This window comes from Lissotriton helveticus, chromosome 9, assembly GCF_964261635.1.
Source record: "Lissotriton helveticus chromosome 9, aLisHel1.1, whole genome shotgun sequence".
NCBI classification, from domain to species: Eukaryota; Metazoa; Chordata; class Amphibia; order Caudata; family Salamandridae; genus Lissotriton; species Lissotriton helveticus.
In genome coordinates this window covers 889,240,155-889,384,333 of record NC_136070.1, presented here as the reverse complement: position 1 = coordinate 889,384,333, position 144,179 = coordinate 889,240,155, and the positions used below count along the sequence as shown (strand labels likewise).

General features: G+C 45.1%; 1 protein-coding gene across 1 annotated transcript; it reads left to right on the top strand.

Annotated features, from left to right (window-relative positions):
* Positions 1 to 29,774: 29,774 nt before the first annotated feature.
* LOC144783033 (olfactomedin-4-like) lies at positions 29,775 to 104,221 on the top strand. The gene is made up of 5 exons (XM_078662217.1): positions 29,775 to 29,831; positions 66,243 to 66,395; positions 69,585 to 69,797; positions 89,959 to 90,109; positions 103,215 to 104,221. Exons 1-5 carry the CDS (start codon positions 29,787 to 29,789, stop codon positions 104,048 to 104,050), a joined length of 1,398 nt encoding a protein of 465 aa, XP_078518343.1. The 5' UTR covers positions 29,775 to 29,786; the 3' UTR covers positions 104,051 to 104,221.
* Positions 104,222 to 144,179: the final 39,958 nt, after the last annotated feature.

The window sequence follows — 144,179 nt, the reverse complement described above, 5'->3', positions numbered from 1 at the left end:
CTTCCTGAGAAGGGGTGTCAGGGAACCACAGATAAATTCATAAAAGCTGAACATGTCTTCTCTTTCTAACCTCTTCCTCTGAGGGACCACTAACTTCTTGAATTACTGCAGGATCAATTAATGTCCTTTTTACAGGAGGAAAGTTTTCTCTTGAAAGAAAGGCTACCTTTGGTGCCTTATTAATCGTCTTTTACAGTATTTTAGTGGTAGGTTAATCTGCGTGTGGCTCCTCACCAGAATATGCGGTTTCAACATGCACTTCCTGGGTCTCTCCATGGTTTATTCTGTGATTATTATTGTGCATTGATGCTTCCTATGTTGCCTTATATCTAGGCAACAATATATTGGAACCCTGCCGCCATTTTAGAATCAGGCATCCCACAATTGCCCCTAAAGCAATGAGGAATGGGACCTCTGCCATCTTAAACGCAGGTGCTTGGTCTTGACCACAACAACAGGCCACTTCTCTTGGTAAAAAAGGGAAAGCAAGGCATAATCGAGCTGTGAACAGCAAGCATTGTTTGCTTTTTTCATGTTCAATAACCACACTTCACGATGGTATTGAAGTGTAAAAGGCCATTTATTAGGACAAGGTTGCAAACCTACTAATGAACTTTATTAACCTTAAGTAATTCCAATTATAACTCCTGACAAAACTGTACAGTTTCATTCTCCCTGAGCCACTTGCAACTCACCATCTCATTTGCTTCACTCCTCCCCCTTTTACTTGCTGACCTTATTCCATATACCCAATCTCTCCTTCACTTGCCCCAAACATCCTTCCTTGAAGTTCCATCCGTTGCTCATTGTATCCCGTGCATCACCATCAATCACCTGTGCACCCTCCCCCGAGGGGTTAATCTGCCTGTAGCTGACTCTCCAACTCTGCAAAGCACCCCCTGTGCCCTGCAACTTGTCCTAAACCAGCAACACCGTAATCAACCTTTTCCCTAATCATTCCTCCTACAACATGTAGGGTGGGCGGGAGGACTAACTTTTGAAGACGCCTCGCGGTTGTGCTTGGTGTCAGGAAGAGGCTGGATACTCCTCTCCTGACACCTTTCATAGCCCTACCTAATACCCTCCTCTTAACCCTAACTCGCCCTATCCCCACCTTGCCCTTCCGGCCCAGCACAAAGCACCCCGGGGGAAGACTGGTCTGCGACATTCACTAACCCGGGGCCAGCAATCTGCAATAAGAGACCGAACCCAAATGATAGCTACTCTTTGCCCCTCACACCTCGCCATGGAACACTGTGACCGCAAATCACTTAGCTAAGTGGCATAGAAAGGTACATTTGAATGCAGAAGCAGGCTGCCACAGCAGACCTATCTGAATCAAACACAGTATTAAATCATTTAATATAGTTATAAGAGATTAATAAACTATACGTTTCAGTGAAGCTGTGCTCCTAATTCACTCGCCTACAGAAGGGGAAAAAAACAGGAAATGTCATGAGTTGACCCTCACCATTGTGGTTCAGTAAAAGTAAGTGTGGCTATACCGGTGTTATTAATAAAATATTTTTTTAATAACACCCAGGTGAAGTGTGTACCCTTTTCGAAGCAGAGCTCATTTTGTAAATCGGTTATGTTTCCAGCTGTGGTAAAGATTTAGGAGCCCTTGGAGAAATACATTTGGGGAGCTCACAAAGTTTGAAAATAAACAGTGATAATGCTAGTGGGCAGACTTTGCACCTTCGCATACTCCTTGTTTCCAGTTTAACCTTGTCTCAGAAAAACAGTTTAGGTAAGGAGGGCTTTAGGTTTCAGCAACTGGTAAAAATATGCTCTACATGTGTACTCTCCAGTTGTTTAACAACAACGATGAACACATTTTCCTCGGCACCAGCAAGTATTTTCATGTACAGAGCAAATTATAGGGTCTGTAATCCATCCTCACTGTCTTCATACCATGCGCTCTCCTGTAAGTACCGCTATTAACTGAAACCCTCAGGCACATTTCTCGAAGATTTCTCTGCACTATTAAAAGGCGCCCAAACAGGCACAGACAGGTAGTTTCTTTATTTCACTTTCCGCAGCTTTATAAATATATGTTGGCGGCAAATAAGTCCACAGGCCAGGCGCCGCGTCAGTTTCACAGCAGAAAATGCACTGACGTCATACCACACTTAAATTGTTGTAAATCAGTTACCCCTTTGCATCATATGGCAACTTTAAAAGTAAAAAGAAAAACATAAAACAATAAATATCTGTCTCGGATAGAGAGACAATATATAGAGAGGAAGGGAGAGAAAGAGAGACTGACATACCTCCTTTCACTCAGTGTATTGGGAATAGGCCACAACACGCATTGCTAGAGTTGCGTTGTGCTTGAGACGCAACTCCAGCAATGCGTGACTTTTCCGCCAAAAGATGTGTCAGAATTTCTGATGCATCTGTCAATCTTTGCGCCATAGTGTGCCATATTGTGAATACTGCAAAAACAACAATTGATGGAAATAATGCAGAACAAGTTCATACAACAATAAATATCTGTCTCAGATAGAGAGACAATATATAGAGAGGAAGGGAGAGAAAGAGAGACTGACATACCTCCTTTCACCCACATGCAGGATGACTTGCATATAAGTGAAATTCCATGCAAATGAGAAATGTGTGCAGGGATGTTTCAAGGCAACATGATGTTCCTCAATCCATCCTCAAAACGGCTTCGGCACTTTGGGCCAAATATATCAACAATTTGAACCGGTACAAAGTCACCAAAACTGCTGCAAATCAGCGCAAAGTATTGATTTGGGATTTACTTTGTAGCTCCAAACTTGTTTGGGGTTGGAAAGTGGCCCTAAATTGGTTTGCCCTACTTTGCATCATGGGGTCCTCTCGTTAGTGGTACTTGTGTGATCCCATGCAACCACATATGGTTTTTGATGCAAAACCATATCTAATAACATTTGTACACAAGACTTTACAGTAAACATTTACGCCTCCTTGAGAAAGACATAACGCTGGAGAAAAGTTTTCTTTTCTCCAGACCTTTCTAACTTTGTGTGCGGTAGTTTTAAGCACACATACAAACACGGTGGGAAACATTTTAACTTATGTCTTAGTGTGATATTTTGTACTAGAAGGCTTGCCTTCCAGTACAAAAACCTATTCTAGACATCATACACTACCCTTTACACTATGATGGAGGGTGTGTGGGTGGCACTAGGGAGCAAGATAGTGCACCAACACAGAGGATGGTAGCAGCAATGGCATATTTTAGTAGATATGGGGCATATTTTCAATGAAATGGCCCAGTGTATTGTTGCAAGCAATTTAGGAGTGCCGGATGTATCACTTAAAAAATGCAGTGATGCTCCGAATTAAGAAGAATATGGCGTACCCCTTTGCTCTCCCCTGCACCAGTGCTAAAAAAGCTGCCTAGTGCCTGTGTTGCAGGGATGATTGTGTTTGTGCAGGAAGGGGGTCTTTCCTGCACAAGCACAATCATTCATATTTGTTCCTTCTTCTGTAGGACCTGCTTGTGCCCCCTCTGAAAGCAATCCAAGCACTGGGGCTGGAAATAGGGCACCCAGGGCATCTGCTCACCATCACCCATCTTCCTACTCTGGAAAAGCATTTGGGACCCTTCGCCCTCCCCCTACTACACTGGGACCTGTCTGAGTCACTGCAACCCTCTCCCTCACTCTGATGAGGAAAACCTGACCCACTCCCCTTAGGATCACTCCCCAATACCTCTTTGGACCTACCAGCATTGGCCAAGAGGTCTGCTTCTAGAGCAAGCACCCTGGGATCAGATAACTCAAATTCCACTTAGTGTTGACATAGCTCTGGAAAATAGTGACTGAACATATGCTCTGCAACTATCAAATTAACCAGCCCTTCACATGTACATGTGTTCACCACTACCCTGCACCCAACCTTCCAGTGCCTTGAAAAAGTACCCTACATCGTCCTCCCAAGACTGGTGAGACAGTATCTGACTGTCCCTGAAAACTCAACCTACACTCTTCTGGGGTGTCTCCATTCTGCCTTACTAGGGCTTCTATCATGGGGTTCACCTCTCCTATCAATCCCTTATAGGGCTAGCTGAGTGTCCCTCCCACCACTAGGAATATAACCCCTCATGCCAGTTCCCCAATCCTCTTCAGTGACACTGCGCACCTCTGGAACGACCTCAAATGCCTGAACCCCCTGGTGTATGTTTTCCCCCTCCTTAAAGTCCGCCACCAAGTCTCTGGGTATGTGGACCTTTTCTTCAGTCCTGGACATGGTATACTTGCTGCCACCATCTGTGCTGAACTCAGGCCTCTTGGCTTCCAAGTCCAGCTCTCTTAACTTCAACTCGTGAGCTACAAAGATTTCCTTTTTCTTAGGTAAGGCTCCCTCTGTCTCGGCCCTCTTCTCCTCCGCTAGGGCTTAGCAAGCCTTAGTGCTTCTCTCCTACACAGTTGGTTGAGCTGCAGATCCAGGTTCCTCTCATCTTATCTGTCCATGAATAGCTCTGGGGACAGGATGTGGGAGGCAATACTGCTCCCAGCAGTAGAGCGCCTCTCTGTGGGCTCCCCTCTCACCTCTGGAGCCTCTGCAAATTCATTGTTTCTCTTCCTCTGATTCCTTCTTAGAGATTCTGGTTTGGGATCCTCTAGTAGGTTCCCAGATAGCACATCCTTTACACTTCCATATGGGTCCTCCTCCTCAGAGTCTTCCCCAGTGTCATCATCAAGTGTTGCCACCCAGTGAGTTTCCTCATAACAATATAGGGCTTTCTCAATATCCCTCCTTGTGGATCTCCTCTTCACTGCCAGCCCCCTCTCTTTGCAGACACCCTTCAGCTCCTTCATAGTATAGATATTTAGGTGCCAGAAGTTATTTTCCATTCTGTCAAGGCCTCACAAGTGCAACAACCACACAGAGTTCCAAGTAGATCAAGATGAAGTAGGAGCATATTTAGAGAAATTACCAATTGAGAGAAAAAGGAGAAAACAGTATGCTGGTACGTAATGATCTGCAATATAGACGTAGTGTACACCAATCACTGTATGCAGATTACAAACACACGTCCTATCCCATCGCTGCCACCAATGTTATAAATTTGGGGGCATATTTACAAGCCCCTTGCAACACGTTTGCACTGCTGTTGCCTCTCTTTTGTGAGGCAAAAGCGGTGTAAAAATTTGGTAAATTTACAAAGTGTCGCATCTAGGAAGATGCGTTATGTTGTAAAGCCCTGCGTGACATTATACCTGCATCAGGTATAATGTATGCAGGGTAGGCGTTCCCATACAGGAAAGCCTCGTAAAAGTGACGCACTGAAATCCACAAGATTTCACTGCCTGACATTCAGGACACACTGCACCAAAAACGTACGCAACCTTGAAGTAGACGTAAGGAGTGATGCAGTGTATTGGGAATAGGCCACAAAACGCATTGCTAGAGTTGCGTTGTGCTTCAGACCCAACTCCAGCAATGCGTGACTTTTCCGCCAAAAGATGTGTCCGAATTTCTGATGCATCTGTCAATCTTTGCGCCATAGTGCTACGTATTGTGAATACTGCAAAAACAACAATTGATTGAAAGAATGCAGAACAATGTCATACATTCACCCCAGTACAGAGCTCTGGAGCTAAATCCATCATTTTTTTGCTCACCATGTCATTCCAGTTTGAACCTAGCAATATGCAAATCAGTCTTGACCCTGTGCCCAATGCAAACAGTCCATCCCGAACTGCCAAGCCAGGTCCTCCCTAGACTGGAAACAAGCATCCTAGGACAAGTTTCGGGGTTTTACCCCTCTTCAGCCAGGATAACTTGACTCCAGTGGCATGGAGAGCACGGGACCCACATCAGGGAATACCCATCTCACTCGGGGTGACAAATGTAAAAACAACAATTGATGGACAGAATGCATAACATTGTCATACATTCACCCCAGTACAGAGATCTGGGCCTAAATCCATCGTTGTTTCTCTCACCATGCCATTCCAGTTTGAGCCAACCCATAAGCAAATCAGTCTTGACCCTGTGCTCAGTGGGAACAGTCCAGCCCAAACTGCCAAGCCAGGTCCTCCCTGGACTGGAAACAAGCATCCTAAGATCGGTTTTGGGGTTTCACCCCTCTTCAGCCAGGAAAGCTTGACTCCAGTGGCATGGAGAGCAGGGGACCCACGTCTCGGCATACCCGTCCCACTCGGGGTGACAAATGCAAAAACAACAATTGTTGGATAGAATGCAGAACAATGTCATACATTCATCCTAGTACAGAGATCTGGGTCTAAATCCATTGTTTGTTTGCTCACCATGCCATTCCAGTTTGAACCTAGCCATATGCAAATCAGTCTTGACCCTGCACCCCAGTGGGAACAGTACAGCCCAAACTGCCAAGCCAGGTCCTCCCTGGACCGGAAACAAGCATCCTAGCACCGGTTTCGGGGTTTCACCCCTTTTCATCCAGGATAGCTTGACTCCAGTGGCATGGAGAGCATGGGACCCACGTCTGGGCATACCCGTCCCACTCTGGGAGACAAACGCAAAAAACAATTGATGGACGGAATGAAGAACAATGTCATATATTCACCCCAGTACAGAGATCTGGGTCTAAATCCATTGTTTGTTTGCTCACCATGCCATTCCAGTTTGAACCCACCCATATGCAAATCAGTCGTGTCCCTGTGCCCAATGGGAACAGTCCAGCCCAAACTGCCAAGCCAGGTCCTCCCTGGACTGGAAACAAGGATCCTAGGACCGGTTTCGGGGTTTCACCCCCCTCAGCCAGGATAGCTTGGCTCCATTGGCATGGAGAGCAGAAGACCCACGTCTCGGCATACCCGTCCCACTCAGGGTGACCAATGCAAAAACAACAATTGATGGACAGAATGCAGAACAATGGCATACATTCACCCCAGTACAGAGATCTGGGCCTAAATCCATTGTTTTTTTACTCGACATGCCATTCCAGTTTGAACCCAGCCATATGCAAATCAGTCTTGACCCTTTGCCCAATAGGAACAGTCCAGCCCGAACTGCCAAGCCAGGTCCTCCCTGGACTGGAAACAAGCATCCTAGGACCGGTTTCAGGGTTTCACCTCTCTTCAGCCAGGATAGCTTGGCTCTAGTGTCATGGAGAGTACGGGACCCACCTCTGGGCATACCCGTCCCACTCGGGGTGACAAATTCAAAAACAACAATTGATGGAAAGAATGCAGAACCATGTCATACATTCACCCCAGTACAGAGATCTGGGCCTAAATCTATCGTTTTTTTGCTCACCATACCATTCCCGTTTGAACCCAGCAATATAGAAATCAGTCTTCACCATGTGCTCAACGGGAACAGTCCAGCCCGAACTGCCAAGCAAGGATCTCCCTGGACTGGAAACAAGCATCCTACGACCAGTTTTGGCATTTCACCCCATTCAGCCAGGAGAGCTTGACTCCAGTGGCATGGAGAGCACGGGACCCACTCACACATTCATCCCAATACAGAGATCTGGGCCTAAATCCATTGTTTTTTTGCTCACCATGCCATTCCAGTTGGAACCCAGCCATATGCAAATCAGTCTTGACCCTGCACCCCAGTGGGAACTGTCCAGCCCAAACTGCCAAGCCAGGTCCTCCCTGGACCGGAAACAAGCATCCTAGGACCGGTTTGGGGGTTTCACCCCTTTTAATCCAGGATAGCTTGACTCCAGTGGCATGGAGAGCACGGGACCCACATCTGGGCATACCCATCTCACTTGGGGTGACAAAAGCAAAAACAACAATTGATGGACAGAATGCAGACCATTGTCATACATTCACCCCAGTACAGAGATCTGGGCCTAAATCCATTGTTTTTTTGCTCACCATGCCATTTCAGTTTGAGCCCAGCCATATGCAAATAAGTCTTGACCCTGAGGCCAATGGGCACATTCCAGCCCAAACTGCCAAGCCAGGTCCTCCCTGGACTGGAAACAAGCGTCCTAGGACCAGTTTTGGGGTTTCACCCCTCTTCAGCCATGATAGCTTGACTCCAGTGGTATGGAGAGCACGGGACCCACATCTGGGCACACCCGTCCCACTCGGGGTGACAAATGCAAAAACAACGATTGATGAAAAGAATGCAGAACAATGTCATACATTTACCCCAGTACAGAGATCTGAGCCTAAATCTATTATTTTTTTGCTCACCATGCCATTCCCGTTTGAACCCAGCCAAATGCAAATCAGTCTCGAGCCTTTGCCCAACGGGAACAGTTCAGCCCGAACTGCCAAGCCCAAATCTCCCTGGACTGGAAACAAGCATCCTACGACCGGTTTCGGGGTTTCACCCCACTTCAGCCAGGATAGCATGACTCCAGTGGCATGGAGAGCAGGAGACCCATGTCTGGGCATACCCGTGCCACTCGGGGTGACACATGCTATATAAAGAGTAGAAAGGTACCCCTATATATATTTCAGGGATGGGGTATGTATGTAAACCAGAAATACATAAACCCTCTTATGAAATGTAGAGAGGGGAGAATGCTTCCTATTGGACACAAGAACTATATATGGGCACAACAAGTGTCTATTAGTACAACCTAATTCACACTAAAACAATATTATTAACAACCTTATTAAAAAAGGTTTCACAGTACTACGCAACACAAAGGAAATATTTCAAAATACAGATATAAAAATATTAAAAGGTTCACTTCATTCATTTAGACCATAAAATTCATATCCTCCTTATTCAACCTCCCTATGGGTTACAATCTAAAGAATACAGGTATTTTAACCATATACAATGAATTTGTTAAAAACAATCAAACAGTCGACGCAGCGTTTTGGTGTAGAGTGGATACTTTCACCTTCTTCAGTACATAAAACTTTCTTACTAAAATCTAAATATGAAAAAAAATGCTTTAGAAACCTAGTGTGTACTGTGAGCCCTAGTGAGTTCTATTAAACATCACATTTGTGGTTATACTTTTTTTTAGCATACTAGAGCTTTCTTTTTATGGTTAAACTCTCTAAAAACCAATGTTGTAGAGAATTAAAGCATCGGTATTGAAAATCTATAAACCACATTTGCAAATGAAGATCATGCTAATAACACATTGCGGTGTAATTTGCATAAAAACACATTCACAGTTCCAAAAAACGTCTTGTTGTTATAAATCATTATAATCTCTTTTGTGGATTTCAATAAAAACAGCAATACTCAAGCATACCTTATTTTATGAGTTGGATTATGTTTCATCAATTGCATAATCATAGGGGTAATCAAAAAAATTCAACCTCTGTCCGAAATACTTAGTTAGGGCCTTTAATAAAGATAAAAAAATTGTGAAGCTTTAACATCTATTCTTAAATGTTATTTGAAAAAATTCCTGCTACACTTACAAATATCTTTTTTGAAAAGATACCTTTTTTAGGCAACAGATATCGTCATTTCGATATATATTAATAATCCACAAATTGTACCCGTTGCAGCCACCGTCTTATTGGGAATAGATCTGGGCAACAATTAAACACTCAACTGTGTAGCACATGCTAGAGAGAAGATATTACCCGTGTTAATATTTGTGGTCAATACTTAACGATTTTGCTTTTTTCTTCATTTCTACATATGTCACATAAAGTTGACTTACCCCTTCATGTGGGCAAATAGGCATATACTTTTTTTGTCGTAGTATGCACAAAAATCACCGTATTACATCTGGTCTCTCTTGTTTCGTGCTTAATCTTTGGCATTATGGATGCAGAAAAGTATAAAGCATATTTAGCGCCTAAAAATTCGTAATCCTAATTTTGGGTTTTTAATTCATTATCTATCCATTTACGAAACATTTCTTATCAAAAGTTTTTTTATATAAAACAGACGGAGGGCCCACATTTTTTTCATGTATTGTTAACCTTATTGCATCAGAATCTCCAGTTGCTTTAAAGGGGCACGTCTTCTCAAGATTCTCGCTTTAAAATCCTGAACATATAGCGCGTTTGCTACCGCTTCATTTTATCTACTGTGGGCAGCTTTGCTAGCCCCGTGTGTATTATTACGACTAGCACGCTGCATTTACAATTTGGAATTAGCCCTTAAACACGTTATGACCACATTCAAAGATTAGGGGCCACCGCACTCATAAATACAAACATCGAAAGGCTCTTATTAGCGTGGAATACTTAGTTTGTCTGTCCCCCCATAGCGTATCCGTTAATGCTAACCTATAAGGATGGCGGGCGTACCTGTAAATTAAAAAGTGGCTTCCCTGCTCCAAACAGGTGCTCCCGGAAGTATACAAAGAAAGTGCTTCCGGAATGGGGGGCCTTTTATATTGTTCCGGTTTGCAAGTACTGGAGGAAATAAAAATAAAAATTGCCGTACTTAGATTTCAAGAGTTATTGTTATCGTAACAAGTAAATAATCAGTAATTTATTAGCAAGGGTAAACCTGACCATAGTTTTCACTCCCTTATTTATTAAACGATAATAGATCGTCGGATCAGAGCTCGCAGCGGCCGTATTGGAATGGTATCATGAGTTTGCTTCCTATCAATGCCTTGTTCTACCACTTATTCTGTCACTTTTGCCCCCATAATATATAAAAATGTATTTCAAATCAAAAGCTGATTGAAAACATTATTTCTTTATACAATACTGAAGAAACGTTCCTCAATGTCACTGGTCATCATTAAACACCATCTTTCTCTATCTTTACCTTAAGTCGATCAAGCTGTACAGTTCATCATATCTACAGAAAATTACATTCATTTGTTAGCAGTGTAGATTAGTAATAGTCATCATAGGAACTATTTCTCATTGTTATAATTTCTCTATATTACAATATGATTTGACTATACCAATAACCATATCTACTGTTTATGGCATACATAATTGACGATATTGGTTGGCATAGTAGTTTTCACAAAGTGATGATGGCAGTTGTCGATGAACTCTAATGGCTACTCATTTTAGTGTCTAATCAGCAGTATCAATGTCAGACAACCAGAATCAAATACATGTTCTAGCAATCCTTTCTCTTTCTACAGTTAAGCATTGTTATTATTATCACTATACAGCATTATCCAATTCAATAACTGGTACAGTAATTTTTAAACTAATCTCTCCCATTCTTCATTATTGTTTAATCCATTCTTATACGTATTGAAATAAGACATATAAAACTGTTCGCGTTTTTTTCTTTTACACTAATCCAGTGTTCCTTAGTGGGACACTGGATTACACATAACCACACAATAGATGATTTAAAATGGTGTGGCATTGAAGTAATCCAACATAGTGTAAGAGGTGGAGACAGTTTCTGCAAAATAAAAAAACGTGAACAGTTTTATATGTCTTATTTCAATACATATAAAAATGGATTAAACAATGAAGAAGAATGGGAGAGATTAGTTTTAAAATTACTGAACCAGTTATTGAATTGGACAATACTGTATAGTGATAATAATAACGATGTTTAACTGTAGAAAGAGAAAGGATTGCTAGAACATTTATTTGCCTCTAGTTGTCTGACATTGATACTGTTGATTAGACACTAAAATGAGTAGCCATTGTAGTTCATCGACAACTGCCATCATCACTTTGTAAAAACTACTATGCCAACCAATATCGCGAATTATGTATGCCATAAACAGTAGATATGGCTATTGGTATAGCCGAATCATATTGTAATATAGAGAAATTATAGCAATGAGAAATAGTTCCTATGATGACTATTGCTAATCTACACTGCTAACAAATAAATGTCATTTGCTGTAGACATAATGAACTGTACAGCTTGATCGACTTAAGGTAAAGATAGAGAGAGATAGTGTTTAATGATGACCAGTAACATTGAGAAACGTTTCTTCAATATTGTATAAAGAAATAATGTTTTCAATCAGCTTTTGAATTGAGATTTTTTTTATATTACGGGGACCAAAATGACGGAATAAGAGGTAGAACAAGACATTGATAGGAAGCGAACTAATGATACCATTCCAATATGACCGCCGCGAGCGCTGATCCGACGATCTATTATCGTTTAATAAATAAGGGAGTAAAAACTATGGTCAGATTTACCCTTGCTAATATATTACTGATTATTTACTTGTTACGATAAAAATAACTCTTGAAATCTAAATACAGCAATTTTTAATTTAATTTCCTCCGGTACTTGCAAACCGGAACAATATAAAAGGCGCCCCATTCGGGAAGCACTTTCTATGTATACTTCCGGAAGCACCCGTTTGGAGCAGGGAGGCCGCTTTTAAATTTACAGGTACGCCCGCTATCTATAGAGGTTAGCATTAATGGATACGCTATGGGGGATAGACAAACTTAGTATTCCACGCTAATAAGAGCCTTTCGATGTTAGTATTTATGAGTGCGGTGGCCCCTAATCTTTGAATGTGGTCATTACGTGTTTTGGGGCTAATTCCAAATCGTAAATGTGGTGTGCTAGTCGTAATAATTCACACAGGGTTAGCAACGCTGCCCACAATAGATAAAATAAAACTGTAACAAACGCGCTATATGTAATGATGTTAAAGCGAGAATCTTGAGAAGACGTGCCCCTTTAAAGCAACTGGAGATTCTGATTCAATAAGGTTAACAATACCTGAAAAAATGTGGGCCCTCCATCTGTTTTATATAAAAAAACTTTTTATAAGAAACTTTTTCATAAATGGATAGATAATGAATTAAAAACCCAACATTTGGATTACGAATTTTTAGGCGCTAAATATGCTTTATACTTTTCTGCATCTATAGTGCCAAAGATTAAGCACGAAACAAGAGAGACCAGATGTAATACGGTGATTTCTGTGCATACTACAAAGAAAAAAGTATATGCCTATTTGCCCACATGAAGGGGTAAGTCAACTTTATGTGACATATGTAGAAATGTAGAAAAAAGCAAAATCATTAAGTATTGACCACAAATATTAACACGGGTAAAATCTTCTCTCCAGCATGTGCTACACAATTGAGTGTTTAATCGTTGCCCAGATCTATTCCCAATAAGACGGTGGCTCAAACGGGTAAAATTTGTGGACTATTAATATATATCGAAATGACGGTAGCTGGTGCCTAAAAAAAGGTATCTTTTAAAAAAAGATATTTGTAAGTGTAGCATGAATTTTTTCAAATAACATTTAAGAATAGATGTTAAAGTTTCACAATTTTTTTATCTTTAATAAAGGCCCTAACGAAGTAATTCGGACGGAGGTTGAATTTTTTGATTACCCCTATGATTATGCAATTGGTGAAACATAATCCAACTCATAAAATAAGGTATGCCTGAGTATTGCTGTTTTCATCGAAATCCACAAAAGAGATTATAATGATTTATGACAACAAGACGTATTTTGGAAATGTGAATGTGTTTTTATGAAAATTACACCGCAATGTGTTATTAGGATGATCTTCATTTGCAAATGTGGTTTTTAGATATTGGAAACCGATGCTTTAATTCTCTACGACATTGGTTTTTAGAGAGTTTAACCATAAAAAGAAAGCTCTAGTATGCTAAAAAAAGTATAACCACAAATGTGATGTTTAATAGAAATCACTAGGGCTCACAGTACACGCTAGGTTTCTAAAGCATTGTTTTTTTATATTTAGATTTTAGTAAGAAAGTTTTATGTCCTGAAGAAGGTGAAAGTATCCACTCTACACTGAAACGCTGCATCAACTGTTTGATTGTTTTTAACAAATTCATTGTATATGGTTGAAATACCTGTATTCTTTAGATTGTAACACATAGGGAGGTTGAATAAGGAGGATATGAATTTTATGGTCTAAATGAATAAGGTGAACCTTTTAATATTTGTATATCTGTATTTTGAAATATTTCCTTTGTGTTGAGTAGTACTGTGAAACCTTTTGTAATAATGTGGTTAAATATATTGTTTTAGTGTGAATTAGGTTGTACTAATACACACTTTTTGTGCCCAGATACAATTCTTGTGTCCAATAGGGAGCTTTCTCCCTTCTCTACACTTCATAACAGGGTGTATGTCTTTCTGGTTTGAATGCAAAAAAAACTATTGAAAGACAGAATGCAGAACAATGTCATACATTCACCCCAATACAGAGATCTGGGCCTAAAAACGTCTGAGCCCAGCAATATGGAAATAAGTCTTAACCCTGTGCCCAATGGGAGGCGTAGCTCAAACCCCTGTAACAGCCGATCCTGCTCTGCTCTGCTTCAGACGCGGCCGTCGGAAGCCTCCTGTAGTCTGGCGCTCTTCGCGAGCGGGACTTCCAAGATGGCACACGCGACTAGACCACCGGAACAAGCCGTAAGCGGTCTAGTCTTTCCTGAGAACGACGTGCCAAATCAGGAAGAGGAAGAACAAGGAGGTGGACCAGAGAGCAGTTCGGCGTTCTACACCGTTCCGGAGGACGACAGATCTGGAGCAGCCGACAGACCCTCAGTCCAGAAGGAAGATGTTAAGGAGACGGAGAATTTAACGACCGAACGACCCAGTGGCAACAAGCATGAGTCCAGCCGACCCCAAGACGAGGAGAAGGGCAGCAAAACTCCGACAGCCACGATCCAGGAGGGCCTTAGCCAGAGGCAAGTACCTCTATTTAATTAGCTCATGGTGGGCTGGTGTAGAGCAGGGTTGTGAATAGCTCCCTGGTCCACTGCTATTTCACCTTTTCTTTTGTTGTCACAAGCCTCACTCATTGCAGAAACCCTCTCTTTTCCCGACCTGTATATATTCCCAGGTGGAGGTATATTCACCAGCCTGTATCTCTGGTTTCAGACCCGGTTGTCCATTCTTGTTCTCTTGAGGGTACCGGCCTCCTACAAACAACCTGACAGCGAGGAGGATTCAGCTGACAACACCATAACTTCGCCCTGCAAGGAAGACCTTCGGAGTATCCCTCCCTGAGATATACAGACTGAACCTGAGTTTAAGGAACTTTTTGTTCCCCGCTTTGGTTCTTCCACTCCTGGACTTCCCCCTTTCCATTCTATGGACTACACCTAGACTACAACTATAAATAAAAGAATCACCACTCCCACTGGTGTCTCTGCATCCTGTATACCTGGGGGGGGATCACACCTCCCTTCGCCCCCAGGGCAGTGGCACCCACTAAGACTCCGGACTTCGATTCGAGTCTTACCTGGGGGTTGCGGTTCACCTTCTTTGTTTGGACGATTCCGGTTGGCAACAGCTGATCAGTGCAGGGGAGCATCGGTTGCTAGGCAACCCTCCGTAACCGCTACAGCTCTGACGTGGCTCCCTTTCTTTGGCAAACCTGGCCTCGGGCAGTGGACTCGAGCAGCGGCGGTGAACAGTGGGCAAGCAGCACTCTTGGAGATCCGGGGCCGGTGGCAGCTCTTCCCTCCGGTCCCGGGCCGGCAGTGATGAATCACACAGCCCTCTCGGTAATTGTGGCAGAAGAGAGACGTGCAGGCAAGGCGTGCTTCAGAGAGGGCACCAGCGGCGTCCTGGGGCACACAACGATCCCCAGAGGCATTATAGAAAGAGGAGCACTATTCAGAAAGTGCGAGCTTCAGGATCTTTAGAAACTTTTATATCCCGAAGTTTCTCTTCTAAGGCCCATGGAGACAGATTCATTTCAGAAGTACAAAGCACACATGACAGTTCCTCTTCAAGTAGGGGGACACAGCACACAGCAGAAAAGGCCCTTAGTCCTCTGTTTAGCAGAAACAGCAAACTGCAGGACAACCCCAGACACAGAGCAAGAGCAGCATTTCTCCTCAGTCGTCTTTCAGCTGTTCTCCTTGGCTGGGATTCCTTCTTGATCATGAAGTTTCCTAGTCTAAAGTTCAGGGGTTTCAGCTCTGATATTTATACCCCATAAGTCTTTGTTTTTCAAGTGTGAGGGGTACTGGACCAGTCCAAACCAGTTCTTGGTGCACTCTGCCAGTGCACATCTTCTTCCTTTGTGAGTGTGGGCCAGGGTCATCAGACACACCGCAGGGGGTGGAGCCAGCATTGTGGAAGGCAGGCACAGCCCTATTCAGGCCCAGGTGCTACTCCTCCCTACCACTCCAAATGCAAATAGGTCTTTTCAGCCTAGTGCTGACTCACCCAGCCTCCTGGAGCCACCCCAGCCCCTGTCACTCACAAACCAGACAGTCAATTTACAAAAAGGCAAAGGCACACAGAGAGGTTGCACAAGAAAATAGAAATTTTCTAAAAGTGCTATTTCCAAACACTGAATTTAAAAACCATCTTCCCTAAAAGATGTGTTATTAAATTCTGAGTTCAGGGATACCAGATTTCAAATTTCTATCTTGCTTCTATGGGAAGATATGCAGGTAAACATGTTACCCAGCATTCCCCATTCTGTCCGATGGGGCAAGATAGCCTTTCAATAATAAAAAACGAAATTGGGAGTATTTCACTATCAGAACATGTTACCCATACTAGTACATGTCCTACCTTTCACATACACTGCACCCTGCCCAGGCGGGGTACCTCGAGACTACCATAGGGGTGTCCTATCTGTAAGAAAAAGGGATGGGTCAGGCCTGGCAAGTGTGGACACTGACACTGACCAGGTCAACATGGCAGTTAACAAACAGTGCACAGGCACTGCAGTGGCAGGCCTGAGACATCATTTTAGGGCTACTCATGTGGGTGGCACAATCAGTGCTGCAAGCCCACTAGTAGCATTTGAATTACCAGCCCTGGCACACTCAGTGCACTTTACCTGGGACCTACTGGTAAAACAAATATGCCAATCATAGATAACCAATCACAATAACAATTTACACAGAGAGCATTTGCACTTTAGCAATGATCAGCAGTGGTAAAGTGTCCAGAGTCCTATAGCCAACAACCATACGCCAGGGAAAAAAAAGTTTGGGGATAACTCTGAAAAAAGGGCCATTTCGAACACAACCCCCTTCCAGCTTAAAGCCAGCGTAGACCAATCAATACCTTGATGGGATTCCCTGGTTGGGGCGATAAAACACGGAAACTGACCCGAACAGCAGGGGCCTATTCCTGTTTTATGCCTTCCTGAACCCAGTTGGATCCCTCTATCTATAATCTCAGGGCCCACCAATCGGGGCCCTTCTCCTCACCTGGGGACCCCATCTGTGTAGCGCCTAAGCTTACTTTGCTTACAGATGTGCCCGCCCTGGTAGACAGTACCCACCTAGCAAGCACAGTAGTGTAACCCAGTCCACTCCCAAGGTGTGACTCCCGCCCCTCTCCCAGGGGCAACTCTGTCCATCAGGACAAGCCACAGTGGCCACTAATAGCTGTCAGTGATGAGAATCAGGCCTTATACATTTCAGGCCTCTCTAACCTCTGTGGTGCCAGAAAGTGAGGGGCAGAAGCCCCAGGTGCCTGACACCTTTTCTCCACTCTCCCTCCTGCCAAGTCAGGTATGGCATCCTGACACTGGCCCACCAGCCCAGGGTCTGTACCCAAAGGACACAACTCTCCCACCAGTTCAGGACCTCTCTCCTGCAACTGGTCTCCCAACCTAGGATCTAAACCCTCAGGTTGGACCGGGGTCAGAGGCGAGGATTCTCTCCTTCTGTAACCCCTTCCAGAGTTCTGCACCCTCCCACCTGGAGTGGTACCCTTAGAAGCCAAAACGGAAGGGACACTGATTACAGTCACCCTTCCCTCCAGGTCAACCAGAAACTGAACCTGGCCTCCCAACCCAGGGACTAAACACTGCGGTTGAACACTTGCCTGGCACACCAGGACTTCTGGGGATTCACACAGCATCCCCCTGAGGGAAACACATGACTCATGTGTCGTGTGACAGTCTGCCTGGTGCAGATCTCCCGACCGACCCGACCCTTGCCCACCTGACAGTGCGCGTCCCCCAGGACAGAAGTGGTGTCATCACGGTCACTCCTAGGAGACTCAGCCCTTCTGGTTGGTCCCTGACCCACTGGGAAACACATCCCCCACTCACCCCTCAATATGGGCTTCTGCACCCTCCCAACTGGAGCTGCGCCGCCAGACACGAAAACCACTGGAGCTCCGTTTACAGACGCTCCAGGTTCTCCTGACACTAGGTGGTCCCCCTCAAATGGCCTACTAGTACAGCCTAGGCCCCCAACCTGGTGTTCTCTTGGGGAACCCTCCAGGCCCTGAGACTGGGTTCCGGGAACCTTGGGACACACAGTCCCACACTCACTCCTTCTCTACTTAGGCAGGACGTGAGCCCCTACACCCCTCCCACTAAACCAGGACCTAGCTGGGCTACTCTGAACCTCTTCCACCACACAGGACTAGTAGATACCTGAGCCACTCCTTTTAGGATCACACCCCAATGCCTCTTCAGACCCTCTGGAATCCACCAAGAGGTCTGCCTCCAATGCAAGCTCCCTGGAATCAGAGAACTCACGCTCCACCAGGTGTTGGCATAGCTCTGGAAAACAGAGACTTAAAAAATGCTCCCCAACAAATGAATTACACAGCACCCCACAGTTGTTAACCAATCTACCCTTTGCCTCATCCTCCAGTGCCTCACACAAGTACCCCACACCACTCTCCTGAGATTGGCAAGACAGTGTCTGACTGTCTCTGTCACTCAACCCACACTCTTCTGGGTGGTCTCCACACTCATACACCAAGGTTTCTACCATGTGGGAACCCCTCTCCCTGCACCTCTCATCTAGAGTCAGTAGAGCGTCCCTCCCACCACTAGGAATATGATTCCCTGTGTCAGTTTCCCAATTTACTCCAGGGACACTGCACACCACTGGAGCTACCTCATAAACCTGAACCACCATGTGTATGTCAACCCCCTCCCTCAAGTCAGGCGCCACATCTCTGGGTGTGTGTACTTCTCCCTCAGCAGTAGATACCATAATCTTGCTGCCACCATCTGAGCTGGACTGCACCTCCAACTCTGCAAAACTCACTTCCTGAGCTCCTCACATCTCTTTCTGCTGGGCTGAGACGCTCATGGCCTGAAGCCTCTCGAGCTCCAAGTCAAGCTCCCTCATTCCTAATTCATGTGCCAAGGTCAATTTAATTTCCTCCAACTTGGCCTCGAGCCTCAGGACTTCCAACTCATGGTCTCTAACCCTTTGGTTTTCCTCCAACTCCTCTGAGGAAAAACTTCCAGTTAAATGGTTGCTGCCAGCCCTAGAGGTTGCTCTTGACACAGGCAGATCCTGTGACCTGAAACCATCCCCTTGTGCATCCACCTCTGCATCACCTGTCTCCCAAGCCTCTTTGGCCTCCCACCAGGCCCTTAAGGCCTACTGTAGCTCTTCCTTCCTGGAGGTCCTCTTCATGGGACATCCAAGCTCCTGCAGAACTGCTTGAGTTGACCTACTTTGTAATCACTTAACATTTCAATATCAAAATCCAGTTCAGCAACCTCATTTGCTGGTTTACCCTTCTGAGACATGATGCGTGGATAATTTCAGGGTTACTCAAAAATAGAACCAAAAACAAAACACAGTATGTGGTTGCGTAGTGGTCTGCACTAATCTAGTGATGTACACCAATCACTGTGGGTCAAGTACAAATGCAAGTTCAAATCACACCGCTGCCACCAATATTAGAAATGTGGTCTCCAGTTGGCAGAGGAAGGTACCTTTGACCAGATAGGGACCCTTGTTTCTAGTCAGGGTAAGGGGGAAACGCACTGTAGATAACCCCTGCTCATCCCTTTAGTAGCTTGGCACGAGCAGACAGGCTTATCCCCAAGGCAATGTGTTAAGTATTTGCACCAACTCACACAGTAACACAGTGAAACAACACAAATGGACACCACACAGGTATTTATAAAAAATAGAATTCTTTATATAAATGTAGGCAACACCACTAATGATAAACATCCACATACACAATAATCTCTTCTTGAAAGATGTCCTCTTGTAGATTCTTTACCTTTGTTAGGCCAATCTTGGGGGATCATCACCTTAGTTTCAGAGTTAAAAAGAAAACATGTGCAGGGGCTGTAACTCTCTTGGTAATAAAAAAAACGCAATATCACCAGTACTGTTCACTTCAGCACGGGCACAGTTCCGTTGTCATCTGCGCAATTCCTCTTTTTAACAATGAACTTTACCCGATTGCCTGCGGGTTCCGTGAGGAGTGATTTGTCACAAACATGCCCCCCAAATGCTTTCAACAAAGGAGGGAGGCATAGCTCAAGCCCCTATGACAGCAGATACCGTTCTGCTTCAGATGCGCCCGTTGGAAGTCTCCCATCGTTCCGCCATCCGCCCCCATGGCAGTAACACGGACTGAGACACCGGACTTTGATCCGAGTCTTACCTGGGGGTTGCGGTTCGTCTTCTTTGTTTGGGCGATCCAGTCGGCAACAGCTGATCAGCGCAGGGGAGCCGTGATTGCTAGGCAACCCTCCGTAACCCCTCTGGCTCTGATGCAGCTCCCTTTCTACGACGAACCCGGCCCCGGGCAGTCGACTTTAGCAGCAGCGGTGAACAGTAGGCACGCAGAAAACTCGGAGATCGGGGCCGGCAGCTGTGAAATATCAGCTCGTCCCTCCAGTCCTGGGCCGGCGGCGGTGAATCGCACAGCTCTCTCTGTGATTTTGGGAGCTGATACATGCAGGCAAGGCGTGCTTCACAGCGGGCACCAGCGGCGTCCTGGGATACACAACGATCCCCAGAGGCTGTATAGAAAAAGGAACACTATTCAGAAAGTGCGAGCTTCAGGATCTTTAGAAACTTTTATATCCTTGAGTTTCTATAACAGGAGGCCAGCTCTTCTCAGGCGCTTGGAGTCAGTTTCACTTCAGATGTAGAAAAGCACACAGCACATTTCCTCTTCAAGTAGGGGGACACAGCACACAGCAGAAAAGTCCCTTAGTCCTCTCCTTAGCAGAAATATCAAACTGCAGGACAACCCCAGACACACAGCAAGGGCAGCACTTCTCCTCAGTCTTCTTTCAGCTGGTTTCCTTGGCAAGGATTCCTTCTTGATCACAAAGTTTCCTAGTCTAAAGTTCAGGGGTTTCAGCTCTGATAGTTATACCCCATAAGCCTTTTTTTTCATGTGTGAGGGGTCCTGGACCTCAGTACAAACCAGTTCTGGGTGCACTCTGTCAGTGCACATCTTCTTCCTTTGAGAGTGTGGGGCAGGGCCATCAGACACACCGCAGGGAGTGGAGCCAGCATTGTGGAAGGTAGGCACAGCCCTATTCAGGCCCACGTGCTATTCCTCTCACCACTCCAATTGCAGATAGGTCTATTCAGCCTAGTGCTGACTCACCCAGCCTCCTGGAGCCACCCCAGCCCCTGTCACTCACAAACCAGACAGTCAATTCACAAACAGGCAGAGGCCCACAGAAAAGTTGAACAAGAAAATAGGCACTTTCTAAAAGGGCTATTTCCAAACTCTGAATTTAAAAACCATCCTCCCTAAAAGGGATTTTTATTAAAATCTGAGTTCAGGGATACCAGATTCCAAATTTCTATCTTGCTTCTATGGGAAGATATGCAGGTAAACATGTTACCCAGCATTCCCCATTCTGTCCTATAGGACAAGATAGCCTTTCAATAGTGAAAAACGAAATTGGCGGTATTTCACTATCAGGACATGTTACCCACACTAGTACATGTCCTACCTTTCACATACAGTGCACCCTGCCCAGGGGTGTGCCTTGGGCCTACCATAGGGGTGTTTGTATGTGTAAGAAAAGGGGAAAGGTCAGGCTTGGCAAGTGTGGACACTGGCCAGGTCAACATGGCAATTAACAAACTGTGCACAGGCACTGCGGTGGCAGGCCTGAGACATCATTTTAAGGCTACTCATGTGGGTGGCACAATCAGTGCTGCAAGCCCACTAGTAGCATTTGAACTACCAGCCCTGGCACACTCAGTGCACTTTACTAGGGACCTATTGGTAAAACAAATATGCCAATCATGGATAACCAATCACAATAACAATTTACACAGATAGCCTATGCATTTAGCATTGATCAGCAGTGGAAAAGTGCCCATAGTCCTATAGCCAACAACCACATGTCAGGAAAAAAAATAGGAGGGAGAAGCCAAAGGTTTGTGGATAACCCTGCAAAAAGGACCATTTCCAACACACTGTGTTGATACTGCAGCAGCGAAGTAGGTGTTGTGTTGATTTCACAGTCGCAAAGTAGGCGATGTGTCATTTCTTTGGCTGCGAAGCAGGTGCTGTGTCAGAGTTGGAGCGAGTGCCTCAGGCATTGTTGAGACAGAGCTCCCGACTCATGCTGCTGTGATTTTTCTGACCCACTGCGATGGTGAGTTGGGGAGTATGGTGAAAGGTTAGGTTGATGCTTCCAGTAGGAACCCTGCTTCGGTGCATGCAGCGGCGATGCATCCAACCTTTGTGGTGGTATGTCCAGAAAACAGGCACTAGGGGTCAATGCGTGAATTTTCACTTTAAGATCACCAGGTTACACTTCGAAGAGCTAAGGAACTGGATTTGGCACCACATGGCAAGTATGGACTCTCAGCAAAGGAGGCAAGGCACTGGTAGGTGAATTCTTTGATGGCCCTGAGACTTTTTAACATGAGGCAAGCATGCTCAAGTCCTGGAGTACCTTGAAAGCACGATGTAGAAAGCAAAGACCAGTTCTTTCTCCCCCAAGGACATAAGCACCAATCATAAGGCCAGCACAACAAAGCTACAGGCAGAATGTCAGTTCCTTCTACAACATTCAGCTCTTCTTCCTGGCATAATGTCCTCGGTCCAGAATTGTTCTGGTTTTGTGGTATCAGAGGTCCAACACTTATAGCCCTTTCTGCCTTTGAATTAGGCAAACTTCAAAGCAAATACTTTGCAGTGCACATGACCCGGCCTTTCCCTGACCTGGCCCCAGATACACTACAGGGGGAGGGGGGTCGGCTGGAGACAGCTTTGTGTGGGGACAGGCACTACCCTATTCGGGTGTCAGCGACAACTCCTGCCAGTCTCCTTACCCATCACCATGTCCAAGACGATGCTCAGCACTGACAGTGAAGAGGGAGCAAAGCGAATGGGCATATAGGAAAAGGCAACAAGCCACTTTGAGGGAAAAGGAGGATTAGACATCGTACAGCCTAATGGGACGAAACAGGAAAACACCAAGGGAAATTAATCTATTTGTTGGATGTAAGTTATCATTTCATAAATACCATTCACCAGGTTCTCAGGCCCCTTGTGAAACAAAAGATGTGGATGAGGTGCTTTTCCCCACTTCGTGTGGCATGCTTTATCACTGGCCTCCTCGTCCAACCCTAGTAAGATAGGACTACCAGTTTGGACTTGATCCAAATCTGTGGGGGAGATCTTGAAATGTATTAGTTCTCTGGATTGTACTGGGATCCAGTTATAGCTAAAAATACCTTAATGTATTATTTTGTGGTCCCTTAGGTGTGATTAAAAGTAAACTTCAAACTAAGAATAATCACCTTCCAAAACAAAAGGGAGGTGGTGCAATATACCAAAGACTAGGGGTGGGCTGGAGCTTGCGGAGTTGCATAAAAACTCTTTGGAATTGTGTGGAGTTCCACAAGCGGGTGGAGTTGCTCTACTTACCCATCCTTAGATAAAACGTTCATAAGAATGTCAACTAAACGCATTGTATTTTGTTTCTTCAGTCAAAAGCACTAAGCAAACTTGGACTTGACTTGTGCAGTCAGATATCTAATGGGTTACAGCAAACCACAAGTCCTAGCATGCACCAGGCGGGTGGCGGAAAACTAGATGAAAGTTATCCAATTCTTCAACACATGAGGCCAGTTGAGTGCTCCCGTTATGGGAACAATATGAACTATAGAGCCAAAATTATGATCTCAGAATTGCGGATAATCTGAGAACTAAAACGTGAAAGAACAAATGCCAAAAGTGAAACTGAGTCATACGATACAACTTGTTTTGCTTTGCTGGTAAACTCAAACAGGTAAAGTTACATTTGTCTTCCCACAGCTTTATCCCACTTTTGTTTGTGCAGAAACAAAGGAAATATTTATACAATGGTAGCTCATGTCTCCCTCCCTTAAATACAGTTTTATATGTTTTTTACAGCCCGTAAGTACCTGTACACAGTGAGAGGATACATTGCTAAGCTCGGTCAGAAAACGAGGAATGACATGGTTTGTGTCTGCAGAGTGAGAGAGGTTTCCTTTCCCTCAATTACTTGTTAACTTTTAAGCAAAAGAAAGGCAAAGTAAACTTGGGATGTGTTAAGAGATGAAAATGTATTCCTGACTAGAACTAAGTTTATAGCAGTGCTTCCTATCCACCTTCAAACAGGTAAGTTCTCTAGGCACTTTACAAAACGGTATCTGCCCATGCCTTGTTCCAGCTGGGGACACCTGGTACATCTGCGTCATAATGGAAGGTGGTTTGTCCTTCTCCAAGATGGCAGCAAAAGCGGAAGCAACAGAATGGGTCCCTTATTCCTCCGATAGCGCAGCTCTATAGCAGTTAGGCGTGTAGCCCATTCCAGCATGGCAGTGTGCGTCACTCAATACTGTCCACTTTCTACACCACAAAGTGAATTGTTGCCTAGTGCTTAAAGAATAGGCGTTATTAATAACCAATTCAATTATAATTATGTTATCAACCTTGCACCGATAAAAAACACTCAGTGACTACGGCTGTAATTGGGATCTGTGACATAACAGTAAATGTAGAAGAAAGCATAGTTTGCTAAATAGACTATAAGAAGCAAATAGAAAACAGAAACTTAAAAGGATATTAATGTTTCGGGAACAGTGTTTCCATGGTAAATGTATAAGTCGAAATACAAAGGTCGTGGCAATACAAGTACACACACTCTGTTTTCAACATTCCCCAAAATCAAAGCTAGCAGTTGCTTCTCGATGGACATCAATGATGAGAAAACAAGGCACTCAATTTGAGTCTTGAAAACATATTGCTGCAGTGATTCTGCAGAGTCACAGAACTCTGCTTGGGATCATAGAACCTTAGTAAGCAGGGAATGAGTCATTCCACCAACCGAGTACCCATGAGTCCAGAATCAACTAGCTATAGTGTCTCACTTGTCCTCCTACTCACTCAGAGAGAAATAAGTGATTAGACACCCCAGAACACAACACTGCCGACCCGGTCAGGAATTGTGGTTGCAAGACATACCCTTTCACGGTCACACTCGTACTAGTCAACAGTAAGTTCTGACAGAGACAAGAAGAAGATTTAAAATATTTATTTTAACTATTGTGCTCTACTATGCAGTATACATGGCACAATAAGTAAGAAAACACCTAACACAAATACGGCAAGCATAGCAAGTAATTCATAAATCATAAATGGAGCTGTCATCATATAAGACAGCGTATACTAACCTTCCTCCACTTCTTTAGAAGCAAAATGATTATATATCAAAAGATCTCTGGGTGTTTTCTGCAGACCCCATACCTTAGTATACACAGATGAAATTTCTACATCTCAGATGCTGTCTCAATTTGTCTCTGGAAAGGTCTCTCTCCAAGTGTGTGTGTTACATACCTGTGCATACCTATAAGACAAAGTATGTGGTACCAAACAACAGCTGCATTTACATGTTTTGTCTTGGTGCAAGGACCTGACCAGAACAAATGACAAGGGGCATTGTTGTTCGACCTTTCTTACTTGTGCAGACTAAATCCCAGGAAAGAACAGAACAAGAAAACAACAGCATGGCCTGTGTGAAAGGACAGTGTTTGTGTAGAGTAATGGGTGCAAAGCAGATGACAGTCTGCAACGTGTTCATACTAACATAGGGAAAACAACAATGGGCCTGCCCAGGACAAGTCCCACCCTCCCCTTGGTCAGGACAGTAGCACGGGAAGAAGACAGTTATCAAAGAATAAGCAGAGTCAAAGCGTATAATTGGCAGTATCCAGAGATCGTCTCAAAATTATAGGATCGCTAAAATAAGGTGTATGTTTGTGTACAAAAATATAGTCAATTACAGCGCATCTTTGGTACCCAGGATGTAGCACGCCAAGTGGAAAGACATCAATTCCAGTAAATTTGGGTCTTCCAAACTGAAAATATTTGCCATCCAGTTGATCATGTCAAAGGAACAGACATGCTCCTCATAGCCAGTTGTCAATAGTACCATCCAAGGAGAACCTGTGCTGACTTTGATGAACTGAGATCCAAAAGACGCTGTACATTTGCACAGGGAGCATTGTTGGCTATGGGCCCCAATGCTGGGTTGTACAAAAGCTGCATACCCAAGGAACAGTCCTGGTTATGGACCACTAATTGGCCCATTAGCCGTTCGAAATACAGGGCAGTGTGTGATGGGGTAGCCATCCAGGGCCCATTGAAAGGGGCACTGGGTACAATGGAATATAGGTTGTACACAGATGAAGTAAGCATATCGGAAGGTCAGACAGAATTAGGCATCCAAAGCATCTAAGGGCACCATTCCAAAAGGTTATAGCATCCGCTCACAGTACAGCTGAAGTGATGCCATAGATGGAGTAGCCATTGCGGAATAGAAGGAACAGAATGATGATGCCACAGATCAAGACTAGCATCAACGGGAACCCGGAAAATACACTCCAAAAATGGAATGTATTAAGGCTGGGATTACTCCAAAAATAGTTTGAAAGGGAGTCACGAGGCCAGAGCCCACAAGTTTAAAAAAGTGTGCCAGGCCTGTGGTATCAGATGCATTAAAAATGTGATGTATCAATTCCCCAAAATGTAGGGTGAGAATTTTGTTTAACAAAGATTGTATTTCACTAGGCGTTCTTTACATTTTCGATTTGAACATCTCACGTGGTGAAGTGAGAGCCACCTCTTGTTGAAACAATAATGGGATTTGAGCCTGTGTAGCTTATTGAAATCTACTTTCAGGGTTATAATGGAAGGCCGCAACAAACTATCAACATTCCATTGTGGAGGGGGAACAGGGAGTTGTTGCAACAAGTAACTAACTGGGAAACAGATACAATATACAGGATTCCCATCGGCAGACCGCAACATCTCTGATTATTAAGGAGAATATAACTGCCATTCGAAAGTAATGTGAGAGTGGTAATTGTAGCAGGAACAGGAGTTTCCTTCACATAACAAGCCAAATTGGGTGCAGAAACATTACAGGCACTGTGGATTCATACTTGTTGACACACAAGGGAATGTATGGCTGTGGAGTCGCATCCCTCCCCTGTTAGAAAAACGTCTCGATCAGCTCGTTGACAATGATATGTAAAGGCTAGGGACCATAATTCATGTATTTAGCTGCTCCCAAGGGGTTCATATCTACCAGTTGAAAAGTGTTTCATGTATGTTTTAAACTAAAACTTCAAAATGGGCAACAAATAACCCCATATATTAACCACATGGCTGAATAAGTTTACGCTACTGAGAATAGAAGCTGGTCAGGTTTCTCTATGTGTAATATTGTGAAACCAGCATCTTTCATAGCTACTGACTGTGGTTTATGGGTCAAATTAAATGGTTAGAACAAGCGCTAAAATTAAGATAATGCCAGGGGACGCGTCCACTCTTAAGTTTGGAAGTTCCAACCAAATTTCGTGATTGATCTAAGTTGATTCAGACCATGATAAAGGGTCGACACTTCAGTTTGCATAATTTTAATTACCAATGACACAATGTTATTCAAGGTATAAATACAAGATGGCATTATAATATTAATGCTGTCAACAACAGCAAGCACTTTATCTAAATTATCCTGATCAATTTGGTGCAAACGTATTGCTGCTTTCAATTGCAACAATTTCCCAAGTTCACTATATGCAGGATAAACTAATCTTTTTGAATGAGGAAATTTTGGACCCAGAAGGAAATCAGATAAATGTATATGTTCAGATAGTAGAGAAAGATGTTTTCACAGCAGACAACAAGGAATGTTCTAGTCATTGTTGACATAATTTAGCAGCAGAATAAGTGGTAACCATATTAGAAGGTGGGTGACGTGGATCAACTCTACTTAATGTAAACCCAGAAGTAGTGTTTATGAAACAGGAATGACAAACATTCGTATCCAAAGGCCATCCAGTTGGAGCTATCATAGAAGAATTAAATGTACCATTTAATATCATTCCATTTACTTGATGTTCCGTATAATTAGCATATGACTGCCAAGGTTCAAAGAGGGGCAAGGATGGACTAGTGGGTGGAATAGTAAACAAGTAGTCTTTTTGACCATGTTATTGAGAAAGATAATTTGCACAGGTATCAGACATGCGCGGAATGAAGATTCTGAACCTTGGACTTGCCAGGATGTAGTACCCCATATTGGTTTCAAATCAATGTTGGCCTTCCAGTAATCATATCCTTTCAGTGCTCAATAATCAATAAACGGGGATGCATATATTAATGTAGTGAGCAAGATTTAGTTTGATTTACTATTGATGTAAACATATGTTTGGTGCATCCTTAATTGGTTATTGAGATATGTGTGGATTACACATAGATTTCATTTGCACAGAAGGGAAATGTTTGCTTTTGGTGATTTAAAGTAAACACATTATTGGATGTCTAGGGGTACCATAATCCCACTATCCTTAGGAAGCACCAACATGTTTCTGCCTGCTCAAAGAGCCAGAAAGTGGGTCAGGGGAATTCCTCAGGGCTATCACAGGAATTCAGGTTTTTACTCTGCATTTTGTGACTGGAACCCCATATTCTATAATGTGAAAAGAAGTCCCTACATGGCACATAAAAACCTGTACGGAATGAGTTGATCAAGTACAGATTTAAGAAAATTGAAAGCTCTGCTGCCCTAGGCACTAAGTTTTTGCAGCAGCGGGTCAATGTGTGTGATAAGAAACGTGAAAAGAAACCAATGTGCAGGTGTTCTTCTTCCCAAGCCCAGGCTAGAAATACTGGTCCATAATTATAATTTTTTCACCCAGCCCAATGCAGCAAGTCATCTTTCTGAGATGTGTGAAAGGGAAAGGCCCGGAATGGGCAGTATTTAACATTATATGGTGTATTCCCGTCCTTTCCTACCGTTGGCACATTTTTGGCTGCCTAGTGCCAACGCAGACATCCTTGCATCATGGTGCAAGTGCATTGTAGGCATGGTTGTTTTTGTGTAGTAAGGGACATCTTTGTGCACAAATACAATCCTGAGAGGCATTTTCCTCTTTCTATGTGTGCTGTAGAATGCATGCAGCACAGGTAAACGAGGAAAAATAAAGATATTTCTACTTGTTACCCCTCATCTGGGGATGCGCAACATTTTGATTCCCAGGTCTACCAATAATTATAAATCTAGAAGTACACAAAAATCTATAGGGGTATGCGTGGTAACACACACGCTTCACCCATAGAAGGCCTCCCTGGGTCAGATTAACGCAAGACAGCGATTTGCACTTGTGTCACACAAGGTGGCCTTGTGTGGCTTGATAAATATCACTTATGTTTTGCATTGCCATTATTCCCCTTGAGTGGCACAAGGGCAACACAAAACCTTAATAAATCTATCCGACGCTTGCTTCCCATGCCTTACCATAAACAGTGCCTATTTGTGCTTCATTTTTCGCAAGGGTTACCAACAGTCACTGTTGGCATTTAAGTTTGCAAATGTGCTCTTGCGTGTTTAGAACATTTGCAATGAATAATGTAACAACACACTTATGTCCTGGGGAAATTCCAGCATCTTGTAACTCAGTCACCAATTTTCGCAGAAGGGTGTAGGTGTGGAAGAAGAGAGAGGCTTTGATTGAGGACATGCATTTCCTCTACAAATGCCACAGGGCTTATCCCCTCAGAGCATAGCTGCTTTATCTCTTTTACAGGAAGGGGGATATCCTAACCTGTGTTTGCACGAGAGTAAAACAATAGAGCTAGTTTTTTCTGTCTCAAGGGGGATATTTTAGCTCATCTCATCCTGGACAGAAAGGGCTATAAAAGGGGCAAGTGATGTATACAGCCAGGCAGAGCGAGTCAGAGGGCAGTTAGCAAGATGCTGCTATACCTTCTCATCGTGTTCCTCCTTCAAAGACTTGCCGTGAGTATCACTTAAACTAGAGGTGTTGTGCACCTTCACTTGCGTTACCCCAATGTATTACACCTTTCTCAGCTCTTTTCATTTTCACACTGGTCCCATATGTTTGATTGGACCGATCATTTGGATGCACTTTCTAGAGCTACCATTTTTCATTTCTCATGCCTACGTATCTCATCCGAGCCAGTTTTATGGTCGACCCTATACAGAGATTGCCCTGTTAGGCGATCTGTTGTATGGGCTTTGTGGAGTCTGACTCCTCCCATATTCTAGATTGGTCTTGTATCAACTAAAAATCCTAACCTACAAATGGGTAATGATTGATGCATGTCCCATCTTTTTTTAAAGTTGACTCCCCTGGAGGATTGACTCTGGAACGTGCAGCAATGCACACGCAATCCCTGCCTTTCCATTGTCAGCTTGCAATGTGTGTCTTTTGCACTTCTTCATAGCGTGCACTTTACAGTGCCCCTGGGGCACAAGCAGGGACCAACTAGAGCGCTCCTGTATCAGTATGCACTCTACGACCCTCCCCTCTGGGGCACAAGCAAGCATCCACACCAGTGAGGGAACAGCCTTTACAACGCGGGTATTACTAAGTGCTACCATTACAACGCTGCTATTACAACGCAAGTCGTTACAACAACTTGCGCTGGAGGGCGATGTTGGATAGGGAATAGTTTAATTTTCTATTCCAACACCTTCCCTACTGTAACGTGGGCTGGAGTTGGAATAGAAAATTAAACTATTCCACTATCCAGCGCTTACAGCGCAAGTCATTGTAACGACTTGCGTTGTAAAAACAGCATTGTAATGGCACGCGTGGTAAAAGCCCACGTTGTAATGCCATACAACCACACCAATGTGCCTTTGCTGTTCGGAAACCAGTGTGCAGAGGGGTTTCCCAGAGTTGCTCCTTTATATCATGCTGGGTATGATTACCACCTCCTGAGTTCTTTTCACACTGCTGACCATGCTTGACTGCCACTTCCTATATCCCAGGCCTAGTCTCAAAGCCTGCAATGTGACTGTTACGTCTTGCATCCTGCTTTTTCTGTCTGACTGCGACCTCATCTACTCTGCTCTCACTGCCTGCAGTGTGTGACTTTGCCCCGAGCCCTGCTGTCCATTCCTGAATGCCACCGCCTGCATCGCTGGCTGGGTGTCTCAGGCAGCAGCGTTTGGCTGTCACCCCTTGTGCCTCTCTCCTTCATTCACAGACAGCCTGTTATGCGTGACTGCTGCCTCCTAAGCCATTGGACTGCTGTCTCTACTTGCAGTGTGACTGCTGGGCCCTGGAGTCTGTGTTTCACTTAAACGTTCAAGCCCTGCCGTCTGTTTGTCACTGTAACTTTCACCCCCTCTCCTCTAGTCTGTTCTTGTTGCCTAGTGCATGTGAATTTTGGGCCTGCAGTCTTTGTGAATGCCAACTCCCACACGCATGACTTCCTGTGACTGCCACTTCCTGCGTACCTGACCTGCAGTATGTGACAGTTAACTCCCGAGCCCATCTGTCGCTTCTGGCTGTGACTGCAATCTAATGCACGCTGCTCTCCAGCAGTCCTGCCGGGCCGTATCCAGCACAGGTGAGCAGGGTCTCTCTGCTGGTGGGGTGAGTGCACCTCAGTGAGCAGTTGCTTAGCACGCCCAGGCTCGACAGCAGCTGCCTGCACACAGTGCACGCCGGAGCAATGCTGTGGCTCGCAGTGTGCCCCTGAGTGATAGCCAGCAGCGGCTCCCCTGTATGCTCTAAGGGGCTATGCCCCCTTTCTTTTTCTACCTCACATAATAAGAAATAAGAAAAAATAAAAATACACATGCACACTTAGAGCACAACTCTCCATCTGTCCAAGTCACCCTCATGCCTCCAATACACATCTATGCACTGCACCGCTCATAGTAATGTGCTGAGGCGCATGTGCAGATAATCTAAACTTGCAACGGTCAACAATTGCCGGGCTGAGTAAATCACAGGCCCAAGGTCCATGACGTCATCTGCTTAGCAAAGTAATAGCCTTCAAGCTCCACCCCTTGATGACCCTGGACCAAAGTAAGCCTTCGGGCACTTCTGGCTCAAGCCCTGCTGCTGCAGAGCTTACATGTCAATGAAGGACTAAGACTATGTCACCAAAACCTTCCCCAGCTCGTCACAGAATGGGGTGGAGACTGTGGATTTCAATTACCTCACCCTGTGACGAGTTAAGAAAGGGTGGGTTTAGGTCAGAGGTCTTCAAACTTTTGTAGGCTGAGCCCCCCCAGCTGAATTTTTTTAGATGTTGGGCCCCCTCACCACCTGACAGAAATTTCTGGAATCCGGTACACTACATGATCGACTGCCACGTGCATATCACGGGCCATAGTCGGCAAATAATGTTTAACACAATAAGAGTGTTTAGTAAACTGCAGATTTGTGAATGGGGGTGGTGAAATGACAGAGGCTTATTACACAGCTCAAACACAATTTACCAAGATAAAATGTTCGCACATTCTTTTTACTAGGATGCTTTGTTTTACACATGACCTAGATTAATAATAACACCACCAACATAAACGTGTGTAGCCGTTTTGATCTAAAATTGCACGAAACAAAAGAATTTCTTTGCATGAAACAAAAACATTTCTCTGCAAATAGTAAGACTCTCTCACATCAATCACATTAAAAAGAAATGAAACAAAACAGTATTTACAAGAATCTGTTTAGGAATTATTCCAGGCCATCAGGGCAAAAACAGAGCTGTCTCTATCAAGGAGACCCCTGAAAAGCTGGATTGCAGTTAAATATGTCCTGTAATTTAGGACAAAAACCTTGATGGGGCAGGACATGCCCATACTTGTGTACAGGGGCGCAACTAGACCCAAACTTCAGGGGGGCTAACACTCCCATCCAGGGCTGGCACCAGCACTGGTCGCACATAGTGCAACGGTCTGTTTTTGGCGCCCCTCCCCCATTTCCTCCTGCTCTATGAATTTCCTCACTACCATTCACCAACAATGCACCCCATCTCTCTATAGCACCTTTCTGGCAAACATTTAATTTTTTCATAGCGCTACTCATAGTTTACCCACACTCAGTTCTTTGATCTGCATGGTACACGCTCTTTGTAGCAGGCACATTAAACCTCTGCGCTGTGTTGGTGTCAGGAGTGCCCATGTGAGTGCACGTTGAGCGATGCAACAGTGTGGGAGTGGGGTAAGAGGAGTGACTGCAGGGTGTGTGAGTTGACCATATGAATTTGGGTGCGGATGTAAGTGCAGAGTGGGACAAATGAATGTATGGTTAGTGATGGTCTTATGTGAGTGAGTATGCACATTGAGCAGTAAGGGGGACATGTGAGTGAAGTGTTTCATGTACAGGGTGAGTAGTGCACTCGTGTGTCTGCAGGGTGAGGTATAGGGTGAACAGCACAAGTGCATTGTGAGTGCAGAGTGATCACTGTGAGTTCAGGGTGAGGGTGTGTTCAGTGTGAGCGCCTGGTGATCAGTGTGAGTGCATTGTGATCAGTGTGAGTGCAGAGTGATTACTGTGAGTGCAGGGTGAGTGGGTGAATGGTGTGAGTGCATGATGATCACAGTGAGTACATGGTGATCATTGTGAGTGCATGGTGATCATTGTGAGTGCATTGTGATCATTGTGAGTGCAGAGTGATCATTGTGGGTGAAGAGTGATCACTGTGTGCAGGGTGAACAGGTGAATGGTGTGAGTGCATGGTGATCAGTGTGAGTGCATTGTGATCGCTGTGAGTGCAGGGTGAATGGTGTGAGTGCATGGTGAATAGTGGGAGTGCATGGTGATCAGTGTGAGTGCATGGTGATCAGTGTGAGTGCATGGTGATCTGTGTGAGTGCCTGGTGATCAGTGTGAGTGCCTGGTGATCAGTGTGAGGGCATTGTGATAGCTGTGAGTGCATTGTGATTGCTGTGAGTGCATTGTGATCGCTGTGAGTGCAGGGTGAATGGTGTGAGTGCAGGGTGAATGGTGTGAGTGCAGGGTGAATGTGTGAGTGCATGGTGATCGCTGTGAGTGCATGGTGATCACTGGGAGTGAATGGTGATCGCTGGGAGTGCATGGTGATCGCTGGGAGTGCATGGTGATCAGTGTGAGTGCATGGTGATCAGTGTGAGTGCATTGTGATCAGTGTGAGTGCATGGTGATCAGTGTGAGTGCATTGTGATCACTGTGAGTGCGGGGTGAATGGTGGGAGTGCATGGTGCATGGTGCATGGTGATCAGTGTGAGTGCATGGTGATCAGTGTGAGTGCATGGTGATCAGTGTGAGTGCATGGTGATCACTGTGAGTGCAGGTGAGCATGAAAGTGAAGGGCGAGAATGAGGAGTGAGTTGTCTGAATGCAGGTTGCATTCCCAGACACTTGAACTAACTCAGCAGGTTATTGGCAGCAGCGTAGGGTTTCAGATATGTTAAACTATTGCTATTATGGCATTAACCAGGGATCAGGGTGGAGGAAATAAATGTGCTGATCTTGCAACAAACTTCCAGTTTTATGGTTAGGGTTGCCAGTTCATTATTTTGATGGCCCAGTTGGTACAAAAATAAACAGTCACCTAAAGCTGTTTTGTCAGCACTTGTCTGTGCATACTTTGAACAGCAAATATAAATAGTAGCACTTTAAATTGTGAAACGTTGTCTCCTTTCTGCTAAGAGCTTCCTCCCAGGACAGGGTTAAACTGGTAGAGCTGAAATGCTTCAGCTGCTTTGGGAGGCAGGATGTCTCCTTTGCTAAAACTGAAAGAAAGGAACAGACAGTCATTTCAGCTTCAGTGGGAGGCAAGGAGTCACCTTTGCTATGATATCAAACACAAAGGAACAGGACTGTCTGTTTGTTTGGTTTCGTTTTTAGCAGAGGAGACCATGCCTCCCACTGCAGCTGAAGCAGCCCTACTCTACCTAATAACCCCCTCCTGGGGAAGTTAATTGTTAGCTCTTTAAATGACAAAAGCTCAAGTCTATTCCCCTCCCTCCCCCTCCCCTACAGCCCTCAGTTACCGGAGCTCGACAATAAACAGATTCCGATTTAAAAGGGGTGAAAACTTGCATGCCTTGGGCAGTAAAAGACTCTGAAAGGGAAGATCTTAGTGTGGATTGCGCGCCCCCCCCTGAGATGGTGTCGCGCACGCCCCACAGATTGAAGAACTATGGCTTAGGTGGTCCAGACAGGAAAGTAAGCACTGGATTCTGTGCAGTGTTTTATTCATTTATTTTAATGCATTTTTATATAGCGCAGATTTTACCCGACGGTGTCAGAGCGCTAGCGCTGTACAATAGAACCAGTTACGTTACATGAGAGAAATGTTACAAAATAGAACGTTACAAAAATAAACAGAAGACTAGAAGAGGTAGGGTAAAACCATAGAAGGCAGGAACACAATATCAAACACAGCAAACAAGGGTGAGGAATATACAATACGAAATATTAAAAATTTACAATGATGAACAAACTTCCTATAGGGGTCTGAGAATGAAGGTATTAGTTCTGAAAGTGTCTTTGGAAGAGAAGAGTTTTGAGGTCAGCTTTGAAGATCCGAGTAGAGGTGGTGGCACAGAGCAGTGGAGGAAGCGAGTTCCAGATTCTCACCGCATTACCTGAGAATGATTGACCCATCGATCTTTCCCTTTTGAAGGAGGGAGGCTGAAGCAGAAACTTTTCCACAATCAGAGAGGGTCTCGAGTCTCCAGACATTTGCAGTTTATTGGCCAGGTAACGAGGGGAGGAAGTGTGCAAGGCTTTGTGGGTGATGCAGGCAGTTTTGTAAATAGATCTTGCCTCGATGGGAAGCCATCAAAGAGAAGGCAGGATAGGAGTGATGTGGTGACTTCATTTGGACCCTGAAATAAAGCGAGCAGCTGAATGGAGGCCGGATTTGAGAGGGGACAGGTGGGATTTGGGTAGGCCATTCAGAAGAGAATTGCAATAATCCAGTTTAGAGAGAACCAGCAACTGGAAAGTATCCATAGCTGGCAATGTTTCAGACTGCTATGTGTGCCATTTCATAATCTCAGTGAAATTATGAGTGACATTTCAACGACAATGAGTGATATGTTCCCGAGTGCAACAAGGGAAACATGCTGGGGTTGAATAAAAAAGATAACACAAAGGGATACAAAACTGTATTATTCAAAAAACGAACTCGACTCAAACCCTGATAAAAATCATTATGCCCGAGAGGTCCGTCCCGGTTCGCATACCTCTATCTTCCCAGCCCCGCAAACAGAGGCACAGATCTCACCATGCCCCCCCTCCCCACTGCTGTCAGAGCTACACTAGGCTCTGTTGACTTCAGTGACTCAGTGTAGCTCAGTGACTCCGATCAGCCCAACATGATTTTAGTGCGGTTGTATGTGGCAGGGCTCGATGAAAACTAGTGACTCACCAGACAAAGGCTGTGAGTGATTGCAAAACTACAGCTGTAACAGAGCAGGCAGCTGAAGTTCATCTGCAGGAAGCGAAGATACTGGATAACTCGCAGAATGGGTTCCGTGCGGGTCACAGTACTGAAACGGCTCTTCTAGCGGTGGTGGAGAACATCAGGACGATGTTGGACCAAGGTCAAACGGCGGCACTGATCCTATTGGATCTCAGTGCCGCATTTGACACGGTGTCCCATCAGATCCTATTACTCCGCCTCGAGGAGGCCGGACTCGGAGAGAGAGCGCTCGAGTGGTTTCGATCTTTTCTTACTGATCGAACATTTAAAGTGTCCACTCCCCCTTTTGTTTCTGCTCCTCGCCCGATCTCGCAGGGTGTCCCGCAGGGGTCGGCCCTAAGCCCTACCTTATTTAATTTATATGTTCAACCGTTGGCTGAGGTTGCCCATAGCTTTGGCCTCTCCATGGTGTCATACGCCGATGACACGCAGCTGGCGGTGGCACTTAATGGGGAGTCCAACATGGATGCGGCCACTTTTCAGTCCGCGTTAAAAGCTGTGGCGGGCTGGATGGCGAATAATCGCCTCCAACTGAATGCCTCTAAAACCGAGGTTATTATTTTTGGTAGGGAAAGCGAGCTCTGGGGCGATCAGTGGTGGCCAGCTGAATTGGGCCCTGTTCCCACTCCAGTGGCTGAAGTCAGGAACCTTGGGGTATGGTTGGATGATAAACTTTCATTCACCACCCATACTAAACGGGTTGCCGGTACTTGTTTCGGTGCCCTGCGGTGTCTGCGACCTATTTTTAAGTTTTTCGATGCTGACACGAGACAGATTATTGTCCAGGCTACGGTCTTGGCTAGACTAGACTATGCCAGTTCCCTGTTCCTGGGCGCTAATCAAGCAGAATTAGTTCGCCTACAGCGGGTGCAAAATGCGGCTGCCAGGATGTTGGTTGGCCTTCCAAAGTTTGTTTCTGCACGCCGCACTATCCAGGACCTTCACTGGCTGCCCGTTGGGCAAAGAATTAAATTCAAAACTCTCTGCCTAACTTTCAAAATCCTGAAGCTAGCTTCTCCCCCTATTCTGTCACAACTAATCTGCCATTATGTGCCTTCCAGAGTCCTTCGATCCTCAGGGACAAACCTTGCTGTAGTGCCACGTTTTAGAAAAGCAAGGATGGGCGGACGCTCTTTCTCTGTGATGGCGGCAGCTCTCTGGAACTCTCTGCCTGCCTCTCTTCGCGCCATTCCTGATCTGCTTCCGTTCAGAAAGGCCTTGAAGACCTTTTTATTTTCAACTGTTTAGTCCTTCTGTCTGGTTTTATTAATTTCCGTGTTGTGTTTTTTACCATTCCTAAGCGCCGGGACGCCTCTTGGCTGCGGCATCTGCGCGCTTTATAAAATAAAATAACATAACATAACATAACATAACAAGTTCATGACTGAGCGCTAGGTGCTAGAGACTACTGTTATAATTTAAAAATACATTTTCTATTTTATGAGAAACTAGCAGAGTGAGAGATACCATTACTGCACTCAGGCACTGATTCGAGGAGGGCAGCAAATCTGTAGGCCCAGCAGCCTCGTGGTCGCAAGACTCATGGGGCAAACCACGCCCTCCTGGCCTGATTTACAGACTGCTAAGCAGCAAAGCTGCACAAGGGTGTGCTCTGGGGTCCACGGCCACCGCTGTCCGTGGGGTTGGGTTGGATAGGTCCAGTAGCCGGGTTCACATATTTTAATAATTCTCATGGTGTGAGCAGCGCTCATTGACACTACAGTCTCCCACAACGTTGTTGTCAGGAAGTGCAGCCACCTGCTCATACCCCAGCTGCGCAGGGAAATAAAGTGGTTGTTACATTGTTGTAGCCTCCAAGCCTGCTGGGAGCAGCGCTACGGGCACTGCTACTACAGCTTTAATTTACCACAACCGGTCCTGTGCACACGCATATGAGTAGATACAGCAATAAAGGTACTACCTTTATGTATTGTATCTACTCATATGCGTTTGCACGGGACGGTTGTTATATTTAGACGTACCTCTGTCCAGAATTGAGGGAATAGGGGTTTTCCCTCACCTGTTGCATCGCATTGATATCTTTCATTTTTCTAAATACATCATAACGGGCAAGCGCCACTTCATACCCTGTGATAACTAACACCCCCTTTTCCTCTCCTAGCTTTAATTTTCCATTTGATTGCTGCATGATTAGCAGTACTATTACACAGCTTGACAGCCAGTTAGGCGCTATGTCTATTATGCGTGACTTCCTATTTCAGTGCAGTGATGAGGACCACGACACTAAAATGTGTTAGTCTAATGCCTGATGGCTGGGACTTGGCAGACCTGTGTGTCAGCTCGAATCTCACTGACCCACTGCACAGAATCCAGTCCCTAGCTTCCCACGATGTACTACTTATTGTGCTCCTGAAGAGCTCTTTTGAATCATAATTTGCCGTCTTGTCTGGTGAACTTCTTTTTCATTACTTTTCCATAAAAAGAGCCAACTCCAGTGGAAAATTGGTGCCTCTAGACACCATAGCCACATATTTGTGATAACCAGGACTTGTTAGTTCTATAGGCAGTCTCAATGTTTGCAGAAAAATAGAAATGGTCCTGGTTGTATGTTCGGTGCTGGAGTAAGGTGACCCTTCACTTTACTTCTTGCTTATCTCAGCACTGCACAGTCAGGGATGTGAGATGGTAGTGTCCATCCTTGTCTGCAGAGGCTGGTGGTGTCATATCTGGCATGAACAAGTAATAAAGAGGGGGTGTTAAGCGCTTTGTAGCCCCTGGGCATTAACTAATACGTCCAAGATCACACGTGGCAATATTACAGTAAGTGCACTATTGCAAGAGATAGCCACAGTGGGAATGGAATGTCCTCTGACCTGGGGAATAGCCCGGCCTAAATTCAAATTCAAATTCAAAAAAGCTTTATTTCGATATTCAGAGTAATATCATAAAAGCAAGCATTATTAAAAACAGATGTATAATCACAAAGTGCCAATTGCGTTACCATCATAAGTATAACATACATTTTGAAAACAGGGGTATGATCTCAAAGTGCCAAGTGCATTAGAAGCAAAGAATAACAATGGAAGTACAAGAAAGAGGAATCATATACATTAAAATCTGATAGGTTAAAAAGGTCTAAAATACATAAATATATATCATATTTTACATCGAGTTCCAAAACGTTACCAATAATTTCAAAAAATTGGCTAGGGTGTGGGCCACTTCCATATTTTCCAGCCATTGTAGTCTAAGAAAAGCGTTTCTACAAGACCGGAGGCCCCACTCCTTAAGGATTGGTTTAAGTAAGATCTTTCTTGGAACCACATAATATTTACAGAATAAAATACAATGCATATTAGTTTGAGGGGAAAGATCATCACAGGGACAGATTGGTAAGTCTCTCGACCAGTCATTACAGGCTGGGAAAGTAATTAAACGATAAAAAGATCCCAGTCTAAACCTTGAGAGTAGCATTCTGGAGTAGCAGTTAAGATCACTTGCAAGATACAATTGGAGCCCCGGTTCAGAGGTGATTTGCTGGTAAGCTAGTACAGAATTTTTAAGTTTTTCTGTAGACCATCTTTTGTTCGCTAGGTAGTCCATTGCCAATTTTCGCAGGGCTTTCCTAGACATCATTTCCATACTAGACGGGTTCTTAAAAAACTCGGGATGGCCAATCTCGATCAGCATTGTTTCCACATAAGACAGCCATTTAATATGCCTTATACCATTAAGGTTTAGGCAGTCAGAGATTATATTGCGATTAAAGGCTGTCTCGGGAGTAACCCACAACTTATGCCATAGCAGAATGGGCTCGATCTTTATAGTATCAGAAATGTAGGGGAGACCCAGTTCTATGTGTGAAAAATAGCTAGCTGAGGATTTAGGAACCCCCAGAAGATATCTGAGAAAATGATTTTCAGATTGCTGTATTGAAGTTATAGTGTCAATCCCCCAAATACCAGAGCCATAAGTGGCCGTAGATACGCATTTAGCCTTGTATATTAAAATCAGCTCCTTGACGGGTCTACCCCCAATTTTTGCCGCAACGTTCTGCAATGCTCCAATCGCCCTAGAAAATGCTAATTTTCTAGTTTTAACTGCAGTATGCCAAGAGCACTTCCTGTCAAACGATATCCCGAGATAGGGGAATTGGTCTGTTGTCTCTACCCTTCTACCCTCAAGGAATATGGGACAGGGTGCTTTCTTGGTGCCACGTCCACAAGACATTGAAAAGGTTTTTGATATATTAACCTTAAGTCCCTTATCCCTCATAAAAAGTGTAAACTTTGAGACAGCCCTCTGTAAGCCCAACCTGGTTTGCGACATGATGGCAGCGTCGTCAGCATACAGGAGAATGGGGACAGGGTGACCCTGGACTAAGGGGTAATCATACTGAAAGCCCTTGAGGTGGTCGCCAATAGAGTTAATGTAGAGGGAGAAGAGTAGGGGCGCTAAAATGCACCCCTGTCTCACCCCCCTCTTGATGGAAAATCTTGACGAGCACTCTCCTCGTTGCCCAAAGCGCACCCTCGCCCCAGCATCCCTGTATAATTCTTTGATGAAGTTAAGAATTGAAAGTTCCATACCCAGGTCCCTGAGTGTGGACCACAATTGATTATGGTCCACACAATCGAAGGCGGAACTCAAATAAAAAAAAAATAATAAAAAGGTTCCCTTTCTTAGCTTGGGTATACTTAGAATTTAAAAAATACAAGTTTAGACTCTGCTCAACCGTTCCCATACCAGGGCGGAAGCCATACTAGAAGCTAGATAGAATGTTACCTTCCTCGGCCCAATGTTGCACACGCTTTAGAATAATGCGGCCAGCTACTTTCATTAAGGTATCGAGAAGGGAGATGGGGCGATAGCAAGTTGGATCATGCCTGTCCCCCTTTTTAGGTTTCGCCTGTCGAAAGCTGCGCAGCAGCCTTTCGCGCAGGGCAAAATCTTATGTCTTACACTGTGTGGCTTTGTTCCACCTCTCTGTTCCATTGGCTAGCTCCATAAATGGAGGCTAGCCATTGGAACAGACATCTGTCCGTCATTTCCCGAGGCGATTGGTGGGCGTTCCGCCGATTTTTTTCCTTTCCGCCCCTTTAAAAACGTCATGCGGCGGTGGGCGTTTTTTTTTTTTTTTCGTATCGGCATGTTGGTTTCATTTCTAACGTGTGCTTTGCAGGGGTGGGCTGCGCGATTTCGAGTTGCTAGCAGGTAAGTGGCATATTTTAATACTTTCATTTATCCCGTTCCTGCCCCCCTCCCGCTGTCCGTGTGCCCGTTAACCCGCCCCCCTCCCGCTGTCCGTGAGCCCGTTAACCCTCCCGCTGTCCGTGTGCCCGCCCCCCCTCCCGCTGTCCGTGTGCCCGTTAACCTGCCCCCCTCCCGCTGTCCGTGAGCCCGTACCCCCTCTCGCTGTCCGTGAGCCCGTTCCCCCTCCCGCTGTCCGTGAGCCCGTCCCCCCTCCCGCTGTCCGTGAGCCCGTCCCCCCTCCCGCTGTCCGTGTGCACGTGCTTCTTGTTTGTAGAGTGAGGAGCTGTGATGGAGTTGCGGCGTGTTGTCCTGAGCAGCAGGGGTGCGGGGGGCCCGCTCCTTGCTACAGGCATGAGATCCCAGATGTGTCCAGACACCCACCTACCGCGGGGCACCGGGCAGAGGCGGACCCGCAGGGAGCGGGCATCGGAGGAGGGAGCGAGGGCATTCCGGAGCCCCCCAGCACCAGCCGGGATAGGAGGTGAGCAGCGCCCTCCGGGGCTACGGGGAGCCCCCACCGAGATGGGGCATGGGCCTCTGTGCCACCCCCTCTCGGTGTGCCTGTGTCTGCCCCCCCTTGGACCAGCCTCACCCCTGATCCTTGCTGCATTCCCTGCATTTGTGACCCGGGCTGGAGGTTGCCCATTGTGTTTAATGCTGCGTTACATTGCATGATGCTTCATGGTCCAGGTTCAGTTCCTGGGGAGTCCACTGAGCCTTTCATCCTTCTGAGGTCGATAAAATGAGGATGATTGCTGTGCTAATTTGGCCCTGACCACACAGGTACAGTGCCTGCTGCATAGACTAAACATGACTAATGGATGCACGTTTGCAGTTGCTTTCTTAACTTGAGACAACTGGTTGTAGTCGTTTCCAGTGTCACCTCAGACGCTTGTGGTATTCATCAGTGTATGTGGAGCTTGACTGTTAGGCCGTTCACATGCGTAAAAATAAATAAAATGACCCTGGCTGGGCAATAAACAAAATATTCCCAGAGTCTAATTCGGAAAGCTTATTTCGGCATTACGAAGCTTAGTGGTTTGCGTGGTGGGGTTTTTGCTCCGAGGTGTATTAACTAATAGTAATGTCTGTCTAAACCATCCTCTGGGAGACAGTGTCAGCTCAGGGATGCAGAAAAGTGTCATTCTGATGGCTGTGACTTCAGGACCGCGTCTGCCATCTCCAGTGACAGTATGGCACTTTCAGGACTGGGAGACTTTGACATTCAGTGCCCACATGATTCCAGCCTGTGCCATCTGGAGTGCCAACTTGGCATTTCCAGCATTGTGAGACTTCGACCTTCATTGAGGTGGTGGTGCAGTGAGACCTTCCAGCCTGGGCCATCTCAGATGACAATGTGGCACTTTCAGGATTGTGAGACTTTGATCTATAGTGAGGCGATGGTGCACTGGGGGCTTCCAGACTGTGTCATCGTCTGTGACAATGTGGCACTTTCAGGCCTGTGAGACTTCGACATTCAGTGAGGAGACAATGCCCTCATGATTGCCTCCACATTTCTACTTGTGGCCCTGCAGTTCTGTTGTTTACCTATTTTAGCTAGGTGACCTATTCACTTTTATGTTTGATCCCATGTTATTTCACTTTTGATCTGGGCTTTGTCAGATTTCATGAAAAATGGCAAGCCTGCACCAAAATACCAGATACAACTTTGTTTTGTTTTTTCTTGCCTTCTGCCTTTTGATTGTGCCTGTGCCCATTCCCGCCCCCCCCCCCTCCCGCTGTCCGTGTGCCCGTTCCCGCCCCCCCTCCCGCTGTCCGTGTCTCCGGCCCCACTAGTAAATGCTTGTTTTATTTTTGCAGTATATTTCTTTGGGAAAGCACATGTCTGTAGTTGCATTTGGGGAATGAATCTCTGAAACTGAGATCTGTTTTGAATATGGGAAGTGCTTCTCTTAGAGACAGCAGCATAGTGTGGGTTGGTCAAGAGAGGCACTTCAATTACTTGATTCATATTGGATATTAAGAACATTTTCCTTGGCTGTGGATCTCTTTCTGATTCGATAAGGGTAAGCATATCTTTTTGGGGTGCAGAGGTGTCTCTGGATGTGTTTAGGAAACCATTCTCTGAGACTGAGACCTGAGAATGGTTTTGTTCAGAAGCCCAGTCTCAAAGTCTGCTTCTTGCTTTCAGAGCTTCGAGATTTCATGAAGAATGGCAAGCCTGCACCAAAATACCAGATACAACTTTGTTTTGTTTTTTCTTGCCTTCTGCCTTTTGATTGTGCCTGTTCCCGCCCCCCCCCGCTGTCCGTGTGCCCGTTCCTGCCCCCCCTCCCGCTGTCCGTGTCTCCGGCCCCACTTGTAAATGCTTGTTTTATTTTTGCAGTATATTTCCTTGGGAAAGCACATGTCTGTAGTTGCATTTGGGGAATGAATCTCTGAAACTGAGATCTGTTTGGAATTTGGGAAGTGCTTCTCTTAGAGACAGCAGCATAGTGTGGGCTGTGAGAGTTGTGTGGGCTGTGAGAGCTGTGTGGGCTGTGAGAGCTGTGAGAGCTGTGTGGGCTGTGAGAGCTGTGAGAGCTGTATGGGCTGTGAGAACTGTGTGGGCTGTGAGAGCTGTGTCGGCTGTGAGAGCTGTGTGGGCTGTGTGGGCTGTGAGAGCTGTGTGGGCTGTGAGAGCTGTGTGGGCTGTGAGAGCTGTGTGGGCTGTGAGAGCTGTGTGGGCTGTGAGGGCTGTGTGGGCTGTGAGGGCTGTGAGAGCTGTGTGGGCTGTGAGAGCTGTATGGGCTGTGAGAGCTGTGTGGGCTGTGAGAGCTGTGTGGGCTGTGAGGGCTGTGTGGGCTGTGTGGGCTGTGAGAGCTGTGTGGGCTGTGAGAGCTGCGTGGGCTGTGAGAGCTGTTGGCAATGTAAATAACAATGCCATTTATTTATAAGTTAAAAAAAAAAAGAAATGTCATGAGCAGTGCCAATAGTTCTAACTTTTCCAAAGGCGAAACCATTGCATTGTAAATGCTTGTTAAATATAGGGACAACTATCGCCTGTGTCCACGTTGCGATAAGTCCGTGATAGTTGGCACAATTCATCACAATGGTTAAAAGAGGGGCCCAGAGGTTAATTTCAGCTTTAAAAACATCAATGGGTATTGCATCCGGGCCCGGTGCCTTGCCTGATGGGCTATCCCTCAAAGCCAGAGTAACCTCCTCACAAGTAAAAAAGATACCCAAGGGGAGGGTTCCCAGGCAGGATCTGCTATTATCGCAACACATGGGGAGAGCTGGGGTAGATGATAAATCAATGTTGGGGGCATTGTCATAAAGATTTTGGAAATGGGCCACCCAGGTATCCCCATTTATGGCTATGTCTATCGGCTCATAATTTTTGTCCGGAAAAAGGGAGCATTTACAGCCTTCCAAAAGGCAGTTGAATCCCTGTTTTCAGAGCAGATATTAGTGCTTGCCAGGCCTCTTGCTTCAGGGATTTCTCCCTATTCTTAATTGCTCGGCGATAGAGGTGTCTGGCCTGTCGGACCTCACATGGGGATCTGGGTGTGGCGTGTAAAACCTTCTTTAGGGATTTTAACGCAGAAGTACAATTCTTATCAAACCACCCTTTAGGGTTGTTTAAACCTGACCTGAACTGACGGAGGAGTAGATGTTTTAAGGATGCTTGTATCCTTGAAAAGGAATCCAGAATTTTGGAGGGATCTTCCAAGGGAGATAAGCAGGTGTTAATCTCTTCCTTTCTTGACATGAATAGTTTAGCAAGAAGCCCAGCAGGATCAACCTTATCCCATTTGAGGGTGTAGCCGTTGGTACACCCAAGGGAAATAGGTTGTTGGTAAATGGGGCAATTGTCCATCGATGCCTGCTTATGTAGAACCTTGTTTATAGTGAATGAGATAGCATAATGGTCGCCATAAATATCATCTAAAGTTTTCCATGATGACAGTAAATGGGCGTGTGTTTTGGCGAAGGGCGTAAAATCTATTACGGTATTGCAACCACTCCCGTGAAACGTTGGCTGAAATGGTAGGGGTGGTGAGCATAAGTCATTAATATATGACAAATTAAAATAAAAAAGAAGATTATTCAAGATGTCCCCCGTTTTAGAGTGAGTGAAATGACTTGGAGTATCGTCCAAACAGGACCCGAGGCCGCAAATGCCCTTCGGGCCATGCTGACAGATATTACAATTGAAATCACCCACCCAAGCAAGGACGCCCTCCCCACCTTCAGATTCTTTTAGAGTGGTAATTATGTGACTCAATTCATCTGTAATTCGTACTAAATTTTCTAAGGCCACATTGTTATAAAAGTTTATTAAAATCAAGTTAACAGAGTTACCCCATCTGATCATTAGAATCTGGTAAAATTCAGTGGGGATATGTTTCAACACAGTAAGTCCACTGGAAATGCCAATATAAACACATAAACCGCCCCTGTTTCTTCCCTGGGAACTTGCTGAGGCTGGTGAGTGAAAGGTCTGAAACCCAAAAAGGTGGACAGGAGTTAGTGTCCATGTTTCCTGGCAGCAAAGGATGGTGTAGTTACTAACTAATTCCAACCATGGTTGGAAACCAGTTTTGGTTGGCAGACCTGCCACGTTCCAATTAAGAACTAAATGGGGCAAGGTTTCAGGTATTTGAGTAGGTTTCATGGAAACAACCCCTTCTTCTTCTCCAATGCTGCTGGGACATGATATGGTAGGTAAGAGAGCATGTTGTTCCCTAGCCTCCTCCGCTAAATTAGTTTGTACTTTTTGAGGAGAGGGGATGGAGGAGTCTCCAAGGCTGGACTCACCAAGTATAGTAGGGATAACAGGTCTGTTGGGTGCTAAGTTACACCCAGAGGCGCCGTGATTTTCCACAGAGTAAGAAAATAAGTTTAAGGACTTGCTCGAGAGATTGGCCTTCATCTCTCAATCTTGGTCATCTAGGCCAGCCAATGAATCAAAAGAATTCCTTAGGGGGATGCTCCAAGATGGACGAAAGTTAGGGTGGAGGTAAGTGGTAGGGTGGGCCGATAAAAGCCTATCTATTTGTGGGGGTGGAAAGGTTGGTAAAGTCCTAGGAAAAAATGGTCTGGAATTTATCATAGAGGATTTGTGACTAAATTGATGTGAGGTATCACTTGCTTCCGAACTTTGAAGGGGGAACGAATTAGTCAGTAGGGCTTTAGGGTAGAAGTATGTCAGATCAGGGGATGATATGCCGCTTTCCCCTCTGGGCGAGAACCAGTCAGTGATGTGAGTGACGGCTCTGGGATCCCTGGAGTTGATTATGATGATATCCCCCTCAAAGTCTTTGGGTCTAGGGCCCACCCAGCCACATATTCTGACTGTAATTATCTCCCTGTTGATGCTTGGTGGGAGGGGTCTATTGCTGCTAAGCCAATATATGGCTTTATTTTTAAGGTTAGCTTGTCCTTCTTTCCTCCCTTCTGCCAACACAGGAACCCCAGTCAAAATAATGACGTAAGGTGCAGCTGCCGGTGGTAGATCTATATAGTGCACTCTATTGGTAGGCGCTGGGTGAGGGGGGGTACCTTCCTTACTACTGGCATATTCCTGTTGGATATTTTTAATAGCCCCTCTAGATTTACACCTCTGGTCGGATTGCATGGTTGCTGTATAGTGACAGCTACTAGAGTTAGTGTGGGTGGCGGGGATGGATAATCTCTTCGAGAGTTTGTAACTACTGGTGGTAGAGCAGGTGGTATATTCAAGTTGTTAAGTGAAGAAAGTTGTTTTAGGACTGCTGCGTTAGCATGCGTTGTTTCCTGTAGAAGGGCCATTTGATCACCTAACCTCTTCACTCTCTCTATCAGTGGAAGCATGAGTCATTTAATGAGTTGTTCCATGCTTTGAACTAGCCCCTCAGTTAGAGAGCCCTCTGAGAGTATTTTTTTTAGACCTGAGTATACACCATTCAGGGGTTGTTTCTTGGTGGAATTTAATCCTACTCTCGGTCTTTTAGCTCGTTTAACTGGTTGGGCCTCCCCTCCCCTCTTTCTCTTATTGGCAACCCCCTGTTTAATCCCTGTTGGGATGGGGGACGTATCGTGCATGATCCCTGGCTTTAACACAGGTAACTGTTGGGGAGGGAGTTCCTTCCTTAATGAGTCTGGTGTTTGATCGAGGTTTATTGTGACGGTGGGTTCCCCCAGAAGAAATTGTGTAGTTGGTGGGGTATCTTGTAGGAGAAGGGGAATTCCCGGGTCAGTCATAGGGTTACTAGCACTAGGAAGCTCTGGGGGCGATAAGGCTAGCTGCAAGGAGCCTAAAGATGATCATTTGTTGGTAAGTAGTTCTATCGACATGCGCTTTTCTGCAACTGCTATTTCTAGTTCTATCTTTTTAGCCGCCATCGTGAGAAACTGATCAATAGTACCTCTGCGACTCCCACCCACCAGCGATTTCCTGTTGGTAATAGCTGTTATACCTACTCTATATTTCCCCTCTGATTAGTTATTCGTTACAGGATTCATATACAATGATACAAGAATAGACACTGCCAAATATGGAGCCTCTAATGAAAAGATCACGTCAATTGTCTGTCCCGATATATAGCATATATATTTGGTACTTATCGTCCTGCTTAGAGTCTGGACCCAGGTGAAATAACTAAAGGGTATGGCCCGGCCTGGCCTCCTCTGGCCTCTGAGGGCCACAGAGGGCCCGCCCTTTGCCCGGGCTTAGCCCGGCACTCCCCGTGCGCTCCCGCGACGCGGGAGGTGACGCTTGTATTTATGCGCCTCCTGGCGCGATATCCCCCGTGCGCGGCTTCCGGCTTCCGGCGCAGTGCTGCTGGGGAGACCCGCTCTCCACTCGGCGGGCGTGGGTAACTGGGGTACATGTGCGGCAGCGGGAGGCGGGCCAGAGGACGGCAGGATGTTAACAAGCTGGTGCGGGCACCGGCGTGGCGTTGGCGGAAGGTGAGTGGTCCGCTGAAGTTCACCAGGGCACAAGTAACACCAGGGCAAAAGGGATGCACAAACAAAGTACTCAGGCTGGCTGGAGCTCCCCGCTCCACCGGAGGTGACGCTTGTATTTATGCGCCTCCTGGCGCGATATACCCCGTGCGTGGCTTCCGGCGCAGTGGCTGCTGGGGATTGTGGTCCCCCCCGACCCGCTCTCCACTCGGCGGCCGAGGGTAACTGGGGTACGTGTGCGGCAGCGGGAGGCGGGCCAGAGGACGGTAGGAAGTTAACAAGCTGGTGCGGGCACCGGCGTGGCGTTGGCGGAAGGTGAGTGGTCCGCTGAAGTTCACCAGGGCACAAGTAACACCAGGGCAAAAGGGATGCACAAAGTACTCAGGCTGGCTGGAGCTCCGGCCTAATTAGCTGGTTAAAGCAAAAAAAAGTCAGATTATGAGGTAAATTTAACCTTCTGCCATATAACAAGATATGACCCAGCAGCATCACCTACCCAACATGCATGCAGTTTTAAAGGTCCTATTTTACTTTTGGAAATTTCTTCAATGAATATCTGAATGTGCAAAAGCTCGAGTCCACCTATTAATACACTTTTATTCAAGCCCAATCACGGAGGGCAGACTATGAGCCAGTTGTTGTATTAACTCTTTCTACGATGCCTCCGACACCTGCCTAAGCACATGCTTTTACCAGCGTTGCTAAAAATTTACATTTGCAGCATTACATCTGATTGTCAAAGCAGATCCTTTCAACATAAATTTTAGATAGCAGGGGCAAAAAAGAATTTGCCACTAAGACACCTTGCCCGGTTATGTGAACAAAGCTACTAAATTAATTGTGTCCGGCACAAGAACTTTGTTTGTGTGTTCACAGCATACCCACCAAAATCACAAATCATGGCCTGCTGTGAAGAATTACCTACCCTTTTACCAGATTTGCAAACCTCAGTGCACTTTTTGCTTTTACTGCCAGTGAGTGGAGCTGTAGAGGGCAGAGTTTACATAACATAGCGTGAGGCTCCTGCATTTTTGCTCTTGACACTCACATACTCCAATATGCAATTTGTTCCTCTGAATGGCCGTTTGTAACTATAATGCAAAATAGTCCACTGTTTATAGACCTCAGAAGATGAAAGTCTAGTCAGGGTTTAGGCAATGAATAAACTGGAGGAAAACAGTGCTCCTGCCTGCTCAATAGTGTTATAAGTGCACAGGAAGTTCCTCTGCTAAAATATTTGTAAGGGGTGCAGTGCAATAAAGCAAATGCTCAGAGAAAGTTGAAAAGTTATGAATGTTGAATACCAAACAAGGAAACAGGCTGTAAAATGTAATCAACACTATACTGGTGAACAGAAGGCCTAATGAAGTGAACTAAAAGGCAGCAGAGCACAGAAAATGGAGGAGGGCTGCCCAGCATGAGAGTAGAAACCCCTTGCTGACGAGCTCCTAGGAAGATCAGGGAGATGAGGGGGCTTTTAGTTTGTATTTTTTTTTCAAAGAGAATCAAACCGAGGTAAGGCAAACCCAGACTGCTTACAATACTGTGATGGAAACACTGGACATATGTATATCTTTAGAATGTAGCAGAATATCTCTTTCAGTTCACTCACTTCAAAACCATTCCTCTCAGCCAGACCATACCCAGCATCATATTAGTGCTAGTCAGAAGGCATTCACTAGATTTGCATGTATGCCCAAACTCTACCACAATACTAAGAAACCTTGACACCGGGGTTTCCAGGAAGCCTTTCTATCCACCACTATATCCCTAGCCTAGAACAAACTCTGCCTTTGAAGATGTAACTCACAGGTGGTACTATATATTCAAGTGCAGTGTTAGTCAAGATTTTTTGATTTTACTCCTTCCAAATCCACAGAAGGATTTCTATCTGCTCCACTTGATCTGGAAAGAACTCCCCCTTTCCCCCCTCCCACCCCCACCCCCCGCCTGAACTCTCCTCATGACAATCATGCACGCTAGGCAAATTCCTTTTTTTTATGCCCTGGCACTTTAAAAGTACACCAGCCATCACTGCTGAGAGCCAGGTGTGCACAGGCCCTGTCGTATCTTGTCTGGAGTTCCCCAGGATTTTGCTCGCCCCGGATCCCGGGATGTTCATTGAGAGGAGAGGCTTTTGAAGGGTCGGGTGAGTGAGTCTCATTGTAGATGGCATCACCACCGCGAGAGGGCAGCATGAAAGCAAGGGGCGTTCAATGAGCGGTAAGGCTGCAGAGGGTCACAAGTGAGATGGCCCTTGGGAAGCCGTCATGTTCAAAAAGATTTGGCTACCACCACTCCCTTCCAGCAGTCTTAATAGACTAGCACATGCATCTCTGCTGGTCCACACAGCCATCGTGACCCTCCTTATCCTACAGTGCCTGTGGTTCTCTGCTGCCCACTCTCTCCTCAAATATTAGGCTTTATATGCATAAACCGCTCTGTGCTGGTCGCTCCTGTCCTGCCAGACTGACAACAATCAACAAAAAGCCATCACACACCTTTGACCTGCCACTTGTGGGCGCACACAATTGAGCTCCTAAGCATCCACCACCCAAACCTCTTTTTGGCTGCTATGGGTCAAGGGGCACCTCAGTGAGTGGAACTACAGAACGTAAACCATGTTTTATGGTTCTTGTTTCTACTGCCGCCTTTATGACCCCTCATACCAGGGGGTAGCAGGGACTGTGCCAGGTGCACCAAAGCGCAAGCCAGAGGGGACCTCCATTTTGTACGTTGGCCTTTAGGCACATATGCTCATGCTGGCCTTCACAATGCCATGTGCTCCACCTACGTGCGCCGCGCCTGTTCTCTGCACCTATCCGTGTTTTTGGCCCTCCCTGTGAGGCTGTGCATTGCCAATTCCTGTCTGTGCCAGTGGCGGCTGGTAAGTTTTGGAGGGAGGAAGGCGGGTGGGACACACACACGCACACATACACATAACACTCAAAGCCAGGCATTCACAAATGCACATACACACACAAACACATCCATTCGCAACACTCTTTCCCAAACATTCAAACATACACGCACACACCAAACATTAATTTAAAGAAAACAAAACACACTTACCTGCAGCCAGCTCCCTCTGCCTCCGAGGTTCCAGGAGGCTTGGGACTGCTACCTTCCCTCATTGGGAAGGCAGCAGCCCCAACCTCATTACAGAGTGGGATGGGGTCAGTGAGACTGCTGACCCCACCCCACTCTGTGATGAAGAGTCACTGATTGACACTTGACCCTGGGCATTTCAGGCCTTAAACCTGAAGCGCCCAGGTACAAGGCAATCAGTGATGCTACCCCTCGTCACTGAGGGGAGGGCCTCAGGGACCTCTGCTAAGCTGAGGAGGTCGCGCCCACAGGAGCTGTGACTTCCTCAGCCCAGCGACGTTTAGCTCAGGCAGCCAGGAGCCTGCACATTTTGTGCATGTGTGGCTCCTGGCTGCCTGTACTGAAAGTGACCAGTGTCTGTCAGGCTGACCTTTGTGCGGCCTGACAGACACTGTTAATGAGGGGCAAAAGGTGGAGGGGAATGGCACCTTTGCCCCAATGGACTGGCTGCGTCTGCACTCCCTGCTGATTATGTTTCCGACCTGGAGGTTCCAGACCTAGGCACTACAGAACCCCCTTTCAGTAAGGCCCTGTCAACACATATTACTCAAAATTCTGAACTTAACATGGGCACCTCGCCCTTCAGAGCACTGGAGTGGAATGCCCACAAGGTACTCATCAGAGGGCAATGCTTTTCCACTACTTGGGGGGTATCTATACGGCCCTGCGCGGGGAGCTTCTGGACATGGAGCTGGAGTTGAGAATACCTGAGACTGAGGTGTAATGATGGGCTGATTGGACAGAAAGACTCGAGCAGCTGAGAAAGAGTCACAGGGATCTAGAGGTGAGGTTCCAGAGACATGACTATAGGCACTGCCTTGCCGTCTGTATATGGAGGGGGATCTCTTGGGCAAGCTATTGGTGTGGCTAGTTAAAGAGGATCAGGCATGCCCGTCGATAGGAGCGATCAAGTTGGGGGGTGGCACAATAGTTAATATGCAAATGACCATTAATGCCCCTTTTGCAGAGTACTATTGCTCCCCTTATGCGGATGTAGATAGCCCCTCGTTAACAGGATCAAGGGTTTTCTTCGAGGGCTACCGTTACCCTGATTGATTCAGCTCCAATGTGCGGAACTAAATGAGCCCCTTAGAAATTATGTGATATGGGTGACTTTCACCCAAATTGCCCAAAATAAAACCCTGGGCAATGGTAGACTCACAATAGAATATGATGCCACCTTCAGTGCACACCTTTTCCAGAATTTCCTGGAGATTTTTAATCCCTTCCCTGCACCGTGAATTCCGCCGCGGCGCGGGGGGATAGGGGGTGGGCGTGGTGTTTCGGTGCTCATGACGTCTCCACGCCGTCATGAGTCACGGGCGGTGTGTGCTCATGATGGCGTGGTGCCGTCATGACCCCACCCGCTCATTAATTCGCCCGCACAGGGGAATTAGTGCTGCGTGGGCGGAGTGGCAGCTGCATGACGGCTCCACGCCGTCATGAGCACACGCCACCCGTGACTCATGAGGAGTGGAGCTGTCATGAGCACCCAAGGGGTAAATCAAGGAAGGTAGAAGCTTTGTGAGGTTCTGTCAAAAATGGGGCAGGATCCCCTTGAAGTCCCCTTTTATTGGTTGCTCTCCCTTTTAAACAAAGACTATACTATATTAGGGAAGCGCATGGCCAATAGGCTGCTCCCTGTTGCTAATACCCTAGTGCACGTAGATCAATGTGGGCTTATTCTAGAATGAAACACCTTTGTCAACATACAATGACTACTTTATCTGATGAAAGCTGCCTCAAGTGAGACAGGGGAATAGTTGGCGGTGAAGCTTGGCATAGAAAAGGCGTTTGACATACTGGGGTGGGATTACATTCTGGCTACGCTGGAGGAAATGGGCATCGGGCTGGGCTACCTTAGTTAGATACGTGCCCTCTATGAGAACCCGACAGCAAGAGTCAGGACAGAATAGGTGATATCTAACAGCTGTGACATACATTGGGGCACCAGTGAGAGTTGTCCCCTGTCCCTGTTGATTTGTACCCTGGCCATGGAGCCCCTGGCCTGCTGCCTGAACTTGCAAGTGCAGCTTTAGAGTCTCCTGGAACATGACGAACACCATATCATCTCCTTATAAGCTGATGGTAGGCCCAAGGCAGCCCCATGGGCAGGTGCAGCGTATTTGAAAGATAGTACATGTACTGGTGTTTTTTACATGTGTTGGTAGGGAAATACTGCTGATTCCATTTTTCACAATTGCAAGGACTGTCTCTCCCATAGGTTATTGGGGCTGCCGTGTAACTTCTAACTTCCACTTGGGAAGAGATAAATATTTGGAGTTTGGGATACCTGAACTAACAATTTAAAAATACATTTTTTAGAGAAGTTGGTTTTCAAATTGCATGCTTTAAATGCCACTTTTAGAAAGTGGGCATTTTCTTGCCTTACCATTCTGTGCCTCTGCCTGCCAGTGGAATCCACATCTGAGGTAGGGTGACAGTTGGGCTGTTTGTGCAGTGGTGGCTCGCAGAGGTAATGCTGTGGGGTGGTGAGGCAGGGCAGGTCTAGGTGGGGGTAGTGGAGTCCAACATATGATGGCAAAGGTGAAAGTAAATAAATAAACAAATAAAACTACTTACCTCGCACTAGCTGCATCGCTCGGCAATGCGGCAAGCGCGAGGTAAGTGGTTTAATAATTCATATGTCAGACTCCACTACCCCCACCCAGCCCCGCCCCGCTTCACCGCTCAACAGCGAGCCACCACTGTTTTTGTGCATTCACTCTAGACAGCCACACAAAGGGAGATGAGGTGTACCCCGCACATCCTAATGGCCCATAACCAGGCTGATGGGTCTTACCAAGCTAAAGTGGTGGGAGGACACTGAACACCTGAATGTGGCCTCACAGAAAACGCTGTCTCCACCCCCGCTTCCCCCCCTCCCAGTCCCCCTGGCTTCCCGTGGTGTGTCTTGGGCCAGGTCAGGGAAGGGCAGTGTCTTGTGCACTAGAAAGACTTTCCTTTGAAGCTTGCCTACTTCAAAGGGAGAAACTGTAATAAGTGCTGGAGCTGTAACACCGTAACTCCAGAACACTTCTGGACTAAGAGGATATTCTGCCACAAAAAAGAGCTGAAGAAACTGTTAGGAGGGACTACCACGTTGCTGTGTGCTTTGCTGTATTGGCCTGCTACTTGCTGCTCCCGTCTTGGTTAATGAAAGGACTGGACTTTGCTTTCTACATCTTGTTTACCAAGGTTCTCCAAAGGTCTGTGTGTACTTGCCCCCACTTAAGAAGTCTCAGGGCCATCAAAGACTTCATCTGCAGCCCCTGAACTTCTCTTCTGGGAGTTCTGACCTGCCAAGTGATGCCAACTCTAGTTCAGGGCTCTTGGAGGTAGTTTTGCTGTAAATAACCAAGAAAATCCATGCATTTACTCTCAGCGCCAGTTTTTCCTGACCAATGCATCGCGGTGTGTGGCTGCAAAATCGACACAGTGCCTGCCAAGCGGCTGAAAAATTGCTGCAACCTGAGTCCCAAGCACCATGTCTCCGATGTCCGTGGTACACCCTCTGACACAGGCTCTGCTGTGCTGCTGAAGAAACCGACGCATCACCTGCTTCGTGGATGGGAAATCGATGCAGCGCCTGTTCCGCCACCACCGCATCGATTTAGCCCATCTGGATTTTCAACGCATTCTCCCTGTGTGCCAAGATCTTCATCAATGTGGCCCAGCAGTAAGGAACTGAGGTCATATGTCCAGAGATCGACACATCATATCATATCCCCTCACAGTAAGGAATCAACAGATCACCTCTCCTGGCAGTAAGGAATCAAAGCATCACCTCCACTGTGATGAAGTAAGGAATCAATGCATCACCTTCCCCTGCAGTAAGAAATCGATGCATCATTGGCATGCCTGTAGCCAGAAGTATTCGTTTTGGGGGCATGGCCCCACATAAAGGCTACAGGTTGTTCCGAGTGGGAAGTACTGGTTTCCATCTACAGAATCAGTTTGAAAGAAGCCTTTAATTTTGGTGATATTTGAAAACAGGCAGTTTTTTTGTTTATTTGGCTAATGCATGATCCTCAAGGGTATTTGGAAGCTAGTCAAAACTGAACATAATGTAATAAAAAATATGGGAGCAATCACAATAATCACGTTAATCATAATAGGAGATAATGTAAATGTAGCCTTACAGTGGATTTGGGGTCTATTAATGTATAAGCAAAAATTATGGCAAATGTCAAACAGCAGATGGTTCAATATTATTTGAATGAAGGACTTTTATGAAAGATAACTTCATAGGTATGGTTGCTGTTGGTCCACTAAGCAATGGTAGGCTAAAATATGTGTAAACTAGTACTTTCTAAAGCACGTCTGGCCAAAAGCACCAGTGTACTGTAATTAGATTTTAATTTTATTATAATAAACAATTGAACTTAATAACAAAATCCTTTTCAACTGATATATTTTGGTGTCAGCTTATCACTGCACACACACACAGAGACACACACACGACACACACACACACACCACACACATGCACACACAGGTGCAAAGTCTGTACTGAAATGGGGACAAATGTAGACCGATTATTTATCTGCCTTCAGGGCACTGTGTTCTTAATTTTAGCCAACCAATGCCGTTGCAGATTTGAAGGACCACAAAAAAGGCCCTAAGTCCTCAAGATTAATATAACAAACATCCATGTAGGATGGCGTGAGATAGAACAGAGGGGGCCAGTGAAAACGGCAAACGTTTAAACCCAGAATGTCAGAGCAGATTAAAAGATGGTGATCTTTTAAAGTGCTGACAATTGCAGTGAGCAAGCAAACAAAGTTTGCAAATCTCAATTCCTTCAGCGTATTTGGAGCGTTGAGGAGTCATGCTAGATAATTTCGCTGAAGAGTGGGAAACACAAATGTCAGGCATCTCACAATCTTATTCATACAAAACATACACAGCAGAGCCCCATGTTTTACAGGTTCACACTCTTTGCTACTACTTTACAGAGCTCTTACAGGTCTGGAGAAAACATTGTCTAAAAAAGAAAGAAAAAGGTCCTGGCACTCACTTCTAAAGAAAGTGAAACTGTTTCTCCTAGAAAGCGATTTCATAACTGCTGTTCAAGCCCTTGTGCTCTTGCACCTGGATGGTTGTAATGCCCTGCTCCCTGGCCTCCCAGTCTCCACACTAGTACTCCTTAATGGCAACTTACATGCTATGGCACGTCTCATCTATGACCTGAAGAAATATGATCATATCACCTCCAACATGAGGGAGCTCCATTGGCTCCATATGTCGGCATACATCATTTTTAAAGCTGGCTGCATCATTTACAAAGTCATCACAACCAACACACCCACTAATCTTGCTGACCATCTCACCATCTCTGGTGGTTCTCACACACCCGCAGCCAGGAAACCATCAAACTGCAGAGTAAGAAGTACGAAAAAGAAAAACAAATCAGTAGGCCATTTCCATCCATGCACCAAGGATCTGGAACAAAATCCATTTATCCATCAGGGCTGCCCCAACACTCCAGTTTAGGAAAGAGTTGAAGTCTCATTTTTTAAGCACACTATACCACATAGCATTATCCTTCCACAACCCATATACCTCTCCTATCACTGGACAACGTGCTGCCTTTCGGCTAGGTCTGCGCTAGAAATATCATGTACCTACATAAAAGTTACATCAATCATTCAGCCTATATTCTCAGACTGCAGCAGTGATTGTCATTTAAATATTAGATTTAAGTGGATAGTAGAAAATGCAAACATTTTGTCCCCAAACCTTAGTTTTATAGTGTATACAAAAATATGCACAGTTGTACTATTGAATACATGCTTTTCATTCTAGGAAATTATACTCAATTCCCTAAAACAAAAGCTTATCAGTGTTACCAAAAAAACAAACTTTTTGTCCCAAGTACTAGTTTTCATTTACAGCAAATGTACGTTTGGTGTCTCAACACTGGTTAGTCATTTTGATCAAGTTGTCACATGTACTAGTGCCACACATGGATATCTTATGACTTGAATGTCCACTAATCATGTCATGGCTGCACATAATATCAAAAATCAACAATTTTCTGCCAGGGTTAAAATTGCACCGGGGTAAACAGATCACAAAATCACCCTTATACATACTTCTGCACACGCATGCTTACCCCAACTCTCAAACACACACAGACCATTCAATATATATACAAATGGGAGGTATTTTACAGTTACCTGTGAAATATGTTTTTGAGCATAACACAAGCTCCCAAACCACTCTGCAGAGTTTTAACATTGTCAGGACTACACGGATTATGTGGCAAACGTTCTGCATGTTGAAGGGCAATACGTTGTTCTCTTCGCGGTGCAGGTAACAATGGGTGCTGATTTGAATTAGAATGTTTAGGTTTTTTTAACAAGCAGATTATTGAATGATCGGAGCAAGGGGAATTATGCTATTCCGTTTGTAGCATATATACTGCATAATAATAGAGTAACCACATTTGCCACAACATTTTTGTAGCTCAAATGGATTACAATGATTCTTGAAATGTGCAGCACAATGCTGCATAATTTGGATTATATTTATATACATAGATGTATGTATGCTTACCATGTTGAGAGTCCTGCTCTGGTTGTCTCTCATTTCTCACATGAAGACATGTTCATGAGAAAATGTTGGATTGTGGAACTGCACCAAATTTGCCAGCACTACGCTGTGAAATTTCAAAATGCAGTGATGCACCGTATTCACAAGAATATGGCTTACCTCTGTGTTTTCCTTAGCGGTGGCTCTAAACTTAGCTGCCTAATGCCAATGTAGGCACCCTTGCACCATAGTGCAAGGTTACCTGCATTGCAGGGAATGATTGTTTATGTGCAGGAAGGTGTTTCTTCCTGCACATTAACAATCACTAATAGCGATTTGATACTTCTATGTGTGCAGCAGACTGCAGTACACATAGAAGTAGCAAATCATCATTATTTAATGATAGTTTATATGCAAGAAGAGACGCCTTCCTGCACATAGACAATCATTAATGGCGTTTTGCTCTTTCTATTTTTGCTGCAAAATGCAGCACCGATAGAAAAAGCAAAAACGAGAATAAATAAAAGTATTTCCCCTCGTTTCACCATTCTAACGCCTGCTATTGGATGGCGTTCGTTTTTGGCATGGCTTCAAATTTACACTTTCTTCTGGGGCAGCATCAAAAACAATGGGTGTTGTAGTGGAATGCCTAAAATAACACCCATTGCCCGCCCCTTTCATGCTTAGTAATGCGTGTAATGGGGCTTTATTTACAAGGCAGCCTTAAGCCATAAAAAGTGGCATAACGCCTCTTTGTAAATATGGAGAAAGGCATATCACCACAAAACCGTTGCTAAAGATGACATTCTGGTGGTCCGATCCCCTTATAAACATGCCCCTGGGTTTCTCTTCCCACCTTGTGGAAGGTCCTGTATCCCTTACAGAGTGATTGATAGTGTCAGGGCGTATAAAACAGTAAACCAACATGAGGCTTGAGCTGCATGGTGATTGGATGTGTAATCACATTGTAAGTGTGATGCAGGGCCTGTAATTTGATTTGAATTGCTGGCATACAGTGAGCTGCAGGCTGTGTTTTCAGACCCTGGTCACTAACAGAGTGAAAGTGTGTCAGCATTCTATATAACACAAATAGTTTGATAAGCTGAGCATAGCCTGCGATCATTCAGAGAGGCAGTTTTTTTCCTGTCACTATGGGGTCCTGGTACAGTGGTGCTAAGGCAGTTCTGCACAAGTTTAGACTATTAGAGTAAAAGTGTAACAAGTCTACTGATCCACTGCATCAGCCCCCATTGAAGTGAGACATTTCTGTTTTAGAGCTTGTGGCTGGAGGATCTCAACAAGGTCAGTTTGGAATTATATGCTTTGTAACATGCACGATGACTCCCAAAGTGATCTCTTGGTACTGGTGGCAAGGTTTACTGTAATTAACTCATGGGTGCTCATTTTATCGACTTGGGTAAAAGCTAGGCAAGGGCAAAATTTAGTTTACAATGGTTCAATCTCGCCACATTTCCTGCATTTCACGTCAGACTTGTTACACAAAATGCCAATAATTACAGTATTAAACCATGTTGCACATTCAGTTTTCATTTTTTTTTTAATTTAATTGTGGGAGCGCGGTAACAATGCAAATGTATAGAACATGGGTGGCCGTTCACGCCACATGCAATTGTTCACTTTTTTAGTAACAAATAGGCCCTCAATTCAATTCATTAAGCGTTATTTGATTTCTCTGAGAAAATCATAAAATGACATACAATAAAATCATTTGTAATCATCATTAATATTTGACAGTCAATAAAAAACATATATTCACATTATTGTTATACAAATTATCTGGACAGGGTACCGATCTTTTATAGCACCTAAAAACAATCATTGTTAAAAGTTTATAACATAATAGTTTTTCTGCATCTGATTACATTCCTTAAAAACATACTATAGAACTGGTAAAATCTTCATTAAGAATTGCAGAAAAAAAATGCAGGACGTCATTGTCTAAAACCAAGTTTCTTTAAGATTGGCAGTATCCACCTCTTTTTTTGTAGTACATAAAATCTGCAGAGCAAGACTGCTTGTATCGCGGACCTTACTGACAATTCATCACACAGACATTTACTTAGCATTTTCGACCAATCATTAATTATTGGGAAGGTTATTAGTCAGTGAAAGATACCAAACCTAAAGCGAATGAGGACAAATCTATCCTGTAAACATTCAATATTTTTAAGATAAGGCTGAATGCCATAGATGGTTAATATCAATTGATTGGACTGTACTGTTGGCTTTACTATCTCTGCAGAAGATCTGGTTATCTCTAAAAAAGGCTTGCACTCTCTTTTGAAATCTTTTCTAGGTATAGTGAGTGTAGAGCTTGGGTCCTCATATTATTCCGGATGGCCCAAATCATTCATTAATTTTTTTTATATAGTTCAGCAATGGGATCTCAAGCGCCCGGTCGAGCTTAGTATAGTCTCCTATGATAATCCTGTTAAAATTGTAATGTACACTGGTGTTGCGCATGGACATGTGTGTGTGCAACATACAACTTAGAAAAATGCACTAAAGTGCATTTTTCTAAGTTTTCGCTATTTACCACGTAGTTTGACTTCGCGGTAAAATAGCGGCCCCAGATTGCGAATTCGCAATTTTAAAATGGTTCATGAATTGCATTTAAGGAATCTCAAATTGAGATTCTTTAAATGCAATTTTTGCAATTTAGCGATTTTTAAAATTGCAATTTTTGCATTTGGGATGATGAATCCCAAATGCAAATATAGCGCTCGCAAAGGGCCAGATTCTCAGAATCTGGCCCTTTGCGAGCCGATTTTGGCTTGATGAATCTGGCTGTAAGAGTGTTATAAGACCACTCCATGTGGTTGAGGAAAACATTGAAAAGAAATAAAATTAGTTTGTAATAGAACAGATATGTCACAGAGATAAGACCACAAAATACCAAGGTAAATGTGTTTAGTTGCAGAATGAAAAAGTTCATGTGGCTGGTTGTCAAGGAATAACATTTTGTGGGTAAAAGGCACATATGATGTCAATCTTTCATGCATGAAGGTATCAAATCATAATGCAGTTTTACCAATAACAAAATGAACATTAGTCAATTACTGCTCAATGTTATAAGTAACATAGGAATTCCATCCTATCATTCAGTCCATTAGGATGCATCGTGTTAAGAAAACGGATCCAAAAGTTCTCTCTCTGTAAGAGTCTATTGTTGATGTTAATTCCTCCTCTTATTTCCACAGTTTCAAGCACTAAGAATTTTAGTTGTGCTATGTTGTGTCCCTTGTCCATAAAGTGAACTGCTATAGTTGATTTTAAGTTTTTCGTTCGAATATTGCTTTTATGTTCCAATATCCGGATTCTAATTTTCCTCGACATAACACAAGCCACATGGGCACTTGATCATATATAAAACGTTCATGGTGTTACTTGTGGCATTCACTCTTAATTTGATATTGGTGCCTTCCATGGGATGACTCATACTTGATCCGCGGATCGCATTGTTACAATTACTACAATTCTGACTTGGTTGTAGGACTTTAAAGGTGATGTTCTTTTGTTATACATCTGGTTGAGTTAATAGTTCTTTTAGATTGGAGCCTTGAGTATAGGCGAATATCGGTGGTTGTACATAAATACCATTGAAATCCGGTTCAGCTGTTAGTACAGGCCAATGTTTTAAAATGATGCTCTTGTATTGCTGACTCATGGTAGAGTATTTTGAAATGATTACCATCCGATTTGGTGGTTGTTTAGGTTGGATTTTCAGGAGATCATTGCGATTTTTACTATCACATCTTTCTTTAGCTTGTTGCAAAATTTGACTGGGGTACCCTCGTTTTTTAAATTGTATGGCGCTTTCTGTGGTGTGTGAGACAATTCTCTTTACCTGCAGTAATTGTGAGTATGGTAGATTATGTTTGAGGCTTGGTCTGTGGAAACTGTTAAAATGTAGAATGCTGTTTCTGTCTGTATCCTTGCGGAAAATATTGGTCTGGAAATGATCTTGTTCACGTGTATTTGAACATCCAAGAAGTGTATGACCTTCTGTTGAATATCAAAAGTAAACTGGATACGTTCGTCGATGTTTTTGAGTTGTTCCAATGATAGTTGTAACGTGTCTCTGGCTCCTGACCAGACAATGAATATATCATCAACATACCGGAGGAAAATCCTCCTATGTGTGATCCAAGGTTCTTTGTTCAAGATATGACTCTCTTCAAAATGGTGCATGAAGATGTTGGCATATACTGGGGCCGCACAATTCCCCATTGATGTACCAGAGAGCTGTTAAATCAATTTATTGTCCCATTTGAAATAGCTTTGATACAATGTGAAATGTAAGAGCTCCATAATGAAAACCTGCAATTATTTATCAATGTCTGATCTTAGTAACGTGCTCAATAGCTTCAATGCTCAAGTCATTGGGGCATATAGCGATTTGACATCTGCTGTGTACATCCATATCTCTTCTTCAGGGGCGAACTTCATGTGGCTAATTTTGTCAATAAAGTCTGTAGTGTCCCTCACATAAGTGCTAATACACATCAGGAAAGGCTGCAGGTGTCTGTCCAGAAATGTTCTTATTGGCTCATGGATACTGCCACTGGTAGAGACTATAGGTCTGAAAGGTGTTTGATGCAAGTTCCTATGTACCTTCGGTAACATATATAATGACGGTGACCTCGGGTTGGTTTGAGTTAAATATTTTTGAACTCTTTCCATGATTACTCCAGTTTCTACTGCTCTCAGTATGATCTTGTTGAGTATGCTCTCAAATTGATTTGTGGGGTTATGTTCTAAGGCCATATAGGTGTTAATGTCATTCACATGGTAATCCACTTGTTCCCTATAGAATTGGCTATCCATTATTACAAGGGCGCCGCCCTTGTCTGCATTTTGACAGACAATTTTAGGATTATTGGCTAAATTGCGTAAGATGGCTTTCTCTTTGACAGACATGTTGCAATGTTTGGACTTATGTTGAAATTTGAGGGTAGATAATTCTTGTTTCACAAGATTCTCAAAGAGATCCAGACTTTTATGACTTACGGGAGCCAAAAAGGTGCTTCGTGGTCTTAATCCTTTCAGTAAGGTGTCCTCATCCGATTGTACATGAGTTACCACGTTTTCAAAATAATTTCTCAGCCGCAAGTTTCTCATGCATTTGAAAAAACTAATTTCAAGCTCTAAAGTGTTGCTGAAGGTCGTGGGTATGAAAGATTGTCCCTTTTGAAGGGTCCTTATTTCACTGGATGACAATTGGTGTGACGAAATATTTATAACCAAGTTATCATACTTCATAATTTCTTGCCCCTAGTATATAATTTGATCAATTGGTAATATCTGTCCCCCCCACTTTGAGTCAATTTTAACTATTGCTACTTTATTTGATAAATATATACAGAGCCCTCCTTTTGCTCTACCCCGTGGTCCTTTCTATGCAGACGTATGAAGTGTTTTGAATCCATTAATATGAATTAGATCTATAGTCCAAGTTTCCTGGAAACAAAGTATATCATAATTTAAAATCAAATCTCTCCAAGTTTGATTATTCATCTTATGGCACAACCCTGCAATATTCCAGGATATAATCTTGCAACAGTCATGGTTGGACAGGGATCCAATTTGATCCATTGTTGTAGGGGTTATGTTTGAATTTCCCAAGGAAGGCTTTACTCGCATTTGGGGCTCGCACAATGCAATTGGGACCAAGCTGCTGACACCATATTTTCTCTTGCATGGTTCCAGCTCTGATATAGCAGGTATTGGTCTAGACACTAGTTCCTCCGAATCTAGGGAGCTGCCTTTGAGGGGAATTACATCATCACAAGATCTATACAGGCCCTCATCCTGTTTTGGGTAGCTACTCTGTTATCCCAGTCAGTCGATATCCTCTAGAGTGTTAAAGATGTCATAACGATTGCTGACTGGAATAGCATACTAAAATTGCTTTAACCCAGTTGATGTATCTTCCTCTGGCCTATACTGCGGGAATCTATATAGTTGATTGAAAAAGCCTAGGGGTAAGATGTTTATCCCCGTTATACTGACTGGCCAATCTCCCCCTTACCTAGTATGGTTTGAACCAGAGCTGGAGCACTAAATGTTAAGACTATACAATCTCCAGCTAAGGTCTTTTCGGGATTACCTATTTAACCAGTCTGCCAAGCCATATTAAACTCTGCAAGTAGCAGGTTTGTAATACTTGTTCTAGCACTTAGTAGATGTAAGGACTTATTCCTAAGTGTCAACCAATGCTCCAACTCGCCCGATGACAGGGGGTGAGAGTTGGCCAGTACGACCGTGTATGGAGCTACTTCGGGAGGAAGATGCAAATTACTACGACCAGCCGAGTTACCCTTAATTAAATTCTGGTGCCTTGAGTCACTTAGAGTCTGAGCTCCCTCTTTATAATTATCCCTGACAGGGAGGATCTCTTTTTGTATATTTAACGACTGCTTGCTACCTCTATTCAGACCCTGTACAAGCTGTGGTTGCTTGTTGGTGGAAAGTGGTTCTCTTGGGTTGGAGGAGTCTTGTTGGTACTGCAGGGGTGCGCCCACATTCCCCGGGTTTCGAGGCTCATCGTGATTTAGACCCACGGAACTACTTGGTAAGGCAGCCTTTGTACTGTATTGACAGGTCGCTTGGGATGCTTGGGGACAACTACCTACCCGGTTTTCCAATTTTGCTACACTCGCCTCTAGAGTGGATAATTTGAGCATTAGTTGTTTCAAGAGGGTTGATACAGCTGCTTCCAACTTTTTCCAGAACTCCACATTATCAATGTCCTGACTTAAATTAGGGGCTGTTTGAGCAGTGTCCTTTAGTGCCATAGTATGTCCTGTACTAACCTCCCTCTCCATAGACTTTTGTTTATGTCCAATAGCCTTTGAGGGGAAAAACATTTTCTTAGTAGGGCCCTGGGCCTTTCTTTTCTTAGATGGCGGTGCTGAGTTTGTCCCTTGACTGATTTTACCTTTCTGGCCCCTGGTGACTACATTTGGTCTTGTTGATCCATCGGATATTTCATTGCAGTCAATGATCCTGGCTCATTTGGCGATGAGTGCTGGTCTTCCGGTAAGGGAGAGTTAGGCGTGGCATTGATGTTTTCAGAAGGGGCATTTGCACTCACATGACAGGGGGGACAGCCAGGTTCTAATGATAGTCTGCGCTCCATTAGAGGGCGATTTCATGGATTGAAGCTGACTCAGCCCTTAATAGAAATGCGTCCAGTGTCCCCACAACGCCATGCCCTATGCGCTTACTCATACTTTCCTCCCCCACCAGACAATCAATACAGTATGATCTAATAAGTCTAATACAGTCTAGAGAATCATACGCACTCTAGTTATAATTGATGGATGATAACTGTCCCAGTTCAGACCCAATACCTTGTTAACTCAGTTTGGATCAGTTCGGCAAGTGTCCATTGGCGGCCACCAGCCCTATGGATGTTAATAGCCTGGCCCAGCCCGACCTCCTTCGGCCTCTGACGGCACGCCCGAGCATGTCCCGCGATGCGGGAGCCCTGGCCTCCTTTAATGCGCCTCCTGGCGCGTCTGATTACAGGTGTGGTGTGCGCGCTGCTTGCGCTACTGGGAGGTGTAGTCCTCCTCCCTTGTCGCACCTGTGCAAAAGAGCTGTAGCAGGCGTGGGTGGCAGTGGAGTCCGGCTGCAAGCACTAACAGGCGTTTTGGCCGGTAAATGTAAATGTAAATGTAGTATACTTGTAAAGCGCACAGCTGCCCCAGCAACGGGGCGTCCCGGCGCTGTATAACTCTGGGGAACCCGTCCTGGCTTTTCCCTGTGGGATAGTCCCTTGCTGGGAGTCCCCAAGGTGGAGCCAGGCATCCCCGGAATTGGTGGGGCCGTTGTGGAGATTAGGCAAGCTAATGCCCAGAGTTGCCGAGTGGAACCCCTGATTAGAGTAAGCACCGAAGCGAGAATTATCGAGTCCGCTGACCAAGGTCCACGACCCTGCCGCGTCGGGAATTGAACCCTGGTCCCGGGCCGACTTCTGCTCTCAGGCCTGCTGCCTCTAACCAGTGAGCCACACTACTCCAGCAGACAGGTAATTGCAAATACAAAACACAAAGCCAGACCGTATGACTTTGTCAAAGCTTGTGTCTGTTATTCCTAAACCCCTGCAGCAGCAACCCGCAGTCTTTGGAATGGTTCCCTGAACTGAGCCAACATATTTGACATCTGTTTATATTTTCTTCTCTCTACTGCAGGCTGGACAAAATGTCAGCGGTTCAGGAGATGACAGCGGCAATTGCCTCTGCAAAGTGATACTCCCAGATAACACCTTCCCCATGCATCGAATGGAGTCCCTGGAGTTCACTGCGTACCATCTGAATGTCAGCGTCCAACAGGAGCTCGCAGAGGTGAAAAAAATGCCTATGTCACCCTGCAGTAATGGAATTTGTGTTGCTTCGTCAGTGGTTGAGATAAAATGGCAGCCTCCATTTGCAATATTTAGTAAACTATCATAAAACTATTTCTCCTTGTTGCACCAATCTAATGCCTGCTTTTGAATGGCATTTGTTTTTGCCTCTGACACAGATTTACAGATCTTTGCAAATCTGGGGCTGCGGCAAAAAGCAAGGGGTGGTGCAGTGGAACGCCCACAGCAACACCCATTGCACGTCTCTTTCACGCAGATATCTGCATGAAAGGGTACCATATTTACAATGAGGTGATAAGTCATGTAAATATGAAGTAGAGCATTGTGCAACCAGAATGTCAGAAAAAGTGATGTTCCGGTAGCGCAATCCGCTTGTAAATATACCCCATAGTGTCTCATTTTGTGTAGTATGATTGAGTTGGCATTCATTTTTTTCTTAAATAATCACTGCAAACCTACATTATATTATTTGCATATAGATGTAAATCGTGTATTTATAAATGGGAAACAGAACTAGTGTTGGTGAGAACAGTGGTTTTCGCTTTTATGCAGTGCATATAAACAGACACAAATCCATACTGACACAAGCACACAGACATATAGGTATAAGGAAAGAGCAATAAAGTTACAGGTTTCCATGCCAAGACCAACACGGATTCAGAAACTTGCACACTTACAACATAAAGAAGTACTCATAAGCATGGACAAGACACATGAAGGCAACAGAAAGGGCAGACTTATACACTACCAGCTAACATGCACATGTGTTAAGCTTCAAAGTGACCTAATACCGTGTATGATACCTACCGCCAGACCGAGACTTTGGCCAAAAGCATTTAGCATGTGGCGACATTTAAAGTCAGTATTTGCAATTGTGTAAGCAAAACTGCAAGTGCCGGAATCTAAACTTAAAGGGGCATATTAACAAGGCGGCGATAAATACATTATTGCCGCTTTAGCTAAGCGATGATAATTTTATCGCTGTATCAACAAGGCCACTAAGCATTGGTTTTCAACGCTTAGCGACCGGACTTTTTATCGACTAGCCTCGCATTGCTAATGAAATGCAAGGTAGGCATGTGGTAGGCGTGTCTGGGAATACTTCAGGGAAATCTATTGCTGACGCGGCTTCGCGATATTAACAACAAGGCCCATCAGCGTTAACGTTGCGATTTATATCGCTAACTGGGGCTTAACTCAGAAATTTAACGTCTGCTAAATTCCTGACTTAGGCATACCTGTAATGCGGGGTGGATTATGTGGCTAAAACCACAGGCCCTATCAACAAGGTTATCGCCATCTTCAATGGAATATCGCTGGAAAACCATTGCTGGGATTTTTATCTCCATGGCGTTAAGCGTTGTTAATACAACGCTAACATGGAGATTATGGCCAGCGATAGCCGGCAATAGATTTCCTCACGGTAACAGCGGTCATCAATAATTATCGCTGCCGCTTGTTAATATGCCCCTAAGTGTCTAAAAATGGTGGATCTGGCTCATGTTACCACACATGCCGGGGCCACTTGGCAGCAGTGCCAATACACAAATAAAAAAGGAAATACATTTGGCCTAAGTCGAAGTCATCTGCACACCTAAGTTCAACATTGGGGTGGAAATGCTTGTCAAATAAGCATAAGTTCATGTTGTTTACTCCCACTACTTGAATTCAAACTCATAAACGGATTTAATCATGCATCACATTAGGAAAGCGAAGAAGTGAAATCCCTTTTTGAAGCATAATGGTTGCTAAGCCTCTTGCGATACCAGGGAAGAGTTGCCTCTTCCACCAATGGCACGCTATTGGTTGCCTTTCTTACTTCTACAACATGATTGGCTGGAGTGAATGCCACACACAGAAGTCACATAGACTAACTGGAAATACTGAAAGGGTTTCAGAGAAGTGTCATTTATATGAACCGGCAAGTTTATTACACTACCCTAGAAGGGCGTAGCAAGTTTATTACACTATGCTAGAAGGGCGTATTATTTACTGCCTTTTGTAGAACCAAGGAAACAAAGAAAAATGCAGAAGTCCCTAGTGTGACTGAGCTTTGCTCTTCTATTAGGAGGTTAGGTTTTGAGGGCGGTGTGAAATATTAGAGCAGACCAGCTAGAAATGAGCAAGAGGTTACTTTGGCCTATTAAAAAGGTTACCCTGCCAATCCTTAAAATTAATTAGTCCTCAAACACCCTTCAAGATATTAAAGTAACAGGCACAGGTTACTTTCTGGTTATCATAAGATATTGCTGACGAAATTAAAGCTATGATCATGATTTAGAGTTTGGCAGACAGGTACTCCCTGCCATCTGCCTTGTTACAAGTGCATTCGGATGTAATCAGGGTCACTAGAATTATATGGCAGGAAAGGACCAAATTACTCTGAAGGGTTTATTACATTATGCAGCAAGAAAAGGCAGATTATGAAACATATTGCGGCATACTTTGCGATAGTTTTACTTCATTATTTTTTCATTTTTACATGTTAACACTGCATGGGTAAAGGTTTCACCTCATTAGTACAGTTGTACATCCAGATACAGCAAGAAGTGCCCAGCCAAACTTTGTGAAGGGCCTTCCCTTACTTAGTAACATTTGCCTCTGTGTTTTTAGCAATTTTTGATCCGTTTGGGCTCAAAACACATTTTTATGTTAAAATCTAAAGATTATGCAGCAGATGATGAATTATGTAGCAAATGTGAATAATCCATAATTATGCGGGAAAACTCCACAGACTTGAAAAAAATCCAATGGTCCTGGACATAATGCACGTGTAATAAGGTGGACAGGCTATCCGTCACATTTGTGAAGGAGTACCTGTTGTCAAACTCTAAATCAGGCCCTATGAACTGATTGCTGATATGTGTCAGTCATGAGCCGAATGAACATCAGCTCATGCGGTTACCATGCTGTATGTGTTGCCGCTTAATAGGCTTGAGGTGATTACATTTTACAATAGATATCACGTTCACCCCATGAGCAGCAAGGCAATTAATAAAACATGGGGGGAGGGTATATAGAATAAATATAGATCTCTGTAGATATTCAAAGAACTATATACTAGTTGTGACCTACTGTCCGAGTTCTTGATTATTTATAGGGTTTCTATGCCCTAGACTGTGTCTTCTTACACTTTTTTGTGACCTGTGCCATATTTTTGCACCTGTAGATACAGAGCTACCGGAGCAGCTTTAACTTGTACCTGCAGCGGCTCCAGAACCTGACCCGCAGGGTGGAGGCGATGGAGTTGGGTGGTGTCTCATACACTGAGTTGGACTTCGAGTTGCTGAAGGCTGAAATGCGGGAGATGGAGTCACTTGTAACACAGCTGAGGGCGTCCATGGATGGCAGCAACGTCATTGTGGAGACACTCTACACCGAGGTACTGTACGCTTTTCAGCTTTTTTTCATTCAAGGCACACTTTCCATGCTCTCCCATACATAGTTGGGAGTCTTCCAACTATGTGTCTTATCATAAATGTTTTAAATGAAAGGGGTAATCCTGTGTCCCTCAGAACCTGGGTAAGTGTGATAAACAACAAAAGTGGTTCTGTTGGGTGGCTACACAAATTGCCTTGAAAGAAGGCTGTATCAGCTCATAACACAAAAGAGTAGACCTCTCTGAAAACAACTGAAATTCACAAAGTCTTTATATAATAAAAAACAAAAAAACATAATCACAATACACAGGAATTGCTTCATTCAGTTTTAGGCTTCAATAGCTCGAGCACAACCCTGCCAGCTCAGACGGCGCTCTGACATTGCATTGATCGCCATCGCAACACTTGGGGTTGACCTACCGGCTCCCCTCCAGATTCATTTCAATTCTACCAGACCCCCATGCCCTCCCCATCCCTTGTCTTGATAAAGACCCACCGCGACCACTAATTGGGGCGCAGTAGGGTCGAAACGTCGACGCTCATAATTGGTCAAGATACCTCCAGGAACTTGCACAGTAACCATCTGTTTCCTTGGAGAACTTATTCTGAACACTGGCTTCTGAAACAAAGAAAAGGCCCCTCCCCCTTCGTGTCTCCATTGTAAAAATTTGTATATACGTGTAACTAAATATAATGCACTAGTCACTTTATTCACTGCAGTCACTCATCACATGTTTTAGCATCGATTGAAGCCTAAAACGGAATGAAGCAATTCCTGTGTATTGTGATTATGTTTTTTGTTTTTTATTATATAAAGACTTTGTGAATTTCAGTTGTTTTCAGAGAGGTCTACTCTTTTGTGTTATGAGCTGATACAGCCTTCTTTCAAAGCAATTTTTGCAGCCACCCAACAGAACCACTTTTATCATAAATGTTGGCAATCTCACTGGAAAACTGGAAATCATCCTTCATGCAGAAGGACTCGTATGACATCCACCAGTACTTAGAGGGCAGAATGAACAGGTGGGCTTTGTGGAGAGGAACTTAGAGGACACTTAGGGCTAAAGCACAAAGACTGAGGAGGAGGAATGTTCTTTCCAACAAGCAAGTATTTGCACAGAGCCAATGGGAGATTTTCTTCCTAGGCCCTGTCATCCTGTGCATCAACTCGGTGGCAACTTCAAAACATGCTGAAAATCTCTTAAAATCATAGATTACAACACACCAACTAAAACTCAAAAACTCAATTCATTATGACGTCCCATAAAAATGACTTAATGTGAGCTGGTTATCAGGCAAATGTAGCACAACTTAGGGGCATATTTACAAGGGGTAATTGCCACCAGAACGTCACTTTTTGTAACGATAACCTCTTCACCTTATGTACAAGGTGGCATTTAGCCACTAAACGTGGCTTAACGCTGCTGTGTAAATAATGCCCCTATTCATGCAGCACTTAGAGTGAAAGGGGTGGGCAATGGGTGTTGCAGGTGGCATTCCACTGCAACACCCATTGCTTTTTGAAGCTGCCCCCTATTTATAAGGCCAGCATAAATATGGGGCAGCCCCGAAAATTAGACTGGTGAAAACCTAGTCTTAAACTGCCACAATGAGGAGAAATTATTAATTTCTCTTCGTTTTTGTGGTTTCCATGTGCTGCATTCTGCAGCACACATAGAAATAGCAATTCACCATTAGTGATTGTTTATGTGCAGGAAGGGTGATAGAGCGCGGGTTCACCTGCTCATTATTCATACTCACCTGGGTCCATAAACATACACACTTTGAACAGGTAGCCCTTGCTAATCAGGATTTTAATGAACCTTTTCAGGATTTATACCTATACCAATTGACTTACCAATCCTTTTCACTGGTACCTAGAGTCCTAAAGGATTAAGGGTGTTAGGATAATAGGTAGAAAACAACAATTGCATGCATAAAATAACCACAGACTCAGGAAAAGTTTCAACACTTTATGTATGTAAATTCTTAAATGTCAGAGTCCATACATTTGCAATTAAAACTCGTTCAATTAGGAAGATAATGATCAAAGCAAAAATATGCAGAGATTTTATGAGACTGTCTTTAAGGATTTGAACATAGGAAGAGAAGAAAAGGGAAAACAGTACGATGACGTACCCACACAGATTATATTTACCTAGAATGGTGTGAAGACCAACCCTGGCCACATGCTGGGATATAGGACAGGATTCCCGAAAGTTCAGGTGCCAACAGGATAAACAGGTGTAGACCAGAACCAAGACAGGTGCAGACCAAAATGGATCAGAACAGGTCAGATGTAGGTTAGGACAGGTACCCTCAGCTAAAGTGCAACACCAGCATCACACCCCTCTCTGCGACTAACAGTCTGACCCTGATTGGGTTATCAATTCTTCTCCCTCAGAACCCCGATTGGGTTATCGATACTTCTCCCTCAGTTAATGCGCAGTCTCTGGACCCAAGATGGCGCTACATTGTACTTGATTGGCCCGAACACGAGCTAGTAGCAAAGCCAAAGAAGAACAGATTTAGAACAAAGAATCAATGAATGCACTGTATACCACTTATCTCTACTCTATTCCCATTACTTTATTTTAACTATAGCGTTAAAAATTAAGCAGAACAAACAATGTTTAATATAAGCAGCAGCATAAGCATTATCATGTGAAACATAGAGTAGCCATCTTTAATACTAGTGCGCAGAAGCAAAGATTTCCCACCAAAGCAGAGACGATGTCATGTCACGTGAGTGTGACAGACGCATGCGCAGTGAAATTCCCGCGTTGCGGCGGCCATTTTGATGTATTCGAGTTACTGTTAGTAAAAGCACATAGGTAAGCTTCCCCTGGATACTAGAAATGTCGTGTGGTGCAATTATTAGTAAACGAAACATGTTGATTAATACATTACTTGTTATTTAGAGAGGGTTGAGTCCGAGCAAGTCTCTTTACATGCGAAACCTTGCTCCATCAATCCCCCCTTTGAAGATTTTTTATATCATCACAAATCACAGAAACAGATGCCAACTTTCAACACTTTCCCAATTCAATCTCCTCAAACGCTCTGTTTGGTCTTTTCTCATTATTCATTTGGAAATGTTTCATCTTCTTATATAAATTCCCATTAAACTCTTCAAGTTCATCAAAATTTCTTTTCTTTCCTTTCTTGTTTACTGTATATGTCTTTTTATGTCTGCAGCACTTGCACCAAATCATGATACCTAAAACCAGTAGGGCTATTCCCGATATTGGCATCAGTATTCTACCTCCAAAACTTTTTCCTATGTTAGAAAACCAACTACCTACAGAAGAGAGACGACTAATTAGTCTCTTCCATGCACTATCAAGCTCCAGTGGTTTCAATTCTTCTTTCAAATATGTAATATTTCTTGCATACTTCCCAATTTCGACACTTTCGTCTGGAATGTAGGTGCAACAATGTTGCATTTTTAGCATTCTACAGAATCCGCCCTCGTTTGCTAATAATATATCAAGAGCAAGTCGATTTTGTAAAACCATTGATCTTACCGCAACTAGTTCGGTATTGATCATTAGAAATCTGCTAGCAGTGTCAGTCGATAAGCGATCCACCACTGTTGACAATTTTCAAATTCTTTGAGTATTCAGAACCACTTCCACTGAAGGTATCAATGCACTAAATATATCACCTACAATTTCAGCAAAACTATCTCTTTTATTACGTGTTAATCCAGTGTTTTCTTCATTGTTTCCAGTGATTCTTTTTACATGATATACTTTTGGGAATACTATTCCAAAATAGCAACTCCCATACCAGTGATCAGGCAATCTAAAATATGCTTTGTTCCCACAAATGTAATAAATTCTAGGAAAAACTGGTTCGTTCCATCTTTGAAACCCCAACCCCTAATTACTTTAAAATTGTGTTCACATTCACTGGAACCAATGAATATATTGTTATAATAATATGTTTTCTCTCTATGGAGGGAGAGTTTCCCTTTCTTTTCGAAATCCAGTAACATAGCAGCTTGAGTCTTGCCATTTGAGGTAAACTCTTTACTTTCAGCCCACTTAGGAATTTTGCGTTTCTGTTCAGTGGCTTTTCTATGGAAGTCCTGTCTCCTTTTCTCAACTAAATTTACAAATATTTTCTCCTTCTCATGTAACTTACATGTTAAATTATCTTTGTGTGCTTCAGCTATATCTATTGATCCTACTGTTAGAAAATACTCTCCCATGAAATGTGTAGAGACTCTAGTACTAAGGACAAGGTTTAGGTTTCTACCTAAAGGAACTTCAGAGAATATCACATCAAAATTAGAATAATAATACTGTAACTTCCAGTTCTATAGAATAAACTAGCTAATACACTCCATGAAATACCATATGTCAGGGGCATATGGTGATTGGTGACCCCTTTAGCTACTGATGTGGGCAACTTCATGCACACATAGCAATCACTAATTTCCATTGCTTCTACATAGTGTACTAACAAATTAGCAAACACATTTAAATCTGTTCCATTCTTAGCTTTACTATAGTGTAGTTCTACCTCACCTGGTGCTTCTAAGTCTACGTTTTGCTGTTTGAGGCTATCTACTTTTCCATGCGTATTTAACTTTTCAGATGAATCTACCTTTTCATGTATACGAGTGTCATTCTGCATGTTTCTACTCATTAGATAAGGAATAGGTAACATCAGTCCTAACCATGCTATGAGTACTATCACTATACTACTTGTGCATATTCTACAGCATGTTTTTACACAATGTCTTTTCGGTATTCCGATAACATTATAATCAGCCATTTCTGACTAAGGAGTCTTAATCCCTCTTTGTAACTTTACACAGTCCCTTAACCTGTGTATTTCCTTCAGGTTGGTCTCACTTCCTCATCAGTCTGATCAGCAATTAATTTGTTATCACTTTCGTCACTTAATTCTTTGTTTTCAAAGTCTTCAAGGATGACGTAGGTCCATTCAGCGTCTCTGAACTAATGTGGACTTCTCCTTCGTGGCTTTTCTGTAGATGGTCTAGCTTGGCTCGATATCTCATTTACTTGCTCTGGTTCTTCATTTATTGTTTTAAGGCAAAATTTCAGTCTTGACAAAACCAGGCCACTTATCTCCCTTTCTGAGTCTTTTAGCTGGCACTGTGCTTTGATTTTCTTCAGAAGTTCTTTTATTTCCATTTAGATGTGGCACAATTTGTTCATTGTCGTCTTTTAAATTCCTCTCTATCTGACTTTGTCCAGAGTTTATTTTCGTTTCTTCTGCCTGGATACTAATCTGACCTTGTTCAGGAGCTGGCTGGATTTGACTTTGACTTTGACTTTGACTTTGTTCGCCTTCTTCTTCCTGAACACGTTTTTCTGCAACTATCTGGTCCTGCCCAGGTCTTTTGATCTCTTGATTGTCTTCTGCCTGAGCTTTCGCCCTAATACCTATCTGTCCCTCCTCATACTCAGGAGTTCTGGTTGGAGTTTCGAATGTCTGAGTACATTGATCTCTCCTTATGTGATTCTCCTCAGAATTACTATTGGCTTTAATTTCTGTAATCGGAGTACGTTCTTCTATTCCTGACTCATCCTCAATATCACTCTGTCTATCTAGATAGGTTTGACTTCTGGTTCTCACAATTTCTGCACTTATGTCAACTACTGGAATCCATTCATCCTGACTGTTGCTCGGTTGTTCTTCATCAGCTACTTCAGGATCGATTTCTTGGGATCCCTCAACTGCACAACCTTCAGCTCCTACATCATCAGGTTCAGGCACCCTCTTAGGGTGATTCACGTGGAACCAGTTTGGAATTCCCTTGCACTTTACAGCTGTGGTGGTAACCAATATCACTTGATGTGGCTCTCCCCACCTTGGTGCTAGGCAAGATTCTCGAGTATGTTCCTTTATCACTACCCAGTCACCTGGATTCAGGTCATGTGCTGGAGTTGATTGACTGGCAACAGCGTCTTCCCCAACCTGGTGAGAGATAGAATGCACTTGATCAGGCAGTTCTTTGCAGTACTCGAGTACTAAATCATCAGTAATATTTATCAGTTTGTGTCCTGGTACCCATGCTTGCCTCATTGTTCTTCCCATGAGTATCTCATGGTGACTCAAGCCGGTTATTCTGTCTGGAATGCTTCTGAGTCCCATCAGAACAAGAGGTAAGGCATCAGGCCACTCCAATCGGGTAGACTCATACATCTTTCCCAATCTTGACTTGATTGTGCCATTCAGTTGTTCTACCACACCAGAAGCCACTGGGCTGTATACACAGTGCATTTTTTGCTCAATTTCGAATGCTACACAGATTAGACAAATTATTTCATTATTAAAGTGAGACCCTTGGTCTGACTCTATCGTTACTGGAAAACCGAAACGTGGTATGAGCTCTCTCAGTAAGAGTTTGGCTACAGTGATGCTATAGTTTCTGCGAGTAGGGTAGGCTTCCACCCATTTTGAAAACAGGCAGACGATGACTAGGACATATTTCAATCCTCGACAGGGAGGTATCCGAATAAAATCAAGTTGCAGTCTTATGAATGGGCCTTCTGCCTTTCCAATTTTCTCGGGGCAAAGTACAGTTCTCCTTCCGGGATTCATTTGTTGGTAAACCAAACACCTCTGGCAAAGACTCTCTGCTATATTCCCGAACCTCGCATTAAACCAGGTTTGTCTGAACAACCTGACCATTGCATCTCTACCTATGTGGGTGTCTTGGTGGTACATCCTAGCTGTAGGAGCAAGCATACAGTCTGGTAACACAGGTCTCCCATCCAAATAAACAATAACACCATCTCCACCCTCCTCAGACATCCTATTTTCTCCTATTCTTCCTTTCCTTTTAGTTCTGCTTCATTTTGTAAATCTCTCACTTCCTCCCACATTTTCACACGTCCAAGCAACATAAGTTGGCATCTGTTTCCATAGGCCTCAATTTTCTTATTTACAGCTATTTTGAACTTTGCACAATGTTGAGTCTTGGTCAGCATATCAATTACCTGCTGTCACTTTGTCATGTCCAGATTGGTGAGCAGCACACTTGACCACAGCCACTGTTTCTGGCAATTGAATTGCTTCTAGCAAATCTTTTACATAATGTCCATTTTTAATGGGAGTACCTGAAAAAGTAATGAACTCCCTTTGCAGCCAGAGCTGGCCAAAGTCATGCACAACCCCGTAACCATACTGACAATCAGTGCATATGGTTACTTACCAATTTTTCCCAATTTTGCAAGCTTTTGTCAATGCAATCAATTCGGCTACTTGTGCAAACTTGACTCTGGGTAAATAGGATGGTTCGACTATACCACCCAATGTGTACACAGCAAAAGCAATTCTCAATCCTCCTTCCTCGTGTCGCATGCATGAACCATCTACAAACAGCTCATCTTCTGAATGTATTAATGGTTCTTCTTGTATGTCTGGACATGGCTTAGTACTGTATTCTGTGAGGCCTATACAATTGTGTTCGACTTCCTCCTTTACTTCTTCAAAATGTGAATTGGATAACAGAGTTGCTGGGTTCAGATCAGTACACCTGGCAATTGTTACATTCTCTACACCTAGAATAACTCGCTCATACCTAGTCAGCCATCTAGAAGTCAGGTACTGAGTACGTGTTCTTGTTAATAGAATCACAACTGCATGTGGGACATACACGGTTACAGTGTGTCCCATAATGATGGATTCACTTTGCTCAAGACTCATGCAAGTTGCAGCTACTGCTTTCAGACATCCAGGCAATGCAGATGCCACTGGATCCAGTTTACCAGAAAAATATGCTACGGACGTCGCATTAGACCATGGATCTGAGTCAGAACAGACAGTGCACAATTGTCATGTACATCACAGAACAGTGCAAATTCTTTTGAATAATCAGGCATCTCTAACGCTGGAGCTGAGCACAGACAGTCTCGCAATTTTAAGAAAGCAGTCATGCTCTTGTCATCCCACTCCACTGGGTCCTTTGCTCTCTTCTTTGTCATTTGAATCAAGGGCTTAGCTAGGACTGCAAATCCCCCAATCCACTGCCTGCAGTAACCTACAACTCCGAGGATTATTCTAATTTCTTTCTGTGTTTTAGGCAGATTCATATTCTAATTATTTTGTTTCTTTCTGAAGTTACTCGTCTTACACCTCTTTCTATCTGGTACCACAGATATTTCACTGAAGTGGTACAGAATTGTAGTTTTTCAGGTGACACTTAATGTCCACCTTCAGCTAAGTGATTCAGTAATGCAATTGTGTTGACAACACAGTCATTTCGAACTTTAGACGCCACCATCAGGTTGTCTATATACTGCACCAGGACAGACTGTCCGGGCAGCACCAAAGACTCAAGACATTTTTTCAGAATTTGATTAAAAATCGAAGGACTTTTAGTATACCCCTGATGAACGCGATTCCAGACATAGACATGCTCGTCAAATTTGAACGAAAATAAAAAATTGCTATCGGGATGTAATGGAATGGAGAAAAAGGCATGGCATGAATCAATTGCAGTGAACCATCCGGCTCCCCATCTGATGCAGAATTACTGCAGGATTTGGCACAACTGGGCAACATGGGAAGACAATCTTATTGATCTTTCAAAGGTCTTGCACGACCCTGTACTTTCCACTCGGTTTCTTTATGCCAATTATAGGTGAATTACAGGGACTGCTCATTACTTCTTGTAAAATACCTTGCTCGACCAAACGCTCTATCTCTGCAGCAACCCCTGCTTTTATTTCTGGTCTCATTTTGTACTGTCGAATATTTGGGTAAACTGCACCTTCCTTCACTGTCACTTTTATCAGATCTACATTTGCCATTAATCCTACATCTTTTCCAGTAAAATCCCACACGTCAGGAATCACAGATTTCTGCAATTCAATTGGTAAATCGTCTAAGGTCATCTTTTTAAATTCAGTTTCTTGCTTAGCTAACAATAATTTGTAAATTCCCTCTTCATCAGGGGTTTGTGTTTCAACACCACTTGGGGTGCAAAAGCTAGTGCAATTCATTTTGCACAGAAAATCCCTACCTAACAGGTTTACTGGACTAGAATCACATACGACAAATGTATGCATTTCTTTAAATTTCCCTATTTGTACCTTTATGGGATTCTGTAACAGGGGTCCTAATTTTTTTATTAGAAACCCCACTACTTGGATCGCTTCTCCCGAGAGGGGTAGGTTTGGAACGTCTGCTGTTCTCACAGTAGAACGGGTAGCACCAGTGTCCAACAGAAAAGTAAAATCCTTTCCCTTAACTTTACCCTCATTGTATGGACCTGATTGATCTACCGGCAAGGATGCGCCAAGTACGCATTCCTCTTCCTCTTCTCTCAGGCAATAATTGTCTTCTTCAAAAAATGTGTCACTCAAAAGGAACTGTAAAGTCACTGGGTTCTTTTCGGTATTTCTCTCCCAATTCATATTATCCACACTGTATTTGGCTTGGCTCCCAAAATCTGGCATAGGCGCAAAGGGTAACTTGTTTTGTGGTACCTCTTGCTGTGGTTTCCTTGACACCTCATTCTGCGTCTGTGGATGTAAATTGTCAGTTTGGACATTATTACTCAGTACAGCTTTACACTCTTTCCTCCAATGCCCCAATTTTCCGCATCCGTGACAGGGAAACTTTTTCTTTGCCTCCTCCTTGTTTATCCTTCCACTTGGTTTGCCCCCATTTCCTTCCACTTGACTCTGATTATTTTTCATTTGACTTAATTGCAGTTCCTGTTGCTCTGCTAATTTTACTTGTGCCCACATGACCTTTTCTTCTAAATTCTTTTGTCTATTGTCAATTTCGGCCCCACAATATTTTGCATATTTGAGTATTTCATCGACAGGCTTGGCCTGCCAACAAATGTTATGGTCTTTAATCATTTGCAAAATTTCTGGCCTTAACCTTGACACAAACCCATAAATAAAACCTGTCATGTCTTTCGTATCAATGTTTTCCAACCCGCTGTACTGCTTGAATACCTGTAAAAGGCGTTCATAATATGCATGTACTGATTCATCTTTATTTTGAGTAGTTCTGTCTATTCTTGTCCAGTCTGTTTCTTTTGGGGGTACTTTCCCTTTCAGGAAGGTTATGACTTATGGTACTTTTTCATTACATCATCGGAAGAGGCTACTGTCTTTGGATCTCTGGGATACTCATCAGTGGGCCAATCTATGGTAATTTTACATTCTATCCACAAATCTGCAGGGACTACAATGTCGAATAAACCATCTAAATCTTTTAACAATACTTTCAAGACCTTTACAAATCTTTCGATTTGCCTGTACCACTCTACAGGTTTCTCTCTGAGTTTCGGGAAATCATTTGTAAATGATAAAATATCCTGTCGGGACCATGGGACATGCACATAGCCTCCTCCTGGCACTTCTCTCATTGGGCACAACCTTTCCACTTTCTCGGGTTCTTTCAGTAAATATTCAGATGTACTACGATTTGCCTGAGCTTCCTCTTTTTTCTTTGCCCATCTAGCTTTCCATCTGTCTAAATCACCCCATTTTTGTAACAACAACAACAATTCATTAATTTGTACTTTTCGCCCTTACACAATCATGTTTTCTAAATCGTTGTCAGAAAATTCAGGTCTGTAAGGTTTCTGTAACACTTTAGATTTGCCAATGTCAATTCTCATGTCAGAAGCCAAATTCATTAATTTCTCATGAAATGTTTTTGTATTTCGAGTGATACTTTTACATATAAATAAGAATTTGTCTTCACTGAAAGTGTTTAACCTTTCCAATCCCACATTTCCAGCAATCATTTCTTCCAGTTCGACTCTCAATGTAAAAATATCTAATATCTTTGGCTGTGATTTTGGCTTTTCTACTTCTCGAGTCCATCTTTCTATTTCCTCTGGAGTTACTACTCTGGCACTTCTCGTTCCTGTAGAGGTTTCCATCTGTACTTCTCTAGAGTTTCCAGAACTGCTTTTCCTGATCGAGCCACCCACAGGTTCCCATATAGGTAAATCCATCAGGGAAATCACTGACTCACACTCACGTGCTCGGTCATCAACTATTAAACGTTCCTTTCTAGGTTGTACTAATGGTGTAGTCAGAACAGGAGTTTTAGGACAGGGTTGTTTATCTCCATACAAGGGAAAAACAGGACCTATGGTTACTGGTATTGGTTTTTTTTATTGGACATTTATTAAGCGCCTGGTTACGCCACTGGCGTGTCCCCGCGCTGTGATAAGTGGAGTAGCTGTCCCCCCTCCTCCCACACAAGGCTATCTGCTGAATAGACGTGTTTTAAGTTTTTTTCTGAACAGGACTTCAGAGGGTTCAAGTCGCAGTTCCAGCGGGAGAGCATTCCAACGTTTGGGAGCGAGGTATCTGAAGGACCTGCCTCCCATACGTGCCTTAGATACTCTGGGGATTTTTAACAGCCCAGTCTGAGAAGACCGTAGACTGCGTGTGGGCTCATAGTGGGTTATTAGGCTCTGGAGCGGTCTAGGTGCTTTGCCGCTCAAAATGCGGTGACATGTGGCAAGGGCCTTAAACTCCACTCTCCTCTCAATGGGAAGCCAATGGAGGGCCCGCAAAGCTGGTTTGGCGGAAGACCTCCTGGGGAGCCTAAGTACCAACCGCGCCGCCGCATTCTGAAGGACCTGCAGGCGGCCCAAGACCCTGCCCGTGGCCCCCAGATAGAGCAGGTTCCCATAATCAAGTCGGGAGGTGACGAGGGCGTGCACCAGCGTCTTTCGAGCAGAAATGGGAAGCAGATCTAACACTTTCCTAAGGGCTCTCAGGACACTGAAGCATACCCCCGCCACCCGACCGACCTGTGGGCCGAAGGCAAGGTCCCCGTCCAGCCACACACCAAGGTTCCTGGCCTCACGGCAGGGGACTGGGACTTCACCCAGGCAGGGCGGCCACCACGCCGACGACCACGCAGACGGGCCACTCCCCACCACGAGCACCTCAGTCTTGCTGCCGTTCAGTTTTAAACAGTTTGCGGACATCCAGGCAGCAAGATCTTGCATGCAGTTCCTGAAGATGTCCGCTGCAAGATCGGGCGCGCGCGAAAGGGAGATGACCAGCTGCGTGTCGTCGGCGTAGGACACCAGACGAAGACCATATCCTTCCACGATGGCCGCCAGGGGGAGACGTAGATATTAAATAGGGTTGGGCTCAGAGACGAGCCCTGAGGCACGCCCTGGCCCAACTCCATCTCCCTAGAGTAGCATTCACCTAGCCTGACTTGAAAACACCTGTCTGACAGGAAGGACGTGATCCAACCAAGCGCAGGTCCTGTCACCCCTCCTCCGTTCAGACACTGCAGCAGGGTGGAATGTGCTACAGTGTCGAACGCTGCGCTTAGGTCAAGAAGGATCAATGCCATAGTTTGGCCCTCGTCCACACCCTGTCTTAGTGCTTCCACCGCCACGAGAAGAGCAGACTCCGTCGAATGGCGGGGGCGGAAGCCAAATTGCGAGTCGTGGAGTAGCGAAGCCATCTCCACGTGCTGCATAAGCTGTATATTGGCAATTTTTTCCGCCACCTTAGCCATATAGGGCAGGAGGGAGATGGGACGGAGGTTGTCCAGTTTTTCAAAACTGACGTTGGCCTTCTTCTGCAGAGGAAGTACCACTGCCTGCTTCCAGGCATTCGGGACCACCTGGGACTCAAAGGAGGTGTCCAGTAGATGACGCACATAAGGCTCAAGTACTGGCAAACTACCCTTTAGCCGACTAGGAGTGGTCGGATCTCTAGGGGAGCCAGATTTTATAGATCCACAAACACGGAGAAGTTCCGCAGTGGGGGGAGTAACAAAAGTGGATAACCGTTGTTCCCCTTTCATTCTAGTGGGTTCCGGGTAAGTAGGGCCGTTGTCTGTCCTCTGGGGAAAGGAATTATAGATGTTGGTAACCTTTGCTGCAAAGAACTCAGCAATCCGGTTACAACCCTCCGTAGTACATAGTTTCTTAGGCACCACGGCTGGTTTCCCTATTGCAATAGACTTGTAGATAGAGAAAAGCTCCTTGGTGGACTGCTCTGCTTCCTCTATCCTATTGCAATAGTACAATGATTTGGCTTTCCTAATCAGAGTATGGTAAATGCGCCTGCAGTCTATATATTCTATTTTGGCCTGAGATAAATAGGCAATCCTCCATTGCCTTTCAGCACGTTTACATGCTGCTTTGGCCGTTCGCAGGTCCGCATTATACCAAGGTGCCGATCTTTGCACTCGGCCTCCTATTTTCGCCATACCCAATGGTGCCACCGAATTCAGGGCTTCCATAATGCGTTGGTCAAAGTTAGTATTAATTTCATCTACCCCATCGCCCCCAGGATGGCCCTTCTCGGTTAGTGCCAGATCGAATTTGGCTTGGGAGAACTCTGCCCATCTCCGCCTAGGGTGTTTGTCGGCGTTTGTTAGGGCTTTGGGACTCCTATTCATCTGGGTAATTTTCTGAATTAATTCACTTCTCTGTTTATTGATTGCCTCTATTTCTCTTTCCTGTAATACTTTTTCTAATGAGGTTTCATGTACCACTTGTGGAATCAAAGGTGGTTTCAAGAACGGGGTACTAGAGTTAACTCTAACTGTCTCTTCATGGTAAGGTGGTGGATTTTTCATTAACAAATCCTCTAAATAATCATCTTCTGAGTCACCACTAGTCATTACATTTCTTGTCTGTTCTGTGCCTTTGCTTCCAGATGGTTCTTCAAGGGTTAGTACAGGATATAATCCTCCCACTAACATGGACTGTCTACATTTTTTCATTTGCTTATCTCTTGTTTCTTTTGGAAATCGAGGATAACATTTACTCCAATTCCTGTCACTTCTGCGTCTGTCTCTCTCAAAAGCCTCAGTTTCCCATTCCTCTAATGCTTCATATTGGGTTAATCTGGGTCTGGGATCTAACTCATTCATGCAAGTTCTTAAATTGTACAAAATTCTACCATTAAAGGTACAATTTTCTGGAAATGCCAAAATACCATCCTCCTTAGTGTACTCTATCCAATTTTCTAACCACACACTGGTGTGGTAGCCCCTTTCTACCATCATGTATAATGCTGCCGTATTTGGTGGTGGAATAATAATTCCTTCTCTGGTTTTAACGAATGTATCCTTCTTGAATAAATTCTTCAATTTCTTGATAAACAACATTTTTCTCTTTTCTCCGCACATGATATAAGGTCTTCCTCTAATCTGTTGTTCTCTAGCAAAACCTAGATATTTTCTGTCAGTTCGATTTCCTATAACTGCTGGATCTAGATGCCACATATAATGTAAATCGATAAATTGAGTTTTTTTAGTTATATCTAACTGTTTACTTAAAAGCTTTACCAATACCAGCGCATTTCTTATTTTCAACAGCTAACCGACAATTAGAATTCAAATAATTCCAACCAATAGTTGCGCTGCTTTTCCCGTGAGTTGAGTTCTCACGCTCCTGCACTCAACCCTCCTTTACACTATTACCTCAGCTACACACTCGCTGTCTCAACCAATACCAGCGCGGCTCTTGGTGACGTCAGCGCAGCATCGCGACTGACTCCCTCCTTTGCAAGGTAATACGAAAACGTATTTCTTTTCACTTTAATGCAATATTCATTAATTAACAACGTAGAAACATTCGCCACTGTGCCCGAGTGACTAAATTCAAAGGAAAGAATAATTTTCTTTTACTGCGAGCAAATCCCTTCCGGTTACCCTTCACTCACTACGAGTAAATCCCTTCTGCTTACTCTTCACACAAGCATCAGAGAATCCTGTTACTCCCTCAGACTTACCCTTTCTAGGTGATATAAGGCCTAAGTTTCACCAGTGAACTCCTCTGCTATCACTTATTCACACATTTATACAGAAATCCCTAATTAGTGCTTCAAGTTCTACCTAACTTTTTACGCACTTACTTCCTCAGACAAGTGACCTCACTGCAGTGTGGCTTCCATTTACCACCCGCTATTCTGCCCCCGGGGATTCCAGACAAATATAAAACAATACGAACGGGTTTTGGTTAACACATAAAATCAATACAAAATCAATAGTCCATACATAACTAACTACCTATCTTAACTAAACCCTAACCACTACTCTGCTACCAAAAGAATACTGATAGAGTGCGGGTTCACCTGCTCATTTATCATACTCACCTGGGCCCATAAACATACACACTTTGCACGGGTAACCCTTCTTAATCAGGATTTTAATTAACCTTTTCAGGACTTATACCTGTACCATTTGACTTACCAATCCTTGTCACCGGTACCTAGAGTCCTAAAGGATCAAGGGTGTTCGCATAATAGGTAGAAAACAACAATTGCATGCATAAAATAACCACAAACTAAGGAAAAGTTTCAACACTTTATCTATGTACATTCTTAAATGTCAGAGTCCATACATTTGCAATTAAAACTCGTTCAATTAGGAAGATAATGATCAAAGCAAAAATATGCAGAGATTGTATGAGACTGTCTTTAAGCATTTGAAAATAGGAAGGGAAGAAAAGGGAAAACAGTACGATGACGTACCCACACAGATTACATTTACCTAGAATGGTGTGAAGACCAACCCTGGCCACGGGCTGGGATAAAGGACAGGATTCCCGAAAGTTCAGGTGCCAACAGGATAAACAGGTGTAGACCAGAACCAAGACATGTGCGGACCAAAATGGATCAGGACAGGTCAAATGTAGGTCAGGAAAGGTATCCTCAGCTAAAGTGCAACGCCAGTGTCACACCCCTCTCTGCGACTAACAGTCGGACCCGATTGGGTTATCGATTCTTCTCCCTCAAAACCCCGATTGGGTTATCGATCCTTCTCCCTTAGAACCCTGATTGGGTTATCGATTCTTCTGACAGAGTGCTTGGCCAGCACCTCTGCTCTCGATCGCCTATTGAGTGTGTTGGGTCAGTGACAGGTCAGCTATTCGGACAAGTTGGACAATCTAACTAGCTAAGCCTACCTTAGATATAATTTTCCAGGGCAATGTACCACCCCCCAGTGTTTCAAATTTGTGTATTCCCTCAATTTGATTGGTCAAAAGGCGAGGAGAGGTCATCTCCCCATACCAGTTATGAGATCATTTCATTCAAATATTTAAATCAACGTTCCCTCCCATAATATTATTTTCCCATGCACTTTTATTCCACCCAACAATGAATGTTCTAATAGTAAATACATTGTTACAACATTTTAACAAGTTGACATCCTCTTGAAAGTTCATGAGGTCGGGTTCCCAGGAGCATCACAGACAAGACTGCCATTGGCACCCGTTCAATGCCATTGCTTGTGGACTCTCTGGATTTTGGTTCATGCGCATTCTCGGGACCCAAGATGGCGCTACATTGTACTTGATTGGCCAAACACGAGCTAGTAGCAAAGTCAAAGAAGAACAGTTTTTGAACAAAGAATAAATGAATGCACTGTATACCACTTATCTCTACTCTATTTCCATTACTTTATTTTAACTATAGCGTTAAAAATTAAGCAGAACAAACAATGTTTAGTATAAGCAGCAGCATAAGCATTAGCATGTGAAACATAGAGTAGCCATCTTTAATACTAGTGCGCAGAAGCAAAGATTTCCCACCAAAATCGGACAAGATGTCATATCACGTGAGTGTGACAGATGCATGCGCAGCAAAATTCCCACGTTGCGGCGGCCATTTTGATGTATTCGAGTTACTGTTAGTAAAAGCACATAGGTAAGCTTCCCCTGGATACTAGAAATGTCTTGTGGTGCAATTTTTAGTAAACGAAACATGTTGATTAATATATTACTTGTTATTTAGAGAGGGTTGAGTCCGAGCAAGTCTCTTTACATGCAAAACCTTGCTCCATCAAGGGACACCTTCCTGCACATGAACAATCATTAAGTAATGCAACCTTTATATGGGCTGCAACATTTTTGCTGTTTTTATGTGCTGCATTCTGCAACACACATAGAAGTTACAAATCACCATTAGTGATTGTTTATGTGCAAGAAGGGGCACCTTCTTGCACATGAATAACCATTCCCTGTAATGCAGGCCCCCTTGCACCATGCTGCAAGGGGGCCTGCATTGCCCCTAGATAGCTAAATTTAGCTCCAGTACTTAGGGAAACTCATGGGTGCACCATATTATTGTAAAAACGGCGCATGCCTGCATTTCCAGAAGGTTGGACTGTGTCAAAATTGGAGAGGTCAGGAGAGAGGTACAAAGTGGAGAAGAACAAGAACCAAACATGATGTCCTAATGAAGGAAGGACTGTTAGGAAGGAACTGGGACAAAGGCAGCGCAAAGCCTAACGGCCACATGCATCAATGTTGCGGTTTGCGAATCCTTAATTGCGAAAATTAAGGAATCGCAATTAAGGATTCGCAAACGGCAATGCATGATTAATTCGCATTTTTTTTAGCGATTCGGTATTTTTCCTTAATTGCGATTCACAATTTGCGAATCGCAATTAAGGAAAACCCTTCCAATTGATTCCTATGGGCCAAGAGGCCCATAGGAATCAATGGGAAAGCATTTACAATTTGCGATTTTCAATTTGTGAATCACAAATTGAAAATGCAATTTCAAGGGTGCAGGGTGTCCAAAGAACCCCTGCCTGCACCCCTGAAATTAAACTTAACTGCAATTTACACACACACATGTCCCAAGGACATGTGTGTATGTAAAATGCAACTTTCAAAAATGCATTTTTGTGCATGTGTGAAGGTTTTCGGTAAATTAGCACGAGGTTCAACCTCATGCTAATTTACCCCTTCCAAATTGAAAATTTGCAATTCAAAAATGATCATGCATTGCATTTCAGAAATCTGAAATTGCGATTTCTGAAATGCAATCGCAATTTTAGAAATCGCAACATGATTGCGATTCCTAAAATTGCGAAATACATGATGCATTGCAATTTTGATAATTGCATTCGCAAACGGTCGAAAATTGCGATTCGCACCGTTTGCTAATGCAATTATCGTTGATGCATGTGCCCGTAAATATCTAAGCAGTCAAGGCGGGAGAGCAGGACCACATATGGACATCATACGCAGGCTCAGCAACTTTAATCTTGTACTGGAAGAGATACTGCGATGCTACCTCTCTGTGGTCGTGCTTTTCCTAGGCCTTTCCCTGGTGGCTATTTGTTGTCATGTGCTCTACTTGTCCCTGTGAGAGATGGTGGGGCACCACCAGAGTGGGTTCAGTAGGTAGGCAGAGTTTACCTGCTAGAAGCTTCTACCTCCTTCTATTGTGTCTGTATGTTGGAGCTCCCTGTTGTATGGATTGCCATCTCCATAATGGCTACAGTTTCCAAGGTACGCATCCACAATGCTGCAGTCTCTTGATCCCAACTCTTCCTTGTGACCAGGCCGTTCAGGGCAGTCGGTAAGCACTGTGTGCAGTCAATTGTTTAAGAGGTTTGGTGGTGGGAAAGGTACAGTGGTGCTCAGTCCTAACAACCATTCATGCCTCACAGACCATTCTATGATATGCACCAATTTGGTCATTATAATAAGGTAACAACAACTTGCTGAAAATCTTAAGACCACTCTGTTTCCAAGATCAGGTTCTTTGACCCACTCAGAACTTTCCTAAGGCATGTGCTCCACAATCAATTCTGTGCAACCTTCTTCAGGCTTGAATGCTCTTCCAATCAAACTCCTCATGGCACCCTAGCTTGCATGTCTATATTTAATCAAGTGTTATTGCTTGATATAAGAATAAACTTTATATATGATATTCTTGTTTAGCTTATTTATCATGAATGTTCCTCCATCTACGGTTCTTGTACACCACCCCACTGACACCCAACTTCTAAACTCATTTGTTTCTATAAGAGCTACAAAACACACACATAAAAGAAATATAATAGCAACCCATTCTTACCTATGTGAACTACCCCCTCCACTACATCCAACAACTGACAATGCTTCAGTATCACACTCTATCCAAATCTATTGTTTTACTTCCACCATGAAAGTATTGTAATCTCTCACCAATACCCTCCTGCTGTATAGTAAAGCCATTAATTACAATCACAGCTTTCGGAATGCTCCTCAAGCCCACATGTCTTCCAGCCTTAACTATGGGCAAATCTACTCTCTGTTCCAGAGGTGTCCATCATAAGTCCACATGTAACAGATTCCTCTCAGATTCTGGTTATACCTACTAACTACGCAATGATTTGCTCCTAGATTAATTGCAAGAGAAATTATATTATGTGGAAATCCAGAAAATATGACATGAAACACTTCTTCCAGGACCTGTATTGGACAAACTTGACTTTCTCTCTCTAATTTTTCTTTGTTGTCGCTCCAAGTCTTATTTTATGCCTCATCTTGTCCCATGACCAGTGCCAGGAGACGCAATCGGATTTTAATCTCACACTGTTGATGTTCACCTTTGTTTACGAGTATTTTCATGGTCTGGTGAGCGGCACCAATCTTATTGTGGCCTCAAAACCGCTGTGTCACCCTCAGGGATCTCTTATCCCTTGTGGTTGCGGAAGTCCCAGGGCGGTCCATCCACCCAAATTGTAATCCGGTGGCCGGACCACCGATGCAGCGGTGGCCGGACCGCCACTGTGGGTTTGGCAGCCCACGGACATTCAAACTCAAAATCCGGCCCTAATTCCGCACCAACAGGCTGAATACTGTACCTGACATGAGAGCTCATCCTGTTTAGACATGGTTGCCACTCAGATATCAGGTAATTCATTTTCCTGGAAATGCCAGTTTCGTACATGCCAGTCTCTGGCACACTCCCCATGGGGAATGCATGCCACCTCTGTTCTCACCCCATAACCTACTGAACCTTGCACTAATTTTGAATACCTATCTTTACCTAACAAACACACCACTCATGTTTACAAGCTACAAGTGGTCACCTTGTGAAATGGCAGTCTGCGATGCCCAATCACAAAGCTGTGTGTACACACCCACTATAGCCACCTATAGCCACCTCTTCCATTTATCACCCAATCATATATAAATTCAATTTCATCATAAAATGAATACAGTTTTACTTGTTCTTTCTCTGAAGCCCATTAAATCCTTTGCGGGCATTGCCAGTCTTGTAGAAAGTGTTATTAATAAATACAAATCCATTTATCAATTAAATGCAAACATTTTATGAGTACATAGAAAAATTTGGTTCCGCCATTGGCCCCCCACAACAAATGGATTGCTTCAGTATCTGTGATGGCATTTACATTTTCTTTTCTTTCTTGCAGATAAAAAACATTTCCTTGATGGTGAATCAGCTGGAATCATACGACAAAAACAACGTGCTAGCAGTGCGGCGAGAAATAGTTGCCCTGCAGAAGCGACTCAAGGACTGCGAGACAAACCAAGGGAAAGCCTCTCCTTCACCTCCTACCTACGGTGAGTAGGGAGACTGCTTTTCAACCTTACTACAGATTTATCTACCCCTTAAGTGTGGTCATCAGCACACTCCCTCACCAATGTGTCTGTCAGCCATTGGCCCACGCAGGGAAGAGTTAGAAAGGCCCCTTTGGTGCTTTGCATCAGAGGGTTTTTTGTTCTGCTGCTAGGACTGCTCAGGAAAACAGGAAGAGCTTCCCAAGCAGCCTGGGAGTTTTCTTTATTTGTAATGACATCATTAATTCTAAAAGTTAAAGTAAAACGAGCAGTTAGGCTTGTTTTACTTTCATTAAATCAGTGCTCAAGGCAATACACCACCCTCCCCCAGTATGAATTATCTTTGTTGGAAGGGTGAGTATCTCCCCTTTCCAGTGGTACCTCTGCCCAGTGGATCTCTTTTTGGGGATCACCACAGAAGAGTGATCCCCAAACAGGTAGCCACCCGTTAGCCACCAGGGATAGGTAGAGCTGCCCCTTGGATGAGGGCTTGCGCTCTCTGTTAGACCTGCCCTTCTTTGGGTGGTTTGCGCCCGTCTTTTTGCCTCTGTCTCTGGTATTTTTGATGTGTGCTTGTTGGAAAGTGGATAATTGGTAGGGGCAACTGTAGGTCTGCCACTGGCAATAAGGCCACTAACACAGTATAGGGCTCAGAATAGGTCTTAGAAAACTATTCCTATGCTCAACCCTTGGTAAAGTGGCTGCAAGCAGGCAGGCTTAACTTCAAAGACAGGTATGTAAAGCATTTAAAAAAAACAATTAAGTAAATAATTAAGACACAACACAAGATAAAAATCCAACACCAATTTATAAAAATAGGAAACATTGTTATTTTTTAAATGACACCAAAATGTAAAACAATCCCCTATAGGGAACCAGAGATATGAATTTCTAAAGATTAGTCTCTTTCTAGTGCTTAGAAACCAACAGTGCCCCTCTTAGTCATCGTGTTGCCTCTGACAGAGACACATTCACCTTTAGCAATTGTTCTGGAGGATCTCTCCCCAGTATTGTGCAGCCCCCTCGAGCAGGCTGGGTCATGTTAGAACTCCTTCCTGAAGTTCATCTTGCGGGTTCCAAAGTATCCAACACACAATCCAAGGTTCTGGAATCTCCAAGACGGTCCTTGAATAGTGTGAGACTTTGATTCCCACAATCCACTTGAACAAAACCATTACACATCCACTGATAGTATTCCAGGCTGGGGATTCTTATGGTGATGTTCCAGGTGAGCTCTGTTAACCTGTCGCTTTCAGGGAGTCCACTCTTTCGTCTTTTTGAAGCAGGTTTGATCCACAGGGCTGTAGTTTCAGATGGTGCTAAAAGGTGCAAGGTTCAGAGTGCAGGCCTTTGGAAATGCACATCAAACTCTTCAGCGCAGACCCTTCTGATTCTCTTAAGTTTCAAGCAGCAGATCTAAGAGGCACCGCCCCTCTGAGATATTTATTCAATGTTTTCTGGGGTCAAGCAGGAGGGAACTACTGTCCAATGAGCTGCAGAGTTTCACCCAAAGGTCGGACCACTTCCTGCAAAGTGTGGCAAAATGCTACACTAGAACCCACTATTTTTCCAAAATAATTTTCATCTGAAAAAAACAGGTTAGTGTTAGATTCCTTACCTTAGAATATCCCCAGGAGTCAGACTTGATCTGGAAAGTTTTTGTTAGCAGTACCAATTACTGGCCCTCGGGGCACGAAGGCACCTCAGCAGGTTCCGATGGAGGGAAACGTGACCTCATGGGCGTGAAAAGCGCTGATCTCCTCCGGTGTCGCCTGCAGCCCAGGGACCGGCGGGTATGGAGCTGGACGCGGCACCTGCGGCTCCAACGGAGCCGCGAGGGCGGTGTTGCCCGAACCCTCGGCCGCATTGAGCGAGCGTCGGGGGAGTCGGAAGAGCTATGACGCCTCTTCGACTTCTTTTTCGAATGCCTCGACTTACCTGAGGACTTGAAGCCCGACGAGTGGTTGTGGCTCATCGACTTCCTCCTCGACTGGGACCTCGAGCGGCGCGGAGCCGACTGCCGGATCTCGAGCAGCTTACGGGACCGCTCCCGTCTAGCCTTCGAGGTCAAGGCCCGGCAGTCGGGGCACAACTTGTCATCATGGTCGGCCCGGAGGCAATAAAGGCACCGATGGTGTGGGTCTGTCACCAACATCAGCGTTGATAGTCCTTGCAAGGTTTAAAACCAGGCATCCCTATCGGCACCGGATGTCGAGGGTCGACTCGAAAGGTGATCAAAAGAGATCAACAATTTAGTCAAAAATTGACTGGAATACTGCTCTTCCCGGATCTGCGCTTGCTGGCATGGAAAAAAGAAGAACTGACGTCAGCGCGTGAGGGTGGCGTCTAAGTACTCTGACGACAGGCTTATCCCAAAGGCAATGTGTAAAGTATGTGTACCAACACTCACAGTAACACACTGAAACACCACAAATGGACACCACACAAGTTATTTATAAAAATATAAATATCTTTATCTGATTAGGCAAAACCAGAACAACAAAAATGCACATAAACGGTTGACCTTCCTCTTCTAAATATCTTTTGATAATGTTTCTTGTTAATGGTTAAAAAGTAAGCTTTGTGTTACGTTATCCCTTAATTTTTACAGTTCACTCGTCAAGATAGTAACTTCTCAGTGCAAGGTTTGTAAATACTACTAAAAAGGACGGGCTCCGATACTGTGACTCTCCTGTGAACCGGTTCGAGAGGTAGAGGTCTTTAGAGAATTATTGGAACAATCCCCCCACACATGCGTTCACTCCCAACCCGCTCCAGGCAATGCAACAGTGATGATTGGAGCATTACCTTGACCAGATTTGACTGGCGCTGCAACTCGCATTCGAGCATGGCTATCCCCCAGCTTGGGCGTATGTCCTGCAGGGTGGGCCGCACCACACGTCATCTTCCCTCGCCATTAAGTCCTCCATTACCAGGCAACGGCCTGCAGCTCCTCACTCTCCTCACGGCTGCAGTCCCGACAATGGACTCAACTCCGTACTGGTTACTCGTTTGCTTGGGCCCGCAGCTCCTCACTCACTTTGCCGCTGCAGTCCCGACAATGGACCCGGGCCAGTGGTTCACTTCTCTGCGGTTCCCAGCTGAGCACAGACACACTCCTAAGCGTCGGGGACGATCGGGGCAGAGTCAGGCTTTACAAAGGCCACACGCTGAGCCCTGGCGCACGCACACAGCGTTGTTGTGGGACGAAGCACTTCTCGAATACAGCAGATTTCACAAAGATTTCTTAGTGGCGTGCAGACACATGCACACAGCCTCAGTAGATGGTCCTGGAAACTTTTATCTCCCTGTTTTTCCGTAACAGGAGGCTAGCTCTCCTCAGGCCCTCAGAGACTTTTTGACACAGCACAAAGCAAAGTCCCTTCATCAAGCAGGTGGGAGGACACAGCTCACCGTCCCTTTGTCCTCTTCCTCAGTGGAAACAGCAAACTGCATGTCAACCATCCATAGAACACACAGCAAGGGCAATTTTCCTTCTCAGTCTCTTCAGCTGATCTTCTTTGGCAGAGATTCCTCTTGATTGTAGAAGTAGTCTTGGAAACTTTGATATCCCTGAGTATATCAAGAGCTCTTCTCTCGCCCCTTGAGACTTTCCTTTCAGGACAAAGCACACAGCACAGTCATTTCTTCAAGCAGGGCGATACAGCACATAGCAAAGTCCTTCTCCTTCCTTTGGCAGAAATAGCAACAACAGGCCAACCCCAGACACACAGCAAGGGCAGGGCTTCTCCTTCAGCTCTTCAGCTTTTCTCCTCAGTAAAGGTTCCTCCTTGATTCCAAAAGTAGTCTAAAATTTAGGGGTTTCAGCTCTGATATTTATACCCCAAAAGTCTTTGTTCTTCATGTGTGAGAGGTCCTGGACCCAGTCCAAACCAGTTCTGGATGCACTCTGCCAATGCACATCTTCTTCCTTTGTGAATGTGGGCCAGGGCCATCAGACGCACCGCAGGAGGTGGAGCCAGCATTGTGGAAGGCAGGCACAGCCCTATTCAGACCCAGGTGCTACTCCTCCCACCACTCCAAATGCAGATAGGTCTATTCAGCCTAGTGCTGACTCACCCAGCCTCCTGGAGCCACCCCAGCCCCTGTCACTCACAAAACAGACAGTCAATTCACAAACAGGCAGAGGTACACAGAAAGGTTGAACAAGAAAATAGCCACTTTCTAAAAGTGCTATTTCCAAACACTGCATTTAAAAAACATCCTCCCTAAAAGATGGGTTATTAAATTCTGAGTTCAGGGATACCAGATTCCAAATTTCTATCTTGTTGCTATGGGACGATATGCAGGTAACATGTTACACAGCATTCCCCATTCTGTCCTCTGGGCAAGATAGCCTTTCAACAGTGAAAAACGAATTTGGCAGTATTTCACTATCAGGACATGTTACCTACACTAGTACATGTCCTACCTTTCACATACACTGCACCCTGCCCAGGAGGGTACCTTGGGCCTACCATAGGGGTGTCCTATGTGTAAGAAAAAGTGAAGGGTAAAACCTGGCAAGTGTGGACACTGGCCAGGTCAACATGTCAGTTAACAAACTGCGCACAGGCACTGCGGTGGCAGACCTGAGACCTCTGTTCAGCGTTACTCATGTGGGTGGCACAATCAGTGCTGCAAGCCCACTAGTAGAATTTGAAGTACCAGCCCTGGCACTTTACTAGGGACCTACATGTTAAACAAATAAGCCAATCACGGATAACCCATCACAATAACGATTTACACAGAGAGCACATGCACTTTAGCACTTATCAGCAGTGGTAAAGTGCCCAGAGTCCTATAGGCAACAACCACAGGTCAGGAAAAACAAAGGAGGACAAAGCAAAAATGTTGGTGATAACTCTGCAAAAAGGGCCATTTCCAGCAGCCAATTTAAAACAAGACCTCAGGCTTCAGCAGTGCACACATGCAAGTGCAGAAAGGGCTGATGGCCTCTAAACTGCCATGCCCTATTATTATACTAGGGACTGGTAGGTAGTTTCAATCCCCCTTCCCTATTATCTGCTAGGGCCCTGTGGGGTAGGTTATACCAATCACAGGGGCACCCCAACCCTTAGTGCACCCTAGTGTATGTATATGTTTTCACTGCATTCTAAGTGTCTCTTTCAGCATAGCACTGGCCCTGGGCCTGGTTAGGCAGAGCCCAGGGTCTGTCAGAGTCAGTTATGACCAGTACCAGTGAGCAAAAAGTTGGGGGGTGCCCAAGGCACATGATGGCTTTGCAACAGTGCTGGATTCTGTTTTAGATGGTCTAGATACTTTGGACACTTTGCCACTCTTAAGCAGTGCCAAAGTGCAAGATCTCCCTATGATTGGAACGATCTCCCTGCCAGCCTACGACAGACCCAGGACCTGCTGGCCTTCAGAAGACTTCTCAAGACCTGGCTCTTCGATCAGTAGCAGCCCCCCCCTCAGTGCCGTGAGACCCTCACGGGTATGTAGCGCGCATTATAATTGCTTGATTGATTGATTGATTGGCTTATTCATTTTACTAGTAAGTCCCTAGTACAGTGCCCAGTGCCTGTAAACGAAACACTGCAAGTGAGCTTGCAGCACTGATTGTGCCACCCGCACGAGCAGCCTGTATATGTAACTCAGACCTGCCACTGCACTGTCTGTCTGCAGTTCGGTTCTGCCGTGTCGACCTGGCAACTGCACCGACTTGCCATGCCACAACCTTCCCTTTTCTTACTTGTAAGACACCACTAAGGTAGGCCCAAGGTAGCCCCATGGGCAGCCTGCAGTGTATATGAAAGGTAGGACATTTCCTAGTAGTAAAAAACAGTGCATTTCATGTTTCACTGCTGAGAGACTATCTGTTCCTTAGGATAGAATGGGGAATACTTTATAACATCGTACAAGTATAACTTCCCATGGGGATGAGATAGGAGCATGAAGTTTGGTATCTATGAACTCAGAATATAAAAAATTGTATTTTGGTAAAGATCATTTTTATATTGTGTGTTTGAAAATACCACTTTTAGAAAGTTTGTGGATTGACTGTCCGGTTTTGGTGTGACAGAAACTGGTGATGTGCAATCTCTTCAGACAGCTACTGGGGGGGTTTGAGGTGTGACCTGCCATTCCTGGATAAGTCAGAGCCGGACTGAATAGACCTGGGCTGCATTTAGAGTAGTGGGAGGAGCTTTCTCTCCACCTGAATGGGCCTTTTTCTGCCTTGGACAATGCTCTCTCCACCTCCTGTCAGGAAGCTGCACCAGTGAGGACAGAGCTGGTTTGGAATGTGCTCAGAGACCCTTGCCACAAGAGAAAAAAGAACAATGCAGTGTAAATATTGGGGCCCAGACCACAGAACTTTAGAGGACTTCTGGACTCAAGAGGAACCTCTGCCAAGGAGCTGGGAAAGCTGAAGGAAAAGTATTTCCCCTTTGCTGTGTGCTTTCTGGGGTTGACCTGCAGTAGCTGTTTCTGCCAAGGAGAGGTACTGTGGGGCATATTATCAAGGGATTTATCTCCGCTTTTTTGGCTTTAAAAGTCAAGAAAGCGGAGATAAAATGATCTCCCTATCAGCAACAGGGTGCTAACACGCAAACTTGTATGTTAGCACCCTTTTTCCCTACGCATCCCCTTGCATCTCTAATGAGATGCAAAGGGGGCGTTCCAGAGAAAAATAATAGGAGAAATGTTGTTAAGCGACATTTCTCCTATTATCAAGGATTTCGCTAACCCTGTTAGTGATAAAAAAAAAAGCAGCGCTAACCGCGGTTAGCACTGCTTTTTTTACACCTGGTATTTTCCTGACTTCGCCATGATATCCTATGGAAGGTGGATATCATGGCTAAGTTTGTGAGCCCCTATCATCAAGCTAACTCCAAACTTCAAGAGATTATCGTTGGTTTTCTAGCGATAATCTCTCATTTGGCAGTTAGCGCCAGGATTTTTATCACTTCTGAGATAAACCTTGCTAATAGCAAGTTATCTCTGCGATAATTTCCAGCGATGCTTAGCGTTAAAAAATGTGTTGCTAAGCCTCGTTAGCGATAAATATCGCTAATCGTTGGTAATATGCCCTTGTGTGTGCATCCTGCTTGAAGAGTATCTGCAAGGACTTGAAGTAGAGTTTGTCCCTTGTTCAAGAAGTCCCAGGAACAGAAAAGGCTTTACCATCCCTCTGGGTATGGCCTCTGGGACTGTGGGTTTCATTTGCCACAGAGGGGGAAGAGCAGCCGACTCTGTCGCTGACACTGCCGCTGGCTTTGTGTCCTGAAGGCACAACAGAAGGTACCACTGCACTTCACACCGCAACCCTGGTCACACCGACGCCGTTGGACGACCATCACCGAGCTGCTGCTTGCACTGCGACCTGTAGGCCCGCACTCTGCACTGGCTTACTGCACTCCACCGACCTGGCCTCACCGACACGTCGCTGCCTGCCTGCACATCGACTGGCTCCGTTGCCTGCACCGTGACCTGTCAGCGCCGCAATGAGCACCTCCTCAACTCATGCCACAGCCCTGATCTCACTGATGCGGTTGGACGACCGTCACCGAGCCGCTGCCTGCAACGTGACTTGAGTGCACCACACACAGCATCTCTACGCTTCACATTGCAACTGTCTGGCCCACACCAACGCGATCAGACCGACACCCAAGGTACTGTTTCATAGACTGCTGACACTACCGCTGACCCACACGGATGCGGTCGGCTGGAACTGTTAGACTCTGTTTTCAGCGAGGAACATCCTTTACAAAGCGGATGTTACCCCGCAGTACTGTTACGACGCGTCTTTTACAACGCAAGTCGTAACCACGACTTGCGCTGGAGGGCGCTCAAGGACAAGGAATAGTAAATTTACTATTCCAACACCTTCCCTACTGTACGTAGGCTGGTGTTGGAATAGTAAATTTAACTATTCTAAGTCCAGCACCCCTACAGCGCAAGTCGTGGTAACGACTTGCGTTGTAAAAAACGCGTTGTAACGGTACGTGTGGTAATACCACGCGTTGTACCATCGTACATCCGTTTTCAGCACCAAAGTAGCACCGGACAGAGATACCGACTTCAAGGAACTGTGTTTTTGGGATATATATCTGCAAAGAATAGTATTTTGATAACTGTATGTTGGATTTTTATCATTTTAGTCTTGGTTTGTTTAGATAAAGATTTGCAATTTTTCTAAACTGGTGTGGTGTCCATTTGTAGTGTTTTCACTGTGTTACTGTATGCATGCACAAATGCTTTGCACATTACCTCTGAGATTAGCCTGTCTGCTTCTGCCAAACTACCAAGGGTGTGAGCAGAGGTTGTCTAAGAGCGTAACTCCCTTAGCATGACTAGAAGCAAGGGTCTCTATTTGGACAAAGTCTGCAAACCATTGCTAACTAGAGACCCCCATATCTGACACTTCCCCAAAACACACCTCAAACAATGTAGCCTTTCTGCTCACTAGACTCCAGGGATTTTTTTTCTTATACAAATATAGGGGTGGAGTCTGCCCATCAGGGCATGGCCATGTTCCCAACCCAAATCGATATGGCAACAGTCTTTATGAGCCGCCAGGGGAGCAGTTTTGAGTAATTCCCCCAGTATGCACCCCTGGGGCAGGCAGAAAGACCACTAGACAGTAGGTTATTTTTTTTAAATACAAATATAGCCGTGGGGGCTGCCCATAATGGTCATGGACATGCCCCCCCAACAAAAGAAGCCAGACAGTCTTTCTGCACTCCTGGGGGGCAGATGGGGGTAATTACCCCCGATTTCTAGGCACCAGGGATTTTTTTTTTAAGATAGGAGTGGAAGATACCCACAAGTGCATGGCCATACGCCAACCCTCCAATAGACGGGGCAGCAGACTTTCTTCCCCCCCCCTCCCCGGGGGAGGTAGATGAGGTGATTTCCCCCAATCAGCACCCCTGGGAGGGCAGAAAGCCCAATAGACACCAAAGTATTAAACAAAAGAGTTATATATATATACTGTGGGGCTACCCACAATGGTCATGGCCATATATTTCAACAGTTAGTTTCATTGGAAAACCTTGAAGGATCTACACATGTGACCCCTTGCTGAGTTTGAATTGTTTCTACTTTTCGGAAATCTATAGCTTTCCTGGATCACCTTTGGGTTTCACATTGCTTTTAACCACAAACTGGAAGTAGGTTGAGAGCACAAAATATTGAAAAAAATCGGCTACCTCTTTCAATAAATTCCAAAACTGTGGTAAAAAAAGAGTTTTTTATACAGCTCTGCATGTTCCTAAAAGCTAGGAAGATTGTGACTTTAGCACAGGAAATCATTAATTGATTATATTGTTAGGGGGGGGGAAACTGACACCTAAATCCAGAGCACATTTTCTTTACTATTTTTCCTCCCGAAACTAAAATGTAGCTATATTTTGCCTATTTTCTCGGTCCCTTCCAAGGGTATCCACAACTCCTTGATACCTTTGGAATCCCCAGGATGTTGGAAAAAGGACACAAGTTCGGTGTGGATACCATCTGTGTAAAATAAAATATTATAGAGCCCTAAGTGCAAACTACCCCAAAAAGCCAAAAAAGGGCTCGCCATGGGTGAGGGAGGGGAGGGGCAGCAGCTAAGGGGTTAGGGCCTTAGTCAGCAGAGTAGGCAACTTCAACCTTGTCTTCTCCATCCCTGCTTTTCAAGAAGTGAGCTATGCCAGTGCACCTCAATCCTGTCCTGTGACTACATTTGGTTATTCACCCAGTGCTGGCTCCCTCTAAACAACTGGGCATGGGCAGTCATCTTCTGCTGCTCCCTAGCTTTCCCAGTATTAGGACTCACACATAAATCTCAGTCAAGCAACAGCAAAACGGTCTAGCAGCACCCCATTGCTATTCCAGTACTTGAGGTGGCACACATAATTCTGAAAATGAACCTACTGCACCCAATACTATCTCTGTACAGTTAACCTACACATAGAGCTGGCACTGTACCTCTTCACTAGCCTGCAGCTGTAAAATCCTCACCTCTCCCATCAATATGGTGTTTTGCCCCTGTAAACATAGCTTGAATGCAAATACAACACACTTTCAGTCACACACTCATAGGGTAAACAGTAAGCACTTCAGCCCCCTAAATATTGGTAGTAAACGCTATTCATATGCTACAATACAATACAAAAACAATTCCGTTTAATTTAGCTCCGCCTGCCGCAATGTAACAGCTCCACCATGGCATCGCTCTCGTGCACGTCCCTCCCCATAAACATTTAAGGCAACATGGTCAATTGAAAAGCTTTGCAAATGGCTGTTTCATCATGACAAGCATATACCTGCAAATCATTCTTGTTCCCCATTCATCAAAGTTTTACCCTAAATAGACAAGGCTATATAAAGCATTCCTCTCATGGGAACGAAGTGGCAGAGAGAAACAAAAGGTCCCTGGGCCATTCAAAATGCTGTATTTTTAAAATTGGGTTTGAGGGACTCTTACGAGAGTCCCTTGAACCCAGCTGTCCTGATATACAAATATTTTTTAACTTTATTGTATATAGAAAAATATAATTTTACATGCAGGGACGAGGCTTATACAAATATTTTTTAACTTTAATGTCTCAAAAACTCATGAACAGATTTACACCAGATCACAAAATGAACCATCTGCAGACAAAGATCTATCTTCCTGCTAAATTTGGTGTAATTCCCTTGAGCAGTTTTTGTGATAGTGCTTCTTAAAGAAGACTATGAAAGATGCATGGGATTTTAAGTTTTGGGTGAGCCCTTTTTCTCACCCCCCACTTGATGGATCAAGTTTAAACTTTCTGGACACCGACGAGGCAAATAAGAGTACTTTGTTGGAAAGTTTTGTGAATGTTCATCAGACAGTGCTAAAGTTATAAGGACAACAAAAAAGGGAGCTTGTGCTACAGACCGTTTACGGCACAAGCTCCTGTAGGGAAATGACAGTATGTAACTGCACCATGTGGGGTCACGTCGTAATTCTGCAATCGGGACCTCCGACCGGAGTTCGGTCGGACCCGTATCTGCGACTGTGCCGGGCGGACACAAGCCGACAAACATCATAATAAGGCCCTCAGTGTTGAATAGCAACTTAGGCTGTAGGAGATAATATTATTTGTGAAATATTAGTGCCTGAAACACTCTTTCCAATCCCCATCATCAGAAAGTTCAACTTTTGCAGTGAGTGGCTAAACGTTAATAGGAGGCTGTGTAATCTTGCTTTTTTATCATAATTTGTAATGTGGAAAAAGAGTACATATATATGCACTATCTGTATAGCACAAACCGAGCCAAAAGGCTTGCTAGGCAAGGTCAAAAACAAAGGTACAGTAAGCGTGTAATTGGAGAGGTAGGCGGTTTTTAAGATCGAAAGAGGTCTCATTGAATCATGATGTAGTATTCTTTAAAGAGGTGTCTTCAGTCCATTTCCTAAATTGGAGAAGAGTTGGAGCAAGTCTGGTGGAAAAGGGGATGTCTTGCCAGATCCTAGGTTCCCCAGTGCCAATGGGGGTATGTTTGAGGTCCTATATGGACTAGGAAATCAGAAAATAAAATAAAACATACTGTGATGTTTGAGGTGAGCACTGCTGTGTTTTGCAGTTACATCAATCCCTGATCTCACATTTCCACTTTGAGGGCATGGAGCTCTTTAACATTACTCACCAGTGACATCAGTCCCCGTATCTACAGTGCAAATTGTGATCTGAAAAGGCTCACTGAAGTGGCTGATCAGAAGGGACTCCCCCTTAGGACAAGGCCTGGTTTTTGAATTTCATTTACATGTGACCTCGTTTTCATAGAGTTCAAAACTCTGGCTTCAATAACACCTGTTTAGCGAGACTGGAGTCTAAACATATCCTAATGTTCAATAACCATACTGTAAAGGTAGCATTGTTATAGTTTTGTCGTCGTATATCGAAGTTTATCTAGCAGCCACTAACAAAACATTACGGGGCATATTACCAAGCAATAGCGATAATTATCGCTATTGCTTGGTTAGAGACAAAAATTTACCGCTGAGCTGCGGCGATTTTTATCGCAAATAAACCTTGGTATTACCAAGGTTTATCGTGAATGCGATAAAAATCGGCCGCAATGCATGAATATCGCTGAAAAGTCAGCGATCTTCATGCATTATCGAGCTAATGCTCTTAGCCATGTTATCCACCTCCCATTGGATAACATGGCCAAGAACTGCTCAGGGCAGGTGTTAGCTTTTGGAGATATTCGCGCTTAGCGCGAATATCTCCAGAAGTTGGTAATAGGAGATAGCGATGTTAGCGACTGTTTCCAGTCGCTAACATCTTGGCACGCCCACTTTGCATGTCATTAGTGATAAATATCACTGACAGGCAAAGTGGGGCCCAAGATGGTCACTATCTCCTACTAGCTGTCGCTAACTGGTGTTAGCGACAGCTAGGTAATAGGGAGATAATTTTATCTCCGCTTTCTTGGCTTTTAAAGCCAAAAAAGCGGAGATAAACCCCCTTGAAAATATGCCCCATAATTTCTATAGTGTTTATTGGAAGAGATTCCCAAATCCCAGTACTCAAAAAAGAAAAGAACAAATGCTTTTAACTCCTTTGCTCAAAGTTACCCTTTTTGATGGCATCTAACTAGTATGGGGATGAATAGAACCATCAGTATTACACACGGTATTTAATTTGTGCTGGTGTTTGCCAGTGCTTAGAACCGGCACCTATCTATAAACAATTTTTTTATTGTGACAGCGCAGCAGATGGTGGCACGCACTGTATTTTTTTAAGTCAAGCAAAGTGTTTAACAGTTTCATATACTTGAAAACCCTAATTAACTAGTGCCTCTAGGGCATCCTTAACACGTAAGGTTGCCTAGAATAGACCAAAATGACATTCTTGTAAAAACTAACCACTGATTACACACGTTTTTTAGAGTAACTAGGAATTAGATGTAGCACGAATTACCTTAACACAATGTTGCATCTCCCCAGTTCACAATAACAAATGACATTAGGCAAAGCTTTCATGTACAAACCATGCAGACAAACATTGATCTAGGGGTAATTTTAAATCTTACTTTACATGCCATGAACTTCGATAGCATACCACAAAAACAGGTCACAGCACACCATGCTGAATTTGTTTCTTTTTTGTCCCTGTTACAACAGGTACCTGCGATCATGGTGGATTAACGAATGTCAGCAAACCCTTTGTGGTGCAGCTCAACTGGAGAGGTTTCAGCTTTAAATATGGTGGATGGGGTAAGGACGCCTACACTGAGGCTCCAAATAAGAACATGTACTGGGTGGCCCCTTTGAATGAAGATGCGCGGATGATGGAATCCTTCCGCCGTTACCAGTCCTATGATGACCTCCTCCTGTACAAAACACCAACAGACAAGTCACTTTCCAGATTCAATTCCTACTCCTATGACTACAGCAGCTGCGGTCAGGGCGGTGGCATGATTGCCTTCAACAATTCCCTTTACTACAACTGCTACAACAGCAGGGACATGTGTAAGTTGAATTTGGAAACCAGTGCACTGGAGCGCAAGACCTTGGCCAATGCAGCGTTCAACAACCGCTTCTCCTATGCTGCAGTCACCTGGCAGGATATTGACTTCGTGGCCGATGAAGAAGGACTCTGGGTCCTTTACTCCACAGAGGCAAGTGCAGGTAATATTATCATCGGAAAGCTGAACTCATCCTTGTTCGTGGAGAACAGCTGGACCACGACTCAGTATAAACCTGGGATGACCAATGCCTTTATGATCTGTGGAGTTCTTTATGCTACCAGGCCAGTAAACACCAGACGGGAGGAGATATTTTACAAGTATGACACCAAGACCAGCAAAGAAGGGAAACTGAGCATAATGCTTGACAAGATGATGGAGACAGTGCAGAGCCTGAGCTACAACCCCAACGACCAAAAGCTCTATATGTACAATGACGGCTACCAGGTTACTTATGACACCAACTTCTCCCCTGACACTTCCCATAGCTAAGGAACCCGTTATGAGCCCCATTTTAATATCATTTAAGGAAAAACAGCAGGTTTTGGCCCCATCAACCTAAGAGATCCACAGTAAACCCGCAAATCAAGTGTGTTTCACCGAGACACTTCAACTGCTGGAAATACAAGGAACCACCAGGCCAGTTCCTGGCAGGAGACACAAACAGCCTGATTCATCATCGGCGGGTTTTGCGAGTCTTTAATAGCGATTCATAAGGAATCGCTATTACAGACTCGCAAAACGGTATTCATGTAGGAATCGCTAAATAAATTGCGATTCCTACACATTCCTTATTTGCGATTAGCAAATTGCTAATCGCAAATAAGGAATAACTCCCCATTCATTCCTATGGGCCTCAAGGCCCATAGGAATGAATGGGGAGTATTCCTTATTTGCGATTAGCAATTTGCTATTCGCAAATAAGATAGCGATTTCAAGGGTGCTAGGGGTGTCCAAAGGACACCCTGTAGCACCCCTGAAACGTAATTTACAGTGGTGTTGCGCACACACATGTCCAAAGGACATGTGTGTGTGCAACATGCAACTTAGAAAAATGCTTTTAAAAGCATTTTTCTAAGTTTTCGCTATTTACCACGAGGTTTGACCTCGCGGTAAATAGCGGCCCGAAATTGCGAATTAGCAATTTAAAAATGGTTGATGAATTGCATTTAAGGAATCTCAAATAGAGATTCCTTAAATGTAATTCCTCGCAATTTAGTGAATTAGCAATTACCGATTTTTGCATTTGGGATGATGAATCCCAAATGCAAAAATTGCGCTCGCAAAGGGCCAGATTCTCAGATTCTGGCCCTTTGCGAGCGCAATTCGGCTTGATGAATCAGGCTGTAAGAGTCCTAAATGAATTGTGTTGCCCTCTAAAGCTTTTGGCACTGTAATATTCCAAATAAAATGTTCAATATCCTGCAGATTAATTCTCATTACTTCAAAGTATGAAATGGTTCAGAGTTACTTAGCCTTTGCTTGATCATAACATATCATCAAGGAAGTTAGAATTTTTATATATGTTTTTTTAGAGTGCTTTCTATGATTTTTAAATGTTGGACTGCGTCTTTAAGAGTTATTTGGAACATGCCCCTGAACAAATTGAAAGAACCTAAATGAAGATGGCCTGTTATGCAGATCCATTTAGGGTTCAGTAGACTGGCTACCAAACTGTTGGTTCATCTGTCACACTGGTGGCAGTTGTCATGCCAAAGTTTGAGTTGTCTGTCATCGAAGTTCATATTTTTCTGCAAAATGTTACCCCATCTGCATGGCAGGAGCAGATTTGGAAGAAAAAAAGATAATTGTGGGTTATCTGCCATGTCATGTGTGTCACATATGTGAGTCATGGCTAAGGATCCCCACTTCCGGAAAAGGACATGTCCAACACTCGCAGAACAAGAGTCTTTAATGTGATAGGGTGTTTTTCTACTGAGCATCCTTATTTCTTTCTGGAAAAGTAACAGTTCCTCTATGTACTTCTATTCAAAATCATTGAAGGATGGCTCTTTTCATAAGAAATTATGGGTTGTCATCCACTGAACGGTTCACCCATTTTTTGTTAGGACAAGCCTAGGCAGCGTGCATGCGCTGTCTCGAGAGACATACTGTAGTCAGTCTATGGGTTTAGAGCCTGCCCCCTGCTTTGGATTATAATCAAGAATTACTGCATATATATTGTAAGGTTTTAATTATTCAAACAATAAACTTTTTTTATCAACTGCTTTAGATTAGCTTTTGTCAGTGTCATAAAAAAAATTGTACCCTCTAAGTGGCTAATGGTTGTCGTATACCCAACCTTTTTCTCAAAAGTAACTCCCAAGGAATATCCCTGCAGGACTTGTATGCTTCCACTTTTGTTTATACATTTTGTGTCTGTGGCACTTTTTTTCTATGTGTGCACATGACGTTTCCCTTGCTCCCCCACCCCACCATGCTCATTGTAGCTCCCTAGCACCATTCGGTATGGCCACTTTTAAAAACCTCAGCTTTATCTCATCTCCAACTTGCCCCTTTGCTGCTTCATCTCACGCCCCCGCCCTCATGTCTGTTTCTCCCAAGCACCAACCAGTCCATGCCGGCCATTTGAAAAGGGCAGCGTGTACTATCTACATAGCCACTTTGCTACCAGTTCAACAACATGTAAAAAAGAAAACTCCGAAAGCTGGTGTACGGAAGACACATACCAGTTCTCTTTAATCCCTCAAGCACCCAAGAAACCCCTTTGTGGCAGAGCAGTGTTTGTATGGATACTATATCAACCCACACCTTCTTCAGTGACTGTCTGTGTTTGTCCCACTTTTGACCTAAAGCAGCGCCTCCTCCAGGACACCATTGTTTACGTTTCCTCTATCCTTGCTTGACACCAACAGACAGAAGCAGCAGCACATTGAACGGAAGATGAGCAATGAGCGACGAGCAAGGCTTTTTAGATCTCGCTAGAGCCTAGAGCATGCGCTGACCAAGCGAGACATTTAGTAAGCGGGTTTTTCAAGTGCTGCCAAAGGCAGCCACCAGCTTATTATTACGCGCACAAGCGCGCGCCTCGCTCCACCTCTCGACGCGATCACTTTCACTTTCAAACGCGTCCCCTTTCACGGCCGCGCGGCCCGTTACTTTTATGGCTGCGCGGCCAATGCTTGTTTTAAATATTGATCTACATTTTAGAAAATACGAATTGGTGGTATGGTATGGATATTTATATATCACTTACTACCCCTGACAAGGTGAGCAAGTGCTTTGCCGTTGGGTTTCACGCTACTCCTTGAACCTTGCGCCAGTGATTTAGTCACACAAAAGGTTTACGCTTTGTCATGGTATAATCCTGCAGTGCCATTGTATGTTGTTGTATATATCCCTTGTAAGTTTATTTTGCAAAATTCCCAGTATGGATGCTGTATTTTTATGTACTCGATTTATATGGGATGCTTTACATCATTAACTACATTGTCATATTTTCCCCCCATTTAATTAAACACACATGGCTGGTGGTTTTCCCTGAGCTGTGGCAAGTCTACAAACAACATAAAAGAAGAGGACCTCTCTCTGGCACGAGAACGCCTCTCCTTCCCACTGGTGGGTGCTGAACACATAGGCTCGGCTCTGCCTGCTTTCAGGTTCCACAGGGGAGCTATTGAATTGAGGGCAACCCCCCCAGATACAAAGCCGCTCGTTCCACCCAGCGAATAAAATGCTGGCACTGCAAAAGTCTCGACCATGGATACTGTGTTGTTTATTTAACCCAAAACTTTGTGGGCGAACATTGTGAGGAAAACACTAAAAAAAAAAGGGGGCCTCATTAGCTCGCTCATGCAAAGACGGCATTTGTGATACATAGACACATTTAGTAAAGGCAGGGTGGGTCTTGATAACACTACTGCCTGCTACAAGCCCCGGGCACCGTCCCTGCCTTAGCCTGTGTGCAGCCTCCTACAGAACAGCATGACTCCCCCTCTCCTCTCCTCTCCCCCCCACTCTTCATGGCTAAAGGGCCTGTCAGTCTGTGAAGAGTTAACCTCTCTCTGGCTGGTGAATGACGCCACCTAGTGGTAGAATGTGGATGACTTTAAATGTAGTAGTTTTCTGATGTTGACAGGCCAGGGAGGGGACAAAGCAGGCCCGGGATTCTCAACCTGGGCGGGTCATGAAAACATCTGGATGGGCCAGGAATATGCATGGGGAAGCAGTCAAAAATCTACAAAGGTTTACCGAATACAGGGAAGGGGGGCATTGCTGCTCCCGCTATATAAAATAGCCTCCCACACAGACCCATCAAACTACTGAGTAATGGCATTACTCAGGACACAATTCCTAAACAAGCATTGGCATAGCCAATAGGCCTCGCCTTTGGGACCTTATAAGTGTTTAGCCATGCGACAGTTGATGTTGTTGCAGGAAGAATATTGTGCTAGATAACTAAATAATTATAAGGCCCCAAAGGCGAGACCTATTGGCTATGCCAATGCTTGTTGTTTGGAGAAACAGAGCTTTAAAAATGCAGATAGCAGTTAACTGATGAGCCGTGAAGCTGCCTAACTAACTGCGCCAATAAGTGCCCACAAATAGCCAGAAATCAGTAAGTAGTTGTGATGTCACTGCTAGTTTTAGGAAGGGAATCCCGGACAAGTACGTATCTGACTAAATACTTGCATGGACATTCTGTGGCTTTGGAAAGAAAGCCTGTGGGTGTTTTTTTTAAAACATTTTGGATACGCACTGTTGTCACTGTCTGCTTCCTACCTCACAGACAGCGCTGGTGCCTATTTCTTAGATTAATCACCTGTTTTCCACTGCACAATTCTAGTTTCGAACATACATATTGTGTACCAGTAATGCTGAGGTACACCTATTGCACTCACCCAACAGGGGTATACTGTGGTGCTGGTACCTGTACTTTACATTCCGGGGACAATAACACTGCATATTAGAAAATGTTGATGGTTGGTCTTAAGTGGCAGAGTTTCATAGAAATAAATAGCCAAGTTTGAAAATCAGACTCCACCGCTGCCAATCCACTGTCTGTGAAGGTTACTGTTACAGTTAACTCAATGAATCAAATTGAAATGCTGCTACAGTATCCCTGTAGGCAGTGTTTCCCAAATTGTGGTCCGAGGACCCCCAGGGGTCCGTGACACATTCCCAGGGGGTCCGCAGGCAACAGTTTTAAAAGCACAGAAAAGTTTCTTGTATAATTAGCAGCTTTCCAGCAGCAATAAAAGTGTCAAGATAAAGCCAGTGATTAATGTACCTACTGGAGCGTGAGGAGAGTTTTGTTTAGTGGCAGCTTTAACTAAACTAATGTAGCACAGAGGGTTAATGTGCCTACTGCAAAGAACGTGTAACATGCATTTTAAAAAGCAGCATTTTATGTGCATAGGTTCCTGGTTACTGCTTTTGTCACAGAGAATCTTTTGTTACTGTGCACTTCAAAAGTGACAATCGTAATGTAGCAGAGGGACCTACAAACTGTCATCAAAGAGCTGCTTGCAAACTGCACGGTACCAGTTAGTAACTTTTGTTTTTCCCAGTTATTCATTATCCTGATGCTGCTAAAAAGATTTATTTGGGTGGAAATACATTTTTAATGTTAAAGTCAGTGCTAGCCACTGTGTTATGTTCTGAATCCTGAGTTTGTGCTTTTCCTGACCAAGCACTCTTTAAACATTTTATATACACACAGTTTTACATGTACAATTCAATGTCTCTATATGTGTGTGATGTAAAGTGCTCTGACATCCCTTGGAAGGGGCATTCCCTTCCAAATAGCGAGTCTTAAAACCATGTACAAATGTTTTGCGGTCGTAAAACACTCGCAATTACCACTTGCTTCAAGTAGATGGTAATGCATTTGCAAAGGGGAAGTGGTCCCCAGGAGACCCCTACCCCTTTGCAAATGCATGCAAACAAAATTTTTAAGGGCAGGCAGTGGTCCCAGGGACCTCTGCCTGCCCTTAGAAAATGAAACAAAAACGTTTCATTTTCTTTTTTTTTTTAAATGCATGGTAAATGGGCTGCATTTTTTTTTTAACTGCTTTATTTAAAAGCAGTCCCAGACATGGTGGCCTGCAGAGCCCAGCAAGCACCATACCTAGGAGGGCTGGCATTCCCAATAGGCTCGCAAATTGCGAGAGGCTCATTAATATTAATGAACCTCGCAATGTGCGACCCTATTGGGAATCCGAAACAGTGTTAAACACACTGTTGTACATTTCATTTAGCGACTCGCAATTTGCCACTCGCAATGTGTCGCCAATTGCGAGGCGCTAAATGAAATGGTTCTACATCTGGCCCCAAAATCCTTAGGGGCAGATTTACAAGCCCCTTGCTCCTCTTTTACGCCACCGTTGCGTCACTTTCGTGATGCAGCGGCGACGCAAAAGATGCGCCATGGTGCAGGGTATTTACAACGTGACGCATCTGAGAGATGCGCCACGTTGTAAAGCCCTGTGCCAGAAAGAGGCTTTCTGGCGCAGGAACGCCTCCTAAAAGTGGCTGAGTGAAATCTACAAGATTTCTCTCAGTCACTTTGGGGCCCATGCTGCGTCAAAACCCTGCGCCTGCTTAAAGCAGGCGTAGGGATTGATGCAGCATTAACAAGATTCGGCCCCCCCAGAGCATTGCTGGAGCTGTGTCGCGCTTGGGACGCAACTCCAGCAATGCGCCCCCTTTACGGCACAGATGCGTCATACATCTGTGCTTTTTTGCCCCATGAGGCGCAGCATTGTAAATGCGGTGTAACAATGGTGGCGGAGGCATGGCGCACAATAAGTGACGCATCCCTGCTGATATGCATGGATGCGTCACTTATTGTAAATCTGCCCCTAAGTACTTTGAGTATTTGTTTTGTGTGCACACGTGTATTTTTTTCGAATTACTGTTTTAATATTTGAAATTTAACTCCTACAAATTGCTTGGGGGTCCCCGGCTTCCAGTGGTGACTCAATGGGGGTCCTCAGGAGTCAAAAGTTTGGGAACCACTGCCTGTAGAAATCAGATTTCAAGCAATCAATGTCAACAGAAGCTGACGCAATCAGCAAGGCTGTGATGAGTTTGAGATGAGTGTAAGCACTTACTGGCGGTGATGTGAAATTACTGGTGTGTGAAGTAGCGTAGCTTTTTTCTCACACACTTTTCTTAGTTCTCGCAAATAAGACGACAATCCACCATATTTCTGAAAGTTTCTACATGTAATTTCTCACTTAAAAAACTGAAAACGTTTCATCCTTTTTAAAGTTGATGTGAAAAAAACAGATCGCCAAAGTCCATCCACTTTCAATGCTGTGAGGAAAACTTGAAATACCTCGTAATACATCCAGTTGCACAGCCAACCAGCCAGCGGCGTCACTAGGGTTGGTGTCACCCAGTGCGGGTTACTCATGGTGTCACCCCCTCACGACTTACCCCATGAATCCATGAAGGACCTCCTCCGAGTCCTCCAGTGCCAATGATTGCACTTCCCGCAGGTAAAAACGCCCATTGTTGAGCTGTGTTTTGTCAGTGACAGTTTTTAGATTCGTGCACAGCTGTCAGGCTCGATTCCAGTTAAATGCCCCCTACTCCCCACGGAGCCTCTGGTTCCTTAATCGGCACAGGGGGTTCAGTGGAAGTAGCTGCGGTTCAGATATCTGCGGCACGTTTTACGATCACTTCTCCGCCTTGAAATCGGCTTTTTCCCATAAAAAACATTCCGCTATGAAATGCATGTTTCTGAAGATTTCCTTCCCGTGAGGTCAGCAGCAGTATTGTTTATTCTATTAGGAGAAAGAAAGTGTGAATCAGTTTTCCAAGCGTGCCACCTTCTTACAACAGAGATGCGGTTCCCAAGGGCGCCGGGTGCCCTAATGTAAGAAGTAAAATTACCGCACCCACCTCCTGTTTTGGTGGGAAAATAAATACATAAATAAGGGTGAACTGAGTCCATCACACACTGAGCATCGGTGTCAATGCATCTGCTGCACAGTTGCAGCAGGTGACAGAACTGGTGGGAGGGGACACTAAAATATTGAATAAACATTAACAAAGGCAATACATAGATTTAAATGGTTATTTTAAATGAAATAGCACTCGTGTGTTGTCATGTGTGTGCGTTGTGATGTTTGTGTGCTGAGGGTGACTAAGTAATGACGTCGTTTCTGCTTCACTCAGCAGCGAGATTAGGTATGGTATATTGCACCTGTTAACTACTAGTTACGTATAGGCAGCAGTGGGCAGAGTAAGAGTAAATATATCCCCATAGATAATAAGTAGGGCCTATTGCTCTCCAAGGTGTTAAACTTTGCTGTACTCGTGCATGTGATATTACACTACACACTACAATTAAACAGGCGCTAGTGAGCAATGTAATGTCACATGAATTATCCCACACTAATAAGGAGGCTGGTTGCCTGTGCAGGATTGACATGAAGCCTCTCCAATGAGCTAGCAACCTGCCAATGGCGCAGCAGGTGCGGTGGCACCAGGGCCATTGGCCTGAGGCGCCCACTGCATCCTGAATAATGAAGGATATTCCCACACATGCAGTGGTCTGGGGGCCCATTTGCATTCACACAATAGGGCCACTGGCACACTGCTATGCCACTTAACTATCAGGTGGTGTGTGAATCCCCTGTAGCGCCAGCTGAGTACACATGTATTCCTAGGGCGGTACAACGTCTTATTAATTCAGTAATTGTTGCTGCATTTTCAGCTATCAGGAATTTGAGAGTCGACTTAAGGGCATATTCCGTGTCCCGTTGTATCCCCAATTCCTGTGGAAAAGGGGTTTAGTCCTGAAACAGGAGTCGGACTACAAGTTTTGTGGCGTTCCCAAACTCCTGAATTGTTTTCACCACGCACATTTTGCAATATTTTTTTTTTAAAGTTTGCATTAGGAAAATTGGTCAGAAAAGTAGAACGTGTGTAGTAAACTTTTGTGCACACTTCAACACTGCATGTAATTTCCGATTTCTATCTCTCCAACTGGTAATGATGAGGTAATGTTGAAATGGGTAAATACTTAATAATGTGGTATTGGTAATTCCAAATGAATTAATGTCAATACTTGTTATGAGCTCCTGAAAGTATGCAGTTTTTGCTAGTGATAACAGGCAATCGCTTTCCAGCGCAGAAAACAGTTATAACAACATTTCTCAAGGCAGTAATATCTTCGTTAAATTAACAAAATCACTGTAAATTAATCAAAGTCCACTATACGCACACTTAACACAACTTGTAAATCTTGCAACAACATCTAAATGCAATCCCTACAATGAGAAGAAAGGAATGGGTGGGGAGGGGGGAATGCTATGCTAAATAGAAGTGTGTATAACTTTTAATCTGGGCCAGTTTTTGTGTTTATTCCTAGCGCGCCCTCTCTTCCTCTTCTAGCCCTGGGCCTGTTATATCTATAAATACGCAGACAGCTCATGCCCGAAGTCCGCCGCAGAGCCGCCCCTGAGCCTCGCAGCGCCGGAGCCGCCACGCGGCCCTGAGACCCACAGCAGGTGCTTCACCTCCAGACTCGGATGTGAGCCGCGCAGCGTCAGAGTCGGATGCGAGCTGCGCAGCGCTACACTTGACTTGAGCTCCGCAGCACTGGACTTGGACCATGGCGGTGAAATCATTCTTTTTCTGCCTCCCTGTTTTTAGTTGGTGTACATAGGCGTTTCGGGTTGTAAGCGAGGCAGGAGACCCTCCAGAGAGCATCGGCGGTGTTACCCCATATGATGGTGTCACCCGGTGCGGTCCGCACCACCCGCACACCCCTAGTAACACCACTGCAACCAGCGTTTACAAAGAAATAGGCTATTAAGTGTGTTTCATACGCTTATTAACTTTTAGTTGAGGTTTTAGTCTCAATATACACAGTGTTTTAATGCATATTATGCCTCTTCCTCCGCCTCCCAGAATGCGAAGAGCCCTTCTGAGTCTCTGATATCTCACAGATGTTTGAGGTGCATTTCTGACATTTTTTTGGTGGAAGGAACATGTTTTACTTTGGTGAATTTGTGTGCAATGGAAGGCTGCCTTTCTTTTTAATTATGTTTCTTCGTTTTTAAACTTGCTATCACAATCCACACAAATACACTCATCACCATGCCACATAATTCAAATCAAAATCATTTCATTCCTTGCCACACACTTCCACATCTCACAATTCAACTCCTCACATTTCCATTCCACAGCACATAATTCAAAAACAAACCACATAATTCAACACAATTACACAACACACAACATACATCCAATCCACAACACATAATTCCACATCATGCTACACAGGTCAACTGCAAAAACAACAGTTGATGGACAGAATGCAGAACAATGTCATACATTCGCCCCAGTACAGAGATCTGGCCTAATTCCATTGTTGTTTTGCTCCCCATGCCATTCCAGTTTGACCCAGCCATGTGCAAATCAGTCTTGACCCATTGCCCCATGGGAACAGTCCGGCCCGAACGGCCAAGCAAGGTTCTCCCTGGACTGGAAACAAGCATCCTAGGACAGGTTTCGGGCTTTCAGCCCTCATCAGCCAGGATAGCTTGATTCCAGTGGCATGGAGAGCACGGGACTCACGTCTGAGCATACCCGTCCCACTCTGGTGACAAATGCAAAAACAACAGTTGATGAACATAATGCAGAACAATGTCATACATTCACCCTAGTACAGAGATCTGAGCCTAAATCCATCGTTTTTTTGCTCACCATGCCATTCCAGTTTGAACCCAGCCATATGCAAATCAGTCTTGACCCTGTGCCCCATGGGAACAGTCCAGCCCGAACTGCCAAGCAAGGTCCTCCCTGGACTGGAAACAAGCATCCTAGGACCGGTTTCGGGCATTCAGCCCTCATCGGCCAAGATAGCTTGATTCCAGTTGCATGGAGAGTACGGGACTCACGTCTGAGCATACCCGTCCCAGTTGGTGTGACAAATGCAAAAACAACAGTTGATGGACAGAATGCAGAACAATGTCATACATTCACCCCAGTACAGAGATCTGGGCCTAAATCCATCGTTTTTTTGCTCACCATGCCATTTCAGTTTGAACCCAGCCATGTGCAAATCAGTCTTGACCCTGTGCCCCATGGGAACAGTCCAGTCCGAACCGCCAAGCAAGGTCCTCCCTGACTGGAAACAAGCATCCTTGGACTGGTTTTGGGCTTTCAGCCCTCATCAGCCAGAATAGCTTGATTCCAGTGCAACATTCCGTCCATCATCTTGTGTGTTTTGCTGTTCGCCCTATGTGGGAAGGGTATGCCCAGACGTGAGTCCCGTGCTCACTACACCACAGGAGTCAAGCTATCCTGGCTGATGACGGCTGATAGCCAGAAACTGGTCCTAGGATGCTTGATTCCGGTCCAGGGAAGACATGGCTTGGCAGTTCGGGCTGGACTGTTCCCATGAGGCACAGGGTCAAGACTGATTTGCATATGGCCATGTCTGAACTGGGGTGGGGTGGTGAGCAAAATAACGATGGATTAAACCCAGATCTGTGACTGGGGTGAATGTTTTGCCAATGTGCAACATTCCGTCCATCATCTAGTGTGTTTTGCTGTTCACACAAATCAACAGCACACAACACAATTAAACTCCACTACATACCACTTCACAACACAAACTACAATTCCACATAATTACACTCCATGACACACAATCTCCCTCCACATAATTTCAGTACATTCAATACCACATAATTCCCCTGCACACCTTGCCACATAATTCCTTTACAGAAATCCACTCCACACCACACAATTTCACAACTAACAATTCCCATCCAATCCACATAATTGCACACCACATACATCCACTCCACTCCAAACCAAAACACATGGGTAAAAGCCCCTCTCCGCCACTTCGGTAAAGCAAGGCTGCACCATATTATCGAGGGCATGGTGCTGCCTCGCGTTTCCCCCTGCGATGGTGCTAAGTTTTACAACTTAGTGCCAACGCAGAGCAGGGAGGTTTGTTTTTGGGCCATAATGGGGTGGGGAGGGGCAGCACATACCACAGACCAGCTTGTTGGTGTGTAAAAGGCCGCTTTATTGGAAACAGGTGCACCTTCCAAATACATACCCTTGGCCTGTGCCAAACAAAACTAGGCCTCACTAAATATATACTTCCTAACATACCCCGCTCCCCCACCCCTAAAATTGGATCCCCTTCGCAAAAATTATAACCACCAACTTGCAATTTGCAACCTCTTACCTACCTAACTATATAACTTCTTATATCTACCCAACTGTAAACCCCAACCTCATAACTCCCCCTTTGCATTTCTAGGGAAAAACGCCAACCCAAAGGCCTCCGTAAACACACCAGCACCTGCTCCGGCGACAAACCCCTGTACAGAATATACCCCCCGATGTACCTGCTCCCAACAAGACCACCTCTCATAAGAAAACCCATACTGCCCACCTACCAAACAACCGTCAATCTATCCCCCATGCGAAAAGTTAAAGGGCGGGAGGGCGGGAAACAGCTAGAACCCCCAGGACACCTCCCACCGGCTGCTGGGTCACTGCCACCAAAATGGTGGGCAGTCTCCCAAAATGTCCGGTTAAGTATCCCCCAGCCCAATGTTGCCCAACACCAGCCCAAGGGGAGCCCAAGGACCTGCCCAACCAGCTCAAAAGTAACCCAAGTAGCCCAACCAGCCCACTGAGGTTCTGGCTGCCCTCCCCCCGGTCAAAATCCCCCGGGAGTGCCAGGCCTCCCGCTGGTTGGCCGCCCCTCCCAAGGCCCTATTGGGCCCATAATGGGGTGGGGAGGGGCAGCACATACCACAGACCAGCTTGTTGGTGTGTAAATGGTCGCTTTATTGGAAACAGGTGCACCTTACAAATACATACCCTTGGCCTGTGCCGAACAAAACTAGGCCTCACTAAATATATACTTCCTAACATACCCCGCTCCCCCACCCCTAAAATTGGATCCCCTTCGCAACAATTATAAACACCAACTTGCAATTTACAACCTCTTACCTACCTAACTTTATAACTTTATAACCTCTTATATCTACCCAAATGTAAACCCCAACCTCATAACTCCTCCCTTGCATTTCTAGGGAAAAAACACCACTCGAAAGTTCTCCTAACGTCTTTTGACCCCCTCCCCCCCTTAGGATGCTAGCCTCTTAGGATACCGACACACACCTATGGCCTTATCCAGCGCCTCCTTGAACTGCACAATGTACAGCTCCATCCCATATCGAGATAGGTCTACTCCGTCCTCCCGATAAAAATACACCGCCCCGTATCGGAGCTCCGGATGTTCCATCCTACCCACAACTTCCTTCTCACAAAAATACCTAATTTCCCTGTTGAGCTTCCTGCGCGCCCTATCTATAGCCGCCGGCCTTCCTGCTCCTCTCCATATCCGTCTTGGTACTAGTTCTGACCAAATAACATGGCAGCCTGACCACTGGGGTCGCACCTCCAACAAGTCTCTCTTCATTTGCTTGACTAAAGCCAGCCCCTTGCACTGCACCAAATCATTCTCGCCTAAGTGTATAAGAAGCACATCCAGACACACCCCTCTCCTGACCGCTTTTCTCAAGGCCGGCAACAGCTCATGCCACCGCATACCCCCTCACCCTTGCCACTGGCACACAAACAACCCCGGATCCAATCCTAAATTCAGACTCCGCTCCTTTTCCCATTCCGCTCGCTCCCCTCTTTGAACGAAGGAATGGCCCACAATGAGTATAGACAGTACAGCCTCCTCTGGCCCCACCACCGCACCTGCAAAGACACATATGTGAGCCACAAGAAAAACAATCATCAAGCGCGGTCCGACATCCCCACTCCCCTCAACTTGATATACGTCTTATAGCAGTCCGACTTCCAACGCCCTAAGCGCATAAGGTCCTCCTTCCCCCAACCTTGTCGAGCCGCATCTGTCGCCGCCCCAATCCGGAAAGAATGTGTGCCAAACACCCTCGGGTCCTCACCCTTGGCGCGTAGGGCATGCCGCAGGACCCCCAACAACTGAGCCGCTGTCACCCTGGTTTGATTAGCCCGACGAAATACCTCGCCCATGTCCTCCTGCCGCGCGGAAGCCAACAAACCACCCCAAGTCGCTGGGCAAATCCCCTCCTCCTCCACTGGACCCATCACAACCCACTTCCCCATGCCCCTTCAGTCAGACTTAGAGCGTCCCAGCCACACCGCCACCTCTTGTATCCTCAGGTCGATGTCCCCTCACAAGATCCCAGGCCTCCCTCTGGCCCCCACCAGCTCAGAGACACGAAACGCTCCAAAGTACATCCACGACATGAGGGTGGAAAACAGCACGGTCTCCTCCTGATTGTGGCAAGTGGAGGGCAAAAACCGAATCAGGGTGTCGAGCATCCCCGCCGTGATGGGCCTACGCCTACCCACTCTGGCCCCTCGCCCCGAGCCCAACCCTCCAACAATCGTGTCCCCAGCTCCCTCGCGGATGGTGCATACGCCCACCACAGCTTCCCCATGAAGGCCACCGCCGCCAATTTCCCGGCAATCTTCACCCTCGACATCCCACTGTCCATCATGCACAGTATGAACTGGACCACCTGCTCGCACCGCCACCAGCGATCCTCCTGCCGCACCTTCCCAAAACTCCCGCCAAGCCTGTTCGTACGTTCTCCAGGTGGAAACCTCCACCGACGTTCTTAGCAGCTGTATGACCCAGTTTCTCCCACGCGCCAAAGCCCCAGTGGTACCGGCGTCTTGTGGTCCTCCGCCTCCGTGGCTAGCCCATGGAACCTCTGCCACTGTGAACGAGACAAAGCATCCGCAATGTCATTGTCCACCCGGGAATGTGTCGACCTTGAAACAAAATATCGTGCTCCAAGCATTTCATAATGAACACCCTCATCAACTTGAGCACCTGCGGGTTCCTGGCGGACTGTCTGTTAACGAACTGCACCACGGCCATGTTGTCCACTCTAAAAGTTACCCGCTTGTGCACCAACTCCTGCGCCCACACCCTCACCGCCACCACGAGCGGGAAGAGCTCCAAGAACGCAATGCTCTGTCCCCCGCCTTGCCAATGTGATGGCCATTCTTCCGCACACCACCATCCCTGCCAGTACAAACCGAAACCGCCCACCCCTGCCGCATTCAACGAGATGGTCACGTCCCAGTCCTCCGGGGGCGCCATGGGCACACCATTGAAATGGTCCAGGAAAGCCCGCCACATGCGCAGATCCTCCTTTGTCCCCGCCGACAAACGGAGGTGGTGGTGTGGCAACGTGAGCCCGGATAGCGCTAGCCCCAGCCACCTGCAGAATATACGGCCTGCCCGAACGACGCGACACGCGAAATTCACATGCCCCAAAAGAACCTGTACCTCACGCACCCTCACCTTCTGTTTCCGCAACATGCTGTCCACAAATGCCAGCATATGTACATTCTTCTCCTCCTGCAGGCGTGCTTCCATGCCATGGAATCTAGCTCTATGCCCAGAAATGACAGCACCGTGCTGGGACCCTGCGTCTTCTCTGGCACCAGAGGCACACCCAGGTAACCCATGAGTTTCGTAAAACCGTCCAACTGCTGCTGGCAGTCCGCCGAACCGGGACGTCCCACCAGGAAGAAGTCATCAAGGTAGTGCGTCACCGTCTCTTTACCAGTGTGCCAGAAAAAAAACAACTGCAAGAAGGTACTGAAGCATTCAAGCAAGGCGCACGAGATCGAGCACCCCATGGGCAATGCCTTATCCACAAAGATGTCCCCGTCAAATTGGATCCACAACACCGGGTGATCCTCCGGATGTACCGGTAGCAGCCTGAATGGTGACTTAATGTCACATTTTGCCATGAGGGCTCCTCCCCCCACCGACGCCATTAACAGCCGCGCCACCTCCACCGACGAATATGACACCGAGGACAACTCCGTCGAAATGTAATCATTCACCGACGTCCCTTCTGGCCTCGACAGGTGCTGAATCAGGCGAAATTGCCTGAGCTCCTTCTTCGGCACCACGCCAATAGGGAAATTATCAAGCTCTGGATGGGTGCCTCCCGAAAGGGGCCTGGCATCCGCCCCTCCCACACTTCCTCAAACTATTTTTCCCGCACCACCGTCTTGTGCGCATTAACTGATTTCAAATTTTCTGCCCACCGAGCGATCCGTGGCCCCTCGTCACCCAAACGGAAACCCTCCCGGAACCCCCGGTGCAACACGCTCATGTCTTCAGTCTGCGGATAAGACGCTAGGAGGGTCTCCAGCCGATCCAGCCTAACCGGCGTATGAGCCTTTGCCCATATTCCCTGACCCCCCTGACTCCCGGGCTGTGCTCTGGCCGCCACGGGCTGCTGAGCCTGCGTACTACCCCCTGCCACCCAGCAGCGTACCACCGGGTGGCGCTTCCCGCACTACTAGCACTCGTGCCGGAATCGACAATACTGCCTGCCACACTCTCCCTTGTTGTAATCCCAGCAAGCCCCGACGGCAGCGGTCTTGTCAGCTCCACCCTGTCCCACCCCTCCACGGGTAACCCGCTGGCCGTGTATACGGTCCTACCAAACTTCACACCCCCCATCGTCTGGTGGTACAGATCCGCGTCGATCTCACCCCACTTCGCGTCCTGGTTCTTCCACCAATTGAGCCCGGAACTCCTCATCATAGTGGGACCACGCGTAGCCCCCATACGTGACCTCTGCCTTTTGTATCACATCCATATACTTGAAAAGCGCGACCACCCGCTCCGGGTACTTCTCACAGTACACACTGGCCAATATCAAAAACCCCGCTGACCAATTTTCACTTTGACACTGGATTCAAGCAAGCCTAATCTGAACTGGGGTGGCAGAGTGGGCTAAAGAACGGTGATGGAATAAACCCAGATCTGTTGACTGGGTGTGAGTGTTTGATTGGTTCAGATGCTCCGTCCATCACCACCCCCTTTTGTACGACCAATTTTCAATGGTCAAAGGCACCTTGGGTCGCCTCGCCAGCTCCTGCTCCTCCTCCTTCGACCCCTCTTTCGCCATCAGTTTGCAATGCAAGAGCTTCAAAATGTCAACATAGTCCCCCTTCCAAATCTTCTCCTTGATGGCCAAGGACAGGTGCGCCCCCAAGGGTTTTGTGACGCCCATATATGGCACCTTACGCACCGGTATGTCGTGGCTCTCCTTCCCCTCTGCACCCCCTGTGTCTTCCTGGGCCGGCGTCGCATCCACGGCTCCCTCCCCCGCGCTCACTGCGTCTGGGCCTACCCGCGTGTCCCTCACGTACGTCCCTCAACTCAGGCGCACCCCCTCCCCTCCTCCCTTGGCATCAGTGCCCACAGACACCCTACCCCGGTGGGCCCCGCATGACCCACTCCTAGCCCTGCTAAATTCCTTACCTGGCGCCAAGGTTGGCGTCCGCACCGGGTCCCGCCGCCTAACCAGTGGAGCAGGGGGGCCGCCAGTCTCTCCGCTCGGCTACTCTCTGATCTGCAACTCCTCGGGCCTGTAAAGCACTATGAACAACATTACTGCATTCCCCTCCCCCCGCCCCTCCCCCCTCCCCTCCCGAATCTCCCCTTCCTCCGTGCTGTCCTCATCGTAATCCAACTGAGGCCCATCCATATCCCAGCCATGCCATCGGTCGTCCTCCATGGACTCCACTCTACTGAGCCCCGCCTTCTCCCTGCAAGTGCGCCACAGCTCACGCAAATCAATACTCTCTCTTCTCCGCTCATCCAATGCCATCTCAGGGTCCTGATCATCACTGCCAGACCTCCGCCCCCGGCCCCCGGCGGTCGTATCGACCCTTCGGGGTGGGGCTGGCAGGGACCTACCACCCAGCCTCCCGTAATACGCTAGCGTCCGGTCCCTCGTGGGAGCGCGACTGCCCATACAAAGCAGAGCCGGCCCATCCTCTCGGTGAGTTGGAGCCGCATGCTGCTCTCCCGAGCACCTCACCAACCGCTCCTGTCAAGAGAAATAGGTGGAGTCCAGAATGCCGGGGTTAAAAGGACCCCCCCCCCAGAAACCCCTGTGCCCCCCCACACTCCCCTCCCAAACCCCGCCGAATGACCCCCCCGCCGCGCTGGGGTGTCGCGCCTACCCCCCGCTCCTGTACACCACCAACCCCGCCCCCCACCTCCCCAAACGCCTTCCTCCCCCTCCCCTTTGCTCCACACCAACGATTCCATCTCCCGCCGCACCGACCACCCCCCACCCCCCGGCCCCAAGAATTCCTCCATCCGCCCCCTCCGCAGGCCCCCTACCCCTCCACACTCCAACCATCTGCCCAGACCCTCCCAGGTGCTCCGTCCCACTCCCCGCGCTCCGCCGCTCCAGTTCCTTCCCCTGAAGTCTCCATCAGATGAGTCATCCCCCCGCACCCTACCCTCCCACACCAGGTCCCACCCCACCCCCAGGTGGCCCCGGCTGCACCCCACCCCCAATACTCCCACCCCCTCAGGAGCACCCCAACAACCCCCATGCCCCACCCACCTGCACACCCTCTCCAAATTCCTGTTCTGAGTCCTCAATCAGCAATGGGGATGTCCCCCCAATGCCCTCGGGCACAGAGGCACCACCTCTCCTCCACGCGGCTGCTCCACTCGCTTTGGGCCCAGCCCCGGCACACCGTGCCACTCCTGCCCTCACGCATCAAGCCGCCCGCAGCCGCCGCCTTCGAGCCGCCCCCGCTCCCTCCACGAAAACCAGTCAGGCCGCTGTATCACTCCCTGCCGTCCCCCCAACTCCGCCACCTCGCGCCCGCCTCATCATTAACGCAGCTGCGCCGCACACCTTCCTCCTCCCTTCTGACACTCCTCCCTCCCTCCGCCCCCAGACGCCGTCGCACACGAGGCAGCTCCACCGCCAGGACTGCTGCCGCGGCGCCGCTCACCGCGCGCTGCGGAGGCCTTACCTTGAAACAGGGCTGCAGCAGATCGGTGCTGCCCGCGGAGTGCCTCCACCACTCTGGGGTCCTCCCGAGCCGCCATCGCCGGAGTCACAGGCAAGTAATATGAAAGCGCACAGCACCTCCGTGGCAGCACGCGACAGGGAAGCCCAGGGGCAGAAAAACCAACGGAGTCCCCCCCAGCCAAAACCACACAACAACGAAGGAAACCAAGCGCCACCAGACGAAACTACTAAAGGCCGACTCTAAACACAGCCACAGGCCCAGAAAACAGCTAAACCCAAAACAGCTAGAACCCCCAAGACACCTCTCATGGGCTGCTGGGTCACTGCCACCAAAATGGCGGACAGTCTCCCAAAATGTCCGGTTAAGTATCCCCCCAGCCCAATGTAGCCCAACAACAGCCCAAGGGGAGCCCAAGGACCAGCCCAACCAGCCCAAAAGGTACCCAAGTAGCCCAACCAGCCCACTGAGGTGCTGCCTGCCCTCCGCGCCGGGCCAAAATCCCCCAGGACTGCCAGGCCCCAACGCTGGTCGGCTGTCCCTCCCAAGGCCCTAATGTACAGGAAGGTGTCCCTTCCTGCACAAAAACAAACCTAATATGCCAGTTTGTAACTTACATGTGTGCTGCTTCATGTAGCACACCTGTAAGTTACAAAATGGCATTTTAAAAAAAGGTTTGTTTATGTACAGGAGGGGACACCTTCCTGTACATAAACAAACCATGGCATTTTGCTTTTTCCATGTGTACTGCACAAGGCAGCACACATGGAAAAAGCAAAAAGGAGGAGAAATAAAGCATTTCTCCTCTTTTCGCCATCTTAACAACAGGATTTTCCTGGCCTTAAGTTTGGTGCTGCCACCTATTATCGCCACCCTTGATAATAGGTGGCAGCGTTGAATTACCAATGGGTGTTGTGGAGGAACGCCCCCCGCAACACCTACTGCATGCCCCTTTCAAGCTAAATTTAGCATGAAAGGGGCACTATTATCAAGGGAGCATTAAGCCACTTAACGTGGCTTTAAGGACGTTAAGTGGCTTAACGCTGCCTTGATAATAGGGAGCTGACCCTATCGCCACCATAACATGACAAAAAGTGACTGTGTGGTGGAGATAGGGGCTTGATAATATGCCCCATTGTCATTTACAGCGCCAATGACTCTAACTCTTACAAATGCGAGACCGATTGCATTGCAAATGCTTGTTTATTACCTACTATTATTGACAAAATCCCTGCATTTGCATGATAACTGGAAGCACTGTGCAGGGTAGAGTTGTGATGTGCCTTCTGTCTTTTATGAAACACAATTCAAGCAATTCAGTATGGTGCAGAGGAACATGCATTCCTACACATTCTTACTGCTCCCATCACAAGATAATCAAAATACAGAAAATCTATGTATGTTAGTGCATTTCTAAGTATCCTTAGGTCATTGAATGAATGAATGAATTGGGATTTGTAAAGCTCAACTAAACCCGTAGGCATCAAGGCGCTAAGAGAGGGAACAACTGTTTGAGAGAGAGGTGGGCAGATCACGGGTAGGCTTCTCGGAAAAGCCAGGTCTTAAGTGCTTTACGGAAAAGGGCGTGAGAGGCAAGCCCCTTGAGGTCATCAGGGAGCTTGTTCCACATTTTGGGTGCAAGGGAACGGAAAGCCCTTCCACCCCATCTGGCCTTGAAGACTCGGGGAACAGTCAGGAAATTTTTATTGGTAGAACGAAGAGCCCTGCCGGGGACATAAAGGGACACAAGGGAATGAATGTCTTCTGGCCCGGTCCCATTTAGAGCGTGGTGAATAAAGCAGAAGGTCTTGAAATTAATCCTGGCCTGAATGGGGACCCAGTGCAGGTTCCTCCTGATGGCAGTGCCTGACGCGCGCTTCGGGGCATCTACGACAAAGCGGGCCGCTGCGTTTTGCACAATCTGAAGGCGTTGGACCAGGCCATTGTTAATGCCTAGATATAGTGCATTGCAGTAGTCCAGCCGGGAGGCTATAAGAGCCACCGCGACCTGTTTGCGTGCTTCTAGGGAGAGGTAGAAACTGTCCTGCTGACCTGTTTATCAAGGGTAAGAGTGGTGTCCAGAATAACACCCAGATTTTGGGCCAAAGTGGAGGGCGTGGGACAGGTGCCAAGGGCAGAAGGCCACCAGTCCATTGACCAGGTCTCGTGTTTGCCTCCAAAAATGAGAACCTCTGTTTTCTCCCCATTCAACTTGAGGAAGTTCTGGACCATCCAGCCTGCGCCTGCCTCCCTACAGTTTTTAAAGTTTATGGCCGCTATGTTCACGGATTGTGATATGGAGACCACAATCTGGGTGTCGTCGGCGTAGGAGAGAACTTCCAGCCCAAAGGATCTTACAAGCCTGGCGAGTGGGGCCACGTAGATGTTAAAAAGCATGGGGCTCAGGGAAGAGCCCTGGGGGACCCCACACTTCACAGGCTTGACTGGTAAGAGAAAGTCGCCCAGCTTCACTCTTTGCTTCTGTTGTTCGAGGAAGGATGTTAGAAGGCTGAGTGCAGGACCGGCCACTCCCAGCTTACTGAGGCGGCTAGCCAAGATGGAAGGGGACAGGGTGTCGAAGGCCGCAGTAAGGTCTAGCAGCACCAGTAGAGCGATCTGGCCTCTGTCGACCTTTGTGCGGATACTATCGACAACCACTGTGAGCGCCGACTCAGTGCTGTGAGCCTTCCGGAAGCCGTGCTGAGATGGATCCAGAAAGCTGGAGCTATCCAGGAAGGCACTCAGATGCTGGTTAAGGTGTGTCTCTAGTTACTTAGCAGGGGCAGGGAGGAGAGAAATGGGGCGGTAGTTTTTCAATGTCCCAGGGTCCAGAGTAGATTTCTTCAGTAGGGGCTTGACAATGGCCAATTTCCAAGGAAGGGGATAGACGCCTTCCGAAATTGCCAGATTCATGACCTTGGCAAGAGGGGGTAATATTACCTCCCTGCATTCTTTGAAGATTTTCAAAGGACAGGGGTCAAGCGGGGATCCGGACTTATGTTTGTCTAGGAGCGGGCTAAGAAGCTCAGGGGTAAGAAGGGGAAAGTGAGTGAAGGGGCGGCGGGGTTCAGACATCTGGCTTTCCAAAGGAGGTGCGACGGGCGAAACGGGGCTCCCAGCGCTAAGGTTGAGATCTTCCAAGTTTGTGTAGATGTCCATGATCTTAGTATGGAAGAAGGTGGAGATATGATCACACAGTTCTTGGGAGGCCACTATGGGGTCAGGTGATTGGAGGAGGGACAAGGTGTCAACTATTTTCAACAGGTCCCTAGGGGAGCTGAGTGAAGCAGTCAATTTAGCAAAGTGCGCCTTCTTTTCTGCCAGAACCGCAGCTTTGTAGCCCTTGAGAAGTCTTTTGTGTTTGTCCTTCTCTATGGGGTCAAGATGTAGCCTCCAAAGTCTTTCTTGTTTCCTACATCCCTGTCTGAGGACCCTAAGGGAATCTGAAAAACAGGGGGCGGAGGGCCGTTTCCTGGCGGAGTAGTGTTGTTTAGCCTGTGCTAGAGATTCCACGGCACCTGCCAAAGTGTTTGACAGTTCAAGGGCCGCAGCATTGGCCCCAATTCCTAACAGAGGCTTAATGTTGGACATAAAGGGGGTAAGAGTATCGTTGTTTAAGCCCCTGAAGTTCCTCCTCGATTCCCACTTATTGTTGTCCAACTGGGGCGCAGTGGAAAGGGGAAAAACAAAATTGAGGGGAACGGCAAGTGGTCCGACCAGGACAGGGGGAGGGGAAAGCCAATCTGAAGCCGGGGATCGTTAGTGAAAACCCCGTCCACAGTGTGCCCGGCTAGGTGAGTCGGACTAACCACTACCTGAGGCAATCCACAGGAGGTGAGGGCGTCCAACAAGTGGGAAGTGTCAGAGGAATTAGAGTTCTCCAAGTGAAAATTGAAGTCCCCAAGAATAGTGAAATTGGGTCTGTCCATATAGGGTTCCAAGGTCTTGAGAAGTTCGAGACTGAAAGTGGACCTGGGGCCCGGGGGCCTATAGATCAGGATCCCAGTGAAGGACACAGTGGGGGAAGGGTTTAAAGCAAAGTGCAGGGCCTAGAAGGGGTCAGACGGGGAGGATAGGTGATCGATTCGACATCTTATCGAGCTGTGATACAAAATCCCCAGCCCCCCTCCCCTCCGACCAACTCTGTCCATTCTGGCCAAGGCATAGCCTTCCGGAATCGCATTTATTAGGTCGGGCTCAGAGGAGTCCGTAGCCCAAGTTTCAGTAATGAAGACCCAGGTAGGGAAAAGTAATAAAATCAGCAAATAAATATTCAGTGAATCAAAATGTATATAAAGCAGATGACATGAGTGCATGCAGACAGCGGCAGCTGACTGTAACAGAGGCCGGAGAGTGCTGTAGACGGCCTGACTGCCATGTGGCTAGACATGGACTGGAGTCGGGCTGACCTTGATGGAGGGTGCTGCAGCACCACTTTAAATTTCAGGTCAAAGGAGAACCTAGGACTTGGGCAGCTCTAAGTTGAGGCTTTTACCTACCCCCTTTGATCTTGGATTGTACCCTGCTCCTCCACAGCTGAGGGGCCACCAAATGCACCGCAACCAGTGACCCTCCCTGACCAGCCCTGCCAAGTACCACGCATCAGGCATAAGACTAATGCATTTGAGTAGTATGGTGGTCTGCATCACCACATTGAATTGCAAAGGCACGCATAATAGGCATAGTGCCTCCTTGGCTGTCAAGCCGTACTAGTGCTGCTATTAATCATGCACCATTGGAATGCTAAACTGAAACCGGAGTGTCAGCGAGCCATACGCACTGCTCCCAGCAGGCTTTGGGGGCTCCGGCTGAGCTGCTCTGCAGCTTTAACTCAGTTGCTACAATGTACCAATCTCATTCGATTCCAGACACTGCGGTTACACATAAATGACCATGACATCAGGAGAGGCAGTGCCCAATGTCTACTACCAAGACATCAGCAGGTGATTGGTCAGGATGAGTTCTTTTGTGACACAGACTTTAATGAGATATGCCTGGGCACCGGCGTTTGCTGCGGGGGAGTCGCTGTGGCCGGAAAGGGCCCATACCGAATTGCAGCTGCTCCAAAGCAAGTGAGTCAATGCCGTTTTAAGATCTTAGAGTTTCTTGTTGCTCAAAAGGATGTAATTTCTGATATTTATGTTTCCTTCATCTTCAGTGCTTGCTTTTGCTCACAAGAAAGTCTCACTCATAGTCGTTGAAATGTCACTCATAATTACACTGAAAGTATGAAAATGGAACACATAGCAATCTGAAACCTTGGCAGCTATGCCATCTACTTGCTCAGTACAAGCAGTGAGGCAGAGGACGGCCCATCTTGTTGGGCAGACTGGGGCCTTGGGAGTGGTTCTGGGATGTCGGTGGACCCATGTGAGGGGATCTGAGAAGTCCTGGGCCTCTTTTCTTTGCTCCTGTACACCAAGTCTCGAGCCACTGATGGCAGAGGTTTGGCTCACCACTAACTCACTGGGGACATGCAGAAGCTGTACTGAGGGACTACAAGTCCCAGACAGCACCAGTGGCTGGAGAAGGGGACGGAGGAGGCAGGCTCTCACTGTGGGGAGCACTACTTAGTGCAATACTTGATGTGCAGATTCTACCCGCTGTGCTGGAGGAGCATCGGCCATGCTCAGACAAAGGCCGGGTCAAGGGTGGCCCGTCTGTGATCATCAGAGCACAGAAGAGGCCGGGTTGTGTCATACTTCTCGGCCCTGTCATGATGGACTGCTGCCCCTACAGCAATGACTAATTCAAGCATCATGGAGAAACAGAAAATCATGACTGCAGACTGGAAACAACTCCCTATAGCCAACACAATTTTCAACGTCCTCATTTATAACAACACTCTCCAGAGTGCTGCTACTGATAACTCTAATCTAAACAGTGACTCAAAATCACAACTGCTGTAAGAAGCAGAAATACCAAGCAAAGCATGAAATCTTGTGTATTGGATACACCACTTTCTATCCAACCAGCTGATGACTCTAGTCCCAAATTGAGCACCGACTCTGTGTGTGTTGGCTCCACCAAAGAGAGAAAAGATTCTGTAGAGACATTCTGGCATGGAAAGGGAAAAACCTTGAAAAAATCAAGCAAACATCAATGTCTGATAAAGGGACTTGCCAAGCAAAGCGGGAGCCAATGTTCTATCTTCGATCCTCACTACAGTGTGTAATTTGGAGAGTAGAATCTGCGCATTCCTGGAGTCTGTCAGTGGGCAGTTAAAAAGCAATTGAGGAGGGTATACAGGGTTTTCACAATAGTGGTCCTCAGGATAAGAAAATGTGCTTTAAGGATATTTTAACATCTATATCAAAGGATTAATCGAATCCTGATCCAGGTATTGGGGCTCTTTTTAGTTCTCGGCTCTAGACGGCGCACATGCCCTGTCTCGAACCGAGACTGCTGCAAGTACATCTGGGCTTGCAGTCCACCGTAGGCTTGCCATTTGCTGCCACTATCTTTGCTCCATTTTTTGTGGGCATGCATACATCATGTCTTTTTCGGCGTTTACCCCTCCCCGAATGCTCCACCCAACTACCTTTCAGCTTGAGCAGATGGCATTGTTGTAGGGCACTGTTCCGGATGCCTTTTTTACTTAAAGGCAATTTTCAAAAGCGCAACCCCGCAAAGTCAGTATGGCTCTGCTCTATTCCTCTAGTGTTGCTTTTTGTTCCCAGACCGCAATGCCGCCCCCTCCCCTTCACATTGCCTAGATGCTTGTAGTGAAGCTTGTCAGGTTTATATGGGCTGGTACTTGCCTAAGACCCCTTTTCTAACTAAGAAACCCCTGAATCTGCCCTTGGATGGATGGTACCTCCTGACCCCCAAGGGCAAGCATTTCAAACCACACTGTTCTTGGATTAGGGGGAGTGACCCCCCGGCAGTATTTTATTACATATTAAAAACATTGATGATTCATTTTTATTATGTATACTTTACGCAGAAAGTCCAGATGCATGGAAAGATACATGTCACTTGTCTAACCTTAACATGCTCTAATACAAATTCCACTCCTAACGTAATCTGCAAATGTAGATACTTTACTTTCTGCATGTCCCCTCTAGAGCCTACAGCAGGGTCAATGACTGGCAGCCCCAGACTATGGTAAACTACAAATACTACTCCACCGGAGTAAGCCTGCGTGGGGGTACAGCTTATCGGACTGATACTTTCCCCCGGGCCCTCCCCTACACCCTAAGCCTTAACTCCATAACTGGGGCACTGGCAGCCTCAGATCCTGGTAGAGCTACAAATACTACTCCATCAGAGTAAGCTTGCGTAGGGGTACAGCTTATCGGACAGATACTTTCCCCCGGGCCCCCCCTACGCCTTAAGCTTTAAACTCCATAAGCGGGGGCTGCAATTCTGCACCCTTGCGCCCAGATGCGCGTGCGAGGGTGGCCACTGGCCTACTGACCCCGCACCCCGACAGCCTACTGACTGGCTGTTACTGCCCCTGGAGTTATATGGTGCTGGCCGCTAAGGGCCGAAGACTATGCTTACCAATCATCACCTTACTGCTGACCAGGGACACTTTACTAAAATACGACAAAATTACTTGCAACATAGACCTATAAACTTCACATATTACTACGATATTTAACTGATATCACATTACATATTAACAAACGCATTCCCCTAAAGTTACCTGTAACAAAAATAATCATGTAAAACTTTCTTTCATTACCAAATTGTCAAACATATGATAATTCACTTTGAAACATACAGATACCTGCAACAAAAAGTTAAACACAACACTTATTCCTGTAATGCACATTCAAACTGCCTGCCCTACGGGATGGTGGGTGGGGAAAACAAGTTACGGGCCGCTGATGGCCCGGGTGTGTTCCTGGTGGGGGCGCAAGTAACAAGAGACTGTTCCTGCGCCCACTGCCCCTTTTTAAGAGGGAAACAAACAAGATGATGGACGGAATGTTGCACAATGGCAAAACATTCACCCCCAGTCACAGATCTGGGTTTAATCCATCGTTATTTTGCTCACCAAGCCACCCCAGTTCAGACATGGCCATATGCAAATCAGTCTTGACCCTGTGCCTCATGGGAACAGTCCAGCCCGAATTGCTAAGCCATTTCTTCCCTGGACCGGAATCAAGCATCCTAGGACCGGTTTCTGGCTATCAGCCATCTTCAGCCAGGATAGCTTTTATTCTAGTGGCTTAGTGAGCAAGCCACCCCCGTTCAGACATGGCCATAGTCAAATCAGTCTTGACCCTGTGCCTCATTGGAACAGTACAGCCCGAACTGCTAAGCCATTTCTTCCCTGGTAGCCCATCCGGGCCTGCTGCCTTGCCACATTTTACTTGCCCCAATACTCTGACAATCTCTTCAACAGAGATCTCTCTATCCAATATCGAGCTTTGCTCCATTGACAGCTTTGGGGTAGGAATAGAGTGCAGCCAGGCCTCCCTTGCTTCTATGTCTTCACAAATGTCCTCTTTGTATATGGCCCGAAAGAAGTCCTGGAAGGCACCCCCAATTTCTAGTTTAGTAAGCCGAGGGACTACTTCCCCCTCCACTATGATCTCCCTGATGTAGTTTCGTGCCTGGTTGGCCTTAGTTTTCCAGGCGAGAATTTTTCCAGCCGCCTCTCCGAAGTGGGAGTTCTTGTTAGCTTCCCACCGTCTAGCCACCCTAATCTGTAAAAGGCTTTCTAATTGAGATTTCAATGAGCCCAATCTTTCACGGTCCGCCTCTGTGCCCATACGGGCACCCAAATTGTTTTCAATGCCCTTCATTTCTGCTTCCAAGTTCTCAATACATTCTTTATATTTTCTTCTTCTATATGAAGATCTAATCGTGATGCACCCCCTCCAAAAGGCTTTCAGTGCATCCCACACAGTGGGGAAAGCAGCTGTACCTAGGTTAACTTCTAAAAAGTGTTGAGTTTCTATCCTAAGATAGGTGACCTCCTCATCTTCTAGTAGGATGGTTCGGTCAAATGACCAGGAGGCGTTGAATTTTTGGTGGCCTAATGTCAAGGTAAATAGAATAGCCGAGTGGTCAGAAATATGAGAGGGAAGGTAGGAAATATCTGTCAAAAAATCTTTAAGGCTGAAGCTGAACAGGGCGTAGTCTATTCTTGAAAGATGTTTATATTTAAGGTTTCGAAAAGAAACCCCCAACTTTAGCCCTGCCCTTTCCCTCCAAATATCTGCCAAACCTAACTGCGACATAATTATTAGGAGCTCTTGCCCAGACTTGGAAAAAGCACAAGCCTTGGAGTTTGCAGATTTGTCTAGTTTTGGATCCAATACAATATTGAAATCCCCTACCCATATTATCGGGTCATTTAAGGTAACTAAGCGTTCGCATATACTGTTTAAAAAAGAAGGGTCGTCCTGATTAGGGCCACAATAGCCGACCAGGGTATATGGGTGGCCGTCCAGCGTTATTCTTAACACAAGCCACCTACCACTTTTATCTTCCCAATGCTCCACTATCTGAGCTTTGGCCTGCTTCTTAAAGATAAAGAGAACTCCCCTGATATTGGCTGATTGGTCGGTACTCAGAAAGGTATCAATCCATTTTTCTTTTTTTAAGAGCTCAACTGTTTCAACTTTGAGGAGATGTGACTCCTGGATGACAATGACCTGTGCCAGGGAGTCTCTCAGGTACTGAAAAATGTTATCTCTCCTGCCCCTCGTACGCAGGCCATTGACATTCCAGGATAAAATTTTTATTTTTGTCATTATATCAGGCTGTCACATCCTCTCATTACCTTCTCTGGATGCCCTATCTGACTTCACTTGTAATCCCCAACTTTATGATCAGAGCTGAAAATTATGGGTATCAAATGGTGATCATAGTTAAATTGATTAAAAAAGTACACGGGCTCGGCCACATGAGGATTTTTTGTAATTTTATTCCTACCACCCCGTGCAACACCCACCCTCCCTCCCCTGGAAAACCCCACCCTACCTACACTGGACTGATGTATCTCCAGTTTTACACCCTCTAGCACCCTCGCCCTCCTCCACACCCCCCTGCTACTATAAAATGCGAGATATGTGATACATGGGTGAATCTATTCTTTCCAATTCCAATTTCCCCTTTTTTACCCACTGTGCCCCTTTACGAGAAACCCCAACAACTTTGCAGGGCTAACCCCTTTTTTTTATCTATTTATTTATTTAATTATTTGTCCGTTCTTTCCTTTTTTTTTTTTAATTAGTTTCATTCCCCCACTTTTTTTTTTTCAAAATCCTTTTTTTTTTTTTTTTTTAAATATAAGCTGTTTACATTTTGGTTACATTCTATTCCAACTAAATTCCTGCTACTCATTCAGGGTACTATGGAGTACTAGGGGCCTTCTAAATTAGTTATGAAAACTATTCTAAATGTCCAGTTGAACGGCTCCTACCCCCTAAAGGTTGCCAGTCTCCCCTCGTGCAAAATCTTTTAGTGACTCCAGCATCTCATCGGCCTCATGAGGGGATCTAAGGTTATGCATCTTATTATTAATCATAACTCTCAAGAAGGCAGGGAACCTCATCTGTACAGTCGCACCCAAGGCCCGGAATTTTTCCATCCTCTGTCCCAACTCCCACTGTCGGTCCAAAGTAGTTTTCGATAGGTCTGAACGAATTTCAAATGAAAAGTCTGAGCCTTTAAGGGTCTTATCTTTTAGGGCCAGATTTAAAATCTTCTCCTTAAGTGAGTAGGTTAAAAAGTTCACCAAAATTTTTCTAGGCTTTGTCCTACCGGGCTTTAGGCGGAAGGGGTCTCTATGTATCATTTGGATATCTCTTTCCAGGGTATCCGCCATCTCCTCCAGCTTTAGTGTGTCCTTAAGTAGTTTTATTACAAAAGATTTGATGTTATTCCCCTCTTTACCCTCGGGGATTTTCAGGAGTCGGAGATTATTTCTTCTGGAGTAATTCTCCAAGGATTCAACCCTCTCCCGAATCATGTCTCCCTCGTTTTGAAGGCTTTGAATTTTCGCTTGGGCAGAGCCCAGATTAGCCTTTAACACCTCCACAGAACCTTCAAGGGACTCAGTTCTTTCACTCAGCCGGTCTACCTTCCGTTCCAAAACCTCACAGGCGGCCCGGATCTCCGCTTGATTGTCTGTTGAGACCTTAAACCCCTCTTTTATATCTGTTTTAAGGGAGCTCAACAATGACTCAATTGAGGGCCCCCCGGACCTGCCCGAGTTGATTGTTAGAGACAATAGGTTTTCATCTGACTCTTGTGGTGTGACCTGGACCAAAGGCTGAGTTCCAACCTTATCCAATGGCACTGTAGTAATGGGGAGCTCAGTGAGTAAGTTGGCTTGCCTATCTTGTCCCAGGTCGGCTGTCTCCACCATCGTGGCTGCCTCTGCCATCTGTGATATGCTCTCTACACTCTCTGCTCTTTTCGCTTCGCCTGCCTCAAGGGCTGAGCTTCTATTAGTTTGTGCCAAATGGCCACTGTGCTGGATTTGGTGGACTAGTTGGAGTTGCTGAGGTTTCTGGATGTTTAAAACCTGAGGCAGCGCCTTAAAATATGAGCGCAGAGAGGGGGTAATACAAGGGGGTTTAGTGTCACCCAGCCCTTTCTTAACGGAGGCTCTTGTAAGTCTATTTAATCTTGCTGAGCCCTCTTTATGTTGAAATGGCAGTGACTCTTTGCTTGCTGTTGCTGTACCTACAGTTTCACAGTCTCTTTCTCGATCAGTCTGCTGAGTCTGAAAGCACTGACCGCCCTTAGGCCCCCCACCCCTGCCTTTTTTAGATTTAGTTTTGGCAGCTCTATTATTATTTTTTTTAGTAGAGTTAGAGCCCTTAGATTTGTTAACAGAGAACTCAGCCCACTCAAAACCGACCTTACTCACCACACCGCTGACCTCTCCTCCCCTTCCAGCTAGCTCCTTACTGCAGCACACACCGCTATCGAGATCAAGCTCTCCTGCAGCTGGAGCCATGGGGGGAGCCAGCGAGGTTACAAACACTGCAGCAGCCGGAGACGCCGGTGATGCTAATGGAGTTGCTAACACCGAGGCTGCTCGTATGGAGAAGAAAGTATTCACTTCCGCCGTCTTGCCGTGTTTATTTCCCCGAACCTTGCCACTTGTATCACTGCCGCCGACCCCCCCCTCACAAAAGGCCGCGAGCAGCTGCCCTGCGGCCGCGCCTTAACTCCACGGCTGCAGCTTCCCACCGCCGAGGCAATGAGAGACCATAGGAGAAGGCAGAGACGGGAGAACTTTCAATAACAAGATTGCCCGCTCTGCACTGCGACAGTTCTTGAAAGTCGAGTTTTCCAGTTCTTTTACAGGTATACACCTACTTGTTTCCAAAAGATTGCTCATTGCACATTTGGAGGCAACTTCCACACTAAAAAACAGACAATGTTGTTTATTTATAGGCAGATTAACAAAGGGCAGTTTGTTCTTGTTTTCCTTATTAGGGTGCTTACTCTCACCACATTTTGTAGCAATCTTGGGCTCCTGCAAGTAATAGTAAACCTGAGCCTCAAACCAGGGGAATTTTAACATATGCTCTTAAACTCTTGTTAATATCACTCCTAGCTTCTTTCTATGTTCCACGGGTATAGCACTTCGGAGGTCTAAGATTATGTGTGTGTACTACCCTGTACTGCATGTTGTTTCAGTGTTTGGGGAGTTTCTTCTGCTTCTTCGTATCTTCATTACATGTCTCTGATTTATTGGCTTATCCATTCTTTACTATATTGCTGCCCAACGTTTTACATTGCTTCTTCTTCTTATTGATCAGTACCATTTTTAAGTGTGTTTATGTCATCCACCCAGTGTTTTCCACCTGTCACCTATAAATCGCTCTGGTTGTTTACGGTACATTCGACCCTTTGGTAGCTGTTACTGGAATGTCTTACTTTTCTGCTGGGGCTTAAAAGAATTTCTCTGTCTTTTCCATCAGTACCCACAATAATGCTTGTTATCAACTGCTTACACAATTGACATTGTGCTAAAATGCGTACCTTGCTTTGTCTTTGTTCAGCTTCAAAGAACATCAGAATATGCACTCTAGATAACATAATTGAATGCATCTGGTAAATATGTCTTATCAGATACTTCTAAATGTGAGAATGACATCTCGAGGTATCTGGCTTTGGGAGTCTATTCTACAGAAACCAATGTGCGCCCAGATTTATAAATTATAATTATGTGAAAAAAAGTCTGTACAATAGAATAATAGAATCATAATGCACTCTGCCTGTATTATATGCTGTGAAGTGTAGGATAAAGGCTCACCAAGCAGACAGAACCTCATACCTCGTCTTTTGATCATCACATAGATTTTTATTGCTATATAAAATTTATTTTAAATAGCAAATATTCATTAAGTTGTCCGGCATGCCTTTGATAAAGCAACCTGCAGATGCAACCATGCAGTTTCGAGGGCTGCTTTGTATAGAATAAAAATGTCGTTTTCAGATAACCCGAATCAGATGATGGACAATTTATAATTATTAATGTTAGAAAGCTAGTAAAATATTGTATTTTATGTCCAATTTGATTTCTGCAATAATGTTAACAGTTTTATGCGCCGTTCGCTCCCACAGTGGAAGCGCTGTTTGTAACTGTTATCAACATCTTAAAGATGAGACACAAAGCAGGAATCAGAACTTTAACTTTCAGGTTACCGATAAATGTGATGGAAGGCTTAATCCACTAACTTTCGTACCTTCTCACATGCACCTCGCCCTCAGATTACTGTTCATAAAAAGCATTGACAGAGCCACTATGACTGGCATTATTATTCTATGACAGATGTAAAACCCTGGCCTCTGCATCAAGCCAATTCCCTGTCATTCGTTTCACTGAGGGTGTGTTGTTGCTATGTTAACTTTATTCAGCTGAGAAGCCACATGGTGACCTTCACAATCAGAAACACTGCCTGTGAGACGAATGTGGCCAGGCATCAAGGAAGAGTAACCGTAACTGCCCCTTTGGAAAGCAGCCAGTGAGGAAGGTGCATTGTAGTCGATCGCAGGCAATGCAGGCAAATGTTACTTCAGGGGAAACCTCCCTCCCAATCCTGCACAACGTCACATCCAGTGCAATACAGTATGATGAGGCACCTTATTAATGGTGGGCTGCCACATCTTTCCATTGCAGTCAGATAACCCATCCTTCAACATCAAGGTGTTTGTACTGACTCTGGTGGAGGCTGCTCCTGGTAGTAGTGTGTACTCTGTAACCATTCTATGTTGATTGTTTTCCTTGTGTTTGTCTCCTTTAGTTCTCCTTTCGTTTAAAATGTTTTTAATTTACTACCATTACCCCAATGTCCCTTCGTCCTTGACACCTTCATAATTACAAGTGGAGATTGAAATGACTTGTAGTACAGTGGTTTGTAGTAATAAAAAAGGTTTATTCAATAATACAACCCCAGAGGCAACCAAGGACCAACTTCTTCAGCAATAGTACATCTCTGGTCTGCTCCCTGGATTTCACACTCTAGAAACCAGTGAACATAGCATAGCAACATAGAACATTAAAGGAACAACAAGAGATGAACAAGATACAACATATCTCCCTTCCTATAAAATAATCAAAATAAAATATCATTAAAAAAAACGACAAAAACATATGAAAGAAATAAGGTATAGTACTAGACAAAATTCTAAAATTAAATGCACCAAGATTACGAACATTTATAATCTTTCATCCACATGGGTCTAAACTTAGGTCGAATGTGCCTTTCCTTCACCTCCATATTTGATGCAATGACTAAAGGTTTGGGAGGAACAGACACATCATCCCTCTTCACAACAGATGTTTTTGAAAGATTACTTCCCAGACTTAAAATGTGTTTGCATTCCAAATCATTACATGTCGTTATAATTCTCACATTCCATTGCTTACCATCATCCAATTTCACGATATTTCCTGCGGCATAAATAATTTGTTTTGGTCTAGACCATTTGGAAAAACCAGGTTTTTGATTACCCATCTGCTGTGTGCGTACCCACTCACCAACTTTAAAGGATCTAGATGAACTCTTGACCTTAACATTATGATCATGAACATATTTACCCTGATACATCTGTAACTTACTCAAAACATCCTTACCACCCAATGTATTTGTGCTATTATTTTTAGACATCCAAGATGGTTTTACTTTAGACCCAGCCACTCGCCCTTTTAATAAGGAAAAAGGAAACACTCCCGTAGCAGTATGAGGAGTATTTCTATAACACCATAGCATATCCTTGACAGCATCTTTACAATTATCATCATTGTTACTGGCCAGTTGAATGCATTCTTTTAACACTCGGTTAAATCTCTCTACTAAACCATTTTCTCTTGGATTGTAAACAGAAGTGGTAACATGTTTCACACCCACCATGTTAAGGTAAGCAGCAAATTCTTCTGCCACAAACTGTGGACCATTGTCTGATAAGATCACACTTGGGTATCCCTCCCTACGAATAATTTCATCACAAAACTCAATCATGTTGGAAGCCTTGATGTCCTTTGCAAATGCAACCTCAGGCCACTTGGAATGAAAATCCATCAGAACTATAGCGTATTTGTTCTCAATCCCTCTTACATGAAATGGACCACATATGTCAATAGCGACTTTGTCCCAAGGTTTATCAGGAAACGAAGTTGCAGATATGGTAGTTTCCTGAGACTTGTGAGATTTATCACTGCACATACATGCTAAACAATTCCGAACACACCTATCTATGTCTTTGTCCATACCAACCCACCAAAAGTCATTCCTAGCCCTTCTCTTCATGCTGGTCATACTACTATGTCCTTCATGCAATAAGCTCAACAACTTGTCCTTTAGCGTTGAAGGTACAACTAATCTGTCACTTCTCCTAAGAATACCATCAAAAAAAGATAATTCCGACCAAACCATTTTATAATCAGCAAGAATAGTCTTGTCCAAAGATGACAAATCTACACCTACATGCAAATTACTGATTATTTGTTGTAACACATCATCATTGGCTACAGCCTGAATCCATTCTTGCTCACTAAATGCATTATTGCACGATTCTTCAATACTGGCTACTAACCATTCATCACTGTCTTCTATCATATTATCCGTGTCACAAGGCAAAGGAAGACGCGACAAACAGTCTGCATTGATGTTTTTGTGACCAGGAACGTAATTTATCTGAAAATTGTACTCTTGTAGTCTGTACAACCATTTTGGTATTCTAGGTGTGGCCCTAGAAGCATCTTTAGTGGTGAAAATGTCAATGAGAGGTCTATGATCTGTCCTCAATTCAAATGCAGTACCCCAAATAAATGTTTTAAAATGGTCTACACCCCTCCAACACGCCAAAGCCTCCTTCTTGATTACAGAATAGAAGGTTCAGCACCTTTGAGTGTGCGAGAAGCAAAAGCAATGATCCGTTCAGCTCCATTGTGTCTTTGCATAAGAACAGCACCTAGACCATATGCACTAGAATCAACCACAATAATAGAGGCATGACTGGGATCATAAGACTTTAGAGCAACTGCTTTGATAATATCCATTTTGATGTTGTCAAATGCTTGTTGACACAAGGTGGACCACACAAAAGACACACCTTTTTTCATCAATAATCTTAATTCATGTACTTTGTCAGCAAAATTAGGAACAAATTTGGAATAATATTCCGCAAGTCCTAAAAACGATTGTAATTGATCTTTATTGATAGGATGAGGTGCCTTTTCAATTGCCTCCAACAATTTCATATTTGGTTTAACACCCTCACTGGAAATGGTATGTCCAAGATAATCAATTTGTTTTACACCAAATTTACATTTCTCACCACATACAGTCAAACCAGCATCTTGTAGTTTGTGAAGGACATTATGCAATGCTTCATCATGAGTAGATAAATCTTTTCCCCAAATAAGAACATCATCTTGAAATACCCTGACGTTCACTTCATCCTTCAAAATACTGCACATGACTCTTTGAAAAACTGAAGATGCGGATGCTAATCCGAACGGCATTCTAAGATATTGAAAAGCACCCTCAGGTGTAATGAACGATGTTAAATGTCTAGATTCTGCATGCAATTTGACCCGGTGATATGCATTGGACAGATCAATTGATGAAAAATACACGGCATCCTGGATGCTGGATATCATCTCATTGATGTGTGGAAGAGGATAGCGGTCAACCCAAATATTTCTATTTAGATCTCTCAGGTCCACAAACATCCTAATTTTGCCATTGGGTTTTCGAGCCAAAACAATGGGACTAAGCCATTCAGAAGCTTCATTAGGTTCAATTACTTTAGCATTGCACAACCTGTCTAACACCTCTCTCAATGAATCTCGCAATGCAAAGTGCACATTCCTTACTTTATGAACAGTTGGTATACTGTCTGTCTTAAGAACAATTTTATGTTCAAATTTAACTAAACATCCAAGATCCCAGCTAAACAACTTGGGAAATACAGATTCCCACTTAGATGAGGAATTGTCATTGGTTAACAATACCTGATCAGACTAATCATCAGATAACAATACTTGATCAGGATGATTGGGATTTAATATTAACCCCATTTTTTTCAGATCCTTCCATCCTAATAAGGCTCGTCCTTGTTCAACAACATAAACCTTGCTCATACAAGATCTACCTTTAAAAGTTAACTGAGCATCAAAATAACCCACCATAGGTAATTTTACACCGCAATATCCTTTGGGTCGTACATCAGAAGATACCAATGTTGGTTTGCTCCCATTTTCCCACATACATTTATCAATGATTGTATATGGTGAACATGAATCTGCCCAAAGTGCCATGTTATCATGGTTTATTAACACATCACATTTAGGAGGTTGATAATCTTCAGAAATATCATTCACAGAATCATCATGCACAACCATCAATTCAATATTAATTCCATTGTTTTCATTTTCATCATCCTCACTATCAAATTGAGGTTCAACAAGATTGACAGAACGTTTCCAGTTGCTATTATCACCAGTTCTACACCACTTAGCGAAATGACCTATTTTTTTTGCATTTTATGCATGTGACTTTAGTAGCAGGACATTTATTAAAATCTGCAGTGTGTTTTTGACTTCCACACCTGAAACAAATTCGTTTGTTGAAATTGCCTTTGCTTTTGGTAAATTTAATTTTCACATCCTTGTTATCAGTTCTAAATTCATTTTTTTTATTGCTATTACTAATAGCATTAACATTTCCAGACTCATCTTTATCTTTTTGTTGCAGGGAACTCAATTCTTTAACATAATGAGAGGTGTTTTCCATTTTTCTAGCAGTGTCAAGAGTTTTTTGTAGAGAAGGATTTTTAAGTTCAAGTAAACGTTCTTGAATTTTAATGCTTTTGATTCTATTAATAAATTGATCTCTAATTATTTCTTCATGTAAATCTTTAAATTTACAGGTAACGGCTAAAGTTCTTAAACAAGCTACATACTGTTGAACATTTTCTCCTTGTAACTGTGCTCTAGAGAAAAATGTATGCCTTTCTACGACAATACTAGTTTTCTTGCCATAGTTTTCTTCTAAAGCTTTTAAAGCTTCCGAATAAACGTCTACTGATGTATCATTTGAACTAGTTTTACTAGTTTCACTACCTTCATCAACAGTGTCAACAACTGTAGAAACTACACGGTTAACCACAGGTAAGGTTTTTAAAACTTTCCTGCCTTCAACTCCTAAATTATGTTTTAATAAAGCCAATTTTCTAGATGGTAAAAATACATCATCACCAATAGCTTCTAGGTAAGTTTCGAATGATTCCGACCAATCTTCCCAATTCATGGAAGGAGGGCCAGGACTTTGTAAAAATTTAGGAGGAGCTGCAACAGAAGATGTAACATCCATACTAGCTTAATAAAAATAAATATCAAGAATTAATACATTCACTGTGTAAATAGGAAATATAAAAAAATGAACTAAAATAAATAATGTAGTCACCGATGTCCGGATACTGTTGTTTGAATAATTCAAGTTCACTTCACTTTTTCACACTTCACTGTATGCAGAATGTTTACTTTGAATTAGAATAGTTGCTGTCTTTCAAAAAGATCGATGTTTAAAGTTTTTATGCTTTTTCCAAAATTTCTCTGTGATTGATTTCCGATTTTAAGCGTTATAATTCAATTTAAAGGAAGGTTTTCCTTAGCGAGAACGAAGCTGACGTCGTATATAGTTACAGAGACGTATACAGTTGTATACAGTTGTCATGGAGATAAAAGACGGCCGCCGTGCGTCAAAAGCGTGAAGACGAGATGATGCTTAACGTGATTGCAGCGTGTGATGAGTAAGTGGCAGAACAGCTTGGAAGCGCGTGAAGAATGACAGGTTGAAGATCAACACTGCGCTTGAACTCGAGGCAGATTATCGAAAGTAAACAAGGTAACGATCTTGAAATAACTCGAAGCAAATATCGTATGTAAACAAGATAGCGATTTTGAAATAAAACGTTGCTTCCTTCAGAAAAGAGTTATTGCTTAAGACATATGCAATCACAGAAAATAGTTGTAAACGATGAAATTCACATATAATGCGATCAAGGCAGGAGAAAAAAAAACTTTAAAGTATTCAGTATTCCAAAAACGATAAGAAAGTTGTTGCTAGAAGCAAAGTAAGGGAAAAAAAAAATATTTAACGGAGTTTGAATAGAAGAAAGGTTTAAAATGTTCATCAAGTACCGTGTAAGTTAAAAATTATAACTGCCTTAGGGGTTGAAAGTAGATCTTCATCACGTCAAATCTTCATAAAATCGGTATTGTAGATCTTCAAATCGATCCCATCCTCGTGGCCACTGAAATGACTTGTAATACAGTGGTTTGTAGTAATTAAGGCAAGATGGCCGCTAGAGCATTGTAGGGAGTAGTCGCATTACACTCCCTCTCCTGTACCAGGTCTACACTAGGACGCTAAGAACAGAAAAGATGTGGTGAAACCATTGGAATATGTGGTTTATTCACTGGTCAGTCCTGAGACTTTGGAGAGTGGCGCAGTTTAATCGCCAGACAGGAGGCCTCAATTGGAAGAAGAGGAGAATGTCATCACGCTCCAAGGAGGTTAATGGACCGGGGGCCATTCCGAAAATACCGCCACCGGGTAGGAAAACCACCCCTGCACTAAGCGCAACACAGAAGGCGCAGCAGCGGAAGATCGAAAGAGAAAAGAAAGCTGAATTAAAAGCACAAGCTGGCGCAGTACGGAGTACTTCACTGCATGGAGAGACAATAACCGCAGCTGCGTATGGAGGCATTACAGACGGCAAACAGAACAAAAGCAGCGGCGGAGTGAACAAAGACAAAGAGAAGGAGGCAGCGCTGCGACAATCTACCTTATCGGAAACCTTCGTTAAGAGGCCTGTGACGGCTCTGTTCAGCGGGTCCGGTAAGGTTGCAGGAGCTGGATCCGCTGTCACTGATGTGAAGCAGACAGCAGAGACGAAGGATGGAGAAGGCGGAGGAAGCGGAGGCAAGATCACGGAGAACCTCCTCGTCGAAGGTAGAATCAGGGTTGCCGAGCAACCAGAGAGACGCACAGGAGAGAGCACGCCCAGAGCGGATGTGAGCAGTATGTCGGGGAAGGCAGATCAAGTGGCGGAGGCGGAGGTAGAGGCGGCTGCGGCAGCTCCTGGGATAACTTTAGGCATAGAGGAGAAGAAACCTCAAGAAGAAAAAGAAAGCGAAGGGCTAACACCAAGGGACGCTGAAGGTATGAATAATGCCTCAATGATGGACGCGCTGCTGCAGGTGGAGGCTGAGCTTAGCAACAATTTGAGATTGAAACCGGATGTAAACTGGGGAAGCATTGCGAGTCTAGAATCACAAAAAGAACGTGAAGGGGATAAATTTTACTCAGTCAATGAAGGGTCTAGCTCATCCAGTATGGGAGAAGAGTCAGGGGGAACAGATTTGTCATCAGAGGAGGAGGAAGAAAGTACTGAATCTGGTATAATAAATGTACAGAAAAAGAAAAAGTCAGCCTCAAAACGTAGTTTATATGCAAAAACGAATAAAAAACTTCTGTGGGACTATTCCGCTACAGCAGGGTCTTTTCAAGAGAACATGCAAGGGACAAAAGGGCCACAAGGGAAGGACTTTGCAACTGAGGAGGATGGGTCGGTGAATCAAGCTACCCTGGACTTACTAGTCAACATGTTAAAACAAATACAGGGAGAGGCCAGGGCAGAAAGTCGCAGAGCTAGGCATGATACCAAAAAAATACAAGCCTCCATAAGGAAGATGAATAAGAAGTATGAGGAAGTGGAGGGGAGAGTGGAGCTTGTAGAGGAAAGGACGGGAAGATTGGAGGACGAAGCGACAGATTGGCAGAAATTTAAGACGGAACAGACAAAGATAGTGGAAGACCTGCAATGGAAAGTGGAAGACTTTGAAAACCGTCAGAGACGGAATAACGTAAGGCTTTTAGGACTGGAGGAAGGAGTGGAAGGACAAGACGCAAGAGGGTACGTGATCAGGCTACTAAAGGGGGCCTTCCCTGAGGCTAGGTGGCAATGGGAAGATGAGGTACAAAGGGCCCATAAGTTCCCACTGACAATTAAAAAAAGACAAGGATCGAGCCAAGACAATATGCCTAGAGCGATGCTTGTGTTCTTTGGTAATTTTTTGGCAAGGCAGGAGGTGATGGAAAGGGCAAGGCCGGACTCCAAAAGAACAGTTGAGGGGGTTACATTTTTCGCGAGGCCTGACTTTTGTCATGTAACTGTCGAGAGACGTTGGCGTTTAAGACAATTAATAGCCCCCTTCCAGCAACAAGGAGCAGAAGCATATCTGATGTTTCCGGCGAAACTTAAGGTTATTATTGGCGGCCGCACAAGGATGTTCTTT

Coding starts and splice junctions, on each gene's coding strand:
- LOC144783033 (XM_078662217.1), top strand. CDS start 29,787: ATGCTGCTATACCTTCTCATCGTGTTCCTCCTTCAAAGACTTGCC. Junction 29,832..66,242: donor TCCTCCTTCAAAGACTTGCC/GTGAGTATCACT, acceptor TCTCTACTGCAG/GCTGGACAAAATGTCAGCGG. Junction 90,110..103,214: donor TCCTTCACCTCCTACCTACG/GTGAGTAGGGAG, acceptor CTGTTACAACAG/GTACCTGCGATCATGGTGGA.